The sequence below is a fragment of the Polyodon spathula genome, chromosome 19 (assembly GCF_017654505.1).
Source record: "Polyodon spathula isolate WHYD16114869_AA chromosome 19, ASM1765450v1, whole genome shotgun sequence".
Classification (NCBI taxonomy): Eukaryota; Metazoa; Chordata; class Actinopteri; order Acipenseriformes; family Polyodontidae; genus Polyodon; species Polyodon spathula.
This window is the reverse complement of record NC_054552.1, coordinates 3,818,273-3,940,168: the sequence shown is the minus strand read 5'-3', so window position 1 is coordinate 3,940,168 and position 121,896 is coordinate 3,818,273. Positions and strand designations below refer to the sequence as shown.

General features: G+C 37.6%; 2 protein-coding genes and 1 non-coding gene across 7 annotated transcripts; all 3 read right to left on the bottom strand.

Moving 5' to 3' along the window:
* Positions 1-19,474: 19,474 nt before the first annotated feature.
* On the bottom strand, positions 19,475-46,601 carry LOC121294651 (cytoskeleton-associated protein 5-like). 5 transcript variants are annotated; one of them, XM_041218589.1, is made up of 46 exons: positions 46,255-46,601; positions 41,466-41,550; positions 40,858-41,051; positions 40,536-40,742; positions 40,097-40,268; positions 39,852-39,978; positions 39,272-39,372; positions 38,628-38,741; positions 38,422-38,526; positions 37,804-37,893; positions 35,893-36,057; positions 35,648-35,776; positions 35,219-35,377; positions 34,988-35,089; positions 34,700-34,810; positions 34,152-34,244; positions 33,868-34,053; positions 33,575-33,669; positions 33,218-33,275; positions 32,701-32,826; positions 32,151-32,287; positions 31,598-31,772; positions 31,149-31,262; positions 30,795-30,923; positions 30,513-30,707; positions 30,246-30,369; positions 29,890-30,002; positions 29,439-29,537; positions 29,032-29,157; positions 28,737-28,886; positions 28,247-28,450; positions 27,941-28,076; positions 27,566-27,759; positions 27,312-27,484; positions 25,962-25,985; positions 25,553-25,726; positions 25,146-25,266; positions 24,424-24,603; positions 23,858-24,045; positions 23,610-23,685; positions 23,254-23,442; positions 22,914-23,051; positions 22,476-22,559; positions 20,802-20,964; positions 20,514-20,665; positions 19,475-20,198 (listed from the first exon to the last, which is right to left on the bottom strand). In XM_041218589.1, the coding sequence occupies exons 2-46, from the start codon at positions 41,520-41,522 to the stop codon at positions 19,956-19,958; spliced, it is 6,192 nt and encodes a 2,063-aa protein (XP_041074523.1). In that variant the 5' UTR covers positions 41,523-41,550; positions 46,255-46,601; the 3' UTR covers positions 19,475-19,955. The 5 variants fall into 5 exon arrangements, with proteins under 5 accessions (XP_041074523.1, XP_041074522.1, XP_041074524.1 ...); XM_041218588.1 differs by lacking the exon at positions 46,255-46,601 and adding an exon at positions 44,324-44,417; XM_041218590.1 differs by lacking the exons at positions 25,962-25,985; positions 46,255-46,601 and adding an exon at positions 44,324-44,417.
* On the bottom strand, positions 24,138-24,250 carry LOC121295156. Its single transcript, XR_005946876.1, has one exon. It is a non-coding gene; the product is annotated as a small nucleolar RNA SNORD67 (small nucleolar RNA).
* Positions 46,602-51,335: 4,734 nt separating the features above from the next.
* LOC121294831 (low-density lipoprotein receptor-related protein 4-like) lies at positions 51,336-87,539 on the bottom strand. Its single transcript, XM_041218946.1, has 38 exons — positions 87,458-87,539; positions 78,736-78,852; positions 75,783-75,896; positions 74,578-74,694; positions 72,521-72,649; positions 70,655-70,774; positions 70,431-70,556; positions 70,073-70,198; positions 69,400-69,534; positions 69,055-69,180; positions 68,322-68,552; positions 67,646-67,802; positions 67,292-67,509; positions 63,772-63,948; positions 63,370-63,495; positions 62,627-62,835; positions 61,795-61,876; positions 61,496-61,601; positions 61,097-61,298; positions 60,759-60,948; positions 60,221-60,352; positions 59,458-59,598; positions 59,271-59,357; positions 58,905-59,076; positions 58,637-58,799; positions 58,000-58,225; positions 56,682-56,985; positions 56,029-56,247; positions 55,709-55,843; positions 55,135-55,243; positions 54,773-54,917; positions 54,251-54,364; positions 53,951-54,077; positions 53,715-53,785; positions 53,385-53,469; positions 52,752-52,893; positions 52,309-52,375; positions 51,336-51,407 (listed from the first exon to the last, which is right to left on the bottom strand). Coding segments are annotated over exons 1-37 (5,223 nt in total). The 5' UTR covers positions 87,459-87,539; the 3' UTR covers positions 51,336-51,407; positions 52,309-52,333.
* Between the last annotated feature and the right edge of the window lie 34,357 nt (positions 87,540-121,896).

The window sequence follows — 121,896 nt, the reverse complement described above, 5'->3', positions numbered from 1 at the left end:
GACTTTTGGCACCCTAAATGGATTGTTCTTTTTCTAGAATTTGGATGTGGTGAGACAGTCATTGGGTGCTGCTGTAAAACCCCAGTTACCATGTTTAGGTACAGGTAAATGAAATCATAACGTTTCTGTACCATTCTCCCAAAGTCATTGTAAACATTCTTTCTAATGCAACGCGCATTTATGGTTTGTTCTAAACATAACCAGTGTTTTCTATTTTTTGTCACTGTTTCTTGTAATGTTGTACTCTTCTGGATTGCCTTAGAGGTATACAATGTATTTCTGTACATATTAAAATACATTTTCCACACGTACCGTTTTAATATTTGCAATCTCTTTAGAAAGAACGCTGTGACCAATTTTGTTTGGAAATTAAATTAAACACAGATCAATCAGTGAAACACTGTGAATGTGGGCTAGAATACATTGAGGGTAACTGTAGCTTTGACATTGCACAATACAACATTAAGTACCTGTCCATCTTTTTGTGTTCCACCAGCTTTATGTTTTAATAAGTTACACGCACACACACACACACACACACACACACAGAAATCTTCAACATAACACATACAGCATCACACTTCAATTCAACCTTGATATAGCTACTGCGGTTATCATTCATCTGATCTCCTAAGTATTCGTGAATCGAAATGGCATCTTTATGTATGGCACATAAAGCAAAAGTAGATGAATACTGTAATTACCAGGAAAGTACTGTAAAGCATTTACCTTGGCCTAAAACAAGAAAAAGCAGAAACCAAACTATCAATGTCAATTAAAGTCAGATACATATTAAAGCTTGTTAATGTATTTACTTTACTCTTTCAGTATGGTATTTTCAATGATTTTAAGTGGTCTGGGCTCCAATATTTTGTTATTTTAGTTTTTTCTCTAAATCTGGCTTTGAATTGGCATTGAGCCTGGACAATTATGTGTGTCACTGAATTAAATCATGTGACAAAATGACCTTTCAACTTTGCCAGCCCCGCCTAGGTTGAATGGAACAAGAAAGCTGTTCAGTCTTGGCACAGCATACTTCAGACAAACTCAAAGCCAAGTAAAGGCAGATTTAAGAGAAATTATCCACAATTAAATGTACATCTGTGACATTGTTTACTCCCCTCTTGTTTAATGCTTTCAGAGGCAATGCTATCTTAGTTTTATTGAGAATTTGGCTGGACTGCTTAGCAGTTGCACTGAAAGTTGGCAAGAATAAAACGCACTTGACATTGCATATAATCACTGCAGGGGGGAAAAATGCCATTCATGATAAAGTGACACAGGATTTGGAAACTTAATTTAATTGGAGGGTATTACTTACAGCTAAACTCTCCCATAAACAAACATGAACAAACTGACATTGCACAGCAGTATAATCTACACTTCCCTAACTCAGTAAATAGGGTTAGATTCAAGTTAGCGGCCGTATTTTTCAACCAGGACTAATTTCACAAACACTCTATTGTACTTGCTTCCAACCTTATATATATACAGGACTCTGAAAACTATCAAAGTAATAGTGAAGCTACTGTACAATGTGCCAGGCAACTTTAAAAAACATTGAACTAAATTTGTAAAAAAAATAATGGCCTTGCATTGTTAATAGATAAAATTAAATAATGTGCAGTTTGAAATTACATAACATAATATATATTTTTAAACAATAAAAACCTTGAACTTATTTATACATTTGTATACCTATACATCCCTGGCCTCACATGTTCAGCCTTTCTCAGTCAGTTATGCATCTTTTGGTTTTCCCTAAATACCTATGTCCTGGTGGAGCATTGCAATTCAAAACCAATCATGCAGAAAATGAAATTCTCAGTCAGCTGTTTTATTTATATTCTGTAACATGCATCCTTCATTTTTTACTCACATCATCTTTCTAAGTACAATAGCGTCTGCATCCCTTAGATTCGCACTAAATGCAATTTGGAGAGAGTAGAAGCACACCCACTGTTTTAAAACAAACCTCTGGAATATAGGAGATGAAAATATATGTTTTCAATCCAGAATGACTTTTATTTTCATTTGTGTAACATTCAGAACAGATACATCTTGAAAGGACTGAATGATAAATGGATGGTATAATACTAAATTGCCATACTTGGCCCATACTATAGTCTTGTCTAATGGAGCATCGTATATTGAATATATCACAACAAATATGACAGGATCATAATCACAACACAACAAACGTAGTTGATTAGATAGTGATGTCATATTCCTTGAATAGATTAAACAGGAGCTCTCTGCTTCCTCACGTTGGCCTGGTAACCAGCCTGCCTTAATTGACAAGGTCAAACAGTGCCTCCCAACTCCTTGTAGAAAGAAGATTGTACTGTACAAGGTTGGTAAGAGATGTGTGGATGACAAGTTTGATTTCTGCACAAGAGCTATCTAGAAGACATAGTGCAGACAGAATTCAAACTTTGTGTTGTAGGAAACTGTAACAACTGAATTCTGTGAGGCCTTTGAAATTAATTCAGTTGTTCTTAATCCGCCTGTGATACCAGAGGACTGCATGTATAAAGAAAACGGATATGTAAGGTTTCTGGTTTTCAGGTTTTATTTCTGATCTCTGTATGCACACAAAAGGGGATGAGATGCTAAGAATATATGCATCTCCACAGAACAAAGTAATCTCTGGAGGCTGTAAGGATGAATTGGCTTCACTTATATGAAGACCATTTATGATTAAATGCAGTCGTGCTCTTTTTGTTACACTGCACAGGATAAATAGATTTCTCAGGTTTAACAGCACGGAGCTCAAGACATTAAACCAAATCCCCCCATCCGATGAATAAGTGCAAAGGAATGGTTAGGATAAGATGAGTTTGATATATTTTTAACCATCACCTCATTAACTGCTAATTCATTTGAAGGGATACGCATTCAGATTCAGAACGTACTCAGCAATTGCGTTTTTTTATTACAGTGAACGGCATGTAATTATCCCAGTGTCCAACATGCTTTGTACTTCTGTCAGATTTGTAATCAGTCACATAACAGTAGTTCAGTAGTTTTAAATTATTACTTTCGGTTTTTATCCTTTTCTTTTTTTTTTTTTTAATTAAAGTTTAGTAACAAGTATATCATTAGTAGTTTTTTTTTCTTCCAGTAATGTATCTTGATGAAGTAGTATATAATAATAATAATAATAATAATAATAATAATAATAATAATAATAATAATAATATGCGTCTATACTAACAAGCCAAATGTAAGCCAAATGTTTAGGAATTAAACATAAATCAAATGCAACAGCTTTTAAACAATTTTACATGTGTTTTTTGTGCACCTAACGTATAGTATAAAACAATTAAACACTAATATGTGGTTTGACATTGGTTTTTACAGTGTTTTGGCTTTTAATAAGCAGCTAATGTGGTTGCAAAGGGGAAATTGGTTAAATTATGATTTGAGCAGAAACTGCCATGGAGAATTATACTCTTCACTCATAATAGGATATTAAACAGGTGGGAAAATAAATATTGTGCAAATGTAATTGGCACAAACAATCCCTTTAAAATTCCCTGTACGGTGAAGGCAAAAGAGCCACGGTCATATTGTCATCTCTCAGGATTCTGGTTGTGGCAAACCAAGCCTAGGTTTTGAATCTAATAGGACTAATCGTTAAAAATCTCTTGTAAGGAGGGTAATGAGAACACAGCTCCCAAGTCCCACTGGGATGCAGTGTCTGCATTCTAAATGAGTTTTGCACTTTCCCATTGTCTAGGGTCTGTTGTTCATCTCTCTATACAAGGAAAATCCTTATTTGAGGTAAGGGCACTGCTTTTAATGCTTTTACTTTTTTTTTTTTTTTTAGTTGAGACCTCCAATTTTTCACAAAGATTGAGAAGTAATAAGTGTTTCAAACTACATTGTGCATTACATTCCTACATATACTTCTCCTAGAAAGTTAGAGATGCTTACCATTCATTCAATAATTAACATTTATGCTTCGTGTTGTTGCTGTCTGTTCTCAGAGATTAGCATTACAGAATCCACTGCTGTGAAGTCTCATGCTGATGCACACATTGCTTAGTATAGGCTTTGTTTGCAACTGAGAATACATCATTATTGTTTATGTGCCTTCTTTTTTAAATCCATCAATTTACCAAATGAATGAAGGCTGCCACCATTACCATTACATTTTTAAAATTAAGTTTACACTATATGACTTTATAACTAAATAAGCTTTGAATGGGGCCACAGTTTTAATTTCCTAAAGAGTTATTATCTAAGTACTTAATGTAAAGTGTGGTTTATTGACTGATTGCAGAACACTTATGTGCTAGCACAGCCATATTTTCAATGCATTTTTCCCAGTCAAAATTGTAAATGACATTTCTGTAAATCATTGAATTATCTTGTAAGAGGCCGTGGGAAGCAAAACACATCAAATTATAATATATTTCAGATTTCTAAAACAATGCTTGTCTTCAAATAAACTTAACATTTACCTGGACACCTTACATATCTTCATTATCTATATCAATAATAATAATAATAAAAAGAGAATAATCATTTCTTCTCAGTAATGTAACAGAATTTAGCACTGCTCAAATGATTGAAAATAGTATCAAGAGTGAAGGAAAGTACAAAAAACAAAACCCCACTCAAAGATTGTAGCTATGCCTGTTACGAGGACAAGAACAATTCTAAACATGTTCCATACCAGGTAATGTATTTATTCCAGGACACTTATTTGAATAAACAATGGTGGAAGTGTATTTAACAAAACAGTACAGAAACATTATCCTTTATTGTTGCCCCATTTTCCACACAAAGCTTCATTATTTTCATTGTTCATTGTGTCTGCTAACTCTGGAAGAAACTAATCTTTTCTGACAGCTGTTTTATTATATGCCCACCTTATTAAAGAGCCTGTGATTGAAATATAGGTAAACCCCTGAATTCATTGTAGCACTTCATTTTGATTTGCACTGCAAAAAAAAAAAAAAAAAAAATTGGGTCAAGCTGAAAGCAATAATGACAGCTTAATACATCCATGCAATCAGTTCTGTTGAATGAAATAAATCAAAATGTAGCACCTCTCACAGTTAATAATGTTCCCACAATATAAATCAATACAAACAAAGTTAGATAAATGAATCTGTTCCCTAATGCTGTTTGCTGTTATTGTTGGATTCTGAATGACTTATCCATTAATAATTGCTCCGGCAATAGACATAATTCCACAATTCTGAGGTCTCAGATTCTAGGGTTTAAAAGAAGCAGATGCTACATCAAACATGTATTTTGGTTTTTAAAATATTTGGAAGGAATGTGGGGTCCTTTCACTGCATGTAATTCCTGCGGTATGCTTTTTGTGTCACAGGGTTCAGCGTTGGTGTAGAGCCATTCCAACGTTTGTCGATTTGCACCAGCATTGTGTTACTTTCCCATGCCACAGGGACTTGACAGAGTCATTCCTTTCCATCAGCAGCAGATAGACAGGATTGTGGGCTGGCAGAAATCAATTGCTTCATCTCATACTGATGGTGGAAGCTACCTGTCTAGTATAAAGGATGCAGATTTTAAATGTTGGATTGCAGAAGAAAAAAACTCTAGGTAAAACACGAGAGCATTCAATATATTATAGTGAAAGGTGAATTAAACTACAAACAGCAATAGCAACAGGTGATCTTTGACTGTTGTATCATGTCTGCTTGCAGATTGCTTTGAAGACAGCGAAGGCAGCTCCAGTTTGGTATTGGACTCAGATGAGTCTGGTTCGCACACTGGTTTCATGGTGCAGATTGAAACGTGACATTAGTTTACAGAAGCACTTAGCTTGGATCAAATTCTAATCAGATATCACTGCATCTCATTTGACATTTGGTTTAGTATTTCAGGGGACTGATTTTTGATTTGTTTTCCTTTTTTATTTTACAGAACTGTCCTAAACAGTTTAGATCACAAAAAAAAAAAAAAAAAAAACTCTTCCATTAGGGTCTTGAGCCAAGTATTTTAATGCAATATAAATAACAAAGCTACTCTGAGTTGCATTTTTTACTGGCCCTTTGTCATTCTAGAGTATGAAATAAATCAAAATGATTGCAGATTTAACCATCAAGTATTGATTGTTATAGAACATTCTACCATAAATGAATAAGGATTAGATTTTTACTGAAGGAGCTTCTGCAGCACACATTACTTACATATTAGAAATGCATATTTAATCTGACAAGTTCATTCTCAACAGACTGGCTTTTTAAAATGTAATATATAGTCCTCAATACTTCTCTGTAATAGTAACCAGGGACACAAATCAGTTTGGCTAAAATAAATTACTCAAATTAATCAAAACATTAACTTTTTTTTAGCCTTGATAGCAACATACATCTTTAAAAAAATACATAACACTTATAAGTCACATATCTTCCAACATAGATTATATTGCGTTAACTTCAAAATATCCAGTTTCCTGCATCCTAGAAATTTTTATTTTTTTTTAAATACTTAAATCATTACAATTAACAATATAATCAATTTGGTTACATCTATACTTTTTTTTTTTACTTTTTACTGATGACAACTTTACAATTGTAGTTATAAATATGCAGCTATAAAGACTTCAAATAAAAACAAAAGATTGGGAGATATCTTATCCATTTTAAATGTTGCATTTTCTAATTACTTTCTAAGTTTCAACATGCTTTGAAAGTGCTTATGGTTTGCTTTCACTTTTTATATGTAGTGTGATTTTTTTATACAAGAATAAATGTAATTAAAAAGGATGCCCTTTGTGTCTGTTCATTAGTACTGTTCATTATTTTCATCTATATTTGTAGGCCCTCTCTAAATGTTCTGTTAAATACTTATTGTTCGGTTTTCAAATCTAATTTCCTGTAATGGCTATGATCTACTGTTAATTAGAACGTATTTTAAATGAGGTGAGTTCTGTGATTCATTGGCATGATCTTCATTATGTAATTCTAAAATTATTTTAATCAAAATAGTTTCCTCACCTTTTCAAGAAATGTTTTATAATTATTTTTTTCTGCGTGACGGATCATCAAAGTACAGTACAATGAGACTGACAATCATATTGTGCCATTCACAGCGTACTTATATTTAATGCCTCTATATTGAATTCCCTGATTGCTCAGAATGTGCTCTAAAGTGCATGTAAAATGGATAAGGGTGTGTATGTATACACTCATGCACTTAGTGTCCAAAGGTAAGTAATGGCTAAAAGCTAGGTCAAGAACATGTCTTAAAGTAAAATTTAAAAAACATTCACAGAATCTGCATCTCTTATACGCTGGGGAATATAATTTCATGTGCGAGGGGCATTACAACTGAAAGCCAGTTGTAATGCATTTCAGTCCAGCCAACTTCGTCCAGAACCGACTAAAATGAGAGCAGCATCCTGAAATCCAACAGTATTAGCAGGGGCAAAGGGAGTGAGCAGTTCTGTGGAGTATGTAGGCCCTAAGAAGGAAATTCTTATAATCCATTCTAAAAACCAATGCAAAGATTGTAATACTGGTGTAATAATTACATTGATTTAAAACCCTTACTGCTGAAGTACATACAAATGTCAGATCATGTCCTTGATACGTTGGCATTAGCACCTACAGATCAGACAGGCCTTAAAACTGGACTCCAAATATGCACTTCTGCCAACACCCAACACGTTTTGATATTTAATTCACATTTCATAATGCTAGACAACACGCTCGTACCAATCAGAATTCTTCCACTCAAAGCTCAATGTGAGTCTGCCAATCTATTTTCTAGACTCTCTTTAGCAATATAGTTTTTTTAGTTTCTGAATGATAAATGCAGCTGGCAAGAATATTTTATTTCAAGCTTGTCTCTATTAGAAGGATACTGTAGCTGGAGCTCAGAGGGGAACAATGCACACACATGATCAAATCTTTTAAGCTACTGAGCTGTTGAGACTTTATCAGTGGCTGGTGGGATTTTAAGCAAACCATTATGATGAAAAATTTGGATGAGTTGTTTAATTCAGAGACGTTGGATGGCACAATGTGAGTTACAACCCTCTGTTGTAATAGAAGGATCACTGTAAAGTCTAACTTGTTTTGACAGGCTGTGGATATGAAAAGCCCAGGATCCCTGTACTCCGACTGCAGTGAGCATCACCACGTTTAAGAATTATAATATATGGCAGGGTAAAAGGAACACTGAGATTTGAAATGTTTTTGTTGCAAGATGTTGCAACACATCAAGTAATTACAGCTTTATTAGTGACATATGGTAGTTACAAGGGATCATATTTAGTCAAAGGTAAGAATGCATAAATATACAGTATAGCGTGCTTCCTAATTATAAAGGAGCCCCTTTGTAGGGCAGAACCAGTTTCAAGGTATGGTCATGACTCCCATTTTCCCCATAACACCATTACAGTAGCACATGCATTCTCGTTATAAGGCAGATCATAAATATTGCACTTTATATGCAAGTCAAAAATATGAAAATCTTAGATAAACAGCTTTATTTTCAAATGATTTCGTCTAGGTTTTAACTAACAAGCAACCGAAAATGTACACCGTAAGAGATTATAATATGTGAATGTTTGAATCTAGGGCTGAAGAGTGAGCAGGATTTTTTAATCTTTGAAATATTAAGGACTGGAGTAAAAACTGAAAATATGGTCCAAGAATGTTTATGTCTATTCTAATATTTGGTGGCAAATATGTCCTCTTTTATCTTTAGATATTTTTTGTACAAAAAAATACAAAATTAAATTCCGTACTGCCTTTCATCCACAGGGATAGGCAGCACATACAACTCTATAAACTAGTTACATTTATTAAGGCAGCACAAACAGATTCATTACCTATAGGTTAGAATGAATTAATTTCATATCCTTAAAACCAGTGACTGTAGGAACAAAATACAAGGTTTTCTCCACCTGTTTGGTAAGAACATAATTTAGATAAAGGGCTTATCAGAAACCTTTAATTGAGTTCTATACTTAATTAGTTACACGTTTAAAATCCCTTTGTGTTCATTATACCCTAACGTTCTATACCCTCCCAGTATCAACAAATGTGTTGAAAAAATCCACTTGAGAGTTAATGATTTGATATAGAAATATAGGTATGAAAAATATGTAACAGGGCAATATTCAGTAATCAGTAACTAAAGCTGTTGAAAATACATCAATAATATTTTGTTTATTAGATTAGTGGGGGTTTTAACACTTAATATACAAGGTTAAACAGTTAAATAAATTACACAAATCCAAACGAATAAAATAACGATGCAACTGAAACTCTAAGTAGAAGGCAAGTGTTATCTCTCTTCTTGGTGACAAACTTCCCACACTCACCACATTATAGACTTTGGGTGCCACCAAAAACAAGATGCTGGTTTCTGAAAAAAACAGCAATTCAGACTAAAAAGCAATCATGTAACAGGATATCTCTTATGCTTCCACCGCAATCAAATTTACACAGCCTTATGGTTCATAGTGTCTACAGTAATTATTCCATTTATTTTCCATAATAAACAAGGAAGGAAGAAAAACATTTAATTGACACCTAAACTAATGCGAGTACATAATTCATAGTTCAGGAGTGCTTAACCATGGAAACACACACATGCACACACACTTGGGTGAATTTAAATTCTTTATACATACCTGACTAGGATTACTGTTCTCATGGTACAGAACATAAAAGGGGGAAACACCCAGATTAAGTCTGTCAAAGGAAAGCTCTGAGGATCCACGTCCATAGATCTCTACTCACTGTAACTGTAATGAAAGTTAACAGACTCTTCACCGACTAGGCACTATAAAAACTGGTATGAGGGGATTGAAACCTTGACACATGAAATTCCACTTCTGTGCCTTCATTTTAACCCACTTACTTGCAAGACTTATATAACTTCAGATGACACGTATTTCCTCTGATGGCTTCAACTAACAATCAAATTGGAGGGCCTGAAAATTCAGATTGCAAATGTGAATCAGCCCACTGGGCTGTAAGAAAAGAGATTATGCTGCTGAGGTCTCCATCATCCAAGCAGCCAGTTTCTTTATTTCATTAGGCTAGATGCCACTAAGAGCAGGATCTTGTTTGAAAAGGGGACCTGGTCAAGAGAAACGCAGACGCTGCAGGACTCCATGGTAGATCATAAATGTGCCGTTTGAATACAATGAAACAATTAAGAAAGTTCACTTGAGTGCTCCAGGTTATATCCATGCTGTTACTTGTGTTGTTTCGTCAATATACAGAGTTCAATTTGATAATTGGAGGACATGTTTACTGTCTTTTCTTTCTGCCCTCTTATCATACGTAGGATAATTTTCTGGCTTAATTATAACCTCCAGTCAAAATCCACCAGAACAGCAGACAGCATCCAACCTTCCTCCTATTAATTTGAATATTTTCCTTGACCCACTGTACCATAACACTGTAATACAGATAGGGATAAACAGACCATTTAGAGAGACCTCAACAAGTCTATTAAACTTAATGTTAACCTTTATCTTGATATGCTAAATTGAAACCAGGCTTGACTATAAAAATAATTAGTTGGCATTATATTTCCTGTTACAAAAAATTTGATTTTATATGTGGTGCAGGGCTAATTTGTTATTATACGCTGTTACAAAAGAAAGCTGTGTGTAGTGAAAACACTTCTAAATAAGTCAAAAAAATCATTAGAACTTTGATGGCATACTTTTATTAGTTATGGCAACTTCTTGAGCTCTATGGCTTGCCATTTCTTTTTATCTATTCCTGATAGCCTAGCTATTCTTGACTTAAGACATGATTGGAGACGGAGGTAAAAATAATAAGAACAATAATGATCGTTAAAAATAGAAGCTCACCGTGTTTTGTCTGTATAGTCCGTTTTGTTTGCCTTTTTGTTTTGGCGACGTGTGCCGTGTCCTGTGTTTTTCCTTTTGTTACAAACCTTTTATTTACTGTCTGTTCATTCATTAAATGCTGAGTGAAACCATTCGCTCAGCTCCACCAAACTCCACCTCTCTCTGTCGTTTATTTCCTGGTTTCTGTTTCTGGTCTGACGTCCCCCACTCCGGCCGTCTTTGTGACAGTTATGTATAAACAAACATGAATATTATACTAAGCATGACAGATTGTATTTGTGTAGTAAGCGTAGTTATCATGGCCCATTTTGTGTCAGATTTAAATCATAGCATTGGTAACGCAAAATGCAAATTGGGGACAGCAGACTCTCTAGATCGCTGAAGCATCATTCAAGTGTTTCCTAGGGGGAGCCCAATTAATAGACAATTTACATAAACGACTTTATCCACAATAAAAAAAGTCTCCACCGCAATCTGCTTAACCCACACAGTGTCATCCTACCTTTCTGTTGTACTACACAGCTGCTAAAAAACATGAACCACGCTGTAAGAACCTATGATTTGTTTGGCACTTGCACAAATTATGAATATTAATGAAATGCATTTTTGTGCATTTGCATAATAGTATAACCTTTTAAAAAGCACTGCTTCCTTTATACTAATTTCTTGCGGCACCACTGTTTCCTCCTATCCTGCCTTACTCTCTGTGGTCACAGAAGGATTCATTTAAAATGGTAGCCGTTGGCCAGCATAATCAGACAGTTTTTACCTAGGGGTTAAATGGGGTTTTTGGAATATTTCTAAGAGAGATTTATCATGTCAATGTTTCCTTTGACGAATAACCAGCAGTCGATCCTGTGCCTGCATGGAATAAACAACATGTAAATGTAATTAGAGATAAGCTCAGAAGAGTGGTGCATATGAATGGGTAATAATAGTTTTATCAGTGTTTTCAAAATTGTCACAGCCTGCTATGCAGTGTCTACACTCATTCTTCATTTTGGTATGTTTACCTATTTTACCAACTGCTTACACAGATTGATGTTTACAGTAAATTAGCAGGCTGTTTATTGGTTGGGTAAACACTTTCTAAGAATGTGGAGTAAAATGTAATTAGTGAATTAGATTAGAATAAACATTTAAGAATTCTGTTTAATGCCTGCAATCCTATGTATGTGCAGGTAATGTGGTGCTCAACTTCACACTAGGTCAAAATGCTTTATTCATTTGGGATGGTGGGGTTCAAAAAACGGTCTTTTTAAAATAGTCCCAATTCTTGAAACTGGATCATTAACATAATATTTGAGCCCTAACAACAAAGACAATAAAAGAAAAATTGCATAGAAACTAATGAAACTAATGAATATGCACTATAGACTTTTTTAATTTTATTATTATTATTTTTTTTAATTAAAGCATGCTAATGATGGGTAAGGCTTTGATTTTGGCACAATGATATTTAATACGTTTGCTGAAAAAAAAAAAGAATTCACGGAAAGGTCACCAAATAATGTAGCTCCATGAACATATACGAGAGCTTTTTAATAGTATACCAAAACCATTAATATAAAGACTATCGCTTTACGATGCAGGCTTTCAAACCGGACATGTAACCAAATACATGGTGTCTAAATAAATTGTGGTCCTATTTCTTTGTGCGCGTCCAGCGTAAATGTACATATACAGTATATACAAAATCAGCATGTCAAATAATTGTTTTTATTTTTTCTTCAATAATAACAACGAGATGGTTAAATTGGTTGCTTCTGAGTAGCCTACAGAGCATTGCCCTTTTAAAAAACAAAAAAACAGAAATGTCTAATCACACAGGCAGCAACGTGTCCAAGAATTGTAAATTTGGTTCCTTTTCTGGAAGGAGAATCCACCCCTAACCAATACATCATCAGCAAGCGTATAAAAGCTCCATGTGTTATTCTTTCTTGTTGCTTCTTTTTGTTTTGGCTGGTCAATCGAGTGCATTCATTAAATGTATGAGTAGTTTTAATATTCAAGGTTTCATTAAAAATTAACCTCTTGCCTTCTATGTATATCAATGAAGTAAAATAAAAGTACAATTTATAAGAGATTGCTATACTGAAGTATCTGAATTAGAACTACATGTTATAAAATCATTTAAAGTATAAAATGCAACTTTACATATACAGTGAAGCCATTTGTAACCTTGTCCTTGCCTGCCTGTAGAAAAAGCAATGTTGGAAATGACTCATTGGTTTGGCCAATGGTTTTTTAATCGTCAGCGATTTAAAAGCCAAGATCCTCTCTATAATGAGCGATCTCGTTAATATTAATGAATGAAATACCTTTCGGATAACAGAAGATAGGAGTTTATATTAAAATGTACATTTTTTATATATAACAGAAATTAATTAGAACCTGACAAGGAAAACTGGGAATGAATAGCGTAAGAGAGGTTTACTGTGTTAAGTTAAAATTTGGTCTAAAATAATTAGAATATTTATTATAATAGAGTATTAGAAAATGCTTATGGTAGTGTGTCATATTAATCAACACCAAAAATTGGCAAAAGGCTAGGATGTCTTAAAATCTACTTCAACTGGATTTTGTATGAACAGAGAAAGAGGTCAGATTTATTTTAGTCACTACAAAACTATTACATTCTAACATGTTAACAATAGATAAAAATAACTGGACCTTCTATTGAGAGATTAAATGACATCATAACAGATCAATGGAGTAAAAAATAATATTGAAGTATCTGAATTTGAACTATATGTTATACAGTCAATTAAAGTTAAGCTGTTGAAAGAACATATTAAAAGTTTATTAAAAATGACATTGACAATGTTGTAGACAAATTGTTAAGACACATTTGAGATAATGTTCATTACATTTAATCAGTTTAAGAATTAGTTCAGTTTCTGTCCCCAACTAAACAAAAAGTATTTTAGACATTAAAATATCAATTAAGCTAAAGAATATAAATGTTTTGTTTAATAAAGGTTTTACTGCAATAAAAAAACAGAGGAACTATTAAGACTGAATGTAAGAAAATAAAATGTAAACTGTATTGGATAACTTTAGCATACAGTAAACTGAAGGAATATAATTAATTCTATGACCCTTCACTTGCTTACAAGCAAAAGCAGTACTGGGCATGAAAAAATAGGTTTTGGCAATCGAAGTGAGATTTACGAGTCGTCAGAAATTTTGAATCCAAGGCCTTTCTATAATGAGCAAAATTGAGCGGTCCTATGTCAGACCAGGTCCAACATTATAATTTTCCCCTTCCATTCCATTGTCAAAAAGACATAAAGCACAGGTCTCTAGTTGTTTTTTTCTCTGGAAAAAGCAGAAAAAAACCTTTCAATGGCCGAGTGAGACTGATAGGAGCCGAATGAAGATGAAAAAAATGGTGAATCTGATAGCCCCTGCAGCATAGAGATACCATGAACATAAACAAAGGAGATAGCTGCTTTCACATCCAATGCTCAAAGAATATTTGAGTACATTATTGAGGATTTCGGTGATAAAACAATTAATCAGGAGAGGATTTATCAGTATGCATGTCTATAAAGAGGTATGTGAAAAATACAGCGAACAAGGGGTGGGGCTTGGCTGGAGATGCAGTACTGATGTCATTTTGCCATTCAATGCCTTTTAAACCTGTTTTTTTCTAACAACTTACTAATATTAACTAATGGGATATATTGCCTATATATATAATATATTATATATATATATCTATATATATTATATATATATCTTATTATATATATATATTATTAAACTTTGTTGTACTATTGTGGTACCATTTTATTGTCGATTGAACTTTGTGTACCGTCGATCAACAGCTTAACCTGGACTGCACGGGCACTGTTGCGTGAGTTATCAAAAATAAATTGGACCTGACGTGCCTGACAAGCACTCAATAAATGGACCGCTAACGGTTAACTCTTCATTATATCATAGAAATTAATGAAAACTTGGCAGAATGAAGTAGAGCATTCATTTAAAGTAGAAAGATATGTCTACAGTAATCAGTCCTTATCAGATAGGTAACAATTTTAATTTGATGTTTGTGTTGACTTAATGCGGTAATCACACAGAAAGTTGATGTTATATATAAAACAGCATCTCTTTTACTACACATATAAACTTGTATCATATTGTATTGTATTATAGCAAGGATCCTGTAAACTTTGGTTCACCTGACTTTTTATAAAAATGAGAGGTTGAAAAAGAGAGCTATGAGATCATGTTCCAATATTTTTGGAAGAAAGTTACTAATTTTGAAGGTGTAACTCCAATTAATTTAAAAAAGAGTTGACCAGATCCTTCTAGAATATATCATTAACTCAAAGATAAGTACTGACAAGGTAGATTGATGATCAGATTTAATTGGAACTCCTGATGTATTTAATGGCGGGAAAATCCTATATAAACCCGGAGCAAGACTCTATTCGATACCATTGAACTTCATCTTGCGAGATAATGAGGTCCATGCTCTGAGGGTCTGTGAAAAATTGATTGCTGTTGGGGTCATATTTAGAAGTCTTTGTCTTTGAAGACAGTTCCTGTCCTGACATTATATTCTACACTTCCATATATATTTTGGAAGGTAAGAACTACTTTGATGTGATCAATATAATTTTTATTGATGCATTGCTATAAGGTATATGATTTATGTTTTAGTCTAAGAGGGTGATATATTTGACATGCTAGAATTTAGCGGTGGGCTATTTTAGCTTTTTGCATGACTAGCATAAGGGCTAAGCATATGATAACTACAATGCATATAGAAAGTCTACACCCCCTTTCAAACTTTTCACCACTTATTGCCTTATAGCCTGGAATTAAAATACATTAAAACAGTTTTTTTCCATTTATCTACACATCCTACTATTCTTGAAATTTGTAGAAAATTAATTAAAAATAAAAACTGAAACAGCTTGGTTGGATAAGTGTCCACCCCCCCTTCTAATAGCAATCCTAAATTAGCTCAAGTGTAACCAATCGTCTTCAAAATCACACAACAAGTTAAGTGGCCTCCACATGTGTTAAATTGCAATGATTTGCATGATTTCAGGATAAATTGAGCAGTTCCTATAGGTTCCCTCAACCACGAGCACCAAGGCGCTTTCAAAAGAACTCCAGAACAAAGTTGTTGAAAGGCACAGATCAGGGGATGGGTATAAATAAAAAATATCAAAGGGCTTGAATATCTCTTGGAGCATGGTCAAGACAATTATTAAGAAGTGGAGGGTGTATGGCATCACCAAGACCCTGTCTAGATCAGGCCATCCCTCCAAACTGGATGACCGAGCAAGAAGGAAACTGATCAGAGAGGCTACCAAGAGGCCAATGGCAACTTTGCAAGAGCTACAGGCTTTTATGGTCAAGACTGGTCAAAGTGTGCATGTGACAACAATAGCCCAAGCACTCCACAAATCTGTGCTGTATGGCAGGGTGGCAAAAAGGCATCCATTACTCAAGAAAGCCCACCTTGAATCCCTTTTGAAGTATGCAAAAAAACACTCAGGAGATTTTGTAGCCATGTTGCAAAGTTTTGTGTCTGACAAAACTAAAATGGAACTTTTTGGCCTAAATGCAAAGCATTATGTTTGATGCAAATCCAACACAGCGCATCTCCCAAAGAAAACTATCCCTACTGTGAAGCATGGTGGTGGCAGCATCATGTTATGGGGATGTTTCTCATCTGCAGGGACTGGGTCACTTGTTACGATAGAAGGGAAAATGATTGGAGCAAAGTACAGAGAAGTCCTTGAGGAAAACCTGCTGCCCTCTGCAAGAAAGCTGAAACTGGGATGGAAGTTCATCTTTTAGCATGACAATGACCCAAAGCACACAGCCAAAGCTACACTGGAGTGGCTAAGGAACAAAAAGGTAAATGTCCTTGAGTGGCCCAGTCAGAGCCCTGACCTGAATCCAATTGAAAATTTGTGGCATGACTTGAAGATTGCTGTCCATCAACATTCCCCAAGAAACTTGACACAGCTTGAACAGTTTTGTAAATAAGAATTGTCAAATATTGTCAAATCCAGGTGTGCAAAGTTGGTAGCGACCTATCCCAATAGACTCACAGCTGTAATTGCTGTCAAAGGTGCTTCCATCAAGTGTTGACTCAGGGGGTGGAGACTTATGCAATTATGATCTGTTTTGTATTTCTAATATATAACTTTTTCCCCCTTAACAGTGTGGAGTATGGTGTGTAGATAAATGAAAATAAATCATCATTTAAATGCATGAAACTCTGAGGCACTGACAATAAAATGTGAAAAAAGTTCAAGGGGGTGTAGACTTTCTATAGGCACTGTATATTTGTATTACTGTATTGAAGTATTAATGCTGTTATACCTTTAAAGGCAGTGGAGATGCCCAGATTGCCTGTCAGCTGAGATTTAAAGTTGTCTGTTCAACTACTTAGTCCATTATTAAGCATTTGATAAATAAAAAGCTTACTAATATATTATAACTTCAAATTAAATGAGTCTGTGTGATTTTCTTGATTGTTTAAAAGCCACATGGATATGTTACAAGTCCAGTGCACGAACGATCCACTTACAGGAGTCCGAAACATCTTTATGTCCTCCTGAACGTCTCCTCTGAGTTTAAGAGTTTAGAGAGAGAGAGAGAGAGAGAATGCGTAATTTGACAAAATACACAATTTGATGAAAATGCTGTTTTACTTTGACTGACATTGTAATAAGGAGCCCTACACTGCATCCTAGGATACAGCAGACGTTTAGACATCAGAGGATCAAATAACGTTAAAACACGGTTCTCTGCCACTTCACAAACACATTATCACCTGATTATATTGGCCAATCAAAACCTGACTATTGTGGCAACTGCTGGGTATAGTAACTACTAGTTTGATCAAAAACTAAATTGAAATACACTAAAATAACATTTTTTTTTTTGTGGATGAGGAATGGGGAGCATATAGAAATCAGTTTGTGAATATTCAAAAGAAAACAAATGTTTTGAAGTATACAAAAAGCAAAAATAGCAGAAGTGGGTCAGATGTGGCAGAGGATGCATAGCGCTGCAAATACTGCTGCACTGAGGTACATGTTAGCGCTGACAATAAAAGAACATACTGAAAAATAAGCAACACATTAAATTAAAATAATAAAGTGAACTGAGAGACAAGCAATCCATGTATGCTGCTTTGACACATGCTTTAACAAAATGAAAACACAGCATGACTGAGTTTGTCGGAGCACTGTTAATTGCAGAGAGGTATATATTGGTGACTTTCCTGCAACTATCAGCTAAAACCCTGCCTAACACCGCAAACATAAACATAGACATTTGACAGAAAATGGCAATGCTTTAGCTGGTATACTTATATGGAACGAATTGATCGAAATGTCCAGTGATTTTTGACGTTTCTCCCAATGGCTTGCACCACCCAGTTCTGTCAATTCTTTTAATGATTTCAAGGCACATAAACCTGGCTTGTTTTGTGCTGATGTCATGTTCATACCTTCTGTTGATAGTATTTCCACATCGCAATCCGTACGTAGTGTGTATACTGAGATTTCCTTCCCTCCCCGATTTTTACTGATGTTTCAATTAAAAACAATTTACAGATTTTATCCCTATTTTAATATATGTAAAATATTTTTTTTAAAAGATAAAAACACATAATATTAGTTAGACAGCAATAGTTTTCTCTATTGCACTACATCAAATGACCTGTGGTTTCCAATCTGGATTCATCTCTAGTTCATGTCCAATTACAGTATTCCTACCAGCAGAACTGCAAATACAGTAGTCTGCTAAACATGCTGTATTCTCTGGAGCAGTAACATTGAGGTAATTAAAAGTTGGCCTAAAGGGAGGTTCAAGAAACAAAAACAAGAATGATACATGTACAGAGAATAACCCCACCTCTAGTTTGGCAGACCTACACATTGAATTAATTATTGAAATATTGTAAACTGCATACTTGGAGCAGCATTCAGAACAAGATACTACTCTATTGCTCTGAATAATAATGGTATCCTTGTTCACATTCCAAGTATCAGCTAGGTCCTGGCTTGACTGTGAATGCATGCTTGAAGCCAGTGTCTTGTCTAAGTGTAGAACACTGAATATTGAATTTAGTTATTCAATGAGTAAACTCAATATAACAGCAAATGCAGATATTGTGTGTCCTATGGGGTTATTCTTATAAAAGGAGTGTAGCCTTTAACTAAATGGCACTAGGATTATCCAAAATGTCATGTTTCAGTTATAGAAGAGAAATACCCTCAATAAGGGGCATATGTTACCAAAAACAAATTGAACCTTTTGCACATTGAGAATTTTTCTGCTACATGAATTATAAGTCTGTGTTCCCAGTGACTAACATACCATTCATTAGGTGTGTAATTAGGGATCACATTTATCTTTTAAAAACATTCTTTTAAAAAAAACATTTAGGTTTTGCTGCCACCCAGTGGTTACATTTTCCCATTGCTACATTACTTGCTCTTCTGCAGCTTAGAAAAAAAAAAAAAAAAAAAAAAAAAAATATATCACATCTGTTGTTTTCAAGGGAAAACTCAAAATGGATTTGGAAAGTGATTCCTGATGCATCGTAGTCCTCAAAACTTCTCAGCTGGAAATAAAATGTCATTCCAAAAATCACAAAATATGTAACTAGTTAACGCAACCTTTATTTACAAAACATGTATTACTTCATGCCATGCTTCATGATTCCTTCATAAAACCAACGCTTCAAGTTTTACATGTACAGGAATTCACAAAAGGAAAAAAAAAGCAAGCTAACAGTTAACATTTTAGCTTTAAGAGCTCTGGACAGAAATTATATAAAACATCATACTAATGATCTTGAAAAAGATAAGCTGAAAGAGCTAAGAGACAAAGTACATTAATATTACAGCAGTTTCCACAGAGAAACTGTACACTAAACCTAGAACATGACATTTTTGAATGCTCAAGTGGTTAGGAAGCCTGATGTATGTACAAATAATTGTGCCACAATATTAAAACGGGAAAAAAAAATAGTCCACTGTATTATACATTAAACATGTTTGTTTATTACACACCACGGCCCAAAAAAGCCAGTAACTATGAATTATCTGCTTTAGGTAAGTGAGCGAGGCTGAAGCCGGTTTTATTTGCGGTTGCTCTTTATTCTTTCTAGCCTCTTTTTCAAGTCATCAAGGTTGGTGACAGAGGATGTGGTACCCATGCTGCTCTGCATGTGCGATTGGTTAGATTCAAGTTCCTGATGGTAATGTTCTCGGGACTCCTTTAGTTGTGAGAGTTTACTGTGCAGCATGTCTGTTGAGGAAGCGACTGTGGGGGCCGACGGCTTTGAAAGCAAAGACGTAAGAGGTGGCCTCTCATCGTGCTGCTGTGATAGGGATGAGAAAAAAAAAGTTTGATTGCAGTAATACACCCCCCCGCCCCCACAAATACTGACCATTACATTGATCACATGTGAACACCCAATGAAACTGTATACAATGCATCTCACAATTGTGGAAAGTTAATGGCAGTCAGTATGTGCAAAATCAGTTTTCTGTATTTAAAAGAAACTATTCATTGTCTTGCTAACACTAAGTCAGTTATTTAATCTCTGTAAAAGCCAACTTTGTTTTGATGAGACGATCTGCTGCTACTGGGCTATAAAACAATGCCATGGGAGTGGAATCAAACAAGTCAATACCTTTGAATTGTTTTCTAGGCCATGCCGCTGCCGGAGAATCTTTAACCTCTCCAGATACACGGCAGGTTTAACTTCTTCTCCGTTGGTAGGAATTGTTGGTGCAGTAATTGTTGAGCTAGGCACAAATGTATCGGCGCTTTGTGGGCTAATTCCTATTTATAGAGGAAACAGTACATTTAGAAAAAGAATCCGACTTTCAGACGAGAACCAGCTGAAAACAGTGCATTTAACTGCATAAACAAATCGCCTTGTAAGGATGCTACTGTATTTGTGCAGTCACAGCTTTACCTGAACTTGAGGACTGAACTCTTCCTTTGCCCTCTCTTTCCAACTCTATCATCCGGAGACCTCGTTCTACATAGCTCTGGAAGAACTGGGAGGTGTTTTTCAAGAAGGGATCGATATCTGCATCCGAATATTTCTGCTTATATTCATAAAGCTCTGTTAAACCCTTTAGAAAAAATAAAAATAAAAAGCACGATCGTGTGTTAGTAAAGGTGTGTTCAAATACAAATTTTAAATCTGAAAGGGCTGAGAATTTGGGGTTACACAAGTCCAGCATATCTATGGAAAGAGATACAATCAACATGTATACTTCAGGTGTTGAAGCTGGATAGAAGTAAAATCAAACAATTAGAGGGAAACAACCCCAACTTACAGAAACAAAAGAGAAATTATACAAAACACACTATCCCAGGACAGAATTTCTGGAAATAAATTCTTGCCTATATCCTTACTCCAGATGACCATGTTTTTTCTATTGTATTTTTGGTCAGAAGGAGGAACAACTCACCTCATCTGAAGTCTGGGGATTAAAAAAGACAACGTGAAAAGATGGCTTATCAGAAAATGTTTTTCGTTTTGTTTACATTGCCCCATGAAATTGGTTCTGGAGATTTATCATGAATTGTATGACTGCAGCTATAACAGTTTAATCTTATCTTAATAAACTCAGAAATGGTACGAAATCTATAGTAAAATGTCTGCACCTCCACAAGTCATTACTTTAATTGTACACTGTCCCACCTCAAGCAGAAGTAGTGTGCTATAACTTTTACAATAAGAATAAAAAAAAAAAAAAAAAAACACACCACACTAAAACTTCATAAATGTTTTAGAAAGTTAATTTGAAAAATCAACTCCAACTTACCTAACTTCCAAGGTTTTTATAAATCATTAGTGCACCGATTAGACAATTTAAATGTAAATTAAAAATACAAGTTGAAGTATGATTGACATGTGCTGGAAAGACTTTTGATAACTGCCCTCTTTGTATAAAGGGATGTCCAAAGGACTCAATACTTAAATACAGTCTACCAGTGAGTGACACGTTTACTCACTTGCTGGAGTCAACATTATCAAAACAAATGTTGCTTTGGTGAATCACTGTGCAAAACAAGATCTCACAAACTTGATTCTCTTCATGCATGAAACAGTCAGTGTGTTTACATGAGCATAAGAATTCCGATATTTTTTGGGAAAACTAAGTTTTCGGAAAAATAATTCCATGCAAATTCCATTTCAGAGTCATGCAAACAGTTTTTGGAAAATGTATCAAATATTCCAAAAGTCAGTTTTCGGAAAACTTATTCTGATAACATACTACACGTGCAAACTTTGACCTTTTGACCGCACATGGTTTTAGAAAACAGAGAAAATAAAAATGTGTAGTCAGTCTGCGTGCATCCATTTGTCTAGTTAGGGTTAAAGTAATATATTTGTTAAAGTCCGAAGAAATGTCCGGTCTTCAAATTGTACTTCGGCTACTACAGTACTTTGCATGTGAAAATATCCTGCGTTTTCCAAAGACTTCAATCCATGTATACAGCTGAATTCTAATTAGATTTTCTATCGTTAATCAAGTAAACACAGAAAAGTGACGTTTTAAGAAAATCTGTTTTGATTGTTTCCCGAAAATAGCGGAGGACTAAAAAGCCAGTTAAAATAAAAACAGAAACTTACCTCTTTAGTGTTTTCCTTGGAACCGATCTTCTTAAAGATTTCAGCCAGGATGTCACTCACTTTTGATTTAGCAGCCAGTTCATCCTACCAATGTAAGTTACATTTAGGAAATTCTTAGCAGCCAAGGAAAAGCGTTTTGTATTTTGAAAGCTTTATATTGTGCAATCAGTAAAGCCAATGGACCGAGTCTGGAAACATACACAAGTGCCCCTCCTACTTTACATGTCATAAGAATTCTTAACACTTGTTTTGCAATAGGAAAATCTTGTGTTGTGTTAAGTAATGTAAAGGGACAGTATTTTCATTCCAGTATCTAAGTCATTACATAGACTGTATATTGCCACAAAGCAGGCAAACGTTCAAAAAAAAAAAAAAGACCCTAATACAGCACTAGTACAACTATTGGTTTCAGTGTGCAATGTGGACTAGTAGACATACCATTCCATTGGCTCCTTTTTCTGTTTCTCTGTCAGACTTTGAGCTGGTCTGATCCAAGGAGTGTTTCACAACTCGTCTAAGATGAGTTTCCAGCTCTGATTCATTCTTGTTTTCTATCATGGTCATGTGATCCAAGATCTGTACACATACAATTAATTTGTATTCAACACAAATATCTAAAAACAATTCAGGATTAATTACTCATGTTGCTATTGAATCCTATTTGTAATTAAAACAATATTTATTAAATGCTCACCTTTCATCCACTAAAACTTTAAAAAACTAGTTTCTTCAAAGAAAACAAACAATACTAACTGACAATTAGTTTCCTCAGATATACCTTTGGTCCTGTCAATCTGCAGAGAGTGTGCAGCAGTGTTTTAAGGGTCCTCAGTGGAATATCACTTTTTAGTTGTTTTAACTTATCCTTTGGAAATATTTTCATAAAGTTGTGGATGTCCAGAAGGATTCGGTCTAGATTGATGTTATTAACAGACTCTGGAAGGAGTCGAACCATACGCCACAGACACTGTTTAAAAAAAAATAAAAAATGTATGTGTGTAATCAATCATCCATACATCCATCCATCCATCCATATAGTCAGTGGGGAATATCATGGTTTATACAAACTCCTTTTAAAAGTCACAATACAGCAATCAGTTTACATTAAAAATATATATATATATATGGATATACCTTCATGACCAGTTCTGAAAACTTTGGAGAGCTTGCAGAGGCAAGGAGGCTGTCTTGTAGTAGCACAAGGAGGGCACTATAAAAAAAAAAAAAACCCAGAATGTAAATAATTAAGTTAAAAATGTCCTTCACGGTTATTTTTAAACATGGTACAATAGGATTTTCAAAAGCAATACTCTTTTGGATATTATGTTGCATTTCGGTTGGGGTACAGGGCAAAAAGAAAGACAACATGAATCATATCTTACCTTAATATGTTGGTCTGATCTGACTTTTCTAAAACTCTAACAACAAGCAAATTGACAGATCTGATGAGCTGCTGCCCATCTTCCAAGTCCTCCACTCGAGAATCTAACATTAGAGTAATCAATCCGTGCATCAAGTCTTTCAGCACTCCCATCGATGCCTCCCGGGCCAGCAATTCCATCTGGAAAAGCTTTTAAAAAAAAAAAAAACACAGCAGCAAAGCAGGAGCCATCAGTTAAGAATGCAAATAACTTGACTAGGCAAGTCTTCCAATACAATGCTTGTGAGTCAGATGGCCCCTGTGCACTTTGGTTTGTCATCAGGGATATTCTGATTGAAGTTGCTGTGCCACTGCACTGCTGCTCCAACAGTTTGTGCAACTCATCACTCTCAGATATATAATGCAACTCAAGTATTGGAAGAAAGGAATGCCTGGCAAAATACATAAGCCTTATTTCAAGCTCATATTTCATCAGGTCGGTATTGCCGTTAGATGTACTGTGCAAGTTTAGCTAACATTTCATGCATCATTAAATTAGCGATAAACTGACAAATTGCTTGAACTTACTGAAATCATATTCCCAATAATACAGCTGTAAAGTCTGACAATGTCATCTTTGTCCAGTCTTTCATCAGCCATGTGCGTGCTGTAGATAAGGCGAAGCTGCATAAATGTTGCAATCAGGAACTGATCAATGTGCCCAGACATAGCTTCCGCTTTATCCTCCTGTCGCAAAACCTCATCGATCTATGGGATCATATGAAGTATAGAAGTACATCAATCATTATACATTTCCCCTACTTTACAACTAGATGCAACCTTATCCATAGTACAGGGCAGTGAAATCATTTATTTAAAAAAAACTTAAGTGGCAAGAAATGAGCACAGGTATTGCTAAATGGATACTTTATGTTGCAACTAGTGTCTTTTAGGACAGGCGAGGACAGAGTCGAGAACAGAAGAAATAAACTGACAGAAACAAAAAAATAAATAAAAAAAAAATCAGACAATTCTGAACACTCATCCTTAAGAATTCCATATCCATTACAACTATTGATTTTCTGTGCACTCATGGATGTAATGCAGAACAAGGTTTTGTTTCTCTTACACAAATACACTTGATAGAGTAGTAGCCACATTAATTTTTGGTTAAGTCATTTAGTTCAAAAGGATGCCCTTGTTACAGAGTCCCTGTGCATTTCGGTGCACTGCAACTACAACAGACTATGCAACTCATTCTTTTACCTGCACTGTTTAAAACGCACATTCTAAAGCTCACATTCTCTTACCTGTGCCAAGGCCTGGATACTGGTGTTAATGTCCCCACTAGCTACCTGTGAGACAACAAAATTTATGGTGGAGGCTATACTGTTGTGCATATCATCAAAATGGGGAGAGACCGCACGGATCCTGAAAAAAAAAAAAAAAAAATTCACTGGTTTGCCATAACCATAGTGCCTACCTACCTTCAAGGCCACTTTAAATGATTGGAAACAATTTATTTCAAACTAGAAACTTAAACTTCCTGGGATTGCCAATGTCAAGATAGCATGACCTTGTCCATTAACATACTCAATTATTGCAGTCAAGTTAATCCTTCCAATCTTGAATGGAATCCAAGATATTCTGTAATTTATCCATCTTTTTAAAACATACAGTCTCATCTAGATCTGTTCTCTTCCACAATATTACTTACTTGGGCTCTGGTATTAAGACGGGCTCCAAGAGTTCATCAAGTTTATGCTGTACCAAATCTGGCATCTCACTGACTCTAGTATGGTCATTTTCAATGATATCAAGGTCTAACTGGAACTCTCTTGGAATTGAAGGAAAAGATTGCTCCGGGTGTGCATTCTGAGATCTGGATTGGCTGTTGAAGAGACAATACATGTGGGTTTAAGATTATACATTAGGTTTAAAATACACAGAATGTGTTAAGACTGATGGATGCAGAAAAAGGACAGACCTGTTCCACTTCGCAAAAATGGATTCCACAGTAAAACACTTAAAAGGCCGTTTACAAAACAATATCCTGAACGTTAAATAGTATTGTATTGTCAGGCCACTCTTACTGCCATAAAAACGTCACTATTTTAAATACTTACATCCTATAGGTACGATACATTATTCTGTCCATAGGAAAGCAGCGAAAGAAGTCAGAAAGTACACTTAGAAAGAGCACATGCTGGTAGAAGATTAAAAGACATAAGCAAGCAGATATGAACAATGGAATGTTAAAGTAGTGACACTAAGGCCTAAGCATAATCATTTGAATGGCATCATTGTTAGAACCCAAAATGATAACCAGGGAACTGGCAAGCGTCTTGAACCATTTCTTGGAAACGAGGGGAAATACATTTAAAAATGACTTGGAAATGTGAAAGTAAAAACGGATGACAACTAAACTATACCTATGGCCAAAGGTTTTGCATTACCTAGTATTGACAATTATATTGTATTTTTTTTTTTCCCCCAAAATCAACGATTAATAAATCTACGTTAATTTTAAAATTCAATTTAACGTTTGTCTGTTAATTTTGCAATTCAAGCAGAAAATTAGTTCAAAATCGACCTTTATGCTTATGCCATTAAGAAACGTCACATTTTGGGAAACCCCTTTATCATATTCAACAAAACAAAACCATGGTTACCAGCATTCTAATTGAAATAACAAGGCAAGGCAGACGGGCCCGCTTCATTCTGCCACGGAGATTTCAGCCGTCGGTCAGGGTATTGTGCATAATACTCACTCAATGTTTTCATCTTCTGCCCCACTTTCAAATCAAGCAAGTAACTGTCACCGTATAACTATAACAAAAGCTTACCTACACCATAACCTGCTAATTTCAAAGTAGGTGTTTTGAATGACAGGCACTGTAGCTGGTAAAATGAAAGTACACAGTTGGTGTAAGTAAGCTTGACTGAGTCATTTAACAAATGAGCATTCTAGCACTGCTTCAGTCAACGAGCTCTATCAGAACAGGATGAAAATGACACAGTGAAACTTCAGTAGCCTATTAAGGGACCACTCAGATGACAGACAATGACCCATAGCCATTCAGAGCAGAACGGAGACGGGACAGCAAGTATGAAAACTATACAAACTAGAGAGAATTTCTAAATTTTCTTTTGTTACCAAAAATAGTGAATTGTTTTATCAACGTTTACCCTACGTAAATTTCAGTCAAACTTTTTTTGGATTTGACGTTTATCGAGCTTTACCGAGGAGCAAGCCTATACATTATATTAAGTTTTTGCTCAAGACAGCCAACTCCCCTATCTACATAAAAAAAAAAAAAAAAAAACCATGAACATAATTTTAGACATGGTTCAATTCAACTTTATGTAGCACAAGGAGTTAATTGTATAGTGTGATGCAAAACCTTTGGCCATAGCTGTAGAGTGCAAAGTAATTCTACTAACTTCCTCCTTAAATGTAAGTATTTTACACATACTTTAATTTTGAAGGTACTTCATCCAAGGGTGGCCTCCGCATTAAACTGGCATTGGGATGTCCTCCTTGTGATCTCTGTGGTTTTTCCTCTACTTGTTTAACAGGTGCAGCTGCTGGTTTCTTGGCAGAACGTTTAATTCTTTCTTCCAACATACTCATCTCCTTTTCTGAAAGCTGGTGATAAAGTTATTGAATCACTGACATGCCTTTTTAAGCTTTGGTGCAGAAGTTGATCCTAAATGTAATGGTACTTACATTTCCTATTAGTTTGAAAACCTGGTCTCCACAGACGTTATATACAACAACTACAGTGTTGAGGGCGGCATTACGAACAGAGTTGTCCCGATCTCCAATATGAACTGCAATTTCTTTAAGTGCTTTTGCTGCTGTAGGCTGGCAAACATTCATCCCATAAGATTCAATTAAACAGCCCAGTTCCTCCAGACATTCTTTAAAATAAAAAAGGGGGTGGGGTGGCATCATAGAGAATTGGTTGGACAACAGTTTAAATTTTGGTAAAACAGAGAGTTTTATGTTTGAGAGACAGTATTGCCAGCATATGAAATTTAAAAAAAATAAAAATAAATAGTATGCTTACAGGATCTATCGAAGTGTGATTTCCAAACTTACCAGCTCGCTGTTTTGAGTTCTTTGATTTTGTCCCATCCATTAGGAAGGTGAAAACCTTGCTTGCAGGATAGACTTTACACATCATATTAAGAAGTGCACGCACATCTTTACGTACAACATCTTTTGATTCTCCAACCTTGACAGAGAAATACACTTTGATGTAAAGCCAAAATATCATGAGGTGAATGAAGTAATCAAACAGAAAGCAACCGAAAGGGTCTACTTTCACAGAGTCAGACGGCCCCTGTGCACTTTGGTCTGTCATCAAGGATAGCAAAAAAAAAAAAAAAAAAAAAAAACACGTACCTTGAGTACAAGGTATGGGATGAAGGAAGAAGCCTCATATTCATTAAGGTGATAGTTCTCTCTGCTCAACATTGTAAAGAGCATCTTCAGGTATTCCAAGGCCTTCATAAGGACACTGGTGTTGGTGTCAAAGAACCGCAGAGTAAACCACTTCAGAACCAGGTCCAGGCAGTTTATAGTGGCATCTTTTTCATCTTCCAAGTGCTATTTAAAACAAAAAACAAAATCATTTGAAAAACAAATTCTACCTCTGATCTACCGTATACTGTGAAAAGTCAAAATCTGCTTTTAAACAATTACCCAATCTGGGGTATGAACAATACTTAATGTATCAATTGAGTTTTCCACCATTAAAGTGGCTTATGTTCAAAATGCAGTGCCTTTCAACACTTTACAAAAAATTATAAACTTTTCCAATGTGTATGCTGCCAAATGATTTTTAGGTTCTCTTTAATAAAGAATTTTTACAAGTATTATCACACAACACTACCTCAATCATAGCTGTTAAAGCTTTGATGTGATGCTGGAAATCCAAATGGAAAAGCTCATCCTGTAGCCACTTTGCTGAACAGCTTGACATCTGAGTTTTCAACTGCTCAATGTACTCATCTCGAGGAGTAGTAAAGTTCCACTTAAGGACCTAAAAAAAAGGAAAGATTTACATCACTTTTTAAATTCCAACAATATTAAAGCAACCATTTTGTGAAATGGGAACTTTATTAAGAGGCTGGGAAAAGGACATTTTCAATTGTACATTCAAAGCAGGGGGAAATGGAAATAAAAACCTTCAATCCTTTTTCATCCTTTATTCTCTGTTCTTTTCCATTGGGAACATGGGTGAAAATGGGACCAGATTTGTCCTCCTCTTCCTTGGCATTTGATTTGATTGGTGCTTTCTTACCAATGACGCCCTAGAAATAACATAATTATACATTAGACGAGAGAATACGAAAATGACCACACAATAGGATGGTGAATATAGTAAATGTAAGTGAAGTGTAAGTTTTGTGCTGGCTCTCCACAGAAAGGAAAAAAGTGCCTTTACAACCCATTAGGTGTATGCTGTAAGCCAAAAAGATGATTAAGAAAAAAAAAAGTGTTAAAACACTTCCCAAGACAATTCTAAAACGAGGAAAATAACACCAGTATCTTCATGCATAAAGTGGTGTGGTGATCCTCTGTTATAAAGTACCTGTTTACTTGACTTTCCTTTTGACTGGCTGTTGGGTTTAGAGAGGCTGGTATTAGCCTTTCCCATACTGTCATTAGCATCTGAAGACTGTGAAGTTGTCTACCAAATAAAAAAGTTACCATTGAGTGTATTATTTGTGGCAATATAGCACTTAAGCACATTCTGCAAGTAATGATACTCAACCATCTGAGTGTACATTTAAAAATACACATTCAGAACTATAGTTTTTCAAGCTTAATAGTAAGTAAGACAAAAGGACAATGTATGTTGTAAAGAAACCTGCAGACGGTGCTGGGAACCTCGGGCTCTACTTGAAAGAACTAAACAGTGTGAATCATGTTTGAGACCTAAATTAGGAAACAAATGTCTAAAATAAATATCTATGAAAAGAAAAAAAGATGTTCCTAATGATTTTAGCTGTTGACGAGAGATTAAATGTCTGGGGTCTTACCTTTCCTTTGGCAGCAGCTCCAGCTGATTTGGCTTTCTTGGGATCCTGTTTAGAATCAGGAACACTCACTTCAGATTCATCATATGCTGGAGGAGGCTGAGGCTTGGCAGAAGCTACAAACAGATACAAGTTACTAAGGTTAATAGCAAGCAAGAATAAAAAAAGAACACCAATGTATATTAAGAGATCCACAAATATGTTTCAATGGTGTTTGTATATATGCAGTAGAATGACATCAGGTAGTGGAAACACTCTGTGTAACTTAATACAACTCTCAACTGGCATGACATTTATAAAATGTAAAGCCAGATGTTAACAGCTATTGTCTATAAATAAGTGTAACATGCCTGAAGTACCTGGTGCAGACTTTACACCCCCTGCTGGTTTAGAGTCAGCAGCCTTAACGGGTGCAGCAGGCTTAGCTGGCATGTTGGTCCTGGCTTTTTCTAGCAAAGACACCACCTGGTCCTTTGATGCAGTCTAATTTAGGAGAAGAAAAAAAAAAGGTTGAATGTTTAAGGGGATTTTTTTTAATAATCCATATGATGTTTCAAAATGAACTGCATATTATGAAGTATCTTTGTTTATATCTTCATAATAAAGCAGACTTTAAATCGCAGTACCTTTAGTTTATTTGTAGCCTTAAACATTTTTTCATATCCAAGGTGCATCATAAATGTTGGAAGAGCTTCCTGAGCTTTCTTTCGTACATCCCCATTCCTGTCTTCTAGACAGGAGTACAGGTTGGGCACACATAGCATGAGATCTGGGGGCACAGTGCGTAGTGTGGGCAGCTTTTCTGCCAGCCAACCTAAAACCTGTTGCAGGGGATAATGTGAAAGAATTTAATATCTTACCAATATTTAAAATGTAAACAAAAATCTAAGCATTGTAATGTATCTTACCTCCTGCCTCAAGAAGGGATTTTCCTTCTTCAGTTCCTCAGACAGATCCTCTCCTTCCAACCACTCCTTCATCCCTGTTTGTTCAACCCAGGCATTGAGTGTTGTGAGGGCTGCAGCTCGAACATTACTCTGCAATACAGTACAAAGCATTGTTTTTAGGTCTTAGTTACATCATTAAATTCAAGAAAACAGCAGACAAGCAACAAGCACATTATCTTATATTTTTCCTTTACAAGGGAATAATTAGACCATTTGATGTCCAACTACAGACACCAATTACACATTGTGTGGTTGACATTTTATTTAAAAAGCACAACAATATATTAAATGCCTTTGTAGCTGCACATAAGTTACCTTGCTGTCCCCCAGCACTGTAATAATAGGAATCCCAAGATTCTTAACATGTTGTTTGATATTGGGGCCCATGGCTGTAGCTATCTGTTGCAGTATCGTCAGTGTTTGTTGTAGCTTAAAAAGAGAAAAGCATTGTATTTAAGGAATTTGGCAAACCTGATCTAAATAAATACACTGAAAACAATCAACACAAGACTGTCATGTACTTAGGTACATCCATACACATTCTAAATTGGATTTTATGACTACGGTAATACAGTCCATATCATCGCCAGCCAGCACTGTAGCTGTGGTGTGATATTTCATAAAGTGCATGATGCCAATCTTCTTGTGACTTAACTGGATCTTGCTAGAAAAGTTAAAGTTTCATAAATAATGCAAGGTGTCTAGCACAGTAAATCAGCAGCTAATCACAAACATTGCATTTAGAAATACTGCAGATATTGTACCAGAATCTTATTGGAGTCCCCAAGGCGCGCTTTCAGTGCTATTGGAAGCTCTCCGATATTTGGCTGAATAAATTTGGCCTCATTAATCACAGCCGCTACTTCATCCAGTCCCTCCTTTCTGATCTTCCAGTTCTTATCACTCATCTTGGACACCATATCAGATGTAATTTTTTCGCTGAAATAAAATGACAACTGATTCAACCCAAATTATGGGGGCTAGGGTTACTGATAATGCTTTATTAACTACTTCAGCACAAAGTAACATTACAAAAAGATACATTACTATGTGAGAATTACACCAACTTGAACACTAAATGCATCTGTAAACCCTAGAGTTATTCAGCAAATAACGTGGGCCAACAAAATTAACTTTTAGCAAGGGGCCATTAGATTGAGTCATGTTATCATCTGGTTTCCTGCTCAATGTTAGAAAGATCATTTCTATATGTATTGAGAAAACTGGGAGCAATATATGAAAACTGTTAAATAGAATCCCAGACACTGAAAATACAAAATGCATTTTGTCACGTGAAACTAGTGAAATAAGACAAACCCAATATCAGATCTTGGCAAGAGATCCATGACATCATTTCCACCTTCATCATCTGGTTCCTCTGCCTCCTCATTTTCATCCTGTCCTTCCTTCTTGATGGAACCCCGAAAGGGAGCTGGGGGTGTCTGACCTTGCATCTGGTACACAAATGTCAGCATTCATCAGAATACATTTGAGAACAGTTGCTGGTAAATAGTCACTTAACTGCCCAATAATGGATTGTCTTACTATTGTTTTTTTTTAATCCGAGTTCCCCAATATAGCAGCAAACGATCAATCAAATTAAACCAACTATTTTAAAAATATTGCATTATCCACTCAAAAGTACTGGAAATAGTGTTATGGTAGCAGCAATTTCATGATTAAAACTATTTTAGTTGAAGACAACTGCAGTGTACAAAAAATATCCAGATTCAAAATGCAAAACGTTTATGCTTTATTAAGCCACTAGATGACACACACGTTTTTTGTTACGGCAAGTTATCAAGTCTTAAGACAATTTAACAGATGTAATACCCACAGATTTCTAAAGGGTACAAGTGAACCTTACCTTTTCAAATTCTGCATCAATTTGAGTTAGCAAGGCTGGTTTTTCATCCTCAAAGAACATACGTAGGGGGGCTCCCATGTACAGGAACATTACACCCAACAAAGCAATAGCAGAAGTTCGCACAGCCTACAGGAAAGTATACAACTTATGAGTTAGTAAGTTAAAAGCACTAAGACTAAAAGAAAATGTGTATTTATGTACACTGACAATTGGTTGAATTCTCTTTAATCAGTTCGAGTTATGTCAAACTAAAAAACAGCTTGCGTCTACAACACATTTTTAGCCACAATTAAATGAACACAATTAATCTCAATAGGCAAATCACAGATACAAGTGAAATTCCTCCAAGGCAGTGCTGAGGTATAAATGGTGATTAGCAGACAGCATTTTCAATGTGGACCCATTGAAGTTTGTAACAAATTAAACAAAAGTGAATTGCAAAGAGATGAAACTTGTCATAACAAAATTCCTTGTGGGCAGCTTCATCAGCATTAAATAAAGGAAATCTAGTACTTACAGGATTAGTTGCACCCAGGGCAGTCTTGACATTATTAATAAAAGCCTTTACATTTATCCTGTTTAAGACAAATAATAAATTTCAAGCATTAGAGACATGTTTTTCTAAAAAAGTGAACCAAAGGGTTATAAAGTGTGAGCTTTAGGAGACAATCACTTTAGCTTCAGTATAATCTGTTCCCATTTTTGTCGAGATAACAACCCAACCCCAGCATGTACTAAGACTCAAAACCTTCCCATGTTAAGGCCAATACAATCCGGTGCACAAACTCTACTAGGCCAAATAATATTTAACAGTTAAAACTTTGTTATGTTACATGAAATCTCCCCTCCCCCCTAGTGAAAATGTTTAGCTTACCCTGAAAAACCAAATTCTTTCATTGCATTTGCCAACCAGTTTAATGTCTCTGCTTGATTTTTTGGATTCTTCTGTGCAAAAGCCATCGACACAACCTGTAAAATCACCATATGAAGACATTACATTTTTTACATATAAAAATGAATACAACATTTATTTATTATCTAATTGTTATGCAAATAAAAAATGGCATGTTTTACTGTAATTACTTCATAAATGTTTGCGGTTTTACGAATCTTCCTGCAATACAAAACTACTGTTAAAAAAAAGAAAGTGCACTGTTTAATACTAACGTGTTCAGCAGTCCATGGCAACGAGCACGCCTCTCCTATCGCAGTAAGGGCCTCTTTGGATTTAATTCCACACTTCACATCCCCTATTTTATCGACCAAACACTCCAGAACAACGAGAGCAGAGGTTTTTGAGAAGTTTCCTTTTACAGCAATCAGTCCAACAATATGAAGCTTCATCTGCATCACCTACAAAAAACAACCAAACAAAACACACATTAATTCTAGAAGCATTCAATCAAGTATATACATAAGGTATACAAGGATAACCCCACCCTTCACACTACCTGAAAGTTAGTCTCTTTCCAGCCTGGTTTCTTTGCCAGCATCCGAACCAGGGCCTGGCAGGGCATCTCACTTTTCTCCATCTGCTCTACTGCCTGAGGAACACATACCAAACAGAACCAAAATTAGAACACAAAAGTTTGCAGGATTAAAGTTAAATTCAAATCAGATACAAAGAATACAAGTTCATATTACACTGGAGACTGCATTGACAAAGCATGTTACAGCACACACAAAAAAAAAGGTAGATAGTTTGTTTTATTGGGATCCAGAATTTTGAAGATTTCAGAACAGAACACAGAAAACAGCAAGACAGACTAAAAATAAAAGTTCTAGATTAACAGCTTGTTTCACAGACCCCATTTAGAACTAACCTTGGACTACACAATGTTAACTTAGGTAAGGTATTCCAAGACTAGAGCTAAAATCAAGGTCTGAGAAACTAGCCGTAAAAAGATGAAAATGTATATACGGCCCCACATTATTAAAACTGTACTGCTCATTAGTTTCAGCAGAATGAGTGGCTTGCAACTTAAAATCATTATGTTACCTTTTGGAACTCCTCCATACTAGCCAGCCTTTCCTTCCAGTTACCACTGTCCAAAAGCTGCATACAGGAAGAAGGAAGCACAGCTGAAGCTTTCTCTTCACATACCTCATCCTGTGGAACAAATAAAATGAAATGTCTTCAGGTCATACAAGCTCACAGGTTTAATTTCTATGAAAAAAAAATTCTATTTGCAAATTAAGTTTTTTTTTTTTTTTAAATAAATTACCCACTGCAGTGTAAATGCTAGAATTGTGTTAGATATAACTGTTCCATCCATTAGGTACTTACAGAAAGTTCAGTCTCCACCACATCTTTAGTCTCAACAGCTGCTTTCTTCCCTTTAGCTCCAGCTCCTCCTGCTACTTTCCCCTTCTTGGGTGGCCCACCAGCCTACCATTGAGAGCAAACAAACCCAGAATTAAAGCAAAGACATGTCCATGTACCATAACCCGCCAAATAGTTGTTAATTTGGATACTGAAAACACCTAGTACCAAGGTGCATTTCAGGTATATTCTTACCTTGGCCACCGGAGCTTTTTTTTGAGGGGCTGCAGGTTTTGCAGGTGGAGCCTCAGCTACTGGCGCAGTCTTTGTGGCAGATTTCACATCTTTCTTTTCTGCTCCACCAGCCACTTTCTTTCCACCAGCTAACTCAATCTTCTCAGCACATTCTTTAATCTAGAAAGAGATGAAACATTATTCAATCAAAACACAAACACTGAATACAGGGATTCAGCATCATATTAAGAAGTTCAAACAGACAAAAAAAATCTCAGTCCAAGTAAATAAATAAAAAGCTACAGTTTATGATTATTTCCATTCCTTACAGGAAGTTTGCATGCATATTTAGAATCTATTAAAAAAACACAACAGTATTAACATTTGAATTTAAGTGATCCTCTACAATGGTTTTGAGCACTGCAGGGCAGGGTCCTTTACTAATCTTACCCTGTCAAGTTTGAGCTTGTCAACATCAGCCAGGAATGGATTCACAGCCTTTTCTCCAACCACTTTCAATGCAGTACCAAGTGCTTCAAAAGCAGCATCTCGGACCTCAGGGGCTGAATCATTAATTTGCTGTAAGGGATGGCAACACATTAGAAACAACATCCTACAGCAATGAAGAATTAAGACGTCTTTCACAAAACAAAGTTGTTAGAATTCTTACTTTTACAAATTAAGCAATGCCATACCTTCAGCAGTGCAGCACAAAATGGTTTCAAGAGACTTTTTGGCAGTGTGGAGGGAGTGCAGTGGCGAAAGCTTCTTGACAGAAATAAAGATGACTGCTGTTTGATTGAAGGATTTTTGTTGTCCATCACAGCCAGTACATCTTCTGAAATATTCTGCAATGTAGTCTATTTAAAAAAATATATATATATATATTTAAGAGTTTGCTGCTGCTAACAGATGGCCACCACATGTAATTGACATACTATAAATCTTGCAGTTTACCGATCAGTTCAGACCACAAGGGTCTAGATTAAATCGAATAGCATATTACATATTCACGTACATGCAAAAAGCCTTATATAGTAGATCTAGTAAAAACAAAAACTTAAATCTCAAGTCAAACATTGTTACTTGCATAACAAAATGCATGGACCCTAATTATGCAATGCTTGTAACAGCAAAATTCTACAATAAGTGTTTTTTTTGGTATGAAACTGTTGTCTTGTTTTCTGCTAATGTAAACAGGCCCCTCGCTTGAGTTCCCCTGCAATGACTGTACACATCAGCTTCTGCGCTGTTGCTAGGTAGTGAAACAATTCACAGCACCAGCAAATTAATTTTGTAAACTGAAAAAATTAAATGTATACAGCAAGAGCTAAAAGAAAGCAGCCAAATATGGGTAACATTGAAATTAGAAAGCTAATTTACCTTTATGATGAATATAAAAAGACATACAAAATTCTAAGCAGAACACAATGACTAAAAGGAAAAAACAAGATACTTGGAAAGCAGTTATTTAATGCTGTACTGCAAAACATCTGTTGACTGTCTGTGAATGGATGAAGTAACATCAAAATTTGCACCGAACATTAAAAGTACAACCTGGTATACTCCTTATTTACACATTACTGAATAAACAAAGTAACTTGACTTGGATTCATTGGATATCAGTACTTATTCGTATGGCTAGTTGCAATTGGTAGTAATGTTAAACTATAGTAATGTATCTTCTATTTTGGGCAGGTTACACTATTTTCACAATTCATATTTTAAGAATGTTATTTATTAGAATTAAACAGATGTGGAATATTTAGGTTGCTATATATTACTTTATTCTGAAAACAGCAACAATGATGTGTTACTGTTTTGTACTGCACAGTATTATGCTACTGTAGCTTTAACTGGAAGAGATATACACTGACGTTGCTACTCAACTGTGTCTGGTACAAGTTTCATTGAGCTCTGTACTGTAATTCAGTAAACAAAGGAAAAAAACATGTGCCTAAGAAATCCCATCTTGGACATTGTTTGTACAGTTTGTGAACCCGACTGGCTCCGAAGGAAGAGTAAAACTTAAATTTTACCGGGTTACACAGTTATGCTATCTGCTTGTAGTACACATATTTGCCTTTGATTCTTGGGAACATAAGAGCAGTGATTAGAGTTTAGGTAATCCAGTACAATGCAGTGCAAAGTTTGTACCACTTGAAATAAAGAATTCACACCAATAAAAACGTATACAAAAAAGCCATATTTTCCCAAAAAGGAATAAGCAGCAAATGCTTAACGATGGTATCTTTCAACTGCATTCCAGCCAACAGTTGCAAAATGCACATCATTTTGTCACAGTCAGCTGCACATATCCCCTCAGCCTCAAATTCTTTGCAATTCTTTTCTTTGTTTAATTGTTATGTGCTGTTTAAGCATTTTAAAAACAAAATGTCTCCTCTCTTCCATCACAATTTCAATTCCCAAATGACTCAAATTACGTAACCTTGCAAGTGCTAGTCAGAACTTCTGTTTCCCTTTAGACCGTGTCTATGGCATGATATTTTCATTGTTTTATATGTTGCATTTAGTTTTATTTGAGAAAAACACAGGGCTCTACATATGTCATCAAAACATGTCTAGTTTCCCCCACACTCACTCACAGTAAGGAAGACAGCATCAATTGCCTCCTGCAAAGCCTGGACCACATTAGGTTTCTTCTCTTTGAATTTTTCCAAAATAGTTGGCACCACCTTAAATGTAAAAAAAAAAAAAATAACTTGCTTACTTTGACTAGTTACTGCAAATGTACAAACTTTACATCAACACACACAAATATTTTATAGATTCTTAATGCTGATTAAAGGAACATCTGGAATTTATAATTTATCATGTAAATATCAATCTCTCTTTCCTACTTTCACCTGAAGTGCCCTTTGAGTTCTTGAAAGCTTGTGAATAATTATTTCGTTAGTCCAATAAAAGGTATCACATCTCCTTCTCTTAGTCTATCATCTCTGGGCTAATAAGGCTACCATTTCATCTAATTTCAGAATGAAAGCATTTTCCTTTAAATAGATATGTAGAGGAAATTGAGAAAGTAAAAGGCATTTAGGAGGTGTATTTTAAATGATAGAATTCCATCTGTCAAAAGTAGTAATTTAGATTTAAAAACATTATACTTCCCCTACTTACATAAACTAACAAACTATACTAGTCTCTATTATAATGTATACAAAGTAAATCACAGTCCAACAAAAATAGGTCAATGTCGAACTTACAAGGCATGCATATGTCCCAAATTTCTTCCTCAGCCCAGTAGCCAATCCAACAACGCACTTTGCTGCTACTGCAACAAGCATAACATTTGTATCCTTTCCAATAACCTGAAAAATAATGTGAAAATCTTGACAACAGTTCAAAAATGAGTCTAGAATGCAAGAAGTACATTATATAATTTAATCTGCTTGTGTTGACAAATGCATACCTTTTTAAGTGTTCTGACCACATCCCCAAAGTCTCCACTTTCTATTTTAGGATTTTTTACTAAGATTTCTAAAGCTTCCAGAGCCTCTTTTCTTTCCTGCCATTTCTTTGATTCCTACATAATAGAAAATAAACAAACAATCAGTAAGACATGTTAAAAAGAAACAGCAGCTGAATAAATGTTAGTTTACATCATAACATTAAGAAATTGATTACATCCTTCTGCTATACTGCAAGTTACAATCTTGGAGAAAAACATACTTCCTCAAACTATTCACTGCAATGTTTCATGACTGACATGTCCAAAAGCACGGTGCACAAGTGATTTTCCAGAAATAATGTATTGAAGATGCAGTGTCCTACAACAATGCTAATAATTAAGAAACATTTCAGTACAGAGAGTCCTGGTCTGTTTACATTTTTCAAAAGATGGTACAATAGCAGGGTAGCAATGCCAGCATTCTGTTGAAACTACAAGTCACTATAAACCAAAATTGTAGACACTGCAGCAATTAGAGATAGGTCAGGAAAATTCTACAAGCACCATTCGCGGGAGAAAAAAAATAAATACAACCCCATCGTCCAAAATGTAAACAGTAATGTTATGGGACAGTCTATTTTCATCTCAATTTCAACATCACTTACAATTTTTTCATAGAAATCTTTAGGCAATTTTGAAAGAATCTCAACAGCTTCTAGGAGCTCATAAGCATCCACTTCTGGGGGAGCTTCTTCATCTTCATCCCCTTGAGAAGGAACACACAAACCAATCACTGACTAGCACAAACATTTATATTCCAAGGGTTAAAAATGTGAAGAGTTATCATCAGGAATTCACTTGATGGATACACCACAGGAAAAAAACATGTACACTACAAACAGAAACAGTAAAACTACAATGAAAAGGAAGCATAATTGACATCTTGTGTCAGAGTTGCAGTAGTAGCATTTCTATAGGTGTCAATGCTACCACCATGGCATGTACTTATGCAATGCTATTACCCAGAATGGAAAAGAGCAGGTCCAAATGAACTGCAAGAACATAAGTTTGAAGGCTCTTGTCTGTTAACCCAATCCAGGCCAATATGCAATGACAGTAGCCCACTATTGCACAAGGTGTTAACCGTGCCACACTTCCTCGTTGACAACTACCATTTCACAGCTGATTTGGAAAACAGACCTGAAAGATAACAAATGCGTTTACAGTACATTGTATACACTATACCATCAACTCCATCTGAACTTGCTGCCTGTTCAAACTTGGTTTTTAGATCTTGTTGTGAACGGAGGAATCGTGTCTGTTTTGGGGCTGAAGGTGGCAACTTCACCCATTCTTCTTCCAGCTCTTTAAACTAGAAAGAGAAAGAGTAAACTTTAGATTGCATGAACAACAAAGGGTGGTGGTGTAAATACACACATTTGGTACCAGTACCAAATTAGTTTACAAATTAATTCCGATATATCCCTTACCTGTACAGAGTTAATGTTCTGGAGTGGAGGTCGCAGAGCATCTCGAATCCACCTGTACATCTCCACCGCTAACAATTTGGCCTCATCTCGAACAGCTTTCTCTCGAGATTCAAACAATTTTGGCAACACTTTGACAACTGGCTTCAATGTAACAATTTTCGAACCAAATTCACTAGAAAGGTGGACAAAAAATATAAAAAATGAAGAACAAATTAGAAGGAAAAAGCCAATCAAAAACTCAGTTGATGTTACCAATAATAGTTTTATACTAGAACTGCAGTCCTGAGGCATAAAGCTAGTGCTTGCAATAAACAAAATGAACAATTATTGTGTGGGGCAGTCTAGTTAAGTAAAAAAAATAATTTGCACAAGGCTGAAATTTCTGCATAGGTCAATGCTTATTACCCTGCAACATGTTAATGCCACAACAGTAACTCACCTTAGTGCTTTCCTTATTGTTTCGATGCACATTACAATAATTTTGGGATTTTTGTTATCCAGTCCTTTTAATAGTTCTTCCTGAACTGCCTCTGCCTTTTCTATCTCTATATACATCATGCAGATTTCTAATCCCAGTTCCTTTGCCCTGGCTTTGGGCTGATTAAAAACTTTACATACAACACCAGAGACCACCTCTCCGGTAGTTCTAAAACGAAAAAAAAAAAAAAAACACGTTACTGTATATTATTACTTTGAGAACCTTAAGGTTAATAACTTATGCATTTGTTATTCAGGAAAATATATTTGCAAGGTTTCCTTACCTTCCAGCCACATGCGCATTTTCAACATAAGCAAGTACTGCTTCCAGACCTTTCAACTGAGCGACAGCATTGGAGTCCGTCACAAATTTTTTTATGAATCCAAGGTACTTTGACCATTCTGGACTTTTTTCATCATCAATCCTCTGAAATAACTTCAGAGCTTCCTCATAGCCATGCAATCTTGCTTTCCACAGCTATAAATACAAAACAAGTGTTCAGATGTTTTTTTATTATTATTAAAAGGATTAATAAAGTTTGAGAATGTAATTCTCTCCCCCCTCTAAAATGCTGAACACACACACAAAAATATATATGTTTAACATGCCCCTGAAAAAAAAAAAAAAAAACCCACGAATTCTCTACAGTAGAATGTGTTACTTGTGTTACTTAGCCTAAGCATCCCTTGTATGAGTTTTTATTTTTAAAATGCAGCAATTTAAAGTCATGCTTGCCTTGGTACATTAAGAGTTGCATAGTTAATTTTTGTCCATGGCCATGCTTGAACAAATTCTCTATCTAAACCAGTTGAGTCAGTAGTTCCTGCAATTTAACATATGAAAAAAACTAAATGTCTGTCTGTCATATTCATTCATATATAATAAAATCACCTTGTGTTCACATTTCTGATCAATGGGCAACTTCATCCATTCACTGTCATCCGCCATGGTGGCAAGTGTTCTCTCAAGTCTACACCTAAGAGAAAAACATTCACATGTTAAATTTAACAAAAGTTACTGTATTTGTGTGTTGTAAAGCCCGGGACAGACAGACAGGGCAGGAGGCATTTTGCCACCTGTACACCTGTATCCGTGAAAATATTCACAGGTGCCGCGTCTGTCTGTGTCTAGGGCTAAACAGTTTGAAAACCAAGAATTATCAATGTTAAACACACATTTAGGGCTGCGACTGAAAGTTTGTTCACTAGTTAGGAATTCAAAAAGTAGTTTTAAAACTTCAAAGGTTTGTCAAGTTGCATTCATGCACTGTTTTTTTTTTTGTTTGTTTGTTTTCTGTTAACAGAAACCGTCTGACAATGTGTGAATACTATAAATCACACATTAAATGTCACACGCAAGCAAAATTCGATCTTTTGATTTGTATAATACATATAACGTAAACAAAAGTTGCTGTATTAAAATCTACTACCAAATCATTCTACGTAGCAACTCTACATGGCGCCTCTGCTGAGCATTAGAGCAGGGTATAGTACATCACAGAACTGGGGTGGTACTTATGGCGGTTGTAGCCTGAACTGTGCTGTGCCTGAATTGTGCTGAATACCTAATGTACAAGACAGAGTAAGAGAAGTGCCATGGCAGAATGTTTAAAACATACAAAATACACACTAAAACCAATAATTTTAATTTTAAAACTGAGCACCATCCGCCCATCCAGCTCGTGTTATCCAGAGGCAAAACTTTTCACTTCTTCATTCGTCAGACAGCAAAGCGTTGTACAGCATATGCTGTAAATGTCTTGAAAGCCCTCTACTGTTTCAGATTTTATTTTTTGTTAAATGCTCCAAAAAAAGAAAAATGCAAACTGTGCAAGCAACTCCTATAATGGAGGCATAAACAATCTCAGGGGTCACTTGACAAGCAAATACATATTATTCTTAGTAGTATTATTAACATTGTTAGTAGTAGTAAAATGGGACTGATAACCTGCTTGGAACGTTGACGTAAATAAAGCTTTGTTTTGCCTGTCTGCAGCAGTTGGTGCAGACTTCCATATTGTTCTTTAATACATTAACAGGAAAACATTTTTCATAAAGGCAGCTCACCCTTGCAAGATTAGCCATACCTGCATAACCTCTGCAGTTGTCCCAGACCAAGGTTCGAAATTTAACTAGTCCCTCCTTGCTTGAGCTATCATTGGCTGCTTCAAGTTTTTATTTATTAAAAAAAAGAAGGAAAAAAGGAGAACGATAGGTGGAACCACTCCAGTTCATAAAATCAATAACCTTCTTTTAATAGGCAATTGAAACGAGCAATGATAGCTGGGATCTCTATTAAGCTGCCCATTCATAGAAGAGGGATGCAGTTACAGGGAGTGACATTAAGGAAGTTCTCTTGGCTTCCCAAACTGAGCGGGGGTGAGCGGAGGTGTCGATGTTTGAAAGCCGTTACATTTAAATGCGAGTTTAAAAACATTTACTTAACCATTTTACTTAAAATAATATATGGTTCACCCTCAGTTGTATCTGTATATAAATGCTGTTGTGCCTTCAAGCTAACATGTTAAACACAAACTCCTACTTACATTTAGAAATTACTGTTGTGGTCTCTGACACTGCTGGCAGAAACTATCACATGCTACTAATCCTAAGGACTGGTACCTTTTGAAACTCGCTGGTCCTTATGTAAACTTACAAATCCTTCTATGAAGTTGCTGAGTAGAAATTAACAGATTGCGGGGTTCCCTAAAATATTAGGCTTCAATTTTCCTAAAAAATGAACTTATAAATGTAGATTTTTTTAAATTATTAAAACAGGGTAGGTTGATTTAAATCAAGTATATTTAAATCACTTGAATTAAAAAAAAAAAAAAGTTTCTTTTGCTAACTATTATTTCATATAGTTTCTCAAGGAAAAGACATCAGAAAGCAAGCTGTTTACATAAACTAACTTTCTTTGAGTAAAGCAATCATGCCTATTGTACTACTTGCAACACTTAAGTTGTGATACTGTAAGAAAACAAGACAACTGGTACTGGGTACATTTTACAGCAAAATAACTATGTAAATAACAAAATAACAAAACTATGTAAATAAAATAACAAAACTATGTAAATAAAAAAATTAAATAAATCACCGATCTATAAGTAGCAAAATAAAAAATCTAATTAATTTAAATTTCAAATCACTGAACACAGAATTGGGGAAAAAAAAAACAAACGCAAAAAGAAAACGGATAATCTTGATAAGCAACGACTACTGCATTGCCGGTCTTTACATAAATGCTACGTCAGTGTAAAAAAAAAACCCCCAAAACAAAACAAACAAAAACACACATTTTGCATAACAAAACAACCCATATCCTCGCTGTATTTGTCCTATTTGTGTACCACTCTCACCGGGGAGCAGAGCATCAGTAAAGACCCAACACAGGGCCCTGCTTAGCCTGCGAACCTAAACAACGTAAACAAACTGCAATGCAATCTTGCGCAACACCCCACCATTTCAAAATAAATAAATACATCTAGAAACCCGAATATTCACCAGACCAAAAATTATCAAATGTAATATATACCGCAGGTGTTCAAGCTAATAACAGAGCTACTATTGTTTGTCACAAAAGCACAACCATCTACCAGGCCCTGAAAGCACAGCAGTGAGCAGCTTGAATTAATTAATGGCAACAAACACAAGCAAACCACAGTGCACTGAGCTTTATATTAACATTGAGGGCTTTCAAGGCACAAAAAAATAAATACAAAAATCAAACAATAGCATGCATTTACTTACGTTTCTAGTTACCCGGGCACCCCGATGATATTTTAGTGCCGAGATATGACCATTTCTCCGAGGTTTGAAACGCCTCCAAGGGCGGAGAGACCGAGGGAGGGGCTCACTCAGCCAAAGACAGTATATAGAACACAGCGAACGGGCTGTTGAAGCTGGCATTTAAAACCGCACACCTCATGACCTGTCTCCAGACAGAATTCAACGTTGCACAGCAACGTGCAAGTACAGGTAAAATGCTAACATAAGTTACTCAAACTGTATTTTCTGCTTTTCAGTACACAGATCAATTAAGGCAGACAACCCTTTGTTGGAATATAAAATAGTTATACGTAGTGCTACAATCTTTTCCATTTATTTTCTTGCTTGTCTTTACAATTGTACAAACATTTATGCCCAAACAGTTCCACCGCAAATCGTATGACAAACATTTAGTTTACCCCTGTGTAAATACAACCACATACTAAATGTTTAATGTCCAGTACTCAGAAGTTAAAGTCATTAAACAACTTTAACTCTGTTGCCAACATATTATCTACACAGATTGTGTGCTGAAGTAATTATGTTCCACCAGCACTACCACTAAACGTTTCAAATCAAGTCGGTTTAACTCGTAAAAAGTGACCCATATACAAGTTTTAAAAACGTCATAAGGCGCACCAGCAATACTGCCCACGTAAATATTGGTGTTTGAAAAACGAAATCAAACAGACTATGGTTGATCACAGCAAAGCATAGTATCATTACTATATGGTCAATAACGAAAATACTAAACTGTTTGCCATTTATAGTTCCACGCTAGGATACATATCCAAGGAGACGGAGTTATAGTAATGGACTGCCACTGTTTTTGTCATGTCCAATTGATTTGCTGAGGAAATCCTTTAGCACAACTTCAGTGCATCATAATGCAGTAAATACTACCTCTTTCACGGCTGCGTGTTTTGCTAAGGTCACATAGTGTTTTATGTTGGGTACTACAGTATAGTTAAGTAGTGACCCGATTGTTCGCAAATCTAAATGTTGCAGTCAATGAAATAGAAAAAAAAAAACTTCAAATGGGTGGGTATGCATTACTGTACTCTGCCTTGATATACGCAATGTTTTGTTACAGCATTTGCAGTCATTGCATTTATGTAGGCCTCGACTGAAAAGGGAGCATCGCACGTACATCTACTGTAACTAAAATATTTAGGTTGTTCTTTAGTTGCAACACGGAAGCCATTTCAAAACAATGGCAAAAATCTAATTCTGCAATCACAAAACTGTCGCCATAGCCTCGACTGTCAAGCAACTGTACCCCTGGCGGTACACCCTTGGGTGCATGTGAAACACAGGCTGGATTAGGATTCTTAACGGGTAATACTAGTAAATAATACAGAATCTGGTCTCGGTCTTCACTTAAGTAAGCATGTCCAGCAATGAGTGTGGAGTTTCTGTTATGTACTGCAATGATCACAGGTACATTAATCTTATGTTAGTCCCCGTTTTTGAAAACTATCCTGCATGACCGCACTCTGTCGTAGACTTGGTTGGAATACAGGACAATTAATTGTTTTAGGTAGTTTATTTTCCATCTTTAATTTAAATGTACATTCTGCTATAGAATGCCATTTTAATTTCAAGTTACTGAGATGACATGTCATACACCTAGTTACTGTGTTTTTGTTTCACAGTTGCCAAAGAAACAAAAACAAGGGCGGTTCTTTGGCAAAAGCTATTAAACATCAACACAAAAAATCATACGCCTTCATTCATAATCGAAGAGATTAACACAGCCATACATTACAATAAACCGCACTCATGAAATAAATGACTACTGACTGTATGACGTTGTTCATTATTAAGGATTTTATTTTACTTATTTATTTACTTCTTGCAAAGGAAATAAACACACATTAGAACACAGTTTTATTATACACAAATGTACTCACCTTTAAAATAATCCAGACAAAATAGGGGTTTAAAACGTAAACATAAATACACTGTCTTCGCCCTGTCCAGCTTTCCAAAATACGTTACCCTTCCTCCTTCGTTTGAAAAAAGATCACAAACCAGTATTCCCCGTAATGATTGGTTTAGAAAGAATGCCGACATACTGCAATGTGATTGGACAGTTTAAATTCGGGCTAAAACGTCCCCCTGGTTGAGCTGTATTTCTTAAAGAGAAAGTTACCTATGATTTATTTGAAATGTTTACTACTTGATCGTAAAGAAAAGGCAACCCTTTTCTTCTTAACAAACAACATACGTGCTGTTGTGAGTCCTTGAATTACTGTAAAACACAAAAACAAAAGTGTCAGCTTTTAAACCAACATTAAACATTCAAAATACCTTTCGTAAATTATTAGTATTAGCAGTCTTACTAGTACAGGTACAATACCTTAATATTAAGCAGAACTGATCTAATTCCTCCAGTTAATATCACATTAGTAAACTGGGAAAAGTTCTGGAGAAGTCAAAAAAACAAACAAAGACCTTAACCGTTATAGTTTCTTCCCAGTAAAACCTGGGTACTTGTCTTGTAAAATAGATGCAGGTATTCTCTATACTCTTTCAGGTTGTTAAAAACATTCCAAAGGCGGGCCTAACGTTAGTTGATTTTTGTTTCTATGGAAACATATACTTACTGGACTCGGTCATTCTTGTTTTTCTTGGCTGAGTAATATAAATACAGAAACACATATACAAAGACATGTAGCTTATGAATCAGCATTCAGCTGGGTCTTCAAACTACAATCTAGAACGAGAACAAAGCTATTTTAAGGCCTGCAATGTGACAGCAGCCCCCTGTGTTTAATGAACTGTAGCAGAGAACCTACAGAAAGGTGTCCTTTTGAGTATGTGACAACATACTCACCTGCTTGGATTCAAAACTCTTAAGAAATCCTATATTCATCTAACAGGTAACATTGATAATATTATTACTATAGTATTGACAACCAATTCATAGTGTGTGTCTATTGCAGTAATATTGTATTCTGATTTATCTAACTTGTGCTCAATTTACAGTGCTGGCATTGAGATATGGCTGTACTAATCTACATGGATGTGGAAGTATTACATTCAAAATTGTGATCTTTTAGTGTCCCAGGAAAGCATATAGAAATCTTCTGTGGCAAGTCAGAAAGCAAGCATTAATAGAGTTTAAAAAAAAAAAAAAAAAAAAAAAAAAAAAAACATACATTCCAAGTGATACACTTAAAGATTAACTTCAAGTGATACTTTATATCTTATACGCTTTCAAAATATTTATTTCTTACCTATTTAATATCCTTTTTTGGGTGTTGCTGAATCATTCTTATGTTGAAACATCTGTCATTGGATTTACAAAGTTTCTTTTAGCATTTAGCATTTATAGATCATTTACCAAGTGTACTAACTAAAAAAAAAATTAAATAAAATAAAAAAAACATCTTTATTGGCCATGTTAAATAGAGATCAAAGTAAGGGACACACAGAATAGGACACTACACGTTAAATAAATTATTATGAACATGGAGACAATATGAATTATTCCTTTACATACAGCTCTAGAAGACATTTACTTATATAACTCCATATGTAACTGACAGAGGACAGATGATTGGTTCATACTTGTTCTTTGTTTTTAAACCAGTGCTGATCTTGTATGTCTTGCAGGTGTACACATTCCTTTAAAATCATTTAATTACCCCATTCAATAAACTAGAACATGTGACAGGCTCTGGCAACCACCAACCAACCACCATCTATCAAGCCTCTAGAGAGCTACTGTCTTAGATCAGGCCTGAAACTGACTTGCAACGGGTAGATTTCACTTTTATTTATTACTTATACAGGCACCACTTCCTGGAAGGCTGGAAGGTGAGAGAGAGCTCCTATATTATATATATATATATATATATATATATATACTATATATATATATAGATATATATATATATATATATTATTTTGTGTCGGTCCTTCTGATAGACTTAATTGGAACCTTACGTTGTTAAAATTTAGTCCAGTAGGCTATGCAGGGAAGAATATATAATTTTAAACCTAGTAGTTGAAGTAGGGAATGAAATTGTATTTGGTCACAAGAATACTTTCCCCGGTATCCTTATATTTATACACAGATCTTTACATTCATGCATGATGCCACCCTTGCTGAGATAAAAAAAAAAAAAAAAAAGGCATAAAAAATTACTCCTCCTGCATGGAGAGGTGAAATGTTATTTATAAGAAAAACAAAATGCAAAATTATAAATAAATGATATATACATTTTTAGTTCACTTTACAACAGTTATAATTGACTAGAAGCCATCATTGGTAATATCAAAAGAACACTCTGCATTAAAGAACTGGCACATCCCTAACATTTATAATGTTCTGAATAGACACGGTAGTTAAAGAAAGCCAGCAATCATTATATTCCAGTGAGTAAAGTTAATAAATTCAAAACAACAGGGGAAAAAATAGCTTAGTACAAAAAACAGATTTCTTTATACAATAAATCAGTGCTTACAGATATATATTTTCAACAAATACACACGTCTTATCTCAATTCTGTACAGTTCGTCTGTTAGTAATGCTTAATCTGAATTATAAAAAGTAGGGCACATTTTTTGAGCCATCACAGAATAGAATATTAACCAGCATGCTGCCTGATAGTGATAAGAAATTTTATTGTTATTCCGTTAATTAGCTACCAATAAAAGGTGCAAATCAAAAAAAAAAAAAAAAGATAACAGTCAGTTATTAACTACTTAGGATAACCCCAGTACATACCAAATACAAAATTAAATCCAAGTAGACAAATGTTTTGGCTAGTGATTTCATCAATGTATTGGTAACTAACAAAAACATTTGTCTACCTTATTTTAAAAGTTGCATTAGTGTTTATGAAGTTAAAGATAAATAGAGGCTGTTCTATATTCATTGAAGTCACCCATCAAGTACAGTAACAAGTCTGGATAAGCAGCTTGTGTTATTGTTTTTATTCCAGTCCATTCAATGAAGTTTATCTGCTCTTTAAATAATGGTTCTCTCTGTAGTTGTACCTGAGACTAAAATATTTTTTATACTGCTTTTTCATGGCCCACCAGGCCAACTCATTTAGAAAACTTGAGCCAAATTATTTAGTATACTGTGTTTTGAATACAAAAAACTATGACTTTAAAGAATACATACAGATGTAGATATACTGTTTGAACAAGTCTCCACAAGCATTGTAATAAAATAAATATTTCCACTGTCTAACAAGATCCTTAAGTAGAACATTTGTCAACCTCAATGTAGAAATGAATGCTTCTGTTAGTGATATTTCAGTTTTGAAAATATTTTAAATGGTGTTTTCTTTGTGTTTTAAATCACAAGCAATTTTTTAAAACATCAAAGTCACACATGTCTTTGTTTTGTCAATAGAGCGCTGGCAGTTGAAAACAGCTTTTCAAAATACCATTTTCATAAATTTATATAAATTAAGTCGCAGTATGACATTTCCAACAGTATCTACAGATTCAGAAAACAAAAAACGCTTTATATTTTGGGTTAATCACCATTTGGGATTGTTCTTTCGGGTTTGATTTTTTTTAAACACTTCATACACACATCTCATTTGTACCACAGAGACAACACGTTATAAATAATTTTACCTGGTTGCCCAAGAAAGTTGTTACTATGGTAATATCCAGGCATTCAGGCGCAATATATTTTGTGATGCATACAGTCTACACCAAAGGCTGGATACAGATAACAACATTGTTGAACCATATAAAACAAAGAACGTCAGCAATATTCTTTTTGATCATTTTGAATAGAATGCCACATAAAACATGTAACAGATGTTGGTGTTTTCCTCAAAAGGAAAGATCAAGTTGCTAAGAATTTCTCTTTAAATGTTAATGAAATTATGCACACGGAATGTCTTGACAGTGAAGACGGGCCTTTATCAAACCACCCCCTTCACATGTGGGCTGATTTCTTGCACCAAATATTATTTATTTAAATTATTTATTGATGTACTCTTTGGCTGATTCTGCAACATCTATCGGCCATCTAACCAGCAGGAACATGTACCGTCCGGATGAGGCAGTATCTGTGCTATTCAGCTGATGTCCTTTGTGGAAACTACAGAGAAATGCAAACCAAAGGGAGTGGACCTTGACTGGATATAAAAGTCAAGTTCTTTTGGCACTGACATACATACCCACACATAAACACAAACACAAACACACACATACACACACATATAAAATGCCTCTTTGGGCTATTTTTTTTTTGTTGTTGTTGGTTTTTAAATTTTAAATTTTTTTTTTAATTCCAAGTCTCTCGCTGGATTTTTGTTTAGAGGCCTAGTATGTTTACTAAACCACTCCAAATAAAATTAAATACAAAAATTATAAATAAAATAACAAATCTTCCAATATATATTTGAGTGGCGTATTAGGAGTATAATCCTAATAGTTTACAGAGTCCCAGGGGGGGGCCCCCCAAAAAAAAGTTTTTCATGTAAATTTTGCTGTGTGAAAGCAGTCAGGCTAATGTTTTTTTTTTGCACTAAGGTGTTTTTACAAAGGTTCAGATATAATATATATTATTAATTCAGTCTTATTTTTTTTTCTTCAAGTTCCCCACCCAGTTCTCTCAGTCTCTATCTGAGGCTGCAGCTGCAGGACTAAAATAGCTGAAGCCGGATGCAGTTCGTGGTGAAATAAAAAAAAAAAAAAAAAGAAACAGGAGGAATCTGAGGCCTGCTGGCGGGAGGGTGAATCAGACCTCGCTCTCAGTGGAGGGCTTGCGCTGGATCTCCCAGCCTGTGTCTGGCAGAGAGCTGTGTCGCTCGGGCGTGGTCGCCGTGGTGGTGTGGACGCTGCTGCACTCGGATTGCTGCTCCTCCTGTAGCAGCTGCTCCGTCTCTGTGTCGTCCAGTGAGCCGCTGCTGCTGGCCTGCAGGGACACCGTGTCCGTCTTCATGCAGACGTGATCTCGCAGGATCCCGCCCCGCGAGGGCTTCATCTGCTTCAGGTCCTCCCAGTACAGCTCGTCGCTGGATAGCAGGCAGATCCCCTCCACAATCTTGATCTTCTCCTTGGTGTAACTGTTGTCAATGCTGGTCTGAGGGTTAAAACAGCAAAACAGGGAGTCAACACTGTGAAGCAGCACCAACTCGGCAATCCACCACCTCAAATGTGCAGGAAAACAAAACATCAAGCAGTTTGATATACAGACATCCTCAGCATATGGACCATTACAAGTTGAAGACAATTTGAACAGTCCCTAATTATAAGACTATTTAGATGTGTATTAGAGGGGTTCCACTTTATGTACAGCTTCCCCTTCGTCTCTCTTTTGAGCTACATGGCAAAACCAAAAAAAAGTAAGAGTAATGTGTATAACATTAAAAAAAGAGATGTGGGAGGCCCACATATCTTTAACCTGAGAGCTATTTAAAAGACGGTTTCGTCAAGGTTTTGTATGTGTTAAATAAAGTTTGGTATTTAGGAAACTGTCGGAAAAGCAACCAGGAATGGTCTAGAACAGTTTTGTGAATATCTTGCTGTATTTAACCAATCAAAACACTGTTAAAAAACAAATGAATGAATAGGACTCCTAGTCGTTAACAGAACGCAAAAGGTTGATCTTTTGCCAATGAAAGTCAATGCAATTGTAATTCTAGTTTATTTGAGTCGTATAGTAAAAAGGCATAGCGGGCCAGGCATTCCATCAGTGAGACAGCAGAGAACATTAGTTGGTACAAGGTTGCACTTCTCATTCATTAGGATAAGTCAGCAAAACAACACAGAGGAACAGGAGAGTGAGTTTTTAGTAATTTCATGCACAACCTTTTGGGATCTCCATGCTGAAGAAAGATATTTGCTATAGCAGTAAAACAATGGGGGAGTAAGAAAAGCTGCATTAAATTTCCCAGTATTTATACTAAATATATACAAAAGTCTGTTAGTTCTTTCTATTGAGGAGGGGGGTTTTTCCTCATTCAATCATGCCACTGGAGTACCTGGGGTAGGAACGTGGAAGAGAGGTCAGAAGAGAAAAGGTGAAAGGGACTCATAAGGGTCAGAGAGCTGTGATGGAGAAAGGAAAGCGTGAGCAGTCACTGTGGACAATACAACAGCAGCACGTCACTGTGAACCTCGGGAAATCATAAAAGACATAAAAGACATACGGCCCTTCTATACTGCTGTGAATGACATGTTTCTGATATGAATTGCACAGGAAAACTGTACAACTTAGACTGCACATTTCAATTCCATATCCATATGTTTGAAACACCTAGAAATATAATGGTGTATACAATACTGTCACCAGTGTAAAAGAATGCAAATGGTGAGAATTGTGCTGTCAATACATTACCGTTTAAAGAGATTTTAAACAAGGGGCACAAAGGCTTACTTCTCAACCATTAAGAATAGAAGTGCATTAAAAATGTGTGTGCTTTACCTCTTTCTTATATCGTAGCTGGTTATAAATTGGCGGCTTTTGCACCGTTTCTATCTTCACCTCTTGCGTGGAGGTGCGATATGATGGGTTACTGTAAGTCAGGTTGCTCACTCCTGGATCTGCAAACTTTGACTTTTTGTGCCTGAAAGAGAGAGACCAAGACCATATAATTGAACAGGACTGAATACTGTAAAACTACAGCACAGTGTGATAAATTAATCACTATCTTTAAAGTATAACAGCTAAAAAGTTAGTGTAAAAAAAAAAAAAGTTATTCTGCTCTGGAAAAGCTCTTTGTGGACTAAGCATTTGATGTAATAGCAAAGTACATACACAAATACAGTAAAGTTCCTAATACAAGCGTAACAGTAGCACTTACAATAACAGACAGATGGTAAAATAGACAATATTGTATCTTAAACAGGCCCTCTTAATCCTTTATAAAGTGGCCCAAGATGGGCACAGGCTATCACCAGTCCAAAAAGGTAAAATAAACATTATATGAGCTTTGTAACTTGAACAAGAATTCCCTTTCTTTACTCTGGGCAAGGTCTTTTTTTATATTCAAAATAACTGATTGTTTGTAAAAACAAAAAAAAACAAAAAAAACTAAAATTAGATGACAACAATTACCTGTATATGATAAAGGCAGCAATAAGAATGAGGAAGGCCAGCATGGTGAGGACTCCCCCAATGATGTAACTCATATGCAAACTTTCTAAAACAGAAACACATTATGGTTGGTTATACATTGCTTGCCAAGGTGCCATACAGTACGTACATCTGTAATGCCAAGTAAAATAGTGTGCTTGAGAACATGGAATGTATGAAATTCATATTCCAGAGGACCACATGTAAGTTGATTGATTCCCATTGCAGATGGTACAGTAACCAGATAAAAATAGACATAATTAACTTAAATATTGATAAATGTTGAAGAGCAGTTCAGCCCTTCCAGCTTACCATTGGAGGGAACTGGACCACCACTCCGCTCAGTGTTACAATTTGCAAGACCTGCATCCTGTACAGAGCAACTAGAAGTAAAACAAACCAAAAATCAGAACAACAACACAAACAAACAGTTTAGCAGGTTTTAGTCTTCGTTGAAAGGATGTGGATCGGAAGGCAGCCAAGCACTGTCTCCACCATTCACACACATTCACATAAAAATTGCTCATTTTTAAATTTTGAAAACATACTTTTTTGCAGGTGTACGGACTGGTGGTGTAGGTTTATCTGTGGAGACACCAGGGTTCTTGTGAGATTTATCAGGCTGAGTAGCACTTGTTATAGAACTGTCAGGCGCTAGTGGTACATAACCTGGAACTGAAAGAGAAATGTAGAATGTATGAGAAAAGAAAATGGAAAAATTCACCATGACTTACAGTAAATATATAGCATAATGTATACGAATTAAAAAGCTAAAACAGTGCACCATAACTCTTACCTGTAAATGACAGTGTTCAATTTTTGGAGCACTGACATACTGATATACTTACTTGTGGAACAAGGTTTTCCATCACTTTCATCCGGACAGGCACAAACAAAATCTGCAGTTCTGGCAAAGCAAAGATGAGTGCAACCCCCGTTATTAACTCCGCAGAAGTTGGTACCTAAGGAAATAAGAGTACATATATATTTAGCAACAATTGAACGAAACAATTGCAGAGATGGCTACAAAGCTTACACTGAATGCAGTTGACGCTAAACAGAAAGAATAAACTAGGTTTCTAAGCGTTATAACATTTTTGACATGCAGGGAAACATTTGGACAGATGGCTGGTGAAGCTTTCATTGAAAAAAAAACTAGATCCTTTTTGGGTTTTACTGGCTGGTATGAGCAAATGATCACTAGAACAGCAAAATAAAAAGACTGTTTACAGATACTGTGGACTGGTTATTAACAGAATTAGTGTGCAGGTCCAGAAACAGAAGGCTCCTATTGGAAATTGGAAATGAATGGACACAGTGGAAAAGCGAGCCTAAGTTTGTTCCTCAGGGAAAAATGAGACTTTCCTTACCAGTCTGCCGCTGTGCTGACACTACAATAATGTCCATGAGTCCCTCAACATTGGCAAGAATGGTCTCCTTGCTCCTTCCTGTGTACTTGTCTACTCGCTGAATAGACTTTGTCTGCCAGTCAGTCCAATAAATCCACCTGTCTTGCTGTGAGAGGTGGGAGACAAAGGTTAGTTTTGAAGACACCGTCTCTGGCTGAGTAAAAAGAAGAAAAAAGAGAGAGAAGAAAGAAAAAGGAAAAGAAAATAAAGGTCAGAGATGAAAGGAATGGGGGAGTAGTGTGTGATTTGTGAAGGGGGGGGTAAAATTTGATGACAGCAGAAAATGGTGAAAAACTGAAAACACATTTTTGCTGTTTGCGCACCTGTGTGAGGGCGAAGGGATGGGAGACAGGGCTGACCAGGACCTGGCGCAGTTTTCCATTGAGATCAGAACTCTCTATCCGGTCTAAGTGGGCATCGACCCAGTAGATCCTGCAATTGAGAGTTATTATAAATCTCACACACCGTACAATAAGACATGTTCAGCTAATTCAGTTTGGCAGCAGCCGGAATTGCAACATAAAACTGAAGGAATCACAGCTGCTAGAATGGCTCCTTAATCCTTCAGTTGTCCGGTCAAATCCCTTAAAATAAACGTGTACATCAGATCCAAATCCAAAACAAAATGGTGCTTTTTAAAATTAAAATGTTTTGTTAGATGTAACACAATGCATATTTATTTATTTATTTTTTTGGGGGGGGGGGTAAAATAAAAACAACATTTTATTATAATTTTATTTTTAGTTGCGAGATTGCAACATTAATCTGTTTTTTCTGCTTTCAAAGTACAGTTTTGCTGAGAGACAGCACTGCCACCTGCAGCCACATAATGGGACAACACCCAAAACAATACTAATATTTTCTCCTGTAACTTCTTCTGAAAACAGCAAATCCTACCTTCGGGTGTCGTAGTCCAGAGTCAATCCGTTGGGCCAGCCCAGGTCAGTGTTGATCAGGACCTTGCGGTCAGAACCATCCAGGTGTGACCTCTCAATCTTGGCAATGTGACCCCAGTCAGTCCAGAAGAGATACCTGTAAGGATCAAAATCTATTCTTCAGCAGCCGCCAGAACAACAGTAATAAAAACTACCTTGCTAACTGGTTTATGTGTATAATTTACATTAGCAATTAGGGCAATTAGAATACCATATGAACATTATACTGACAATATCCTCAAAGTATAGTTCACATTGTAATACTATAGCTGCGGTTCTTACCCCTTCCTTGGGAACACAGCGATGGCCCTGGGCTCGTCCAGGCTGTTGTTAATGAGCACTTTGCGATTGGAGCCGTCCAGCCGGGCTACCTCGATGGTGTTCCTGCCTGTGTCTGTCCAGTATAGATTCCGAGCCACCCAGTCCACCGCCAGCCCATCCGTCGTTTTCAGTCCGTGGCCAATCACAGTCTCCAAGGTGCTTCCATTCAGGTTGGCGCGCCTGGGGTTAGACAAGCAGTTGACACACACATTTGCTGGTATGCACAACACTGATTCAAGCCGTTATTAGTCTTAAATCAAGCCCTTGTCCATGACTAAGGGTTTAACATTAATTTGGATTTTTAATGATACTGAAGATTCTGTATTGTTTTTATGTTTTCTTGTATGGGTGCTTGTGTCTATGAAAGCCTGTGGCTCTTGACCTGCTGGATTGATTTGAAAATGTATGGGGTGGGGAACAAAACACATACAATTGAAGATTTTTATAGCACAGCGTTCCCTCAAAAGACTGAAACTGGCATTGGCAATTGGCACTGGCAATGACACATTGGCATTTCTAGTTAAATCTGAATTATTAACTGGTTATAAAAGCTGATTATTTCAGTTCAGGGTTTTCCAAGGATAAAGTCAGTCCAGGCAGCTCTGCGGCTGTACCTGATGACGTCAAGATACACGTCTGTGTAGTAGACCTTGCCGTCCACGCTGTCGTAGTCCAACGAGATGACATTGTTGAGCTCGGGCACTGGCACGTAGACGTCAGTGTGGTCGTTGGTGTCCAGGGAGATGCGCCGGATGCTGCCACGGCTGGAGAACAGCAGGTATGTCTCGGGGGAGTCGTCACACGTCCGCCCATCGCTCTTCAGCTGGATCCCCGTGGGGCACGAGCAGGAGAGGCTGCTGGGATTGGGGAGGCACAAATGGCTGCAGCCTCCGTTTCTCACACCACACTTATTAAAGCCTGTAGGGAAGATAGAAGACATATCCAATGACATGGCGTTCCAAATCGGCAAGCTCTGCCAGCTGCTGTCATAAAATAACTGGAAGCAAACTGCTGCAGTAAAACAGCACACATACACAAAAACATGAGAAGGATTTCTTGGCTAGCATTTAAAAAGTGGGGCTGGCTAAATCTTGCATTGCAATCCAGGTGATTGTTCCTCTAAAATCTATACATTTTTTTTTGCCACAAGGTCTGAAAAATGGCCTATTGAGTTATCTAAGCGCTGGATAGGAATGGAAGCTGAATGATTAGAGCCAGATCAGAAGAAAAGCCTGGAAGGGAATAGTCCTTTGATGCCAGTTTTGGCCAGCCCTCAGAAGGCTGGCACTTCGCCTGGCATACACCGAAAGCTCATTGTGACAAAGTGTTTCATTTCCTGCGTCGTTGATTGAGCCAACAATGGCACCCCTTTGTTGTGGTATCAAACATAAACAGCAGCAAACAATTGCCTGCTTGTCTTACAGGATCCAAAGCCAGGACCAGATTCCTGAAACAAACTATATCTGGATATTTCTAAAAAAATAAATATTTTGCTCCCAGCAACATGAACTGTAATAGCAATCTGTAAATGTATCTACTAGTTATATTGGTAGTTACTGTTGTAAAAAAAACAAAATCTGGAAAAAAACATAACAAAAACAATGACACACAGTTACTTAATCATGGAAAACTATTAGATTATAACACAGGACTTTAATGTATGCCTAGAATGGAAAACTGAAAGCTGTTTTAAGTAATGGTTTTGTTAAGACACTTATTTTGGTTAATTAAATCAAGGTTGCAACAGATCACAGAACTGTCATGGAAAACTATTCTCAATATTCATAGAACCATTTCTGTTTATAAATGCTTTCCCAAAACAGGGGAACACAAATAGCAGTTGGCCAACCCCATTGGCTAGCATTAGAGGGCAGTGTCGCCACCCTCACAGCTGAAGCTCCCAGCGACTGGTTTGAGAGCATTCGCACCCACCCAGGGGCTTGTTCCGGTCCACGGCCTGAATGTCCATGAGGCCAGGCAGGTTTCCACGCACAGTGATGCTGCTTCCACCTGTGTTCTTGTCTGTTCGCTGAATGCTGCGAGTCTGCCAGTCTGTCCAGTAGATGTGTGGGCCCAGTAGGGTCAGTCCGTAAGGGTGCTGAACTGGGGAGACCAGAGTTCGACGGTTGGCACCGTTCAGGTCAGCTGCCTCAATACGCTACAAGAAGAAAATCAACTAAACGTTGGCTTTAGCAAACTTGAAGGAGGAAATTTAAAGCCATTATCTATCTCTCTCTTATTTAAAATTGTATATACCCCTTTTAAATGGACAGCAGACTGCTTTTACTTTAGATTTTTTTCTCAAAAACATAAAAAGATGACTCATGTCAGCTCTCCTCCCCCTATCATTTCCTTGGTTTTTGATGTCTTTATTGCTTAATTCACTTTTTACTTTCACGGTAAAGTTTCATTGATGATTACAAAAGACAATATATCCGGATTTGTTAGAGCCTCTTAGGACACTACACAAATCACATTCAGCGGCCTATCAAAACTTCTAAAAACACAATGTGATGGATAGGCTTGCCAGGGTGGAAGGTTGTGAATACAGTAAAAGCCTGACACATACCTCAGTATGAGCATCAGCCCACAGTAGCTGGGACCCTGCTTTGTCAATGGCCAGTCCATTGGGCCAGCCCAGGTTGTTACTGATGAGAACCACGCGGTCTGTTCCGTCCATTCCGGAACGTTCCAGCTTTGCATGCTCTCCCCAGTCAGTCCAGAACATATATCTGAAGGAGTAAGAGTAAAACCTGAGTAAACACACACTTAAGTCAAAAACTGTCAGGAGTTAAAGAGGAAAGGGCCGAGGTATGACAGACAGAGTCAACTCTTACCCCATTTCGTGGTAGAGTGCAATGGCCCTCGGGCTGTCCAGATTTTGCCAAATAAGAACTTTTCTCATTGAGCCATCCAAATTGGCAACTTCAATCCGGTTGGTCCCAGTGTCAGTCCAGTAAATCTTACAGCCCACAGCATCCACTGCAAGTCCATCGGTCGTCATTAAACCTGAGACAGGACCATAAGATATCTGTGTGATTCTGCAAACCATCTTGGAGATATTCTGCTCATAGATATAGAATAATACAACATCTTCATCTAGCTAGACTAATACACATGTACTGTAACTACCTACACCTATACATACATACATACAAAACGTTTAATTAAACAAAAAACTATTTCTAAGCAATCTGTCTTACCAGTTGTGATGATATCTTCATACTCTGTTCCATTCAGGTTGGATCTACTTATTTTTTTCAATGTACTGTCTGACCAGTACACCTTCCCTGTAGGGTAGCAAAGAAAGACTGTAAATACACTAATTTCCCTTTTCTTTATATGTTAGTCAAAAAGTTCTAGTCATTTGATCAAAGAATGGTCTCTTACCTCCCTTAGGATCCACAGCAATGGCAATGGTATTTTTCAAAGATTCATTGATCGCAAGAACAACATCGGCAAAGTAGGGGATGTCCAAAGAAACCATGCGGATGTCTGTCCTTCGTGCAAAAATCAGGAAACTGTTCATGCCTAAATTTAACAAAGAATATATTAGTACAGCAAATGCAATCTGAAATAGGGGTGTTACATTTAATTTCCTAAACGTTTTAAAATTTAAGATTGGACTCATTTAAACTTCGAAAAACGGAGGAATGTTAGTGATCACACAGGTAACCCACAGCGAGATAGTACTTCAATAACGTTTGAAATAAATGACTGCAATATTAAATGTACAGGACTACATCCATTTTTCTGCAATGCTAATGTGTACATTAGCATTGCAGAATTGTAATGGAACAAACTATTAATAAACATAGAGGATTCTATATAAACAAAACCAAAAAAAAAAAAGACACAGTCTAGTTACTACTGCATAAACAGCATTCATATTTCACAAGCACATTTCTGATAACGCTTACAACAAATTCTAAATCTTTTGATAACATTTAAAGCTTTGAACTCTAAACTATTAAATAACCCTAATCTGAACAGAGCATGTTTTATAAGGACAGATCAATGACTTTTTACAGCATTACAACAGCAGCAGTATTCACACTCTCTAGAGAAGGGCATTCATCTAGCAGCAGGTGCATCTGAGGGCAAAGTTCACTGAGCCAGCAACACTTCAGGCAGTTCCTGTGGCGCCTCTTACCGTGAGCACAGGTCTTTCCATCAGACTGGAGGGTGATTCCTGTTGGGCAGGCACAGCTGGAGCCCTTGGGCAGGGGAGCCAGCAGACAGAGGTGACTGCAGCCTCCATTACTCACTTTACACACTGATGGCACTGCAACATACAACCATTCAAAAATTGTTAGTGTCTGCAGTTTTTTCCCCTTTTCCAAAAAGAAGCTTTCATCTGGGCAAAGCGGTTTCGCAGATAACCTTGGTATTAAATAAAAAAAAAAAGGAAGGAATCTATGGAACCCCTAAAGGGACATGGTGCAAATTAAAAAAAGGTTAGTATCTCGTGCGCACAAGATTTGAAAGATTGTACTTTTTTATTTTTTTAAACTGGCATTTTTATATTTTAGTTGCTCTATTTCAAAATGCCTAATTCACCGGGATATCCTGTAGGTGGCAGCAAATATACAGAAAACAAAAACTAACCTAACATTCCCAATATAAACCCCAATATATTCTGGAAGCTGAAACAATCTGTCCAAATCGCAGATGTGTGTGTGTGTGATTACCTGGGGACCTGTGCCGGTGAAACATGTGAATATCCATGAGGTTCTCCAGGTTCTCTCTCAGAGTGACTCGGCCCAGGCCATTCAGTTTATTAGCACTTTGGATGCTCTTGGACTGCCAGTCTGTCCAGTAGATTTTGTCCAGATACACAGTCAGCCCAAAAGGGTGGGGCAGTTGGCTTCCAATCAACACCTGCAAGACACACAGTCAGCAAGAAACATTCTAGCAGGGCGAACACGCCTAGAAAAACCAGAGAACAGAACCCCCACAAAGACCATTCCAACTAATTAATTGCATACCTTCTTGTGGATTAGGCTGGATTAGTACAGGATTCCTTTACCTGTCTGTCAGTGCCATCCAAATTGGAGAACTCTATGGTTTTCATGCCAGCATCTGCCCAGTACAGCCTCTCTGTCTCATAGTCAACAGCCAGTCCATTGGGCCAGGTCAGGTTGGAGGAGATGATGACAATGCGGTTTGAGGCATCCATCCCTGCCCGCTCGATCTTGGGGCTGGCTCCCCAGTCTGTCCAGTACATGTACCTAAAGGAAACCAGCATGGATTAAAGCACATGATTGGGACACTACCTAGGAGAAATCAGCATATTAGACAGATTTCACAAGTAGTTCGTTTTGAAATGTTTCAATGTATGCAAATGTCAGCTGCAATGTTACCATGTTACTAACTTAGAGTGCTGTAATAAATACATACATTTCCCTCATGACCAAGAGGTACCTACCCTCCAATGGGATCCACTACAATGTCTCTGGGTCTGTCCAGGTTTTCCCAGATCAGCACAGTCCTCATGCTGCCGTCTGCATTGGACACTTCAACCCTGTCTGTACCTGAGAAGACCAATATGAGGTTTCTTTCTTTCTCTTAAATCAACTTTAAACACTTAAAGTCAACAAGCAACTTTTCTCAACGTGAGTAAAGTGAAATAATGTAACAAGACAGAGCTATATACTGCATATTCCTTATTTCAGGGCATTTTCATCTTCTACAGACATAACTGGAATGCAAATTAAAATTTAGTACCTGCGTCTGTCCAGTACAATTTGCTGGTCACCCAGTCAAAAGCAAGACCGGCTGGACTCTCCAGACTGGTATCCACAACAACCTTACAAATAAAAAAACAAAAATGAAAAACAAGGTTTTAGAGCTTGTTAATACAAATGCAATTAGAACTGAAATAACTAGTTAACTGAAACAAATCACTTTAAAATCCCCTTTTCTTTACACCTGAGACCAGGTAATATGCATAAAGAGCTTAACAGCTAGAAATCTGTAGCCGTGGTTTAATAATGCCAGTAGACATTATTAGTATGACTCAGTGTTAACCGTCTTAAAACATATATACATAATCTGCCCAAAACTCTTCCATTGCTTATTTTATCTTTCTTTTCTTAAGAGACTATATTTTCTTTGTCAAAGAAAATAACAATATTAATTCTGGTTTAAACAATCACAACAAATATAGGGAGCCCGCAACCTTTCTTAAAATGCTTTTCATTATGACATTTAAAATTGCTGCAATCAGTTTCTGAAGACAAGAATGTTAGCTGAGCTGATGTCATTCAGCTGTGGTTTTTATCAAGTCCATTTGCAGAATGTTTCTTATATGCATGGTACAATACAATACTCATGTATCACAACAAGTATTCCAGATTACACCACACCAGTATTCTATTCTGGATAACTACATTTTACACGAAGAGAACCTTGGCATTTACTGTATATTTATAAAACTTATCTGCATAACGTCACATACAGTAAAACAAATATAAACTAAAAACAACAGAATACTGTCAGATAAGAGACACTTGAGGGAAAATGTGATTTAAGAGGTATGTTACAGGGAAGGTCTCACCTGCTGTCTGGAGCCATCCCACTTGGCCCTGTTAATAGAGTCGGTGGTGACGTCGCTCCAGTAGATGTACTCGTCCTTGGAATCCCAGTCCAGGGCCACAGAGCTGCGCACGTCAGCCAGCGGGATGACATCATCAGACTTGTCCTCTGTGTCGAAGCTGATCCGACGGATGTCCGTCCTTCGGGCAAAAAGCAGGAACTTGTCAAGACCTGATCAAAGGCCAAAGGTCTCTTGTCATTCGTCTATGTTTACAACAACAACAAAAAAACCACAAACACACAAACCACCCTGCAATTCAACTACACCCATTAAAAACAGCACTGAAATATGAAAACTTCTAGACAGCAAGGGTAACTTGAAATATAAAGATACTACAGATATGCATTTCTAAGATTACAGTAGGATTTACACAGGTGCTTCTGAATGGGCTTTATCATTGTATACAAGTTAAAACTCACCAAACCAATCACTTGATAAAATCTTGTTTTTTTTAAGCTTAATTTTACCATTAAGTTGTATGTACATGAACAAAAGTGCCAACTGTCTTATAAATTATAGCAATTGGCATGAACTAATGTTTTTTATGACTGGGCCAAAAACCTAAATGAGGCAAAGTTTGCCTTAGGCCATTATATTAGACAGATAGCAATATGTTGAAGTTTTGCTTGCTGTCTTTAAGGGAAGCTACTGATGTCTGAATCCAGAAAGCTAAACATTCAGTCAATAGGCAGAGCTCCACTCACTTTGAGCGCAGTTGAAACTGTCAATCTTCTGGAAACCAGTGGGGCAAGTGCAAGTGAATGTTTTGTTGCTGGGCAGGCAGAGGTGGCTACAACCCCCATTGTTGTTTCCACAGCGGTTTCTCCCTCCTAAAAAAAAAAAAAAAAAAAAAAAAAAGTAAAAAAAATAACACTACTGTCACATGGATTTCATTACAGAGAACCACTGCCTTGGCTTTCCATGCATGCAATTCAATGGCAGCAAATGCCAAAAAAGAAACATGAAACATAAAATGTCACATTTGTGAAACCTTAAATTACTTTAAATCTGAAGTGTGTGTTTTGTTTCTAATCTTATTATTGGACTAAAAAAATACCCCTAGCAGTAAAGCCTCATTCTTCTTCCAGCTCCTTCCCCACATGTACCTGCTGGCTGCCGCTGGGGGTGCAGTGTGTGGATGTCCATGGGGAAGTGGAGTTTGTTGCGGATGATCTCCTGGTTCTTGCCTGTGAACTTGTTGGCACTGTTGATGCTCTTGGTGTGCCAGTCAGTCCAGTACAGACTGTCCTCAAAGACAGTGATGGCAAAGGGATGGGGCAACCCTAAGAATAAACCAAAACACAAATTTAGTTTCAAGTCAGTCACCCAGTTTTCTGGTAAGAATCATCTGAAGATCACACTTAGCAACTCTGGTTTATCAAATGGATAGGGGAAAGCATGAGTCCAACTAATGGATAAAGAGAAACTGAATGCAAATGAGTTTTATTATTTCATTAATTGTCAGCTGGATGTTCCTATAAACTTAGAACTGTAACCAGTTCCTACAGTATATACATACACATAAACCATATACATTAAAAATAACATGCATAGTTTTAATGTCTTTAACTGCAACCTAATGATTTGTCTATGTCAACTCATTTTGACATCAGTTTTGCAAAAGTAGAGCTTTTTATCTGGTACAGGTACTACAGCAGGATTGCAATACTTATTCCAGGTGATGGTTCAGGAAAAAAAAATAGGGGATCTTAACCAAACATCAGCAGCACTTCACTGCTCCAAACATCCACTCTCACGCAATGCCGCTGCACTCTTCTACAAGCTGAAGCACTGGAGATAGTGCGAGCAAGCAGCCTGCAACATCTGCAGAAGCAGCTGCAGGGAGTATTCCCCTCCGACTCAGGGGGCCCTTGAAGTTCCCTACTCTGCAGGTGCAGGTGTGCGCACTCCCTCTACAAAGAAGAACTGGGCGTTCCGCTCCACAGCACTTCTGAGCACCCCTCCACGCAGGGGTGGCAGGGCTGGCAGGCCTCCAGCTCCCTTCACGGACACATGCTAAAAACACACATCACATCTGTACAGCCTGCTGTCTAATCAAACAGTAGGATTGAGTGGGAGTTCTGCATTAAGGTGGGGCCTGCTGGAAACACATCATCATGCGATACCATCTAATCCCAAGCAAGGCTTAAGGATCACTGCGTGAAGCAATTTGTAAGAGTAGCAAACTTCTCAGTTTAAACTACTACTTTTGACACAATACCCACGTCATGTTGCAGTTTGTGAGAAAGGCAAAGGATCACACGTTCTGGGTAAAACCCACTCAACCCACTTTTCACATCATTTTGTCCGAGACCTAAGTAATAATCTAGTTAGAGCTAGTTACAGTCATATTCCCTAAACATATTCCCTAAACTCTAGGGCTTAAGTGTACTGTCAATGTGTAGTAGCTTCTACTAAAGAGCACACTACAGACCTTTTCAGCTGCCAGAATCCAAGGTCAGCAGAGCTCAACTGCACCATGTAATTTGAGTCTGTTTGTTATAAAGTGACTGTCAACCTTTTGACTTCCAACACAATTACATTTCTACAATAATAACATATATTAGTGAAAAAGAGATTGGATGTAGCGGATGTTTACTTTTCATTCCAGTACCATGGTTCCAAATACATAGCTTAACAAGTAAGTATTTTATAAGTAACAATGATATGCCTGAAACACTTAAAAACAGTAAAACCACCAGTATCTATCTATATGTATTCTTTGTAGAACATCCATCATGTTTAGTCTTAACTACATCTCTCAAGCCTTTCACAGTCTAATGCTATTACATTGTAAAAAAGGCTACAATTTTACTCTTTAAGACAGTGGAAAAAGTGTCCAGTAGCACTAAATATGTTGCAGTATCACCAACAGCAAAGTGAGTCTTTCCACCATGCAACCTCACAGCTTATGAGACAGTTACTATGACAAAAACATTCCTCCCAGAAATACCCAATCAGGACACATCTGTCAGACTGGATCATTTTAAACCTGGCTTCCATTTGGTTATGCTCTTTGACAAGTAACTGATAAAAACAGTGAGGTTAAGGGTAACGCATCTAAAATGACACCCTGGGCATTTTCAAAGCATTAACATTTTATTTTATAATGCGTGAATGAATTGCTACGTACTGTACAAAACTAAACTTGACAGTTTGAGCTCAACGAGATAGTAGGCTTTTACATTTAAAATAAATAAATAAATACATTTTCACATGAAGTGATAGAATAGTAACATAATGCTTCAGTACACCAAGCTAAGCTACCAAAAAGCTGAAATCGCTTGAAATGTACACAGATATATCTGAAGTCTACTATACAACAGTTTATACAACCACTGGCATCTTTCACAAAGTGTACCGAATGTTCCTTGCTTTTCACTATATTTGCCATTTTGGCAACACTGACAAGTCATTGAAACAGCTGCTGTGGCACAGTGCTTCCGTATTGACAGCTTCCCCACTGATTTGTGTCTTGCCAATGCACATCACTTGAGCCCCTTATAGGCCAATACCCTAGACAATAGCGTAGTTAAGCAACCATCCCAATCTTGTCCTTGACCTCTGATAGAATGCAAAGAAATGTGCCAATTAGTGTCACCTTTCAAGATGTTACCAGTTGCGTAAAGCTGACAGCCGTCTTATAACAAAAGGGTTTTGGACATATCAAAGTAATTTCCAATAGTGACGAGATGCAGTACAGATCCCAGCTGGAACTGAACCAGTGACCTTGTGGAGAAAAGGGAAATCTTTGAAGCTAAAGCTAATAAATCCTTTAAGGACTAGGCTTTTTTAACAGACATCAGCATTCTGTCTTAAAAAAAAAAAAAAAATCATTATAAATCCATCTTTCAATACCCCATCTGCAACTCAGGTTAAGGTACACAGGCAACTGAAGGAGCCAAGAATTAGTGCAAATAAAAGCTAAGTGGGTAACAAATCCACAATCCTGAAAACTCACGCATAAAATAACAGCACATTTCTATACTCTGTAACGTGAAACTGTTTTGTTTCAGCAGTTAGCATTCCACTTCCTAACAAATCAGTGCCCCTAGGACAAGGCGAGTGGCGGTTCAATTGAGTTAAACCAAAGAAACGAGTTTGATCAAAAACAGGCACCCACCTGTGAACGATTGCGGCATTGTGTCAGCCCAAACCCACATCACAGCATTGCATAACTCATGCAACAAAGCCTTATTTACGTGGTTCTGTCAGCGAAGAGGGGCCACAGCGACAGGCAGACACTTCATAATAAGTCAACCATCCTCTCTAAACTCCTTCATGTGAAAATATTCAACAGGATGCATGGGTATTTTACAGTTTTATCCATATAGATATCATAAAGAATGTGCATGCCTTTGGATAGCCATGCATCTAAATAAAACAAAAAGGTTTTCTTATACTGACTGTACCAGTATTGTTTGTTTTAAATCTATCAAGCAGGAGGAACTTGCTTTCTAACCCCTTAACGAATTGATTCACATTAATATCCTTTATTTAACCAGATAAAACCAAAAAGAGAACACATTCTTAATAATAGATGACATTCTAAACAGGCTTAAAAGATGTTGTTACATAATTTGAAAAACTATAGGCTGATACTTGGCCACCAGGCTGAAACCTTACCTTGGCTGATGACCGCTTTCCTGTTGCTCCCATCCAGATTGGCTCGCTCGATCACATGATGCTTGGCATCCACCCAGTACATTCTGTGGCCAGCGTAGTCGATGGTGAGCCCGTTTGGCCAAAAGAGGTGGGTGTCAGCAATGATCCTGCGATTGGAGCCGTCCATGTTGGCGTACTCAATCCGCGGAGTGTTGCCCCAGTCGGTCCAGTAGATCTTCCTAGAAACGTATAAAGGTTATACAAATAAAAAAAAACTTGCCAGTTGTACAAAAAGGAACGCTATGCATGAAGAGTGCGTGATGCTGCAATTCAGAACAAGAATGTCTCTCTTATTTTTTTAAACTGGAGGCTTACCCTTCGATTGGGTGGAGAGCTATGGCTCGTGGTTTCTCCATGTTTTGCCACAGGAGCACCTTCCTGTGTGTCCCATCCACGTTGGCGACCTCGATGCGGGATGTGCCAGAGTCTGTCCAGTACAGCTTGTCGTGGATCCAGTCAATTGCCAGACCCCCTGAGGATACACAGTGGCGGTAACCGTTGATGCCATCAGTGCAAGTACACGTCATCTTGAGTTATAATTATAAGTATAAGTAACAGAAAGCTTATGAGAACATAAGACACATTTGGGAATGAGGAAAGGCAATTCGACCCATCATTATCCCCTACCGGAGGGACAAAAGTTAAAAGAATATCATCTTGTCATTTTCTTTTTTTTTTTTTTTTTAAATGTTCCCAGCATTTTAGATTCTACTATTAACTGCATTTATTTACACTCTCTGTAAAAAACTCTCAGCTTTCATTTATTCAGTTATCTACTATCTGTGCTAAATTTGAATTTGTGTCTTCTCTTTACCTTCGAGTTCAATGTTATCTTTTATAGGAAGGTGACCAAAACTCCAGACAGTATTCTAGGTGGGGTCTAAGCCAGGCATTGTATAATCTCAGTATAACCTCTAGAGTTCTATTCTACGCAATATAGCCTTTCTTGATACATAAGTGCTTCTGTTAAGCCCCTCCATCTCTTTCCTACCTGGACTCTCAAGGCCTGTCGACACCACCTCCTCCACATTGCTCCCGTTCAAGTTGGCCTTCATGATCCTGTCTAGTGTGACGTCCGACCAGAAGACCAGCTCCATGCTGTGGTGGAAGTCCAGAGCGATGGCGTTCTCCAAGTTGTTGAGCAGGAGTGTGTACTCGGAGCGGTGGGGAAGCACTTGTCGGATGTCGATCCGATTGGCAAACAGCAGAACAGGCTCTGGCCCTGGAAAAAAGATCATGGCCATGAGAACAAGCACAGGGTAATTACATTGCATCTCTACTAACGGTGCCATCTTTCTACGGATTGATGAAGTCAGTGAATACAGGACCAGCTGGACTTTATTTTAATGTCCTGAAAATGAGGAAATAAGCTGAGTGTCAGAACATGGCCATTGCATTTTCGCTAGCATTTTCCATTACGTGTTTCTAAGTACTGTGTACTTACACAGTAGTTACTTAGTATATTTGTATAATAGGTATTTGCAATGTTATTATGCATAGTTACAATGTATGTCATATGTAAGTACACAATTGTATCAGAAAAGGGTTAGGGTTATACTGTGCAAAAAGATTTACAAATTAAGTACAATGTAGCTATGCATAATAACATTGTAATTATGTGTAAGTACACATGCATTTACTAAGTAACTACTAAGCAAATACACAGTAATTAGAGCGTTAAGTGTTACCGCATTTTCCAATTAAGTCAATTGGAGGATAGTTACCTAATGCTTTGCAGCTGCGTTTATCAGGTCGGAGTTCATAGCCGTGCACACACCAGCACTGGAAACCTCCCTCAGTGTTAGTACAACCCTGACTGCAGTAGCCTTCTTCCGAACACTCATCCACATCTGAGTATGGAGAGACAGGAGGGACGACAGAGAGGCGCATCCATCAGTCAAAAACAAAAACTAGACCTTCCAAAACAAGCACTGCAGTAATGATAAATAATCTCCAATCTTAAATAACTGTGTCTATATGTCAAGTTTTGATTTATACACCTACTCTGCAGCTATTCATCTTTCGCTTGGAATGAATTTTGAATACTTGTTTTTAAATTCCTCGCTTACCTTGACATGACCTCCCGTCATCCTTCAGCCTGAACCCAGTGTGACACGTGCACTGCACCTGTCCTCGAGCCATCTGGCATTTCTGAGCACAGCCACCATTGTTCTCATTGCAATTCTCCTCACTCGACCTGGGACCTGAGGAAAGGCAGCTGTCATTATTGGAATGTGGGAGCAAGCCACTTTAATTCTTAGTTCCATGGGCTTGTGAGCACAATGATTCAGTGACAAAATGAATGATATTATTGAATTTGAATTATAACTTTTGGCCCATATTCCCTTCAGAGACTGTGTGCATAATTGTACCATGTTAAGTTTCCTTTCTATGTATCTATTTTACAATTCATACATGGGTTTTTTTTTTCAACGTTATGTCAGGGCAACTTCTCAAACTCCACAGAGTTCACACATACTCTTAAAATTTTTTAAAAATGTAATAAAAAATTCATTACCTAAAGGGATATTCTGGACGATTCTACTTTGTACATCCAGAGCTTGTCCCTTCTACCAATTCACCAATATGCCTAGCACTGTGTACTCTGTCCTTGTTATCAGTGGGTGCTACCATTTGAGAAAGATAACAAATGTCTTCCTACTTGAAGCTGAAAACCTGGGAATTTAAACCAGGTCCCATAAAACATGCGGACCCAAGTTCCTTCCATCTCTAGCAACTCACGACAGTTCTGGTGCGGGCTCTCATCGCTGCCGTCTCCACAGTCGCTGACCTCATTGCACACCTTCCTCTGACCAATGCAGCGGCCATTCCCACACAGGAATTGGTCTGGAGCACACTGAGGGGAATCTGGGAGAGGAAGGAGAACAGTGTTACATACAGCAAGGTAAAAAAAAAAAAAAACGCATGCCCTAGAGAACAATATGTGTAGCTTATTATGACAATAGGTCCAGAGATGTCTGGCTGGTTACAGGAGCTTACCTAACGAACAGTTCTTCAGGATGAACACATTTCTGAAACAACTGTATGCAGTTTAAATTCAGATTTTAAAAAAACATTCAAAAGTTAGCAGTGAGGTTACCTGTTTTCTCACAGCCTACTTCGTCGCTGTTATCTGAGCAGTCGTCTTCCCCATCACATCTCCATGACAACCGGACACAGCGCCCAGACTTGCAGCGGAACTGGTCAGTGGTACACGTGGAGGTAGCTGGAAAACAGTGGAAACGGGGTATTGGTTTTATCCTAGCTCTCTGCTGTTTTACATGTTCAGTAAATTAAAAAATGAACAGATTAATGCAAGCTTACTGCAGTTTTTCTCATCGGACTGGTCATCGCAGTCAGAGTCCCCGTCACACCTCCAGCCAGCGTTGATACACAGGCCGCTACTGCACATGAACTCCCCAGATCTGCAGGGCTGGTGAGAGGCTGTGGGACAACGAATAACTATCAGTGCATGACAGCTAAGCTACTTAGATAAAATGCTCCATGTAAAACACAACTCTAAACTCACACCAGTTTGTGAAATCAACACAGCATAATTCAAGTACCGATATTGCTAACTTCATGACTAACACCTTCTACCTACATACAGCAGTGTGCAAAACTATTATTTATTATAAAAAAAAAATTAATGAATTACTCCAATTCATATCTGTAATTCGTTTAAAATAGTAGGAGAAAAGGAACACATTGCCACAAATGAAAAAATGCATGTGACTTTGATTTATTTAAGAAGGCTAATTTTCACACTGAGTGCCTATTGTTTCTATACCATTGACTACTGACCGAAAATTTTCATTCTCACACACAGAGAGAGGTTTTCATGCAGGTAGGTACAGTATACAAAGGATACAGATGACAAATGTCGAGGTGTTGTAATAAATGTACAGACTACTGTGCTTCAAATAACTAAATGAATACAGAACGACACAAACGACAGACATGTGAAAACAAGCTTTTGAGATTTTTACGATATGTTTACGCCAGGAAAAGATTTTTTTTTTTATTTATTTTTTTTTAAAAACAAAGAGATGTTGATGTTCTCTTCAGCACAGTGCCTTAAGCCAAGGAATGTTTTTTCTTTTTTGAAGATGAAACATCTTCAGGATAAGAATGTGAATTGACCACATTGTTCAGGTTTAGTTTTTCTTTGAAGCTGGTTCAAACCTCTCAAAAATGCAAGACTACTGTGAGAAACCAAAGCTAATTAAAATGCATTGTGGCAGCAGTTTTTTTTTTAGCTCGACATAATTAGACTTGATTTGTTGCTGCCATATTTAAGGGTAGCCAGTTTTACAGTGCACTGATTTATTTTGTATTAGTGATATACAAACTGTTACTTTGTCACTTTCACCTTTCTGTTCCTTTTCACAGCAAAAGCACTTTATTATATCAGCAGGTAAAGGCAGCGAACAGCAAAAAGCTATGCCAGAAACCAAGGATTAAAATAACCACCCAGACATGTTTAAACACATTAACGCTGGAACACCTGCTCTTGCCTTATAAAACATGCAATACATTACAATATTTGCAAAGGAACAAGAAGGCAATCCTTCTGTAACATTAGAGTATGGGTTCATACCAATGGTTTAAACACATTACCAGCTTCATTGTTCCCATTCCTCTGCTTAGATACTATTGCACATGTAAAACTTATCCACCCCATAAACACACAATTTTAGTTCATTGCATTATTACTTCCAAAGGTCACCAGGCAATTTGTACACATGATGTAAACCCCTTTTTAAAAAAAAATGTAAAATGTTTTTGACGAGTTACAATTCAGAGCATGGTTGACTACACAGACAACATCTTAACAATGCGAGATGCTTGGCAGTGGACTCGCGGCATACCAGCAGCCTTTCAATACCATCAATTTAAACAGCTGCATGTTCAGCCTGTGCAGAGATAGAATTTGACCTGGTTGTGTTGAGTTGTATGGCGCCGGCAGTGGCTTTAGAACAGCTGACAGTAGAGCACATGGATCCTGTCCAGGGCTCTGGGTCTCCAGTCAGGTCAAATACTGCTTTCTATGAAGAAAATTGACATCCCCCCTCCCCCACCCCCAACTTCCTGAACTGGTGGTCCATAAGTAAACATTCATGCAGTGTTAAAAGCAGTAACAATTGTAGTAGGCCCCAAGCTTGCTTTCTGCGAATGTGAGTGACTTACAGCAGTCAGACTCGTCAGACCAGTCACCGCAGTCGTCATCGCCGTCACAGTGGTAAATATCGAGGATGCAGCGGCCGTACGAGCACTGGAACTCCTCCACGCTGCACGTCGCCATGGGAACATCAGAGGCTATGGAAGAAGTAAAAGCTATCAGAACCTATATTAACTTCATCAGCCCACTTGGATTTTAGACTGCAAAGCCAACAATGTTCGTTATTGCCTACAAAAAAAAATGGAATATGTTAACTGCTCAACTAATCACAAATAAACCAAGCTCCAAACTAAAAAAAAAAAAAAAAAAACTTTACAGTTTGTATCCCAGTTTCAGAACTATTTCAGTTCTGGGGAAAGGAAATGACTAAACATCCAAATGTATTGCCGTCTGTGGAATATCCAAAAGAATGCGTACCGTTTTCTTATTTTCTGAAATAAAATCTGGCCTATGACACCCTGTTACATTATAAATAAATTCATTGTAAAAGCATTATTAATATGTTTATTTTCTACGGTTTAAATTGATGAAAGGTAGAGATAGCCCCTGCTCTGGAAACCTGTGCATTCCTTTGAAGTTTTGGAGTGGTTTCTAAGATCCCTTCAGCTGCTACTTACTTAAAAGAAATCACATGTATTAAAGCGAATGATCTGTGCACCACCAAACAAACCACTTGTACACAACAAAGGGATCAGGCGTTTTTTCTTTTCTTTTTTTACCCTTTTCTCTTCCCTTCTTTGAAAGGGTCTGCTTTGAAATTGAATATCTACCTATTGTGCTTTGTGCTTCTTACTGCTGTTTGTAGAGAAAAGGTGACTGAATGGAAATGTTGCTGTAGCTATAAAAGTTCAGAAGTGAAGGCACAGAGCAGACCCTTTTAAAGAAAGGATTGGCATACAGATTGTGGTAGCTACCTATTTCAATAGTGTGCATGTATGATACAGTATCCAAATCCAACTAAAGTAACTAAAACAACCAAGGTCTGTAATTCCACTTTAAAAAAAACAAACAAAAAAAAAAAAAAACAAAGAATCACCTCTGCCTTCATTCATTGTTTGGCTAAAGGTAGCAAGAGTTTGAAAGGGCTGATAGAGTTGGAAGATGTATTGATTATACATTCTGTGGTGTACAGACGTCCGAAGAGAGAAACGTAGCAATTCCCCAAAAGTGATGAGCACTGGGCTTTCATTTGCAAAGTTCCCTGCCAATACTTATCATCTCCAGACAAGACCTGATCTGTGGAGATGAAAGGCCTGTCCTTAGTCATCTGACAGCAAAGAGCTGTTTCAGCTCCTCTTTGAAGTCCTCCTGAGACTTAGCTGTTTGAAGACTAATACCACCAATGCTAGAAGTCAGCCTTAACTCTTGTTTTCTATACTGGGACAAACAAAAAGTCAATCTCAACGACTTTTTGTCTGTTTATATTTCTTGAAATCAACTACTGCACTACAGTACAGTACATAGTATAAAAACAGGTAACCAATGCCGTGTTCGTGGATCTCTTGTAATTGTCAACTAAAGATAAGCACCGCAATAAGAGACTTTTGTACATGCAGAATCATTCAAATACAATTTAACCTAGCAGTCTTAGTGGGGAGCATGCAGTGCAATTGGAAAATGATCCAGAACTTGCTTTTTTTTCTTGGCATGAAATAAATTTAGGTTTGAAACAAAATGGCAAACATGCCATTGGCAATTCTTTTGGCTTCCTTGTACCAGTCCAGCTGCAGAAGGCACAGAGCTGAGGCCGTGCTAAAGTATTTCATGGGCCCACCAGTGCTGTCAATGCATGCTGTTGTTTTCAGTTTTGACTTCCTTTGTTCTTTTGTCAGGGTCCAGGGTTTTTTATATGCATTGTAAGAAAAAACAACAACCAGGTCTACCTGTTGAAATGTTTTTACTGCTGAGCCCCAGTGAGGGGACAAAAGCAGGATAGAATACAAAAAAAAAAAAAACTATCGAAAAACTAACAGAGAAACAACATGTTACAATAAGCGCTATTCGGGCTTAGTACTGTACCTTGACTTCCAGTGTTCATTATTTAAATTATTTAAATACTACTTACGGCAGCTTTCCTCATCTGATCCATCTTTGCAGTCTATGTCTCCATCGCAGAACCAGTGTTCAGCGATACAGCTTCCATCAGTACACCGGAACTCCTTGTCTGAACATTTCCTCATGTCTAACAAAATAAGGAATACAGCAGATCTTTAAAAAAGTTTCAGATACATCCAAGTGGGCTAATATTTATTTTGATATAGACCTGACAATGATTTCAAGCAGTTACACTGTATATGTCGCTTTCTTCGAACCAAAAAAAAAATATTAATTGAAAGTTTTCACAAACACTTCACTATTTTAGCCTCCTAAAATATCAATTACAAGAAATAAGCTATCCTGTGAAGAGAAGTCTCCTTTTCCTTAAAGAGCTATCCCGTAGCAGGAAATATCACTGTTCATCACATCATTATGGTAAAAAAAATCCACTAAATAAATGTTTTAACCTATACAGACTGCATTACTAAAAACCAGTGTCAGTTTAAGATTTTAATCAAGTGGAACTCACACCCGCATGCAATGCACAATGATGAAATTCTGCTGAACTCATGCAAAACTAGCAAGAAAACCACATAACATGGGGAAATACTGATAGAAATGCACTCAGAAACCCTGTGGCAGGGAAAGAAACAATAAAAGTTGAAGTTGAACTCCATTTCAATCTTCTCTATTCGAACAGCTGTAGAGAAGCTGATCCACACCTGCTTATCTGCATATAGGAAAAGGTCTGGCTGTCTGAAGTGCATTTTCATGGAAAAACAAGCAGAGGTAATACACAGTGGATTAGTGGGTTACAGAAAACAGCAGAGAGTGCCATCCGGGCAGCGTAGTTCCAAACCGACTGACAGAGATGCCAACTTCAGCCTCTCAATTTTAATGAGGCACTGGGAGTTTTGATGTTATGATGGAATCAGATGGATGATGGATGCCAATTTAAACTAACACCCACAGCCACCGACTTGGTGATTGATTTAAAAATAAATGGAATGTCGTCCTTGAACCTTTTCTGTGCTCCGGCATCTTTGTCCCATTAGCAATTGAGGAGGATTTCAGAAAACCTCCAGTTTAGGGTTCTGACATCTCAGAAATGACAGTATGCATTTTTTCAGTGGGGTTAACTTAAAAAGGACCAGCGTGCCGGATCATGAATAGCCCATTGAGTGAATGGTTCCCAAGGGTGGTCCAGATGCCCCTCTGGAGATAGCTACTCACCACACTGCTCGTCGCTGTTGTCCCCGCAGTCATTGTCTCCATCGCAATGCCACAGACTGCGGATACAGTATCCGTTCTGGCAGTGGAACTCATCCTCTTCACACTCCCGAGGAGCTGCGATACACACAGGGGGAGAGAGAGAGTGAACACTGGCCATATAGCTGCGATATACACATGGGGAGAAAGACTGAGCGAGTGAATCAACACTAGCCCTTTAAAAATACTGGCCATTCAATCATCCTCCTAGAACTCCGAATTGCGAATCTATGCAAATGACAATGCACTGTAGTACACCCCCCCCCCCCCCCCCCGATAATGTTCTTTATGTTCTCTATTAGAACACAGGGGTTTCCACGCTCCCCTACTACACAGGAGATCAAGGTGTAATTACCCTGCTTTATTTCCTTTCAGGTAATTGGACGACTATTGAACTGGTACATAATTAGACACTTAGGCACTGTAAATGAAGCCACACTGCCAAATAAAGAAACTAAGCAGCAGTGCCATTATGCATTTATAATACTTGTTATTATACCAGCGGGGCCCCCAAACTCTTATATCCAAGTATTGCACTGCGATTAGAGAGTAGATGCTGGCTTTTTACTATAGTATAGGTCTATTACTGGTACACAAGTATGTGTTAAATTAAGTGCTAAAAAGAAAACTGTTGTGACTGGCATCTCACAAAAATGAAGCTAGCAATGCTGCATATTACAGGTTATATTTTATTTACCACCACTAAATGACCATGGTTACCCATTGCAAGATCACACTTGGTATAGGGAAGCCATGCAGTTTTAATACAAGATTCAGCATGCCAGAATGACCACCTCAATCTAAATAAAGGAACAGTCTCTCTTTGTTCAGGATAGGCTGTTGTTGGAGTTCAAACAATAAATGGGTGGAATTGCTGCCCATAACCCTGAAATAAACCTTTAGAACTAGACTAACCCTTGTGTTGGTTCCAAATGCTAAGTTCTAAGCTGTGCATTATTACCCCAGACCATGTTCTTGACTCAAATACCTGACATATAAAATATGCCATTCCTGTCTATATCCGCCGCCACCCCCCCCCCCCCCCCCCCCCCCCCCCCCCCGCCGAACATGTTGACATCGTCCAGTCAAAGCAAAGAATGGTCAAAGGTTACTGCCAGCCATTCATTTGCTTGGTCGATAAAGTTAAACTGCTGTAAATGCTCCTAATTACAGGGACGTTCGTTGGCATGTATAAGGGTACCCTGAAGTGGATTTGCAAAGGAGCCCATAAAGTCCTTTTCTTTAACTCAAAACATCAATTTAAAAAGGCAAACTATCTCATTTTCCTCCAGAGTGCATGCTATTAGCTCAAGTGTTTTGAGCACAGGGATACACGCTATAGACATTTAGGTCGCACACAAGGGGGGTGCCTTATAATATAAAAGATACAAGTAAATAATAAAAACACAGAGAACAAGAAAAAATACTAGCTGTGCAAATAAATTAAACGTTAATAAAAGTAGGCTCATAATGTCAATAATTTCCACTGAATGGCAGTTTTCCATACAAGGCCAGACAACTTGTCCTGTTGCTGAACCAAATGAAAGTGGCAGCTCAGTGTTAAAGATGTTAGATGCTCAGCAGGTAACAGACCCACTTGGAACATGCAGATGAAGTAAGAAAGCATAGGCCATCACACACTGAACCTTTTTAGGGGGAAGGGGAATGGTGGGGACATATACACAGCACACAGCAGACCATCACTAAGTGACTTAATTATATGGATGTGCAGAATTTCCTTGTAAGAGAAACTAACAGCACAATAATAATAGCTGTGTAAAGAAGAAATAGTTCAAGTATCCACTCATCCCTAATAACACAAAGTTTCCACGGTCAGCCTCATTGGTTTTAATCTAACTAAAATGTCTCCCAATAGGAATTCCTTCCAGTCTTGACACAGACATAACGCATGTATGCTCCAATTACAGAACGGGTCTCAGAAAGCCTTGTGGATTGAGGTGGGCAAGCCAGCTGAAGATGGGTGATGCAGATAGCCAACCTCTTAATACACAGATAGCCATCTTTTCTTTTTACAGCACTTACTTCTCCCAGGATGAAATCCAAGGTCCCATTAAGGGGTTTTATGAAAAGGGTTGTTAAATAAAAAGCCCTAAAGGAGACACCTAATGGGAGAACAAACAGGTTTTTTTTGTTTTTTTGTATTGACCATTTGGTTTTGGGTTGGCTGAAGGTCTTTGGTTTTGGGTTGGCAGTTTCTAACACTATGTTAAATCAGCTTATTATTAGCCTAGTGGTACAGTGGGAATGGTTTTAACTTAGTGACCTGTCTAGGTTTAAACCCGGGGGTCACACAGTGACAGGAGTTCTGGTTGTCTCAGTCCAGTTGTTTTGGGCTTACTTTGTTATCTGCTTTAGTGTGTACAAATTGCTATACTAAATGATAATATTAACACACAGCTTAAATGTATCAACTAACAGATTATTGGATGCTTTAATTGAGATGAATGGATAAGAAGAGAGCACTGACAGGCAGCAATGGAAGCATTCCTTCTACGCAGCTGGACTCTCACCAGCTGGGTCCAATTTCAGTAACAAACACATCGTGAGCCTTCCTTGGGAAGAGAAGGGGTTGTGAGTAAACAGGAGGGCAAAGGTCAACCCCAGAACATTCCCCATATGTCAGGTGCAGTTACAACAGGGGTTATGACCTCTTATACATATGCAATGTTACACAGACCACATGGAGGCATGTTTGGTATGGTAAAACCTTTATGAAACCCGTCAGGCTTGTTCACTTGACTTCTCATAAACTTTACTTTCCCATTTGAGTGTGTGGAGTTATTTATGTTCTTTAATATTCAGCCTTTGCTTCACATATTATTAGGCAGCCTACAAGGGGTGTCTGTAGTGTTAAGAAAGAAAAGACTGAAGATTAAATGTAAAAATGATCACTTACGACAGTCTTGCTCATCCGAATCATCTTCACAGTCATTGTCCCCATCGCACACCCAGGAGCGACGGATACACTTCCCATTGTCGCAGTGGAAATCCAGTGGGGAGCAGGTAGGAAGCACTGCAAACCAGACAGCAATGGGTTAACAATAATGCATCTATTCCCTTTTATTGAGTCCAGGCCATCACATCTTTGAGGAGTTATAGAAGTTACCCAATAGCTTCATTTTAGACACATTATTCAGCATTAATAACAGACGAATACCACAACATTCAGCATAAATACTTTCTACCTCAGGAAAACTGGCAAACTCCATGGTCCATACTGTGCACCAAATTATAAATTAACATAACCCTTGGCGGTATGAGTAACACAATGCTATCTTTTGAAATTGCATTTCTACTTTGTTGTCCCCAACAATGCAGATTACATGACATAAATTATGAATGTAAAAAATGTAAGGCCTAAATTCTCTGCTATTATACTAGGCATAGCAGCTATTTTTACTCTATCTCCACTCCCCCACCTCCCTTATGATCAAAACACCAAAATTTCTAAAACATTTGATCTTGATAGAGGAAGTCCCTCAGGAGGGGGGGGGGGGTGGGTGATGAATCCCTTATTGAGTTCACACACACACAAAAAAAAGGGTTTGAAAAAAATCACGGGTTTAATGGAACACTTCACCGTTTCTATGGCAATACAAAGTACAGGGCCCTAAGGGGGTAGGCCTCAACTTCCTCCAGCACACTCAGTCATGAATAGCCCCATAAAATATAATGAGGATGCATTTAGTAAAACCCTGCTATCTCTCCAAACAAACAATGGCAAGTAGAGTTAGGAAACACTGTTGTTTATTGTCAGGACTGTTAAGCTTGGTGGCCATTTCTTTAGAGTTTCTAACATATTTATAATTCCTAGGTTTTAATATAAAGCAATTAAGGGGCCCAGAGTTATCTCTCCTGCTGATTTATTAGAATTGTCTGGATCTTAACAAAATTAGTAAAAATATATATATAAAAAAAAACTGCTAGTAGACAAACATTCATTACAGTTATTTTCAGTGTCTGTTTTGTCTACTGTTTGTGTCTTTGGTCTTTATATCTGTCTAGTTTATTTAGTCCGACACAGATTTTATATGATTATCCTATCAGAGTATCTTTATAATATACAAAATATATGGATGAAATGCACAACATACTGTGTCATTACAGTACAAAAGCAGAACCTCTCATTATTCACCCATAAAGCAGTTGTTGAAATCAAATCAGAATTGTGTATTAAACTTATTATCTATTAAGGCGAAAGACAGCCATCTTTTTTTTAAGGCATTACAAAGAATACCGAAGGTCAAACAGGACTAATTTATCTTGGAGGGTCGTGCTTGAACACAGTTGGACTTCTTGGGTAATAAATCTGTGACAAAACAAATTCTAAACCAGCGCTAGCTCTTCCCAGCACCAGCTACTTCATGATTACAAGGGGACAGTGCTGTTTTCAGGGCAGTGGGAAACGCACCACTAACCTACTTCAGACACATTCTAATAACCCTGCCACCATCACCTGCTGTTCACCCAAGCACATATCACAGGCCTTGTGAATGTGTTTCTTTTCTTACCTTTGATTACATAAAACAGCCTTTTAAAATTTGAAGCACATACATCATGAAAACTGAGAAATTGGACACAAATATTACTGATGCTGTGAACAGTGTGCGACTTTTTTTTTTTTTTTGGATCAAGCTTGGCAACATTCATCCCCTGAAGAAACTCTACAGAACACGTGGTTTCATTTTAATGCACAGTCCTGCAGAACGCTTGATATAAAGCATTTAAACTCAAATGACACTCAAATCTCTTCTTCTTTTAAAGTGCGGATGTCTGTGCCATGTTGTATTTTTAAATATTAAATGGGCCAATTTAGTTTCTTCCATTGCCAATTGAAAAGTCTGTTCACGAAAACAGCACATAAAAAGGGTGACCTTTGAAGCATCTGTTCCTTCTTCTTCGAAGTATTTTAATGTGACTAACGTCAAACTGGAATGTAGAATGTGAGTTAACTCAAATAAAATCCCCCAAAGATATATATTTCTTTCTTTCTTGTGATACATATCTGATGAATCCACGAAAAAAACTGCAATGTTTTCCATTGTGAAATACACATAGATAACCTACCAATTCAATTTCTCAACAATTACCTTCCCTAGCCATTTATTCTTAACGTTTCACCCTGATTTGCGGACTACGAGGTCCCTGTGCACGTGGAAAGGGGAAGCTTTGGGAAAAAGATGACATCAATAAAAAAGATGACATTTCTGGGGAAATTAATGATGTAACCCTATACTTCACCAATTCTGTTTCTTTAAGTGAACCTTGGGTATAGAACATAATTTCATTGCAGTGTATTATTTGCAGCTACAGGTGGTGTACTGGACCCTAATAAACAAGGTCTTGTTTTCAGAAAGGCAAAAAGCGTAAACCACATCTGAGGGGACCAATATAACCAGAAACATACAGCTTATCATAAACCTCAGGGAAGTAGAAAAGCAGCCGTGCACACACTACAGATCATTTCCACGCAGCTCTAAGGAGACCTATTAAGAGAGTGTGTTACCCCCAAGCCAATCTTCCCAATTAAAAGGCTAATACGTAGGCATCCTGTATCACAAGCCCCAAGTCACTCGCTGTGTTGTCCTTCAAATGTTCAACAAGCTTGCTTACTTGCTTGTCCTCTCCCTAACACAGGCAGAAGGCTAAAGCACTCCAGCACTAATGCAGATTAACAAAGGTTTGAGGAAAACCTGGATTAGACACAAAAAATACAAGATCCAATTCCATTCTTGGGGTATGGAAAGGACACATTATTCTTTTTAGTAGGTTTATCCTGTCAACCCAGTAGAAAATGAAAACAAACCAGATTGTAGGTCGGTTAAAACTGTGGACATGAAAAGATGATGTGAGCAGCTCTCAGGAGTACAGTTTATTTATTTATTTATTTTTAACCCGGAGTTATTTTTGATAATGACTCAATCCTCTGTTAGTTATATGCATCGTTGGGCATCTTAACTAGTACCGTCATTCTTCGTCTTCATTACAGTGACCACTAGGCACTTTAACGTTTACAAAAATATCATCAATTGTTACTAAGGTGTTGACGTTCATAACAGCAACCAAGTATTTTCACTATTTCCACCAACAAGGTAAATTATAGCAATTGTTTAATTTAACAAAACAGACTGACAAGATCTATACCATTTGACCTAAACTGGACCAAATGATGCATCACAGCAGAATAACCTTATTCACAGTCCATTGCTATGAAAGGTCAGTGAACTTTTGATAGTGAGCTTTACATTAGTGGGGCAGGTCTAGTGTGTTAGTACTGTAACATCTTATAAAACAATTATGTTCTGTTCCTGTTTCACATTGTATACCGATGACCAGATAAATCAAGAAGATTTCTCCAGGATAACTCAATGTTTTAAGCATTTATCTTCATGTATTTTTATGTTCTGTAGAATTAAAATTGTGGCCAAAATGACCATGTTGGTCAAAGAGAGCCACTGCTGTCGATTAGGATCTAGGTTAACGGAAATCCGGGTTTTCATTCTACTCTTGCAAAATTGCATACTAAAACCAACCTGGCCAAGTAAAAAAAGAATCCTTTAGGATTTAGATTTTACCCAACAGGATCATGTGTAATGTCAACTCTTTTACAGAATTCCTTAAAAAAACAAACTTGGATAATTATCCAAATTCTTGGATTTTTGATTAGCTCTTGAGTGTATGTCTCTATAATCAATCAAAGAAAACGAGTTCATGTTCTACCTATACTAGCTTAGCTTTATCTTGATGACCAGTGCAATGATCTCAGAATAAATTCCTAACGACTTAATACATAATTTACACACTGTTGCTTTTAGCTATTCCGGTACGCCACCTCATAGGTGTAACTCCTACATGTCCCAGAGAGTGATGAGACCTAGCAGTGAACAAATCACAATGATGTGAGGCTACTTCGTCAATGAACGAAACAAATAGCCTTTGAATTCATATCAAGGTTGTCCATGCAGTTTGGTCAGGGAACTTTCAGACACAGAGCTTCTGCAAATGATTAGGAACTCATTTTTCAGGTTCCATCATAAAGCCCCAGATTGATACTCTCAATAATCTATGCACAATTCTTCTAGATACATGCACATACAGTAAATAGGGTTTCGTCAGTTATATCACCATCATCAGGTATATGCATTCCCAGAATGCGATAAAACAGCAATGTCCACTAGTATCCGCTCTTACCTCATTATTGTTAGCCTAGGAGTAGGCTACTCTCCATTACTGAAATCGTCTTTAAAAACAAATGCTTCCAAAGCCTTGGTCAGTTTAAATTGATTGTGTTGTTTCTTTCTCTCTCCTTTGAAGAGTACTAATTCTTTGAAGCTTCTAATTAGTGCAGAGTCCTGTTTGTGCAGTCATATTATAAACAAAGAAAGGTCACGTTCAAGGAGGACTCAGACAAGCAGTGCCACACATTGCTGCTTTTTGGAAACTTACGGTCAAACACTCTCCCACTTAATAGAGAGAAAAAGGGAACTACAAAAAGAAACGAGCTTGGATGAAGAGAGCCAAAAAGACCCTTAAAACCATTAATGATTATTTCATTTACTGAAGTCTACGAACAATCCATGTGACTCACAGATGAAAGCCGTTCACCAAGTTAAGTGATAGCATAGTAGTTACCATACATCTGACCCTCTCCACCAATCACTGTTCCTCCTGGGGCTTAAATAGAAGTGTGAACAGCATGTGGAGCCAATCACCTTTTAGCTTTGCTTATAGATTTCACAACAAACAGACAAACAGGGAAAGAAAGGAAAGATTCCATTCCTCATGTTTAGACATGGGATACCTCTATTTAACCAAATCTCTCTGTGGAACCTGGTCTGTGGTCTCATAAATTTCAGCTTTTGAATCAGTTCTATCAACGTCACACTCGACCCCAAGTACCATTCTCTGATCCGGATCCCAACCGGTCTAAATTTGCCAGCTCAGCATCTTTAAACCCTTGTAATTACAATCACTGTGATCAGCCTGAGCCCGTAAATAACCATCACACCAGTGGCCTTTGAAACCAACACTCTCACATGATCACATTACCAAAACCCCAAAGTGACTATTAGCTTTAAAACATTGCTTCATGGATGTGGAGACTAGGTTCGCTGTGGTTATTTTTTTAAAAAGATTACAGGAGGCCTCTGTCAAGCACTACAATAATGATTTACGAAGGAGGAACGTAACACAACATGATGATTGTTGTTATTATATTAAGACGTTTCAGCTCTCCATCAAAAGTAATCATACTAATAGTCTTTGGAAGGAAAAATAAGTGGATATTACTTAGAAGATGAAACAATCTAGCAGCAGCTTTCTCATATTACTAAATGTCCTCTATGTCTATCAGAACTCTATTATTCACAAGGCTTTTACTTACCAGTTGCTTAAAGACTGTTGTTTGGGTAAATTAAATACACTGGACAATACAAATACAAGATAAACCCTGGGACAAAAAAAAACCCCAAAAAAACAAAAAAACAAAAAAACCATTCCGCATTCCCTCGCGGTTTGATTTTTTACTTCAAATGGAGGTAACGGCAAGATCAGAAAACAGATCCCCTGAGGTGAATCTGATAAATATTGTCTGTAATCTTCTTTTAAAAGATGTTCTTAGCTCACGCTGTTTTGAAAGTATACCCATAGGAAGGGCGATCTTTCTGATTGGCTACGCTTGATAAGCAGAGGGATTATGGGCTGCAGCAATCTAGTTTGGACCAGACAACACCAGCAGGGTCCCACTGCTGCAGTCGAGATTGAGCTGGCAGCAGTGTAGGTTTATCAGTTGCTCACTATCCCCTTTATTTGAAGAGTACTAAATTGACTTTCATCACAGTTGTGGGCTTTCAAGTTAAAAATCTATTTTATCTCATCCCCCACCACCAGTGGTCGTAATGTCAAAGCTTTTAAACTCAGCAGGGGTACTGCATGGCGCATAAATGAAGCACAGCATCGACCTTAATTTAAAAATATTAGACTTTTGAGGACAAAGAAAAAAGAAACAAAACCATAACATATGGGTAAGACGCTTGTTTTTTTAAAAATTCTGGAACATGTTTTGTGGAACCTTAAGTTTCCATACATAGTATAGTAAGTTAGAACCTTACTTCTCGTAAATAGAACTCTAGCTCTAGAGCAGAGTGCCTTGACAGATGGAGTTGTTATAATAATCCCCAATGAGGCCAACATGTGTAATATTCTGATCCAAAGACAAGGGTGCTATTTTCTGAGTCAGCAACACCCTAGGACTACGATAGGTGCATTATTATGTTGCAACAACCAATAGAAAAGATGCAAGCATACGCTATAACTACTCATTCGTTTTGCACACACTGTAAATACGTTCCTCTATCCATTTTGCTTTGTACTGCACAAGTACATTTTATATTGTATATTAAACCCAAATTTTTGCGATTCTAAACCTGGCTGCTGTAGGGGCCCAATTTTCTAAAGACAAATTAATCTCTGCTAATAATCAGTTCTAAAATGAATTAGCACACTGGACTCCTTATCCAGCTATTGTGATGAAAAGTAAAAAAAGAGGCATCTAAACTTGAGCACATATTAATACATTTTACAGCTCAGAGATGTTACTGGTAAAGACAAAGCTTAAGCACCTTGATACCGAAACTCCTTATCTTCTGAAAAAATCTGTTGTAAAAAAATAAATATAAACCTTTATATAGGGTTGATTTGTAGGCATATTAAAATGCTCTGCACCGCAATTAGAATGCTGTCCTTGAAACACTGGGAACTGGCCTGCTTTAACATAATTGGTGCTACAATGCAAGGTTAACAGATTTAAGTCAAGTCTGCAGCCAAAATAGATAGTGGTCTTATTTCCGAGAAATAACAATTTACAAAAAACTAGTTTCACAAAATGATTTACTGCAGAATTTGAGTGTTTGAAGTTATGAATAAAGTAGCACTGACCTATTTTTTTTTATAGTACTAAATTTGTGCCAAAAATGTCTAAGTAAACTCTAAAAGGACCTCATTGGGGCGAATGTTTAAAAAAATAATAACATGCATTGAACATTTTCATGGGACATTTTTGTTTGTTGCAATTTCAAAATGAGTTTAAATGTAATAAGATATTAAAATTTCTTCTTATGCACTCTGTAATGTACTTACTTTACTGTAGTTTAGGCAACAACAGCAGCAAGGAGAGACAGCATTCATTATGCAAGATATATGAGTGGGTTGGATTTTAGCCAGTCAGCGCTAATAAATACAGTTACTTTAAAAATCATAACATTTTGCTTTCACCCAACCCCAGAAGCGCTGTGTATTAATAATTCAAACTCCCTTTGATGATATGCATTAAGAACCACCACATTATTTCCTTCCTCATTTAAATTCTGCAGTCAGAGCAGGAGAGACGAGATTTGTAATGCAAAGTATTAATATTTATTTAATTTAATATCTTATTTATTTGGAATTGGAGCCCATTTTAACAGCTGTTGCACATATAGAAAACACGGTGGTGGGTGGGTGGGTGGGGGTAATTTCAGCAGCATCAATATGTACATTTGTCTGTGGACCTTGACATTTAAACCATGGCTGGTTTGAATCCCGCCTGACTCCAAACTACTAGATTATAATAGCAGTTGCTTTGAAGGTCCACAGTTCCCAGGAAGTCTGACCTATAGTAAAGTACCTCTATACAAAAATGTCTGAGTTGTACATTTTGGTTTAAACACCTTACATTCCATATATACAAAAATAAATAAAAAAAACACTGTGCTAATTCCTTGGTTTTGGTATTAAATAACTGTGTATTCTGTAAATCTAAGCATTTTGTGAGGCACATTGAAGATATTTTTTTTTCCTTTGCCTCATTCTGTTGCAATGTATGCAGACATGCTTCTAACTGGCACAAATCACAAGACCCTTTGACATGGTTCTGTTTCCTTACCAAAGCAAGGATCCAATGCAACCAGAGGCAATTTAAACAGTCCTTACACCAGCTCTGTATTGAAAGGTATTCAAGCAGTACAGTAGTGCAGCACACATGCATAGCTTCTGTGCATGTAATTCAAAACACACCAGAGGCTGGGTTAAAAATTAAATAATAAATAAATAAATAAATATTTGTGTGGCTTTCTACATTTGCGCTTTCTAAAGAAGTTTTTAGAATCTTCTCTTAAGGGCTCCTACACAATCATTATTAAAATGAAAACGTTGAAAATAACTACAAAGTTGGTAAAACCTACAATGGCTTTATGAGTCCAGTCCCCAGTGCACAGTTTGCATGTGGAGTCACTGAATCATAAATTCCACACAAGAACCACCAATCTCGGCTGGAGCCTGACCGCATCTATTGAAATGGCAAGGGTCCAGATTTTTCATTCATCCAATTAAATCTTTCACTCGTGTGGTAAATTTAACAGTGCAGTCATCCAATATGTAAGAGACTCCTGATTTCTTAAAAAGCTTTCCATTTCTCTTAGGCTTGGGAGAAATGATACCGGTACTGAGAGATTTATATGACTGATTTCAGGATGGGGACTACAAAGAATAAACTGCGATTTCTCAAAATTAAGGTGATACAATAAACGTAAGCTTCTGTTTACATGGCTGTGCATTTATTTTGCAGTCATCCAAAGACTTACTACACCCGTCTTCATCACTGTGGTCCCCACAGTCATTGTCCCCGTCGCACTGCCACTGAGCTGGAATGCAGGTGCACTCCCCAAAGGTATTCACCGCACACGTGAAATGATTTCGTCCACATGAGCATTCCGTGTTTCCTGCAATGGCTGTGAAACAAAAACAGACAAGCTTGGTTATAGGGAATCGTGTTTTATGTGTGCCTCAAAACCATTCCAGAAAAATCCAGTGTTCTAACCAAGTAGCATCCAGTAACATCCAGTACTTCCCCCAACAAGTCCCATGGTAACCGTCTTATGAAGACTCCATTCCTTTATCATCATGTCACAGCTTGCCGCCTGTAAATGTCACTGCCAACCCGTCAATCGTTTAACTAGCTAGCAACTCAACAAGCAAAGAGAAAGGGATGGTTTTTGGCAGACACTGAATATGAATTTGGGGTTTAACAAGCAAGCAGAGGGAGAAAAAAAAAAAAAAAAGTGCTCCACTGGCAGCAAATGTGACTACATTTTTAACATTCGCTCCGTAATTTACAACATAGCCTCTAGGTTATAATAGAGGTAACACATTTGCTCCTTGAGTTTTGGACATTATTCAAGAATGCTGCACTTGAAAGTTTGCTCCTATGGTGCAAATTAAAAGAGCGTGCTTTGACAGAACACCATGGACGCAGCTTCTACTGCAGAGAGGCAGAATGTAAGAGGCCAACAGCAGAGGTTAGAACTTGTCTCCCTTCACTTTATAGAAATGGACAACAAGTGAACAGAAGACATAACCTAGTAACTTCGTGGAATCGAGACATGTAGAGACATTCCAACTCTTGCATGCTGTTCCTATCAATCCACATGGAGTAAAACATTACATCTCATCCCAAAGGTTACACTGAAGATAGCATTTCTACAGCTCAGTTTACTGAACAATTATTCTCCGTACCAAGTGCAAACAGCCGTGCACAGATTCTGCAAACTGGCAGGTTTTTTGTATGAACAATATGCTAGAGGGCTTCCGAGAACCCTGACCCCTGGGCAGAACAATGCTTAGCTGCAGAACACATCCCCTGGCTGTTTGAATTCCATTGCATCAACTGTACCATGGGATACCGGGCCATGGTTGAGTGCTGAAGTCCAAGGCCTAAGCCATATGACCAGACATTACAATACTGCTTAATGGATAATAGGTTTATCTAATTTCATTTGTATTTTTTATTTTAATTTCATTATGGTCAGGTATTTTGTCCATTTTGGGTATTTGGCTCCTAAACATTCTAAAATGCCTTAACTTGTACCCTGTATCAGTTTAAATTGTGCTATCTACACAATTTGTATTTATTTTTTTTAAAAGCAGTAGTCCTCTGGGATGCTGCTACAGCAGAAGAACAAAAGCATAAAAAAGCAAATTGTTGTGTGCAGTCTTTTACATCTTTCTGGAGTTTTGTTCAAGGCAAGCTCTCTGCGTACGACTCAGTGTTAAATATGAATGACAAAAAACTTACTGTAAGAGTGCATTTTATTTATTTTTCAGTGACTCGTACAGTACAGAGATAGCAAATGTTCTTAAAAGTTCAAAAAGTTTGCTTTCTAATCAGAGTTTCTTTAGGTGAGAAAGCATCACTGCTCACAGCAAGCTTCTCCCTACGCTGTAAGAAATCTATGCACTTCATATTAATGCAATTTGTTTTTAAGCGGTAATAAAACAATGTCTCAAATTAATCGCAGCTGAGTCCAACCACTTGAAGACCCGCCTGCATACTTTAGCTTTTTCACACGTTTTCTTTCCTTCATTTCATATGCTGATTTTACTACAACACGAGCAATGACTTCTTCTCATTAGTTTTCAGAGCCAGTAGTATTCATTTATTTTTGTATTTTCTCAAGCTCAAGGACTATTACATTTCGTGAAGAGAAAAAAAGGAAACAAATGTCCTTGTCCATCACAAAAAGCAATTCATCAATAAACCAAAAAAAAAAACTGAAATAGTATCTTTCACTTAAAGTGAAAAATGAGCAAAATTGCCAATTAATTATCAGCACTGTTTCAAAGACTTGTGGAAACTTCTTGTTTTGTTGGGTCTTTATTTCTGGACTCCTAACAAAGGATTAACTCATCACAGGAGGCTTGGCAAAAACGTTTCGCAACACTCAAGTCTTAGAAAATTAATGTCTTTTCACCCATTCTCATTTTTCTTTTTTTTTTTTTTTTTCATGAATTGTCCAAGTGACAAAGGAAATTTTATACTCTAAAGTATTCCCTTCATGTCCCTGCTGGGGTCTTCATTACAGCTGGACCCAAGAGAAAATCTCGCTTCTCTATTTCTTTCATACTGCTGCCTCAAGCCTAGGGGCAGATTGTTGGCAATTCCTTCTCATCCACGGTTATATCTGCATAACACTGAATGAGGATTAAGGGGTAGTAGGCATATAAAACATAACCTTTCTGAGGGGAAAAAAAACAATTATGAAGAGCAGATTCCACTAGGAGTGCTTTGGGAATTTGTTGCTGTGCGGACGGGGAAACCTGACGGAATTGGGGTTTTCTTTGAAACTATGGGTGTATACAACAACAGTTGCCAAAAGTTGTTAATTTGCAAGCAGGCCTGCCATTTTTAAACCGTATTAGAGGTTTGGCCGAAACAACTGGTTTATCTGTGGCTTTTCATAAAACACAAAATGAAAGATTACTGCACAGTTATGTCATACTCAGCCACATGAAAGAACAGAGTCCTTGCCATACATGCTGTGCATAAATTTTTTTATAAATTAGGACGGAAAGCTCAGGTCATCTCTAAAATCAAACCCCATAAAATGTTTGCAAAAACTTTAAAACAGCATTGCATCCTTTTCAAATGTTTAGAACGCAAGCAAAATACATGGATATTATTTTTTGATGGAAGTTGTTTTTGAAAAAAAGTTGGGATTCAAAGTCTCCAAATCCCACAGTAAACTGTAGTCTACATGTGTTATCTGCTCGTGGCTACCTTTTACCAATCAGCCATGGTGTTGTAAAGTACAGGGTGTATAAGTCAACATCACTAGACAGCAGCGAAGGACAAGTGTAGCACATGTAATTGCTCTTCACCTGTGTCTTGTGAAACAGGATTCCTCGGCAGGAGGCCCTGTTATTTAAAATCTTTTGTCTCAGGAGGCTCAGATAATAAGATATGACTAAACTATCTGGGGGGAAATGATATTGCGCTGGAGGCTCACAATAAAACACTGGGCTTGACTAATCAGACCAACGCCCCTGGTCAGCAGGGAAGGTAACAGAACCACTGGTTTTGAAGCCCTGCTCTTTTGAATTTTACATTTTTTTAGTTTGGGTTTTGTTTCAAATCTACAACTGTCACGACATGCCAAATCACCAGGCATTCTTGTCCCCAGCTTTTCTAAAACCTAGGTTTGTTTTTTGAAAAATAAACAACATTCGTTTTTTCTCCAAGTCTCACTAAAGAAAAATGTGTGTGTGTGTGTGTGTGTGTGTGTGTGTGTGTGTGTATAAGTGACTGCAGGTGCATTTTCGGTCAGCCTTAACAACAGACAGGTTGAACAGTGTCCTGAAGACTTGTCAAAGTAATAAGCTGCAAAAAACAGATATCATTGACAGACACGGAGGAACACCAGCCAACGCACTGTTTCTCTTAATTACTGTACCAGACTTGCACTAGAAAACTGTTGTTGTATTTAAGGCTGAACGCAAATCAAAACGAGATTACACTTTGTCAATTTTGTTCAATTTGAATAGACAATCAGATTGAATTTGAAAGTACCGGTAACTAAAGTGACAGAAAGGGCAGGTGGCACCGAAGGATTAGTGAGACTTCAGGATTAACTTGTCAGCAAACTGACAGAAACGGTTCCTAAGGGCATTAAACCGCTAAACGGGGAATAAACTTGATGGCAAAACCCTGCAATCTGGTTTCCACTAGGTTGAAGTATTACTTCTTTCTTACGATGTGAATAAAAGTGTATAATGGCCTTTTCAGATTTAGACACCAACTTAGTAAGAAGTCCTTTCCTTTACAGAAATGAGTTGCTGGATTGATAACAATACAGAATTACTTTTAGAAATTGCCTTAACAACCAAGTCCAGAAGCATCATATGTGGGTAGATGTGAGGACCACAAATAAATGAGCAGACAACACAACCTAAACAGGGGTACAGGTGGTTCCCACAGCAGAAAAAAGACAAATCTCATTGATGAACACCCTGTCTACAACTTTCACAGCTTGTCTACTGACAATTACAGCATGTGAAATAGTTCAGTTTGTATTTGCAGAGGCAGCCATGGGCTAGAATTGGATTTGAAGGTCCCGTAGTCAAATCTATCCAAATGGCAACACTGGATGGTGGCCAAGGCTGTAGCTGGATAAACTACATCTGCGGCTTTCATCCCTTGTTGTGTTTTTATATTGAAAATTAAAGCCAGAAAGGAGACCCCAGTTTTGAATATCTAAAACATGTTGACAAGACTTCTTCAGATTCCATTCAAAGCCTTTGCACAGCCATCAAATCACTCTTAAGGTGCATAAGTTCCATATCTCAAAATGTAAAGTCCATGCCCTAACTGGGCCGGACCCCCCAATTGACTTAATGGGGGTCCTTCCCCCCCCACCTCAATTACTAATTACACATCAATTCAAGTGTGACTCAACAGAGGTGAAGGGCCAGGGAAGCAATGTACATGCTACTTCCTTACTTACATGCAAGGTCATCTAAAATCAGCATAGTTTTAATAACTCCAAAAATTATATGGCAAAGATAGCAAAGGACCTTACAGAACAAGGATAAAATCACAGAGAACAATGACAATGGGCATTTATGGATGCTATATGGATGGGGGGGAATATGAATATTTAGTGGCTTGAATAATCCTAACTCAGCCTGTGCTGCTCTCCACCAAATCAAATTTGTATGCCACAACTTGTCCCAGATGTATTTCTGAACAGTATTAAATAGTCATTTCTGTATTCCTACTGTAGTGATGCCTCCTGTGACACCACACACAGGGACTGTTTCGCAAAGTTTAACTCATTTTTCAAAACATGGTGAATTAATGTTTTGTACAGAATTCATGGGTGTTTAACTGTTGTTAAAGTTTCACGAATATCAAACGTTATTTAAATGTTATCTAAACATTTATCAAAACATTTTTTTGAATAACTCAAGAATTGAAGCATTCTGAATAGGGGACACAATGTCAAACGACAATCATAACATTTTTTTATATTTTCTATTGTACAAAAGAAACGCAACACTCTGGTCTAATGGATTTAATCAAATATTTTAAATATAGATATCAAACAAAATCCCAGAAAATGTGAACAAAAATACAGATCAAAGAATCATGACAAGTTTTTACTATGAAACGTGACATGCTGTCAAAATGAAAACATTACAAAGTTAGTATCGGGTATGACCTCCCTGAGCATTAACACAATCCTGGCAGCGTTGACGCATAGACCTGATCAGCCTCTGGACAGACTGCTCTGGGATGTTCTGCCGCTCTTCCTGTGCAGCTGCAGCCAGCTGGTGAAGGTTGGCTGGTTGCGGTTGTCTCCTGTGGATGGCACTGCTGATTTGGTCTCACAGATGTTCTATTGGACTCAGGTCAGGAGAAAAAGCTGCCCACGGCAAGACCTCGACATTTTCATTGTGCATCAGTATATCTATTGGGTTCAATTTATATTATCCCATATCCCCCAAAGTGTATGCTTTTTGAACTTCATGAGGAGTAGAATAATCTCTCCATTTCACAAGAAAGTAGGTCTAAATGTCTAGCCAAGACAGCTTTCTCAGAGCTTAAATTAATAGGAATCCAATCTCTGCAGAGAGGCAAGCACTGACACATTTTATTATGCTCTTGCTAAATTATCAGGCAATAGAAAATGCATTAAAAAAGGACAATATACTGACAGGACACCATTGTGGAGGAAACTGGTGGTAGCAATGTTCTTCTTTTTCTAATGTCAGAGATAGCTATACACGTATAGCTATGGCCAACAATTTTGCATCACCCTACAGAATGAACTCATTTTGCTTCAAAGTCGAATTTAACCTGCTCAATAATGTTACATTAACATACTGAATTACATAACGCTTTGTAGTTTTCCATATACTTCATGAAAAAATAACAAACATTTCAAAATCGAACATGAAATACTGTACTATTATTATGGTTTTAGCAATATCATTTGGTAGTTTGTTTGATTACATAGCAATAAAAGATCAAAATTATGTTCATATAGTTATTTTTTTATTATGTCTCAATCCTAAAATTCTAGGTAATGTAAAACTTTTGGCCATAGCTGTACATATATTGCATATCTCCACCTCCAAATAGGAAAGCTTTGGAACAAACGTCCCCAGCAGTAAAATCTCTTTGGGAAAAATAAATACGTATGCATTCATTTCTGCAAAACAAGTTATTGTGCAAGGCTTAGGCTTTCCATAACTTTTCCATCACATTATACAAGGATATTATCCTTCTAACCTCATATGGAATCACTGAGCCTCCACTCTACACGGCTAATGTGGTTTCTGATTAAAATGGCAATAATTTGTCCTTTAAGACTTAGCTTTCCCAAGTCCCCTACTAATTATCCATTTGCATTTTCAACTCACGTCATTCCAAGATTTAACTAGAGTAGTTCTGACCTAAGATGCACATGTTGCACACAGCTGACAGAAAGACAATAAAATGTATTTGCACATCGAGCCTGTGTCTGGATTAATCTTGGACAATGGGTAAAACAAACTACAGATTTGTTGCAACTATACCCAGTTTTCGTAATAGAAAGCACATAACTTGAACAAAACTGAAAGGTAGGGATACTGCAGACTTGGGATTTAACAGATGTACAGACATTTATAGCTTTCTTTTTCTCCAAATGCAACATGCACCCCAGCCCTCTAATATACCTGAATTTCTCCAGCAAAAATCATGCATCACAGCTGTAACTTCCCTGCTCTTCCCCTCAAGCCAGCATTAGCCCTTTCCTTATCCTCATTGCTATGGAGTATGACATTTCAGTCCTGTTCTCGCCTCCTCATCTCCGTACTTTATTAAACCAGGTAATCTGACGATGGAATCAAATCAATCACTTTCTTAAAGCAGAAGGGTGACAGGTGTGCTGGGAAGCACAGTGCATCACTGTCACAGCGTATCAAACTACCACTCATAGCAATATCATGAGAGTTACTGCACTCAATCAATCTCAAATACACATCTAGTCATACCAGTGCTGCTTTGCAATGGTGTCAGGTTATTAAAAGAGAAAAGAAAAACTGAGTTCTTGTCAACTCATTTGGGTCATATATTGGATTCTGGTCAAAACTGGGGAGGAGTGGAGGAGGTTAAGAACAAGGTAAATGTGTCTGACCTGACTTGGGTTCAAATTTGTTGTGGGGGAAGCAACAATACCAGGGAATTTAATCTGGAGTTGATCTGGTATGTTAGTTATAACATTGTGATAATTTAATGTTTATTTAGAACAGATCCCTTAGAAAAGTGTGCGACTGGAAAAATTAATAATTACTGTAGGCGCTCAGTATCAAAATAGCTCATTTAACGTATATCACACGTACTAATGAAGGCTTAATGAAAGACGAACATTTAAAACCTCTTGTTCTGTCCACCGGGATTAAATAATCATATAAATGGTCATTCTTTCAGTTTTTCTACATATCTATTATTTACACACACGTACTAATTTGAACAGACACCAACTTTCAATGAAAAAAAACATTTCTACCCCATATTAAATAAGGATAACTAATATGAAAAAAATGTATAAAGACATTGCAATACAAGCTGTGCGTCGTCATGGCTTTTGGCAGGAAGAAAAAATAAATAAAAGCAGAAATCAACACCATGTAATTAATACACCCCTCTACCCATACTGCCAAGATAACACCCCTGACTTGGCACTGAAAGATTGGATTTGCAAAGCTCATTAAGATGTGTATCAATACGACAAGCAGCCATCGGAACTGGTATACAAAAACACAGCCTCTGTGCCTTAATACCAACAGTGTCCTCTCTCTGCTGACACATTGGCAGGGTACTGACAGCACATCTTTAGAACTAGATATGGCATACAAAAGTAAAGCTGTCACAGGTGGCATGCTAACAGGAAAATGGAACAACAGTTTTTCTGGGGAGACAATAAGCCATTAGTCAAGCCACATACTGTATATTCCATGAATGTCAACCATTTTAAATGATTTTGGCCTTCCATTGCGTCGGAGTGGTTTTGGAATCAATGAATCAATGAAATTTAGACCCCAAAATAGTCAGCATCTGTACGGGGGTCTTTGTTAACTCTGCTATGGACTGAATTTGAACCATGTCAGAGACACGGCTCAGCACAACAGTTTCGGCTCCCCATACGATCCAAAAGTCACTGGCTAGTTATGATTAACATCAAAGCTCACATTGTAGAAGTGTAACAGGGCCGTTGCTCAATCATTTTTCTTTGGGATCAGAGTTGCCAAGTTTTTGTGCAAAGAAAGGAAACGAGGGAGGGAGGGAGGGATGGAGGAGAGTGAAAAACTCAGTCAGTGTTAATTAAAAAATGTAATACTTGTACATCACAGGACGCATTCTCAAGAAGGGTCAACGGTCACAGAAAAAGCATTACGCTTAATATGGGTTCCTCTGGGTGTTCTAATCTGAACTCCATGGCAAATGGGGAATTCAATGTTTAAAAGGATCCCCACTTTAGTTACTGCAGGATAATTAGTACCTTTCTAACAATCAACCCTTCCATATATGCAACCTTCACTAAACTAGATGTTTGTTAGCGTTTCATCCTGTGGGGGGGGGGGGGGGGGGGGGGGGAGGGGAGACTATGTTCTCAGCCTTCACATCCCTCACTGTTATGGCTTATCAAGGAATGTTCTCCTTAAATGTTCAACTCCATAAAATGACGCTGACATATGACAGCTTGTCTTTATAATAGCCCTACACACCAGTACGATGGCGGTTTATAGGTTTGAAACTGTAAACAGCTGCTGTGTTAAACAAGGGGCTTCTTTGTGTTGCTGCAGTTCAGTGAGGAAGAGTTATCACTTAGCTGGGTGCTCAAATGAACTTGTGACCTCCTGTTCCAGAAGCGAGCATGGCACAGATCCCTAAACACAGAAAACACTCACAACAGGAGTCGCACGCCTAAATTCATGGCGAAGGTTTTTCATCTACCTGGTTGGTAAAAACTACCCTCAGGAATGATTTCAGGAACACCATCTTCTAATAAGTACGTCATTGGTCCAATTAAATAATTTAGTGTACAGTTGGAACAAAAACCTGAAGGGACACCAGCCTTCCAGGACCAGGATTGGGCTACCCTGATCTATAACATTTAAGGGAGGCATATTGGCAGATTGCCTGAACCTGATTGGGAATGTCCCAAATTTCTACATTTCTAAATGTAGGTAAAGCATTTTTTTTTTTTTTTTGGTACTAGCAGAGCCTCATTGCGATCTGATAATGTGCCTTAATGAATGGATCATTGTGAGAAGCTGAAGGGAGTACAGCCTTTCCTGTAACAATCAACAAAGCAAGCTGAATTTGTCCCTTCTGGCAAAAGGCAAAGAAACCTATTGCAAACATCCTCCCTGGTTGGCTTTCGGTTCCCAAAGGAAAATTGTAACCCCTAGTAATGTGCTGACCATGCAGCATCCCTGCTTGTAATCCCTGATCTCTGAATTCTATGTGACCTCTTCAGCCCTCTAAAAGGAAGAATGTGTGTCACTTTCTAGTGCTCTGTTCAGTGCTGAGGTTCACAATGCCTATCTTTCACTTCTATAAGCAAGTAAGAAAAAAACAATAAAAGACGTCATTTTGTCGAAAATGAAAGTAGTTAACACAGCCCATTTCAACGATTAGGCATGAAAAGTACGCTTTAAATAAACTGAAATGAAACTATTATAATTGAAACTGACTGCATTTAAACAGTGTTTAAATGTGACACTGTACGGTAAAACTGAAATAAAATATAAAACATAAAAAAGTACTGCAAAAAAAATGCCATTTATGGAACTTTTTTGCATTCTCACGCCCCACCATCCAACCGTTCTTCAAACTGGAACAGTCGACTAGACCAACCACAAACATCATGTTCTGATTTCACAGAAACAGCCAGGCCACAATTAGAGAGAGCAAACAGAATCGACTCGCTGTGGTCAGTGGTGGCTGAGTTAGAACTCAAAGCACACGGTTCAGGACAACCAAATCCCTCCACATGGGGCAGGGCACTCCAAAAACCACATAGCCCCCATCGCCAGTGAAACTCAGCTAGAAGATTTGATGTTTGTGTTACGCTTGCAAGACAAATGAACTAGTGTTTCTTCACATGTATTATTGCTAAGATTGTACTTTAGTTTGAAACTAAAAATAAATTGTAAATGTAAAAAGCCACTGGAGCAATTGCAATAAAAAAATAAAAATAAAAAAATCACAAGGAATCTACGCACAGCCTTTTTTAGAACCAATAAATATTTTTTATTGGTTCCAAATGCATCTCCCTTTAACTAGTCGGCTGCAAACCATTTACAGAGTCTGTTCTCAGTTTTAATGCTACACATAGTAACAAATTGCCTTAACTAACTTTGGTCAAACCCTAACCCTAACCTGAAACCTCACACTGTGGTTTCTGTAACTATTTTGTGTTAAATGTGCCAATTAGGTATCTACTATCTAGAAACATTTCAGAGACAGATTTCCAAAGATGCATTTTTATTTTTGTTTAAAGTTCAAAACTAGCAGGAAACAACAGCTTAAATCATGAACAGTACCATATTTTAAATGGAGTGGAGGAATAATAGTTAGATAATATATACCAAATTGTTGAAATATCATAAACAAATAAAAAAAAAAACCCTGGTTTTACAGTCCCTGTCTCCTTTTAAAAAAAAAAACTGAATAAAATGAGCACAAGAAAAATGAGACGCTGCCTATATACTTTATCACTATGTGAAGTACTGCAGAAAACCGAGCACAGGCTGCCCTTTGGAGACAACATTCAAGCCCAGTTATCTGGACTGTGGTTTCAGTCCACAGTGCTAAAGGAATCCAGTGTTTTAGGTACTGTATGTCCCTTTGAGACTTTTTATTAAGCAGTTTTCAATATCAGGTAAAGAAAGATTGGACTACAAACAACAATAACTGTAAGATGGCAGGTCTGATCTACAGTAAAATGAAAGTCAAATAGGCCTAATTACAAAAATCAATTCATAAACTGCTTTGAGAACAGAATTACTTTACTCTCCATTTCCACAATAAATGTTAACATTTGGAATAGTTTATAAATAATAATAATAATAATAATAATAATAATAATAATAATAATAATAATAAATAATAATAATAAACTATAACATTGCATCATTCAACAAATTACTAACAGTTTCCTTTCTAGTAAAAATGGCAGAAGTCCCTGAAGAAAGTCTCTACTTCGGCAAACAACAAACAGACAAGAAGAAAGAATAAGCAGCAGATAAACAGCAACGGTCTCAATTAATACCAAATGTTTAAATTAGAAATCATTTCTTGTTTTTTTTGGCATCCTGTTTTGTGAAATTATCATAAAATGGTTACCGTAACAAGATGTTGGGATGATTTAATGCGAAAAAAAAACAAAAAACAATTAATCCTTTAAACAAGTTTATTTTTTTTAGTGTAGCGGTCAAGGGTCCAAAACCCCACAATAAAAACAAAATAACCTACAATAAACTAGATTAATTGTGAACCTAAACACTTGATTTTGTTAATTGTACTACAACTTTCTAGACTGTACTTCTTTTAAAACATTTTTTTAAAAAATATCTAATTTAGTTAGCATTTTTCCTATATAATGAGTCCACGCTGGTGACTCCCAGTATTAAAGAAATCGTTACAAAAAGCCATTATCTACACTATAAATGTTATAATATTAATCCACAATTCATGTGTCCCAGGCATTGCTCCAAAATGTTAAGTACTGCTGTCAGTCTGTGTGCTGAATTACTTCTGGATATGGAGAGTTTGTATTGATCTGGAGCCAAAATAAACATTAAATTGCATACAGAGCACTGCTACGCCTAAATATAGCAGGTTGTATTAGATGGGTTACTAACTCAGGAAATTGTTCTGTATTTCTTTTTTATTTTTTTAATAATCCTGTACACCCTAAAGTTGGCCTAATGGGACTACAATAAGTAGCTTTGGTCTTTCTCTCCAGTTGGTCCTTAACTCCGAAAATATTTGTACTACAAAGTCAGTAATTAACAATGACTTTCTAAACTACCATGCCACACCAATAGGAAAACTGGAACTGGTAAAATAAGGATTCAATTGTCTAATAAATCACTATGGAATACTATTCAAAATGCACTACATAAACATAGAATAATTGCTATTAAATAAAACTGCAGTCTTAAAAGGGTTACCAATAGATTGCTTTAAGGGTGTCTGAGGTACAAGGAATGATTAGGAACACTTGTGCATTTAATTGGGGGATAAACTAAGAGGCGGTACAAGGTCACTCTGTGCTGTGAGTAACTGTTACAGTAAATGGTTTGTTTAGGTGCTTTGAACACCAGACCAGGTTCTTTAGTTAAGCCATGGAAACACCTAGCGAAGCTCTCTCAAACCTATCTAATATTAGTTTACCAGTTGTGTGACTACAAAATCATAGACCAGAAAAACAAGTGCAGTGCAAATACACACACACACAAACACCCCAGCAGTTTTCGTTTTTTAGCTGGGTGCTTCGAACCTCAAATTACTTTTCTACCGAAATCTGGTATGCTGCTCCCCTCTCCGAACAGATTTTCCTGGATTAATACTCCCATTGTCCACCTCATCAAACAGTCAACAATCCTGTGGCACCCCCACTATTCACAATCATGGTTTGCAATTAAGAACAGTGAATTTGTCAGCTAATCAGTCACTTTTTTTATGAGCTTCTGCTTGACAGAAACTCCTCTTCTTTGGTTTTTCCAGCCACAGCTGAATGGCATGTTCCATGAAAGGGACTGGTCAGTACTGTTGGTTTCCGTAAGGCAAAACCTTACAAAGAAACATTTGTTATCATTGAACTTGTCTCCTTCACCATTCACTGGGACAAACCAGCTTCATTTTAGAAGTGAAAGCCTTAGACAGGGGGGGGGGGTAATCAGCAGGTTGGAGTATTGAGGAATCCCCGCCTGTTTCATCAGGACTCTTTGTGCTCAAGCCCTCTTTAACTGCACTTAATGAGCTCCAGGGGGTTCAAAAAGATGAGCAACTTGTAGCGTTAACTAATTTTATTCCAAACTCTAACAAGCAAGTAAGGCATTGCAGCACATGGACCACAAGAGTGATCTAGTTACAGTAAAATTCAGTGGGCTACAGTTAACGTCTGCTGCTTAAAAAGATATGAAAGCCATCGTGTTCCAAGACCAAGAAAAAGATGCAGATTTAAAGAAACGAAACGGTTAACCTGAGGGTTTGTTTTTTGTTGTTGGTTGGTAGTTATTTATTTATTTTATTTACAAAAGAGTGTCTATTCACACTAATGTATCTGTACGGCCAAAGCTTACTGACCAGCTGTAAGGCCCCCTTCCTAGCCTGCCCAGCAGGATGCCTGAAAATGGCGTGTGAACATTTCTCTCTCCTCCAGCTCAATGGGAAAGATGAACAATGGTCCCTGCCAACCGGGTACACCGAACAATTAATCTCTCCCCGAGGCTACTTTCCTCCACCATCACCACCACCCCCTCCCCACATCCTCTTTTTTTAAACTTTGGCAAAGCAACACAAACACACAAAATGAAAGTTTTTAAAAAAAAAAAACATTAAAAAAAATACCACCCATTTTTTAGGGTTCTCAGGACCTCACTGACCTTGCTTGCAAATAATCAAAAGGTGAATGAACCAAGCAGATTTCTTCTCCCATTAAGAACTGTGTATTGCATATTGACGACATTTGCAAATACAAAACCGAAGATGACTGGAATAAGAACTTCCACCCGATTTATTTCCAACCTTGTGAACACTGCCACCACCACAGTGTACTTTGTTTGACAGCTGCTTCCTACTGGGACATTGAGCGCTGAAAACGTACCTGGAAGATTCAAATAAACACCACAGAAAAAAAATTTAAATTCTGCAGTAGAACTAAGGTATAACTGCTGCTTGGGTAGGTTCAAGAGAGACATTGTTTCTCTGGTTTATAAAGACACAGTATATCTCATTTTGTTTTTTGTTCAATCACATACATTATGTATTGAGTAAGCAAACCTTCTTAAAGGCTTCATGCAGAAAACTCTTGTGGTCCGTGGAAAAGATTTAATGGAAAAAGTGCAGTAATACAAAAACAAAACAAAAAAAGGAATATTAAAATAATTTTTGAAATTCCCATGGCATAGTCGGCCTGGGTTACATGAATATCCCTTCATCCATTAGAAGCTACCCAAGCTTTTTCTTCATATTAAAAGTGGTACACAAGGTCCCATTTTTTTTTTGGTTGTTTTTTTTTTTTAAGATATTGTCTACAGCAATATTGTGGCAAAAACTCCAAAGTTCTTCATTTTTGTGCATGTGGGTAACAAAAACACATTCATTTAGCAGAAATACTGTATAGGAAGATAATGTATGCATCTTAAAGCCTTATAAACTGGAAAACCATGTCATTCAGACAAGCTTCATAAAGTCAACCTCCATTCAGTTCCTCAGTGTTGTGCCCAGCCTTGAACTACAGTAAATCATGGTCCACCAACTGATGAATATGCATGCATTTCCTTTTAACCTATTTACCATTGATTCCCCAATCGAAAGAACCACATCACGGCCAAAAACATAAACCTCTTTCCTGTACGAGGCGTGCCAGAGCTACTGGCAGGAACCCACACGAAACAACAGACAGCTGTCAGGGTCTTCGCTGCCTGGCTTAGGGACTCCAAGACTTCGGGAATACTCTGCACTTTGATTAAAGCAGGACGAGACAAACATGCCCTTCAGAGAAAAGGAACATTTCAAAAAAGGAAAAAAATAAAAGATGAAAGCATTTGGGTTTTATGCCCCTGCGTTTTAAAAACTGTAACACAGGGATTGATGTGGTTTAGCAATACAGTTGTTAAATTAATCTGTCTTGAGCATCAAGTTTCAAAAGAAGCACTATGTTGGCAATCATTACATTATTGTTATTATTTATTTTTTTAACTAAAGCAAGTGCCTAATTTCACAAATTCCAGCTTCTTGCAGGAGCCTTATTACAAACACTTGGATGTTTAGTTTTTTAATCAGAAAGGTCATCCTCCTTTGTCACTGTCTCCACTGTATAATCCCCTTTACTAAATACCAGTAGAGAGGATTAATTAAAATAAATATTCTAACACTTATTAATAATGGTGCATCCTGTAAAGTAAGGAAATGAACAGCGCAGGGTGATAAATGTAATAGAAAGAGCCTATAAAAGTATAAAATGCATGTGCTGCTAATTTAGCAGTATGTTGATCCATTCTTCTCAGAGTTCAGTTTCACCCCAGGCGTTCAGCTGTGCTCAAGTCGCTTCAAACACTTTTCTAATGCTGGTGGCAACTTTTAAACAAGCATCTGGTGTTACAATGACTCTGCTGCTAATAAAAATATGGCACTCGTGATCCATGCAGGATTAGACGTTTGAGAGGAGGTTGGCAGATTTTCAGGAAACAGATAAGAGGATTCTTTATTTGCTTATTTATTTGGTTGGCAGAGGTTGTTTCTTTCAAAGGAAAAGAACATTAAAAGTAGTGAGGTTCCGTAAAATATAGCGTTACACCTCCCCACGTGTTGCTACAACTGTTAATTGTACCTGTCATGTTTCGTTTTATTATTAACATCCTGACATCTTTTTACACGTATAACTTTAAAGTCTGTTTCAAATCTCTTTTCAAAATGGCCGCGCTAGTGCACTGAGGTTTGAAATCTGTCTTCTAAATCACTGCAGGAAGAGAGATATATAAAAAAAAAAAAAAAAAAAAAAACATAAGTGCTTTGGCTTTTCTGTTCCGTATCACATCATGGATTCTTACTGCTGCGTTACCTGTTACAATGTGGACAACAATCCTTACACATTCAGTGCTTTAGAGCAGACATTTTAAAAAGAGCTTTGAAACAGACTTTAAGGCTAATACGTGTAAAAATTTGTCAGGCTGTTAACGATGAAAAGAAAAATGACAGATGCATTATTTAAACACTTATAGCAACAGGTGGGGACGTATAACGATATATTTCTTCTGAACCCCGCTACTTACTCTTTGAAACACTTGACACTCCTGATTTAGCGTGTGAGCAACTGCTATAACCAGCAACTCCTTTTAAATAACTTGGAAAATAAATATCCATTAGGAGGCTTGGTGGTCCAGTAGTTGGAGAAAGGGGCTTGTTAACAAGGTCCTATTGTAAGTCACTCTGCAGCAGCAGTTGTGATGCATAGTGCACTACCTAGTCTCTAAGTCTCTTTGGATAAAAGCATCTGCTGACCAATTAATAATAATAATAATAATAATAATAATAATAATAATAATAATAATAATAATAATAATAATAATAATATCCATTAACAAATGTAGTGCAAATAAAATTAACTTCTTCCATGATGATTCAGGGAATTGGTGTTAAGTTGCAAACAAGGGAACTATGATTAAATGCAGAGTCAATGCAGTACTATCTGATTGTCTATGGCTGCTAATCGAATTGTGTTATGACTGTAGTTATAGACAGCATAGCTATAAATCAAATGAATGTGCAACGATTAAACTGCTCTGACATGTTATTTAGCACTCCCCAAACAAAAAGACTCTTGTTTTACAAAGAAGCAGCTCGTGTTTGCTAATGCTGTTAACATTAAGCAGAGCAATAGAAAGCTGTTTTAATATGATGGACTGCCAGGAGTTCCAGCAGTTTGAATCCGACAAACCTATAGATATCGCTGTGCAAATATAATGAAGACGCTTGTACAGCAAGACATACCAAACACTGCGGCTGATTCAAAATGCTTAAGTGTGCATTAGTTCTCCAAGTAAATGACTACTTGTAGAAAACAATAGTGACTCTAGGCCTCTCTCATTAGAAAAAGCCACTGATTAATTTCTCTCCTTTGTGCTGCAGTATTAGTGATAGCATCCTGCAGGAAGAGCATTCCCAACCACATGGTCCATTCGCAATGCACAATCAGGAAGAGGAATACTAATGAAACCCTAGCAGCGGCCAGCGCTCCATGCTTTAGTTCTACAGTTTTATAAAGATGACCAGCATGGCAGATAGTCCCAGTTGTCACAACTCTAAACCCTCTAATGTGAATGTCTAAAAACAACCACTAAAAACATAACGAGCAAATGAGCTTGCAGAGGGTCTTCACAAGTAACACTCCCAGAACAGCACTCACTCACAGGACACTTTCTTGAACTGCTAATGATTGGTAAAAGTTAAAAATGATAAAAGTTTGGGGATGTGATTTACAGTCTAAATTCTGGCCTATGGACAAATAGTATTCTTCAAGCTCCCTCGCTTTAAGATCAACGCACTGAATTATGGAACTTCCAATGATAAGTAAATAAATAAAAAATAAAAAAAGAACAGCACATATATAAAACACACACACACACACACACACATTTGGCCCAATTTCTTTGGATAGGTTGCCTGCATTGACAAAGAGCAATTTTTTTTTTTTAAATAACTTGTTAATTTAACAAATTCTACCTAAACAGAACTCGTTCCTTGCTGATGAAAACAATTTCATTTTAAATTTTTCTATGGGAGAAGGAAACACACGTTTGGGTTCATAAGTGCATTCTTTAAGCATATTTTACGCATAAGCACATATCTTATTAAATCATACGGTTACAAATTATGTAACCTACGGGCGCACAGCAGAAAAAATGTTGAAATGGCCACAATGCGCAGTGATCCAATGTGAAATTCACTGGCCTGAGCAGAATATTATTTATGTTACAAACCAGCAGTTGTTTACAGGTTTGGCTGAATGGCCGAGGCTCCACAGAGCTCAAGCATCCACTTAGAAACCCCAGGGAACAGCCTCTTGGAAGTTTGGCATGGCACTAGTCTGCTATTCATAAGGCTAGCACAGCAGTAAACTTAATAATCATTTCAGAGGGGAACAGGACTGAATGCAGGAGGGGGGAATTTAAAAACGCAAAAAACCTGAAGACAAAGAAGTTCAAAATAACAGAAAGTGAAAATCTCACAGCCAATTTTAAGGCAGCAAGTCACATCCACAGAATCTCTTATTATCTTCAAAAGGCCCGTTCCCACTGTTTCTCTGCACTGCTGAGGCAGATTCCTGGGGTCTCAGTTTGTGAAGGCCCCCACTGATTTGTCAGCAGTGATGAGTGGGTCCAGAGCCATTCCCACAATCCCCTGCAGAGGGAAGATTCTCCCACAATGCCTGGCTGGAGTGCAGGCTAAACAAAAGATCTTTGCCAAGTTGCACTGCTGTTAATGTGTGAAATTGTGTGGATTGTATTTTTTTTTTTTTGTTCTTTTACTTAAAAAGAGCTATTCAAAAAGGAAGGAAAAAAAGAAAAAATAACACTGAAAAGAAAAACAAAGTCATTGCAATTCGGCGGGTGGAATCTTTTTTGTTTTTCATCATTTATACTTTCTTTTTCTTTACAAAGCTTGCCTTTCAGTGGACAAAATCATTTCCTGTGCTTTAAATTTAGCTATTTCTCAAGAACAGAAAGAAGGTCATTGAAATAGCAAAGAATATATCTTACTGTATGAGCATGTGTTCTGATAGCTTGTTAATGCACAGGAGTACGAAGCAACGTCCTAATTCTCAATTCTCTGGTAAACAATAGAAGAGCTACAAGAAGGACGCATGCAACACGTTCCCCCCTAAACTCTGTAAACCTGCATGGCCTATGGCAGGGGTTTGAGCCTCCCTTTGGAGGGCGAAACGTTACTCTGTAGTTCCTTGTTTAATGTTATGAGCTACTTTACATCACAAAGAAACAGGTGAACAAAGCCCTAATAAAATTCAAGGGCCTGCGTTTAATTGTCCTGGAGGATCATTTATTTATAGATTTAGCTCCATGACAGATGCTCCACTTCCCTCCTCCCTTTTTCACCACACAATAGGCTAGGACTCACACAGGACCCCTTTGGCTGGAAAGTGGATTAGGAATTCCTGACAGGACGGGCAACCCGAGCCAAGCAAGGTCTGAGAGGGGACATTAGGAGCCTCCAGATACCAATTGTCAGAAGTCAAATTCTACGTCTCGCGGACTGATAGCAAGGATCATAATAAAATGCCTCTCCCTGGTTCTGACTCTTCAGGGGGGTGCAGTACATCAGGGTTACATTTTCATGAAGTTGCTTTCTGTTATGTCTGACATGCCATTACGTGTGTTTTTAAAATTGTCGTTCATTACTGTTTATGAACGCGTGGATAGTTTGTGTGTTTAAAGATACACACATTGTAAATGACTCAATTACAATTAACTCAACAGAAGAGCCAGCTATGTTACTTTTATCACTGGACACAACACAGCTGGATGTGATGGAAAGACCCTGATCTGCCCGGAGGGATCGAGTTTTCTTTTCTGCTTGGTTCAGGGTTACATTCAGAGTTAAAAAAGGAAATCTAAACCTGCATGGTATGACCGTCTTTAATATCTCTAGTCTAGTCAATTCAGCTGGACAAACACTTGTGCTTCGACAGCCAAGCGTTTCCAGCAAGCTGTTTATCATCTCAAAAGTGTATTGCACAGATTGCAGCTCTGTTATAAGACAGCTTTCAAACCACCTCTTGAAAAAAAGAGATAATACAAAATGTCCAGTGATTATTGTCACCAGCAGGATTTGAAAAAGCCTCAGTTAAATTGTCAGCAAAATGTTGTCTTGAACCGATTCAATCATTCTGTTAGCTAGAAAATAAGGACAATAAAAGGAGAGTTTGCTTTTGTCTCTGCAGAAAGGGGATGGAATTAAATTTCTATAAAAGCACCAAAGCAATGTGTATGGAATGCAAATCAACTGCATGTTTCTTCACAGATGCTCCACAGATCAGTACTTTCTCGTGACAATGTTTGCTGTTTCTTACATATATTCAGTTGCCCTCTACACCGTTTTCACTGCTGCGTCTCTCTATGAGGGGTGTATTGGGGAGTAAAGTTCATAAGTAGATGTATAAATGTAATTCTAGTCAGTTCTGATTAAGGGAATCAGTGATGATTTAATGCAGCTGTAGTAACTGAGAAGCTGAACTAATCCTTTTTGCAGCATTAATTTATCAATTTATTACATCAATTAAAGACAGATTCCTTTTGTAATATGTAACATAATGATATACATTACTGAATTTTAACACACACAGCTCAAACAGTGTCATGACATTATGCTTGCAGATGTATCGCTACACATGACACAGTACTAAACACCTTGCATCAAGAGGTAGGAGTTTAGCACACTTGTAAGAATAAGACTCAACTAATGCTTATACTTGTTACTATATCTGTGGTACTGAATGACAGGACATGGAGTTCAATACATGCAAATTCAATATGTTTTTGGCTACTCTTCTAATCAATTTAACCAATGGAACAAAGTGGCCAAGTTCAGTTAATTAAATAGCATATGTGAATCCCATAAATCGCACATTTGTTTTGTGTGACCAGTTTATCCTCTGTAACTAAACAGCATTGCGAATGTGATCTATTTGAAATAAACTGCTAAACACGTGGACTTGTATGACTCTGTTTTAAAAAGACTTCAAAATATATTGCAATATAATCTCAAAATTCCAAATGTGTTACTCCAGTCTTTTTTCTTTAAAATAAATAAAAATGTACGACTCTTCTTTAATTACATTGTTTTTCATTCCCACAGAAACCCTTTCTATGTATCAGGCTATAAAACAACAAAGGCCCATGTTTACTGCCTGTGATCTGAGGTGTTACACAAGGCCCAAGGTCCAGTGGGTCACTGTTGGACTGCAACCAATTGCCACTGACAAGGCTCCAGCAGCAATGATTGATTGGCCTGCCAAAACCATGAATTACCAATTGGCAGCGCTAGCTTGTCCTTCACAGAAATGCAGAATAATAGTGAAGAGGAAATACAGTTCTGTTCTAACTTACAGTCCAACAATGAAGTGTGTGGGGGTTCTTTATAGGCTGTACTGAGACAGAAGGCATGTCTGGAACTTTGTGTCAGGATCCGCTTCAATGGACTTGGAAAGGCGGACAGGTCACTAATAAACGGGACACATCCCGAGCCCTCCAGAGACCTTCCCTTTGAGGCACACACAATGTCGCTGGCTGTATGAATTCAAGGGACTATCCATGGACAGGTTCCTCACAGCTGTCACCAAATGGTAAGGAAGTGTGCAGCACAAGATCCTCTTTAAAAAGTTCTTTGAGGCCTGACTAAACGCTCCCTAACAAAGGAATTACACAACATCACCCTTATTGCTGGACTTAATGTGCATGCACTGTCAAGGGACTATTAAGGATCAATATGATAACCCTGCCTTCCAACTGGTGCTCTATTGTTACTGACCCAAAGTATGCCTTATGGACAGAATATGGATGCCAGTTGGCAGCTATTAGCACCCCCGGGTTCAGGATGGAATGGGACCAGATTAATTTGTTCTCAATCAGGGTACACTTGTGCACTGGCAGAGTGCAAACCTTTGTCAAGTTTCTGTATTAATAGATGTGCATACTGTATGTTTGAAAAGAACTGGTCAGCATATGCCTTAGTACTGGAACTGGTAAACAGTGACCATATTTGGGCTGAAATAGATGAGGGGCCGATATCTGCTGTTAGTGGCCTTGCCAGAGAAAATTGTAATTGCAGTACTAAAGGTGGGGTTTAATTACTTTTAATTTTATATTTCTCATTACTATCAACAATGGGACTGCAATTCTGATGATGATGGTGATGATGACCCCACCATTCAACTGCAAACTCATTATAACTCATACCACTAAAAAACACTGCCCACATTGTTCAATGTATGCTTGCATCAAGACCCATTGGTGACCCTTCTTTTGACCTCTCACTGACCCGGATATAATGTTCCCTTTAAAGTCCACCACTGTTGCTCCACTAGAAAAATATTAACAGAAAAGAAAAGGTTGACAGGAAATGGGAAGTTCACTAGTTCCAACAAGTTGTCTTGGCTGCGTTAAACTTTCTGTCCTAGTTCTGTCTCAGGTCTGTACAAACTTTCCAAACACTGCAGTGGTGCTGAAACGGTTTCTGAACTGACCCAATTAGCTTTGTTCATGTTAAACGTTTCTCTATATTTGATACAGTATTGCACAATTTAACCATTGTAGCATTATAAGTGTAACTTATATAATCCAAGTTCTGGATTCTGAGTGTTATTCATTGAAGAATGACCCCCTTCTCAAAATAAATATTTATTTGTACAATACAACACCAATCAACATTTCTTAACAACAGGATGACGTGTGTTGTTCCATTTTAGCAGGAGCCTACTCATGTTTACTTGCAATGTTACAAAAAAGAACACAACAAATGCTACTCAAGCATCAATCTCCCTGTTCCACAAAAGTATCAAATCAGTAAAACCTGATATACTGAAAAATGTAATCCCTGACCAGGTGCTCTTTATAACAATGCACATTCCCAGTGCCCAGATCAAATCAAGGGCAACACACTGTGTTACACACAATCACAATAGCGTTGGCTGCTGGCCAAGCTAGGTACCTTGCCGTGCAGCGTGTAAGCAATCCTAAGACTTCCAAAGTCCAATAAGCAGACGATTCTCATCTATTCAGAGACCCTGGAAGCCTCATTCATGCAGTTCAGGTTCACTTGGTACAGACAGAACAGCTCCACATATAATTGTGACGAGAAAATGCAACCACTCTGGAACGAAATCTCTTTATCTGACCCCACCTCAACCACCCCCTACTCCAGTCACAGCTGCAATCTGAAAAAATGAGAAGTATACAATGCTCAGTGAAAGGGCACAGCACAGCCTGTGAGGGAAACAGAAGAGAAAATGAAATGCACATGGTTACCTATACAACTGGTTCAAATGACAACACCAGAAAGCCAGAGTCACCTGGTATGTGCACGTGTTAATTGATTTTGAACTGCAGATACATGCTTTGTTCAGAAACAGATGCAACCGAGTGGTGACAAAAGAAACAGATTTATATCACTGCTAGCTTCAGTGGTATGCTTCTGACCGAGAATGCTAGGATTTAGAAACCCTAAGTTTGTGAGCACGGAGCACCCCTGCTGTTACAGCACATGGACGACACCCTTACTCTGGAATACTGAAACAAAACAGCAGTTTTACTGTCTCCAAGGTTGTGTCAGTTTAATTATGGTGTTAGATCAGAATTAGGAAAAAAAAGCATCCTTGGCACACCCTTTCCTGCTCTCACTCAAGCTGCTGTTTTTATCCTTTGCAATTCCACCAAACATCTGTTAACAACAAAAACAGATTCCCAAAGCGCCCCCCCCCATCAATATAACAACTGATAAACTGGTACCATAACCCCAAAATATTTCAATCTCTGCGCATTTAATAAATGTTTATTTAGATGTTCACGTCCTATATTTTCTATATTGAATAATAAATGGCAGTTAAATATTGCTTTCTGAAAAAAAAGGGTGATTTCATGAAAAATGCTTATTTCATTATACAGTATAGATATAGTTTGAATCTCTGTGCCATTGTCTCGCCACACCAATGCCTTTTGGTCTAGCCTGCCTCTTTCCAGAGACCCTGCCTTCACACCTGCAATGAGGAAGAGAGGTTGCTGATGGAGCATTCAGTCACATAACAGGAGTCGATACCTTTGATCTTTATTCACTGCCATATTGAACAGTAAAACCCCCATAATCCCCTTCCACAGATGATTCAATTAGAATCCTCACTGAGCGCAAACAGCTGGATATCCCTGTTTTAAATCCAATAAAACACAAAAGATGTTCTGTTGCTTCACATACTTTTATTATCAGCTTTCAAACTGCCGCTGCTGAAGAAATACATTGTGGTGAACTTTGTTTCAGGTAGTGCTCACTTTAGTGTAGTCGAGCTGGGTTTCCAATGGTAAATATTTACACCTGGGGTAGTCTGGCACAATACCAGCTAGACAGATTTATTACTTTTTCAAAAACACTTTCTACATAAAAAAGTAGCTACAGAACTTTCTGGGCATCAAAATACCGTACTAATGTTCTAACTTGCCCAAATAAGGCCCTCCTGTGACTGTCTAGGATTGATAAATCGTTTAAAGTCTCTCAGACCAGCTTCAATTAATTATTTACCCTAGTACACACTTTCCAAGCAGATGCCACTGTTACAACATGAATAGAGATTATAGAGGCAGACCCTCGGTCAGGATGACACAGGCTGAATCGCTGGGTCGTCTGAAAAGCAAAGGGTTCTAATCATGAATGCTACTCAGTGGTGCCATCTGCTATTATAAAGTGTTCTATAGACCCTGACTGACTGGAGTTTTGGAATATTGTTTTGCCAGGGTGAAACACATGAAAACACTTTTGTCCAAATAAACAGGGCTCATTTTTCTAACTAAGCTTATAGGTGCATGGTTGATAGATATGGACACTTATCCCATTCCCTAGCTGAAAACTTGCACACAAGACAGCTCTCATCAATTTCTATGAATTCACAGCCTTAAAAAACATCTAATCAATGGCTCATCGCTGTTAAGTACTGTCGCTGCAAACAGCTGTTACAGGACTTTCAAGACTGCTTGCAATAGTTATCCAATGGTTTATTGGACAGCTACACAATACTCAAATTTAAATCAAGCACTGAATCCCAATTTTCTGCCCACGATGCTCACAGGCGGGGGCTGGGAGGGGTGGATAAAGAGAGCAAATTAACACCAAAAAGTGTGAAAGTTCTGCACCAGCTTTGAAGGACAGTAATTCACTCCGAAATCACACATAAAACGGCATCAGAAGCCAATTACACTGGCTGAAAGTAAGAACTACTGGAAGAAGTTACAGAACACAGACCAGGCTAGAAAGAAGGGATCATAAACAAGGAAAAATGCTGCAGGAGAATGCGTTCCACAGCGAAGATGGGAAATCACCAATCAAGTCCCTAAAGATGATGTGTTAGGGTGCACGCTCGACTCAGCCACCTGTTGTACAATTCTTTTCACTTGCACTTTAGCTTTGCAGTCCACTTATCCAAAGCAATACAAAATATAAAAAAAAAACCTGACGATGAGAAGACTTTTATACAATTAGGTCAACTGTATGTACATGTATTAGCTTGCACAGAAGCCAAAGGGCCCACACTGTGAAGGTTCCAGAGACACCGGGAGTCTGGCTGTTATAGGCGTCCCCCTCTCCCACAAGGCATTCTGGACAAGGTCATGAGCTAAACCACTTTCAAATTAGACAGCCACTGTATTCCTCTGATCTTAGGGAATGAAAGGTTACCATGCTGGCAGGGGGATGGTAGGACAGTGTGCCAAGAATAGCTGTCACCGACACCACAGGAAGGCAGAGAGCAACATCCAAGCCTTTGAAAGGGACTCAAGACTTATATTCCAGTTCTCATATCAGAAAGTAATTCCTCCAGTGGGCCTGGAAGAAGTGTTGCTATTTCTAGGGCTGCTCACATTTTCAAGATCACTTCATTGCATGTTCAGTACTGTTCTTTTCAGAGGCTCATACGGTACTGCACTTTTTTCACAGTATTTACAAGCTGCTACATGTGTACTGTAAGCTGCGGGTTCACAACTAACATTACTTAGCTTTAACACTTGAGCAAAGGACCGGTAAAACCGGGCTCCCTGGGTTAAACTGTCATCAGAATTAAAGCCATGCTTTACGGTAGAGCTTGGTTACAGAGTCAGATCCAAACTCATTTTGTTGCAGCCTCTTTCGTCTCTGCAAGAACATACTGGCAGCATGTCCCAATCTGAGGCACTGCCCAGAGAGAAGCAGCAGGCAGACAACACTGAGCACAGCGCTAATTGCAATTTACACTGAAGTGTCAGAGAAATTTTAATGAGAACCCCTTTGGCATCAGGCGATGGGAGGGGAGGGGGGGGGGGGGCTGTCTACTCACTTCAGACAAGGACATAGTACAAATACAGTACATAATGTACAGTCTAAAATAATCTGAAAATGTAATGCTCTGGTTACATTCAGAAAACTAGTGCCAGACTTAATAAGATTCTCATTTAGTACTAAAGTTCATGGATAAGAAAAATTATACAGATAATTAAATACAGCAAGTCTTTTAGCAGACTGGACTGAAAAGGAAACAACACATTTCCAGATTTAAAAAGATCAAAAGATAATGATAAATTGGAAACAGGAATAGTGACATTTACAAGCAGGTGGTTAATATGATTGAAAGAAGAGAGCCTGCGCACGTTATCGCAATGAATGTGACAAGATCAGACAGACCTCAATGACATCTAGGTAAATAAAACAGACATGACATGCCAATGTTATATAGACTGCTAGATAATATTCTTATAAATGCTTACCGTATAAAAAAATCTGAAGTGTCACGTTGCAGTTTAACAATGCTCGAACGGTGCATAACCCATGATTTCTATGTCCTTTATGATTTACCATGCTTTCCATGTTCAATATTCCAAGTCTTTTTTTAGTATTCAGAATATATATTGTGCACATATTGTGTTTGGAATACTTAGCTCCTAATATCAGTTCTTAATGTAACAGTGTTTCTATTCACTGACAAACATTACTTCTGGTAGTTTTTCCATTAGCATGATTAACTGCAAATAATCTACAGAACATACTTGCCTAGTTACTGCATGTGCCCAAGCACCATAACCAATAGTTGTTTTTCTAGCAGTGCACCACCTCAAGCTCACATTGTGGAAGAATAACCAGATGTCAGTTTCCCTCACTTCTACCTCACGATATAAGCAAGTGAAATAGCGTGTGCAAGCCGTCTTACTAACCTTGCCGGTTCTGACCTTAGCTCTGACCCGGGATGGCTTAATTGGCCCATTTCCTGCTTGTGAAGTGTGGGGACAGATTTAAAATCAGCCAGGTTCTTTTTTTTTTTTTTTAGTGGCGTTTCAATTGAAACCAGTGGTGAATCCACACAGCCAAGAGGCAGAAAGAGAAACCAAGATTCACATACTTAACAAGAGGTTCTAGAAACAGTGATTTAAAAAGCTAATTAAATGTGCATTAAAAGAGACAGGCATTTGTGGCTTAATGCAATGCTATTCTTCATTGTTTGCCTGAGCACTGGGAATACAAAACTCCTTACCACTAACTCTAGTTACTGAATACTCCACACAAACTGAAATGAAATGAATTTACTTAGCAAATCAATGCACTACAAACTAGACTGGGTCAAGGGGGTTTATCCTGTTTATACTCTTGTTCCCCTCTCCTCCCCTTCTCCCATATAGCAAACACTTTTCATTCAACATGTAATCTTGCCATTTCACATTGTGAGGGAGGTATACTACATGATTTACAGTACAATTAAAGTGGTTTATTGCAGGTATAAATGAGTATCCACTGATAATGACCTGCCATAGAATTAGTGGTGCATTTTACTAATAAGGTAATGTTTAGTCTTAGACTTGAACAGCAGATTACAGGATACTGGCCACTCAGGAATTGATGCTTCCCTTTTAAAATCTACTGCAGCTTTCCTTAAGAAGCAGACCTTTTTCGGAGGTAGCCCCGATGGCCCCTACAATAAAACAAGGCTGTTTGCAGCCGCGGGGAAAGCTTTTTTTTTTTTTTTGTTTTGCTTTACATAACAGCTGCAGAATAGCAGTTTCAGTAGAGGGCTTTCCTTTATCTCTTTTATTCCAGACAATTTTAGCATTGCTTAATGTGCTTATATAGGTCAAATAAATCCTTGTACTTTTAAACTATAACCATCCATTGCTTTGGGAGGAAAATAATGTTACCCACCTGGGAAACAATTATTGATTATTGTTTTCTATAGAAGGGGGTTTAAAAATGGGGATTGGTGAGGCATATTGTAAAGCAGGTGTTGTGAGTAACCAAGACCGCAGGCATTAGGGATATGAAAATAATTAGAAGATTAAGGCTAAAAACCCTTTCCCTTTATGTTGTGATTTTTTACCTTTGTATCTAATGGACTTTCATAGCAATGATTAAAAAAACAGCATTAAGCAAGACCAAACCAATGAAAATAAACATGACACACTGAATCCTTTTGTTAAGCTAGGGCTTGTTTTCTGAACTATGTTTTCAGCCAGGTTAGATTCAACTGTCCTGAGATATTCTGTTGGCACCTGCTTCAAGTTTGACTCAAGGTCTACCTACACTAACGTCCAGCTGTAATTCAATACGCTGACCTGTGTTGCTTCATATCTTTCTTATGCTTGGTAAAAAGCCTTAGCTGCCTTCTAACCAGGAACAGACAGATGCACGGCATTCTAAGATGAAGGGGGGGAGGGGGGGGGGGGGGGGGGGGGGGGGGGGGGGGGGGGGGGGGGGGGGGGGGGGGGGGGTTGAGAGACAATAGGTGCATGTGTTTGAGAGGTCATTATTGGTCAAAGCAGTTCTGTCAACAGAGCCCACCATAAGGGCGACGCCCCAGGTGTCTCAAAGAAGAGATCACTGTGCCATTACTTTCTATTATCTGTGTTTTCTACCCTTCTCACAATGTAAACATATCAATTTGCCCCCTACCCACCCCAGGGCATGCACCTGCATATCACTTCCCACAAATCTATCGCAGGTAAGCAGCCAATGGTTAACACCAGGAGGAATTGTTAGAAAGAGCGACAAACCGGGGTTCTTAAAATGTGCATAAAAAACTCAACACAAGAAGCTAGCTTTCAGCAGCTCATAAAATTAATCTGGAATAAAGCGGGGGTTCTAAAGAAATAATGAATCGTGTGTGGTGTTGACCTTTTCCTTAGCCTCTAGTGAGACAACACAGCCCACCCTTTTACCTCAGGGAAAAACCATTACACGGTGCCTCTAGCAATACTTATGTTGTAGCTACTGACTGTATTCAATTGTTATGTGGAAAGTCTTTGATGGCGGTGGCGCCACTGTTTAAGGCAGCTTTAACTACCACCAACAGCCAAACACCAAAACCTATCAAACAAACAATTATTAGCTAATGATTTTATCTGCTATACAATCATTCTCTACTGTGCCTGTTGAGATATTGCATTTATTTATTTAAAATATTGTGCACGCCAGGACGTTTAATATTTACTGTGATTGTGATTTTTTTTTTGTTGTTGTTTAAATACTTGGGTACTATTTTTCATTGGCCCTTGTATTACTTTTTAATGTATAACAGCTCCTTGTGCAAGTACAGTTTAAGACACATCTGACACCTTCACGACAGAGGACACCGAGGTGTGAACTGGAGATGACAGGTCTTTGGTTTCCATAACAAAAGACTTTGGGTTTCAATACACAGCAAAAGGCAAAGCCTCAGGAGCTGCCAAGACTCTCTGGCCAACAATGCAGGGATATTAATGAGGCCTCTTTAAGGACTAGCAAAATGGGTGGAATGTTTTTACAGGTGATTCATTGGTATACCTTTCAAACTCAACTATCTGGTGTTCCAGTAAGAGGTTCAGGAATGTGCAATGGGGGACCATTGGTATCTAGTTAGAACATCAAAAGTAACACAGCAATTTTTTCAATAGGGGTTGTTTTGTCCAGGGGTGTGAATTGTTCAGGAGCTGTAAATAGATGGTTGAATCACATCTGATGTGCTGTGCCAAAAATGCCATAGCACCGATTCATCAAATTCTTTCTAAAATTTAAATTTTTTAAAATTCTGTTTTAAAAAAAAAAAAAAAAAAAAAAAAAAAGTATCCTTGTCTATCAATAAAATATTTATTTTATTACGCAAAAAAAAAATAGTTTGACAAGAGGCAGAGTTTCATACAACATGTTTACAATGCCACAACATTTTTTATTAATAATACAGTACAAAGAAACTTTCTATTACCTCATTTTAGCACTATAAAGACTGTTGTTATTTGCATTACTAGTAGCTACAGTATCTTAGAAAACAGCTCATGAAAATATTTGCCTTAGATTGATATGGTGTTATACAAACAACTCTGGGATTTGAGTAGTCACTGAAGCAGGCAGAAGTTGCTAAAGGTTGCAAGGAAAAGAAAAGATTTCTGGAGAACAAAAAAGAAAAGCACACAAAGAGGTGAAAGGAATCATTGAAAGACAGTAACTTTAACCATACTGCTGTTTTCAGCAGAGGACCCCAGTCTATCTCACAGGGCTAAGCTGGGGACATATTTTATCAATAAATAAATACAGTGAAGTGGTACTACTTTTATTATCTGAAGCGTTCATGGTACTTGAAGAATAATGAATGATAAATACCAAAGCCCTCCATGATAAAGACCTTTATTTTGTTACAATGGTTTTAACTACTAGAGCAGCAGAGTACCCACTGGCTCAAACACCCTGTTCACCCTCTCACCATTAAAATGTTGTCAGCGTTGGCAAATAAAAGCCTTTAAAAATACGAGGTTGTGCAATCGAGGGGCATTGTTTCTGAAAAGCCTATTCCTCCCCCTTTTCACCCTTCCAACCCACAATGCTAAAAGTCAAAAGCCACCATTTATACACTTACAAACAGTCGGAGGTTGAGTTGTTTTGACACTTTGTCCACACAGGCCTGGCTGAATGGCCTAGCTCCAATGAAGTACTTGAGTTAGCTGACTTCATTAGGAAGCAGTTCTTTCAGCATGTTTGCCACTCCAGCCCTACATTTGAAAAGCCTATTTGAGAGATATTGTTTGTTTAATAGCTTGTTGCTTAGACCCCTTCATTGATTAGCACTCAGAGACAGGCCCATGAATGTGGATAAAGATGGCTGGAAAACGTGACATTGCTATACCAAGGGGATTTGCAGTTCCAAAAAAAATATATAATGCCTTTGTGTCGAGAGAAGTGTGCAATCCCCCCGCTGCATTTATGCATCTAATCCAAAAGAATAGGCTATGAATCCTAATGAGGGCTGCAGGACATTTTAGAGCACAGTGTTAAAAGTTGCTTTCAAGTTCGGGCTCCCGAATGGCGCATCCAGTAAAAACATTCACGTAGAGTGCAGGATGCACCCTATAGTCTGGACGTCGCCGGTTCGAGTCCGGGCTATTCCTTTGCCGACCAAGGATGAGCACTCCCAGAGGGCGGTGCACAATTGGCCGAGCACCGCCCAGGGGTAGGGAGCACTATGTTGGCCACGGCTCACCGTGCACCAGTGACCACTGTGGTCTAGCCAGACACCTACGGGCTTGCGTTGTCCTCTGAAGCTGTAGCTCTGGGTAGCTGCATTGTGTAAAAAAGCAGGAGGCTAACAGCATGTGTTCGTCTTTGCCCCTCCTGAGTCAGCGTAGGGTTGGTAGCAGTGAGCTGAGCCTAAAAATAATTGGACACTACTAAACTGGGGAGAAAACAACTTAAAAATATTTGCCAACTACTAAATAAATAAATACATGTTTAAGGAGTATCTGGCTTGAGGCAAACCCAGCTGGGAAAGTATCTTTCAATTTAAACAATTAAGGGTATTCATTAAGTACCGACGTGCAAGTAAATGCAAGAGCCTCAAAAGCATCACCCGTCACGATAATTCTTTATTCATACCACACTGAATTCTAGGCACATAATAGGATTTACTGGGCACCCACACTAAGTAGGAAGTGAAGGCATATCTATGTAAGCTTAAAACTTGTACCGCAATCAATAACAATACACAGTAAACTCTAACTAAACTTTCAAACAAGTTTGTTTGTTCTAAGTCATGCATACAGATCTGCAGTTTTAAGTCTCAGTTGTATCAAACTATAAAACTAGCTCTGTAGTTCCTAAAGAGTGTGTGTGTGTGTGTGTGTGTGTGTGTGTGTGTGTGTGTGTGTGTGTGTGTGTGGTCCGAGTGTTGCTAATTCTGTTTATATATGGTCATGAGGATTAATAATTTGGGGGGGGTGGGGGGTATGGGGAATACTTTAGAAGCAATGAAACCACATAATGTCAAACAGTCAAACAAATGGCTTCAAAAGAAAAACACCATAGCACAACAGATGCAGTCCACATCAGTGACCGAGACAGGAGTTGCAACTATGCAATCCCAGAGCCGAGTTATGAAACTTGTACAAACATACAAACACACACATTGTTTCTACAATCTCTCCGATGCAGGGCAGCACATTTCTAGTTGTAAATGCAGAAAAAACAAGAGGTTCAGCTTCAACACCAACTAGAAAATAATCACCTTGTCAGTTTCTATAGATAGTTTCATATAGAAGCAGTCTCTGTTTGGGACATTTTCGTTTATTTTTTTGTTAGCTGATCAAGATTCCAGACACGCTACATGCTGGGTTGGTTAAACCGTGTTTCTCTCTATGTCCAAATTATTAGTTGCTTTATTTAAAATCAATCCTTTTAGACTCTGTGTCGTTATGTTCTGCTTTACTCCAGTTTTATCATATTTGTCTTGCAGGTAGGAGATACCACATCATTAATCTTCTGTACGAGAATGAAAATGAAATGCCTTGTGCCTATCCTATACAGACAATATCTAAATTCATTCATCATGACCTAACACTTACTCAGCTGTCTGCCCTCATTACTGTAAACTCCATATCATCAGGCCAGAGTGAAGCTGCACTGAGCAGTTGTACAAATAAAAAAGCCCCACTACTGAGGACCACCCAAAAATAACTGCTGTGAATGCTTGACTTAACTTCCATAGAGTCAGCTTAGTTTATCAGCAACACACTTATCCACACACAACATTTTTCTATAGGGAACAGCAGAAAACAAAACACAGTCCCACATTTCGATTTTGTACACCGCACCGTTTCTAGTTTGCTAGTTTATTATGAAAATACATCCTGTTAGTGGACCAAACACCTGAGGGATTTTATCTGCAAGATAAAGTGAAATACACAGTGCTGTATCAATGCACAAACAAATCTGCATTGTTTCTATAGTAGCAGTAAGACCCTATATATTGTCAATTATCAAGGATTACAGTCAGCTTTGGCATTAGGCTTTCAGCATTGCCTTGGGCCTATAGTTCATTAAGCCAGCTCATAATCTTCTGGTAATTCCTTCTGGTTTTACCATTTTAATGACTTTCCTTCCCACTTTGAGGAGAGGTTTGTTTTCTCTTACAGTCTCTATAGCACTTTACTATCCTGTCAGGGCAATGTCATGTCATTGTTTGGCTTAGAATAAGTATTCCCTTTTAAGGATCTGTTTAGTAAAAATGAATACAAAATACCTTAATTAAACTGGACTTACTAACAATAGAGACTGTGTTGTTTTGACTGGTGCTTGCACAAAGAAATAAAACAAAAGCAAGAGGAATTTGAATCTAGTAGACATCAAAAAAAAAACAAAAACATGTAAATGTTTAATTTACTGGTTCATAATATGTCTATTAGATGGAGACATGCTTATAAGCATATGAAATGACAGTTCACTTAAAAGAAAATCTTTAGTTATAGCCATTGATCCATTAGCAAACATAAATCCACCTTAACAGCCTGTTTACTGAGTGAATGGCAGCGCAAGGCTTCAAGTCCATGCCCACAGATAAAAATACAATTATTGGGCCTGTCTGAGATAGCAACTATCACTGCTGTAAATATAGCAGCTAGGCTGACCAAATGCTGTGAGTAATTGCATATTTAATAACATCACAGATGTGTGGCGCCCTTGTCATACCCTATCTCAAATACACCATACCGTGCCTCAACTGACTATTAATGTGCGAGCATACCATCTAAAGGTTATTTGGAAATGTACTGCAATTAAACTTCTTACAGAACCCAGCAATGTATAGGGTGAAGACTGAAACAGGCAAGACACAAAGAATAACAAGCAGTTAATAGCACTGGGCAGCTGGGCTTAGTACAGAAGGGACACAGAGGGAAATGGAAAAAAAGGGATCTACTGTATATTAATGTAGCTTAAGTCATTAAATCTACAGCCCTGAGCAACCCCACCTATCCAATTTACAATTCACCAGAAAACAACACACATTTTAAACTAAACACAAGCTACAGTTAATGCCACAAAACCACAGGGGATTTATTACAGGTGTCAGTTCAGTACTTTCCCTTCCTAAGATTATTCAAGGATGACTCCCCGAAGAAGGAAAGATAGTGGGAATTCAACATTTGGATTTCGCAATCAAGCAGATTGTCCAGTGAAGCGAAAGATGCCGCCTTAAGCTACATTGTACAAAAGCAACAGGATTGTATTTAATTTCAAATGCAATATTTTATTATTTTTACAGACAGGTAGCGAACATGGTACAGTTTTATATTACAGCTTTTTAAATGAACAACACATTTTGTTCTCTCTTTTAGGTGCAGAATAACAACCTCATGATTTTGATATATTTATCTGGTAAAATCAACCTTATTTAAAAGTGACTAACTCTCATACGGTATCAATATTTTATTT

What these genes read in the sequence shown, in the direction of transcription:
- LOC121294651 (XM_041218589.1), bottom strand. Translation starts at nt 41,522, where the DNA reads ATGGCGGATGACAGTGAATGGATGAAGTTGCCCATTGATCAGAAATGT. An exon ending in GGGACTCCAATAAGATTCTG is followed by an intron (nt 31,263 to 31,597) that starts GTACAATATCTG and finishes TCTCTTTTTAAG; the next exon opens with CTACAACAAACACTGACGAT. An exon ending in ATCCCTTCTTGAGGCAGGAG is followed by an intron (nt 30,708 to 30,794) that starts GTAAGATACATT and finishes CCCCTGCAACAG; the next exon opens with GTTTTAGGTTGGCTGGCAGA.
- LOC121294831 (XM_041218946.1), bottom strand. An exon ending in GAGCCCGCACCAGAACTGTC is followed by an intron (nt 69,535 to 70,072) that starts GTGAGTTGCTAG and finishes GCCTTTCCTCAG; the next exon opens with GTCCCAGGTCGAGTGAGGAG. An exon ending in CAGTTTCAACTGCGCTCAAA is followed by an intron (nt 62,836 to 63,369) that starts GTGAGTGGAGCT and finishes GCCTTTGATCAG; the next exon opens with GTCTTGACAAGTTCCTGCTT.